Source organism: Heteronotia binoei, chromosome 8 (assembly GCF_032191835.1).
Source record: "Heteronotia binoei isolate CCM8104 ecotype False Entrance Well chromosome 8, APGP_CSIRO_Hbin_v1, whole genome shotgun sequence".
Classification (NCBI taxonomy): Eukaryota; Metazoa; Chordata; class Lepidosauria; order Squamata; family Gekkonidae; genus Heteronotia; species Heteronotia binoei.
This window is the reverse complement of record NC_083230.1, coordinates 95,193,645-95,337,823: the sequence shown is the minus strand read 5'-3', so window position 1 is coordinate 95,337,823 and position 144,179 is coordinate 95,193,645. Positions and strand designations below refer to the sequence as shown.

At 43.9% G+C, this 144,179-nt stretch overlaps 2 protein-coding genes across 3 annotated transcripts; one reads left to right on the top strand and one right to left on the bottom strand.

The window, feature by feature from the left end:
- Positions 1–1,002: 1,002 nt before the first annotated feature.
- On the top strand, positions 1,003–22,117 carry LOC132576483 (protein mono-ADP-ribosyltransferase PARP12-like). Of its 2 annotated transcripts, none has more exons than XM_060245657.1 (8): positions 1,003–1,355; positions 5,417–5,616; positions 6,516–6,636; positions 8,183–8,279; positions 9,645–9,729; positions 13,223–13,342; positions 18,590–18,737; positions 21,460–22,117. In XM_060245657.1, the coding sequence occupies exons 2-8, from the start codon at positions 5,533–5,535 to the stop codon at positions 21,738–21,740; spliced, it is 936 nt and encodes a 311-aa protein (XP_060101640.1). In that variant the 5' UTR covers positions 1,003–1,355; positions 5,417–5,532; the 3' UTR covers positions 21,741–22,117. The 2 variants fall into 2 exon arrangements, with proteins under 2 accessions (XP_060101640.1, XP_060101639.1); XM_060245656.1 differs by having other exon boundaries at positions 1,021–1,355; positions 13,223–13,353; positions 18,586–18,737.
- A 2,133-nt stretch (positions 22,118–24,250) lies between these two features.
- AKR1D1 (aldo-keto reductase family 1 member D1) lies at positions 24,251–103,854 on the bottom strand. The gene is made up of 9 exons (XM_060245655.1): positions 103,365–103,854; positions 56,448–56,615; positions 46,950–47,066; positions 41,897–41,974; positions 37,593–37,715; positions 33,552–33,661; positions 30,669–30,834; positions 28,358–28,440; positions 24,251–24,729 (listed from the first exon to the last, which is right to left on the bottom strand). Exons 1-9 carry the CDS (start codon positions 103,458–103,460, stop codon positions 24,687–24,689), a joined length of 984 nt encoding a protein of 327 aa, XP_060101638.1. The 5' UTR covers positions 103,461–103,854; the 3' UTR covers positions 24,251–24,686.
- Positions 103,855–144,179: the final 40,325 nt, after the last annotated feature.

Here is a 144,179-nt window from a genome sequence, read left to right as displayed (position 1 = left end):
CCTAGTGTAAAGCCCCTAAGTGGTCAAGGTACAGATTATTTTAAGAATTGCCTTCTTCCTTATGAATTTGCCCACATATTAAAAGTCTATCTTGACACTCTGCTCTGTGTATCCTGCCTGAAGTGCAGTGGGTGGCTATGCAGTACGGGGGCTTCTTTGTAAAGGCACTAATTATGACAATTGTTGTACTCTAAAAACAAATCTGAGCAGAACTGGTAGCCAGTCAAATAGCAAAAAAGGTTTTCATCTGTTGTAGGATAAAGGGCAAGAGAAACATAGGACAATTCAGACCAATTCTGAAAAGGGGGGAGGGAGAGTCTCTCTTTTCTTTTCCATTCCCAGTGTATGAGCTTTTCTGAGTTACTGAAGAAGTAAGCAGTGTCAAAAGTTCATACCCTGTCACAAATTTTGTTTGTTTTTCAGGACTCTTGCTCTTTTCTACTAACAGGGCTGCCCATCTATCTCAGTTAATTACTCTCAGCATTCCACAGTTATGTATCTGCCCATAGATTTCCAATTTTGACATATTCATAGCCTTCAAACCCCGCCCCCCATTAAACTCAACGAAATGCTAACCATAAAAACTAAGCTTGTTTGGTCCTTGAATCTGTTAACCATCTTTATTATGCTGTATGCTAATTTACTGCTCACCCGCTACCTATATGTCTGAGCTGGTAACTTCCATTTCAATGTATCTGAAGAAGTGGGCGTTCACATGAAAGTTGATACCTCGTTGGTCTTAAAGGTGCCGCTGGATTCAAACTTTTTTCTACATTCCCAGAGTTTTTCTTGGTTGCTATCAAACCAGTTCCGGAACAGATATGCCCATTTCAATGTCAACTTTGGCTGGCTGGAACCGTTTGCCTGAATCTTGGGCTGGCCAGCACAGTTCCAAGCACGATGTCGGAATGAGTTAAGGGACAACGCGTTTGCATCCGAGGCAGGCGACTGATCCCTCTTGCCCTGGCCGTGAGAGCTCCGGCGGCTGTGGGGCGGTGCTGTCTAGGCTGAGAGGGCGGAGGAGCTGATCTGAAGAGGGAGGCTGTTGGTTCCTGAAAAAGCGTTGCCTGTAAAGGGAGGGGGGGTTGGCTTTGCGAATCTTCCATTTGGAATCCGTCGGGAATGACACCCGATAGTCGAGATCAGCACTTAGATTCTCATTTCCTTGTTTTGCTTGGTAGTAGTTTTTCAAAAATGTTAAGATTCTCAACTGTTGGCGGATTGATTTGGGACGGCGAATAAGGATTGTTTGGAATAGAGTTACTTTCACCTGAAACAGAAGCCAGAAGAACTGCCCGCCCCCGGGTTGTTTTTGCAAGGGAGTCACTGCAGGATTTCTCTAGAGAAGCCTACAGGTAAGAACCATTTGACAAATGCCTCTTAGATACGGGTGCTTAAAGAGCCAACAAAATTCCTGTTTCAAAGCTCGTGTCTGTAGTTATGACATGGCAGCAACTAGGCATTTTGGGAAGACTGCTGGTGGGCGTGTACAAGAGCCTTTATTTTATTTTATGCAGGAACTGACTGTTAGCTTTCATATAATACTGTCAATCTACACGATGCCTTCTAGAGTACCGGGAGACAGGTCCCCGCCCCAAGGAATTTGCAGTGTAATATTTGGAAAGGAATAAAGCTCAGAGTAGTAACTGGATAGCTTTGTGGCTAGCAGAGCACATTGTAGCAGAGTAGTGGAGAGCAGTGTTCTCTAAGCTGAGTTAGTGTGAGCTAGGTCACAGGTTTTTTTATTAGCTTCCGGCTTACACATTTTTATCTTAGCTCAGGAAAAATGGCCCCAGAGCAAACTAATTTATGCAGTAGCTCACAACTTTAATGCCATAGATCCAGGTGGGCAGCAGTGTTGGTCTGAAGCAGTAGAACAAAGTAGGAGTCAAGTGTCACCTTTAAGACCAACAAAGTTTTATTCAGAATGTAAGCCTTCGTGTGCTAGAAGCACACTTCATCAGACAATAGGATGGAATGGCAAGCAGTCCTAAATGCCAGTAGCTCACAAAGTAGAGTTTTTGCTCACAAGGTTCCACAGCTTAGAGGGAACATTGGTGGGGAGACTGATGTTAAACTCTTTCCTCCTTGGCTATTTTCTCTGCTCTAATCTAATTACTTTCCTGCTACCCTGATTCTTCTTTTGCAGTTCCTGGTTCCAGGGTAAAGTTGATATCTATATGAGTATGAAAATAAGAAGGGAGTTATTTTTGGAGCCATCCTGTGTTCCTCTTTTTTTAAATTAAAAATAGGAAGATTTGATTGTGGGTTTCCCAGTGTTGCTTCTAGTTTGGCCCTCAGTTGTGTTTGCCAGAAAAGAGTCCTTCTGGTCTCTTGCTTGTCTTCACATGCTCCCATTAGTTCTTCCCCTGTTGCTTAATTCTAGGTTAGTTTTACCTGGCAACCTCAGCTCCTGTGTAGAAAAAGGATGTTGGTTGCTATGCTAGGCATGCCTTTGGGTCTGAGGTGAGGGTGGCTGACTGTGAAAGGGCTGCTGGTCTCTCTCTTCCCCCCCATGTGGGGACAGTGAAGATCTTTCCCTTCTGGGGAGATGGGGTATTCTGAGGGGCCCTCTCCTGAATGAAAGTTTGCCGGTTCCTCAGACACGGTCTGTCTGTCTCCCCCTCTCAGTTTTCAGACAGAGACTGCAGACATGTAAGATGTTGGGAAAGAAGAGGAAAACAGCAGAGTTGTCGTCTGGTAGAAAAAGCCAAGCAGGAACTCTTTTTCTTATCACACAGGGCTTTTTTATAGAAAAAAACCAGCAGGAACTCATTTGTATATTAGGCCACGCCCCTGATGCCAAGCCAGCCAGAACTGCATTCCTGCTTTAAAAAAGGCCCTGGTTGTCATTGACATTACAGTCCCCAACCTGTATGCAAAGATTTGATAGGAACTGAGAAATTCCTTAAAAACTGGCTCACTAAATTTATATTTGCTCCTCTCTTTGAGCAGCTATGCAAGCGAGTCAAACTTTAGAGTTACTTTTAGAGTTACCAGCATTTCATCCCATTCCTCCACAAACTCGGGTTCAGTATTTCTCCGAACTTTATATGTATACATACCCGACAGTAGCCCTATCTCAAACTAGTATTCAAGAACTACCTTTATGACCTGAAGTTACTACACAGGAAATAGGAAGCCTTATTAACAAAATGAAACTAGGGAAGACTTCCAGTCCTGATTTTCTGCCTTCAGATCTTATTCATAGTAGGACCAACTGCTGGGCCCCTATATTAGCAAAAGTTTTTACTAAGATAAATGAGTCTGGCAAAGTCCCACCTAGCTGGAAGCAGGCACTTATAGTCCCGAACAGCAAAAAAGGAGTTACTGGCATTTCCTTCTTTCAGCTGTTCAGAATACCAGTTGGCTGGAATTTGTTGCTATGGTGAATCCTGTTTCTGCTGCACACTGAACAATTTTTCAAGCTCATCAAATGCACCTGTTGGCTTAAGAAAAAAGCACCAAATGAACATTAAACCAGATATGCATGCTGGGCAGCTGATTAAAAATAAAATACATTTTAAAACAAGATGATTCGTTGTCCCATATTCTTCTTTACTGCTCCCAATATGATACTATACGCCTTAGATTACTAGGCCCAATTCTGCTCAATATGATGCTCAGATACTGCAAAAGTGTGCTGTCTTCTGAATGATTTGTCATCTGAAATAACTGAAAAGATTGCTTTATTCTTGAGTCTGGTAATCAAGGATTGATTATCCAATGTATAGCTGTATATGACTGGTTTTGTTTGTTATTTTTGTATCTCTTTTTTGCCTTATTTTTAATCTGATACAGGCTTGTGTTTGTTGTTGTTGTTGTACATTTTGAAACCCGCTTAAACCTTTAATGATGAGTAAAAATCAGTTCTGTCACACACACACACACACACACACACACACTGCTAAAACTGCCTGCTTAAAACTGCCACAATACTAATTTTTTTAAATAAGCACTGGCATTGAGTTATCTAACTTGGGAACCCATGGATTAGGCCATAGTCATTAAAATCTGAAGCAGGGCTGGGACAGAGTATCTTTAGAATGACATACTGTTGTTTATTGTGATCTTGACTGATTTTGGGGGGGATTTTAACATAGTTTATTGTTATAAACTCTTATGTTGTGACCTGCCCTGAGCTTGCTTGTAGAGAGGGAGGGATAGAAATTAAATAAAATAAATAAACTAGGAATGTGCCTTAGGAGGATCAAAAAGGAGTGTGGAGAGAGAGGTGGTGACAGAAAAACTGGAAGGACACTTTCTTGACTTGCATGTCTCTATGTGTGGTGCTAGTTTCATGACTATGGCACTCCGATAAGGCCCACGGGCCATACAGAAGATGGATGGAATATTGTATGTGTGGAGAAGAGACTTTGTTCTTTACCATTTCCCAAACAGATGCAATCCTAGGGTGCTACGGTATTTGGCCTGTTGGGGAAATCTGAACTCTTGTGGTTACCCCAACAGACTAGTTAGGCTCCCCCCATAGACCAGTGCAGATCAGAAAAAGGAGTGTGTGTATGTTTGGGAGGGAGATGATGAAGCTGCTTCTCCATGCATACTAGAGTCCCATCAAATTGAGCGCTACATACAAGGGAACTGAGGAGAGCTTGCCGCTTCTATGTCTGTTACCCAGGTACAGGGTGGGTTCCTTAGCCTCCCTGTTCCCCCATGTTCTTTGAAATATGTGAATCTGCTTTTTAGGGGGGGACTGACTTTGTAGCTTGGAACTGCTGATATGTAGGGAAAGACACATGAGTTTGTTTGTCATGGCAATCAATGAGGGAACTGGTCAGTCTTGGAACACAATCTATATTTACGGTATATCATCTTGGCTTTTTTGAAGAAGGATGGATATAAAATGTGATAGATTCAGGTGGGTAGTTGTGTTGGTCTGAAGCAGCAGAACAAAGTTTGAGTCCAATGGCACCTTTAAGTCCAGTGATGTTTAATTCTGGGTATAAGCTTTTGTTTGCATATACACAAAAGCTTATACCCAGAAGCAATGTTTCCTCTAAGCTGCAGAGTCTTGTGAGCAAAAATTCTACTTTGTGAACTACTGGCATTAAAGTTGTGAGCTACTGCATAAATTAGTGTGCTCTGGGGCTATCCTTCCTGAGTTAAGACAGAAATGTGTGAGCTGGAGGCTAAAAATCTGTGAGCTAGCTCACACTAGCTCAGCTTAGAGGGAGCACTGCCCAGAAGTAAATTTAGTTGGTCTTAAAGGTGCCACTGGATTCAAACTTTGTTCTATAAAATGTAACAAACAGAAAAGATAAAATGAGTGTTCGTGCTTGCCAGATTTGTTTTCCTGCCATTGTTTATTTCAAGTTACTTCAGCTCTTTCACTGGAATTTTTAATATCCAATGAACTAGTAGCCCCGCAGGATCTAAATAAGACTTGGTATTTCAGGTTTAAAGTCTGGATCAGCTACAGTACTTATTTGCACTCCTTTCTGATGTGTGCTGCAATCCGAGAACTCTTCAGACCATGACTGGAACTAGGAGGCAGACCTGACACCCGTGGTCATGCTCTTGGATTCTATTGTCAGAGTAGAATTCATCTGGTATTGGCTGGATGGCACTGGCCAGTGGATTGAATATGGCAAAAAGGTGAGCTGATGACCCCAAACCCAGGTGGTTTTCTTGCATTGATATCTTAGTTCCAAAACATGTTATGCAAATTATTTATAAAAACGTCTTTACATTCAAAGAATGCAAAAGCAGCGTGTGGTGATTGAAGCTGCTTTTAATCACATTCTGTGGCCATTTGTGATCCTTTGCAAATGAATTTTCCCATTTCACTCAGGAAAATACAGTCACAAATATTCACTAAATTCCATTAATTGACATTGTGAAAACAGTGCGAGTCATATACAATGCAACTACAGACTTTTAAATTTCATGTGCAGTTCTAGGGATTTGTTCCCATAAGCCTCTGCAACTGCTTATATGTGGCCTAAGCAAAGCCTTTTTTAAATGTTTAGTCAGTTTAGTTTGCTTTATATCCTGCCCTCCCTGCTGAAGCAGGCTCATGTGGTCACATAACGCAGGCTCAGGGCATGTGGTCACATAGGGTTGCCAAGTCCAATACAAGAAATCTCTGGGGACTTTGGGGTGGAGCCAGGAGACTTTGGGGGTGGAGCCAGGAGACACTGGGATGGAGCTAGGAGCAAGGGTGTGACAAGCATCACTGAACCCCAACGGGAGTTTTGGCATCGCATTTCAAGGGACGACACACCTTTTTAAATGTCTTCCTTCCCTCCACCCTCCCCTTCTCTGATTTCACCTCAGAGGCGGAGTGGGCGACACCGCTGCGCTGCTGCCGCCTCTTCTCCGCTTCACCGTAACTGCTCCTCCGAGATGGGCTCACGAGATGGGCATTATGTTGCATGGTGGGCTAGGAGCTATAATCTGTTGAATGTTGTAGAATTCCTATTCAGTCCAGGCTAACAGTGTGAATTTTGTTGTTGGTTTTCTCACTCTCTTCCCACTCCCACAATTTATTGCAGCATTCAGAACACTGTGCTGCTGCAATATCTTCTTCTGACTTGGAGGCTGCTTTTCTAGCTGATCGGAGAGGCATTGTATTCTTTAGTGCTGGTTCTCAGCTGTATGAACTCAACTTCCGAGGTAGGTTGTGTGTATTTCTGTGTGCTAGCGATTTATCAGTTACTCTTACCTTTGTATTGTTTCTTCACACAAAGTGTCATGAACTATGTCATGGGATTTTATCTGTCTCGGTCTTCATAAAACTTAAAAATGGCTAATTTACTACAGAAAATAATTGTCCTTTGTTAGAGGCTTCTTTACAGAATGGGCAGGAACCAGGAAAATGGAGGTTCATGAAGGTTCATGGGATTTCACAAATCAGGAACCTCCACAAACCGGTTTGAGGGTCATGATGTGAAAGGTAGCAGCAGTGTGGTTTTTGCAAGTTGCGCTGCCACAGCATAGCTTGGAAAGGAACTCAGAAGGCATTTAAATGCCTTCTGAGTTGACTCACCAAGTTGTGCCACCACATCGTTGAAATTAAATCACCACAAGCTGAAATTAAATCAAAAGAGTGTTCTGCTAAACATTAGGAAGAACTTCTTAACAGAGCAATTCCTCAGTGGAATAGGCTTCCTTGGGTGGTGGTGGACTCTCTTTCCTTGGGGGTTTTGATGACCATCTGACAGCAATGCTGATTCTGTGAATTAGGCAGCTTGTGAGGAGGAAGGGAGGAAGGGTATGTGAGGGGAGGAGGTATTTGAGTTCCTGCATCGTGCAGGGGGTTGGACTAGATGATCCTGGAGGTCCCTTCCAACTCTATGGACAACGTGGCTTGGAGAAAGGATTCAACGAGACCACAGTGTCTTTAAATGCCTTCTCCATACCCCCAGCACCAGCATATCTCCTGACATGAACCACACAAACCTTCCCAAGGCACCTGGGAGGTTTGAGGGGGGAGTGAGATGGCTTGAACCACCAACCAAGCATGATTCATGACTAATTTCATTTCATAATTTGGTTTGTGCCCATCCCTACTTAGGAATGGTCACCAGCCAGTCAGATTGGACTGTTTATTTTGCAGAGGAGAGATGGAAACAAGATCCTCTCAGGAGTGAAGTTATCTGTCTTCCTCCGCTCTCCTTATTAGGCATTGCAGCCCTTGGAATCAACTTTCCTGGGGTCAGAAAGGTCTGTAGGGGAGGGGATAGCAAGAGAAAATTAGCATCTCTCAGCACCTTTACTTGATGGGTTGCAGGATGCAAACCGTGGATGTCATTTCCACCAATTTTAATCATCACAAAATCCCTACAAAGTAGGTTAAGATGAGCATGGGTGCATGGCCCAAAGTCATCCACTAAGCTTCAGGGCTGCTGTTTCTCCCTGGTCCTAATCTGATAATTGAAGTACTGCCCTACCTTGGCTCTATCATGAAAGCTCTGTGCTATGCAGAGATTTGCATCTGGGACCTAATCTCACCTCCCCCCCCCCATGTCTTATCTATAGTTACGTGAAGAATGTGAGGGAGGCAGTGACACTGTGGAATAAAGAGCAAGGTCCAGATCTTATGAGAAAGGCCAGCATTGTATTGTTCTGTAATAATCTATATCTATGCTGAAGCATTAAATGAATTGTTACTTGGTGCCAAAAGCAAGTTTAATATTAATCCTTGCTGTTTTCCCTCCAGACATGGTCCAGAGAAACCTACACTATCAAACCCGGAGGAAGGTCTGCCGATGGCCCAGGCTTGTGTTTTTTGGAGGTGAACATACACATGGAAAGGGGTACTGGATATCCTCCTTTGTCCTAACACTAAGCATTGTGCATATAGCAGGAGCTCCAATATGGTGCCTATGGGGGTAATGCTGCCAGCTGGCACCTTTCCTGCTGCCCATTAAGTGTATTTAGAAAGTGGGTGAGGATTGGGGACAATAGATTTTTTAAAAACATGGTGCCGGAACCCAAGGACCTTCACTGTGTGGCCGAGGGCAAACATGCCAGTAAAAGACTGCATACATGGCAGCAATATGAAGGGAAAAATATATTGGCTCCCTTGAACTGGCCAAGTGTGTCCTCCTGATGCTTGTCAGATGTACATCCTTTGTCAAGAGCCACCAGTGTATGACTAGTTAGCCACAAGTTGGACCATGGATTCCATGACAGTGCATTTTGCTAATGTTCTTAATCCTACTTGATAGACTGCAGTTTTTGTCCCCTAGGTTATTGGAAGTGTGGAGAACAGATTCAACATGTTCTGATGGGAAATTTCTTTGCTTGTTATCCTGTGTGTCTGGCTTTCTTTGAGAGGCATTCAGTTCCTCTCCCCTCCCCCAGTAGTCAAATAATTTGAAACATGCTGAGAAGTGCAGTGTTGAGACTGTGCCGTAGGGTGCCCACTTTTTACAGTGGAAAGCTGGGTAGACCTCTATTTGAGTCCTGTGGCACCTTAAAAGCCAACAAGATTCCTAGGGTATAAGCTTTTGGGAGTTCCCTTCATCAGATACAAGTTGGAGAGATTTAGGACTGAGTTGACACACAGTAAGGATAACTAAGGGGCAGCCCACATTCGATGCTCAGAATCTGAGATCAGGTCCCCAGCTATACCTCGTAACAGCAAAAAGTGGGTGCTGAGGCCTCTAATATGAATCTGGGTTACATTGGAGGGCAAGGACCTACCGCCCGCCCCTCCCATTTTAAACAATCAGCAGTGGGATGAGGGGCTAAGCATTTCCAGGTTGGCAAAGTGCTACTACATAGGGGAAAGGGTTTTAAAAAAAATTCTTTCCTTTTCTTAAATCTAGTCTATATTAGACTCCTCCCATAGCTAAGTTGTATGCATAGGGCAATTGGGTCACGGATCTTCAGGATCTTGCCCCTTAGCATAAAAGGAGACAAAGATCTGCTGCCTCCTAGTGACTGTACAGGAGAGGGATATCAGCAGGTGCTGTTCTGCTCATTCCAGTGTGAGAAACTGCAGGTGCTATAATCCCCGTTTTTCTGTTCCTTTCAAGGTAGTAGATCTCTGTTCCCTTTGTATCTGCTCCTAGTCTCCAGTATAATTTTTAGACAGTTGCAGCCTTTAGTGTTTGTGAACTGGCTGTCTACAGAATGCTGGTGTAATGGGCTTTCTTTGTTTCTTTCATTTCCAGGTGTTGCTTGGAATCCTCTCCTCTTCCCTTCCATTTATTTCCTTCAAGCTGGGACCATTCAGCACTGCCAGACATAGGCTATAAGGTATTAATATGCAGCATATGGGTGGTTTCCTGCAAGAGGTCCCTGAATGCAAAGTGGGGGAGAGATCTGCCAGGAGACCTTTTGGCCCAAGTCATGCTGCAGGCTTGTATTACCTTTGGCCAAAAGTTGCCAGTCGGATGTCTCAGTGTTGAGCATTCAGTAGGGCAGACAGGAAGTGACAAAATCCACTGTGACATTTACCTCATGGTGACTTCATCACATGTGAACTGGCTTGAGTGGTAGTCAGGATACAGCATGTATTGTCTGAGGCCTGGTCTGGTTTAGGATGGCTGGACTGTTCAGGCAGCCGTCCCTACCTTCACTTAGCACAGTGCTCCTTCTGAGCTTCAGTGGAGCTGCGTGGTCTAGTCTAATGGTTACCACACTATCTCACAAACTGCATGGAGAGCCTTTTGCTTTAAGTTAAGAAACCAGTACTGGTGTATTTATTTAAAGAAACATAATGAAGCAGAGAAATAACGAGGTCCGCACAAGATTACTGGTTTGAAGCGGGTTTACTTTTTGGTACCAAAAGGAGGACTCAGTCGGGAATGGCCCCCAAAATGACTGAGAGGCATTTCCCTGAGTGCATACAGTTTTCTAGCAAGCAAGCAAGTAGGCTGGCCCAAGCTTATCTGATTTCAAAGATCCCGCCTTCACAGAGCTCTTCCTAGTAAATTTCCATGACATGGCCCCTTTACTTTATCTTTTGCAGCAAGTCGCTTCTAGGAGGCCGCTCCCTTATCTGATCATCCAGCTGGGCTCACAGTCGCTGGGTGGTGGGTGGTGGGTGGTGGTTAGTTTCTAACGGCAGAATTGCATCAGACACCTTAGTTTGAAGGCAAAGCATACTCTTATTCAATATGGCAATTATTATTATGGGGGGTATCAATTAATTATTCAGGGGCTCCCCTTCAATAACATATAGCTGTAATGGAGAGAAAGAATGTCTAAACTATTATATCTAACTGGATGGCTTTGGATTATAGTAGGCCATCTGCTTAGTTCAATTCAGGAGGAGAGACAGGAAAGAAAAAGAAGGAAGAGGAGGAGAACAAACAGGAAGAAAGTTCCCTGAGTTACATTCTACTGATTAGAGAGGGTGAGTGAAAGCAGAACCAGACAGAAGGAGACTGATATGAACCTAGTTATCTAACTTGCTCTATGGTATTTGTAGTCTCAGAGGACTGAGCAAGAGACATCACCGTTCAATATATAGAGTTAGAATGGAACGTAAAAAGACATTGGACAATCTTTTAATATGAATGAGAAGAAAAAGACAGTGTGTTTTGATGGGTTTGGGATACCTTTATATTTGGATTTAAATATATAACTTCGGGGTAAGTCTAATAACGGAGGGAGGGGGGATTGAAAATATCATATGGGTTAGGGATAGAAAAGATATAACTAAACATCATAACCGTAGGTTATTAATGAATTGTTAAAATACAACATTGGAGGGAGGGGGGATTGAAATGTCATACGGATTAATATTGAGATAATTAAGAAATAACTAAGTTGTATAACCATATGATATCAATAAATTGTTAAAACAGAAGAGACATCACCGTTCTGTTCTTCTAACATGCCCTGCTTCTGATAACCTGCTTCTTTGGGGTGTTTTGTATTTTTAATGTGTGTGAGTATGTGTGTGTGTGCACCTGGAAGTCATGGTGACCTCTGATGACTGACCTCTACTGGGGGCCTGGACGATATTCAGAGAGGTGGCTGAATAAAGCTGCTCCTGTCTCCCAGCTTTGATATTCCAAGGAAGTCTCCCATCCAGATCCTTGCCAGAGTTGACCCTGCTTAGTTTCTGAGATCTGATGAGATCATACTTGCCTGGGCTATCCAGGTCATAACAAGTGAACTGCTTGCTTTGAGCAGGTTTTTTAGCCTTCAGGTTTCTGTGCTGCTTCCTGTTTTAAGGAAAGGAAACTCCTTGCTTAAGTGTAAGGTTTTACATGAAAACTGAGTTTGCTAACTTATCCTTGCCTCTTTAGTTCAGAACAGAAGATCTGCCCCAATTTTAGGAGGATGGGGCAACAATCTTAACTCTACCTGTACACCAATGAGGTCTGAACTGGTGGTGAATGACCAGAAAAGAACTTGGAATCATGATGAAAATGGTGACTTGCTGCACAGCAGCGGGGGAGGGGGGAGCAAATTCCTAGGCTTGGGGTTGTTAGGAAAGAGACACAAAATAAGATGACCAGTATTGTAGTATAGGGGTGGCCAAACTTACTTAACATTAAGAGCCAAATAGAATAAATGTCAGATGTTTGAGAGCCACAAGACAGGAAGGCAGACAGGTGGGCAGGCAAATAGATGGGGGAGGGAGAGGTGGAAAAATAACAACTTTAAATTCACTCTCCAAGCAGCCAGCTGGCTTGGAGAAATGATTTAAAGAGGCAAATGCCTTGCTGGCTGACGGGGTGGTGGGGGCTTTGAGAGCCACACAATGTGTGTGCAAGAGCCACACCTGGCTCCTGAGCCGCAGTTTGACCACCCCTGTTGTAATGCTTTAGTACTAGCAGCCACACTTGGAATGCTGTGTGCCCTTCAAGTCACCGTATCTTAAAAAATGGCACTGCAGCACTGGAACAAGTGCCAAAGAGGGAACCAAAATGTTAAATGGGTGAGAAACTATTAAAGCATTAGGGTCTTCCCAGTTTAAAAATGAATCAACTAAAGGGGAGCATGATAAAGGTTTATAAAATGATTCAGGGGATGGATGAAGAGGGGGAGGATCCTTTTGTTGGCCTCCTAAAACACCATAACTTAGTACAGCACTCCTTTAGAAGCACTTGATTCAGGACAAACAGAATAGAGCATCTTCACAGAACACTTAATCTGTGGAACTGACTGCTGTGGGATGTAGTGGCAATTGGCGTAGGCACCAGATTATCCCTTTCTGCAGATGCCCATAATGGCTAAATGCGACCTCTGTGTTCAGAAGCACAGCTTTGAATGCCAGTTATAACAGGAGGAAGTCCTATCCGCAGGGCCTCTGCGGTGAGCCCTCCAGAGCCATTTGGCCATGATGGAGAATAGGATGCTGAACTAACTTTGACCCATGTTTGCCTTTTGGACCAAGACGTTCTAGAACTGGGGGATGAGAAAGTTGGGAAGTAGATCTAGATGCTGCAGTTACTGTGCTATGCATGAAAGTGATTGCTGTGGTAACCACACCCTAGGAGTAATTCTGTTATCAGTCTACTATAGGGTAAAATCTCATACAGAAAAAGGGGTGTCTGGAATAGTTGCATGTGTCAGCTGTGCCTTTTTAGGCTGATCCACCCCCCCCCCCCATGTTTACCTGCTTGTTTTATTACTATGCTAGTTTGTTTTGCCCTTGACTTCTTATGTGTATTCTATGTGTTTGGTTTTTTTGAGCAGCTTGGTAGCCTTATTTAGAATTTGAAAAAAAAAATTGAAAAGCATGGAGGAATTCACAAGAGCTAATTTATTTCTTCCACTTGTTGACACACAGCTGCTGGTGGTCTCCAGTTCTACTAAAGAATATAATGAAATCAAAGAACTATTTGAGAAGTCAATGGAAGGTTTTATGATCCGGAGGCTCCTAAGAAATCAGAACCCTTCTCTTTGGCAAGTGTTTCAGTGGTTTGTATTGGACCTTTACTTTATGGTATTCTTGAGATCAATGATTATTGCATAAGGATTTGGGTCAGGAAGAGGATTTGTAATCATGCGCCCATTTTCTTGCTTATTGTAACTGACATGGAGCTCATCTTCTCCTTCTGTTCCTTTCTCCATTCATTGGTGATAGCTTACAAAGCTTTCTGGGTTCATGACCTGGCATCCCCATGTGGCTATGAACAGTTATTATTTCTTCCAGGAGTTGAATGGGGTAGGACAGAGCGATCCATTCTAGGTTTCATTTTTTTCCTGTTCCACTCTAGTCAAGTAGCTTATTACAAGTTTCTGAAGTAATGGAAGGGCTAACATGGGCTTTTAGAAATATGGTCAGATCCTGCAATCCATTATCTGGAATTGCCACAAGTCTTCTGGCTCTCCCATCCCACCAGCAGCCATTTGCACCCCCAGGCTGAGCTTATTCCCAGGTTTGTGGGACCTGTGTGGAGTAATAAGTGCATGGACCAGCACTAGAGTTTCCAACTTCCAGGTGGTGGCTGGAGATCTTCCACTATTACAACTGATCTCCAGGCAACAGAGATCGGTTCATCTGGAGAAAATGGCTGCTTCGGAAGCTGGATTCTACAGCATTATATCCCATCGAAGTCCTTCCCCTCCCCACACCCTGCTTTAGTCAGGCTCTGCCCCAAAAATCTCCAGGTAAATTTCCCAGCCTGGAGCTGGCAATCCTAGTTAGGAGGCAGTAAAACTCCACTGACAGAAGAGGCTGGAAGGATCGATTAAGCACCCTTTCTCCCCTTCGTAACCTGCACAACCAGAACTCCATGCAGTTCCTGCAGCTGCAGAAATAAAATATCCTGGAGTCAGAAAGGACTGCTATGGAGAGGGGAGAGCTGCAGAAATAGGGAAGGAACGCTTACACTGAATCCAAGCCATGGTGAAGGGGGAATCTAGAAGCCCAGGATTTGGGAGTTAAGTTGCAGCGGATGCAAAAGGCCATTAGAAAGTACCTCCAGTGCTAAATGCCTGGTGGGACTGGGCTCAGTTTGGGCTGACGTGGTCCACTTGGTTTAAATTAGAATACCGGCTACATTTAAATTCAGGTATCCAAACAGTTGAAGCGGAACTAATTGATGTCAGATGACCATGACTGTGCCTTCTTTCTTAAGAAGATAAGGAGTGCCCTGCTGGAGCAAATCAAAGTCTAACTATTCTTTGGAAGACTCCTAGCAACCTGTACAGGCAATAAAGCTGTACAGGAGACATTGACCTGTAGTCTGTTATGTGAACCATGGTCTCCCTCTTGCCTAGGCAAGAGACCAGTGGTGAGATCCAGGTTGTGAGTTCTAAATGGAAGGGTGAGCCTGTGATCTCTCAGGTGAGCCTTTGCTCAAGGACTGTTTTCACAGTGCCCTTGTCAAGTAGAGGTCCTCCAGATCTCCTCACCTGGAGAGATACAGTATGTCACAGAAGTGAGTACACCCCCTTACATTTTGTAAATATTTAAGTATATCTTTTCATGTGACAACACTGAAGAAATGACACTTGACTACAATGTAAAGTAGTGAGTCTACAGCTTGTGTAACAGTGTAAATGTGCTGTCCCCTCAAAATTTCGCAACACACAGCCATTCATGTCTAGCTGGCAACAAAAGCTGTAGACTCACTACTTTACATTGTAGCCAAGTGTCATTTCTTCAGTGTTGTCACATGAAAAGATACACTTAAATATTTACGAAATGTGAGGGGATGTACTCACTTCTGTGACATACTGTATGTAAGAAGAAGACGAGACCCTGGAGAGCCGCTGCCAGTCTGAGAAGACAATACTGACTTTGATGGACCAAGGGTCTGATTCAGTATAAGGCAGCTTCATATGATCATGTGTTCAATTGATCCACGGGTATCTGGACTGGGGAGGGGGGCAGCTGTTTTTTGAGATAGAGAGACCAAATGTTCAGTGTAGCATCTGGTGCTACTCTTCCCAAAAGACCTTCCAAGTTTCAAAAGGATTGGGCCAGGGGGTCCGATTCTATGAGCCCCCAAAGAAGGTGCCCCTAGTCTTCATTATTTCCTATGGAGGGAAGGCATTTAAAATGTGTGCGGTCCCTTTAAATGTGATGGCCAGAACTCCCTTTGGAGTTCAGTTATGCTTGTCACAACCTTGCTCCTGGCTCCACACCAATGTCTTCTGGCTCGACCCACAAAGTTTCCTGGCTCCACCCTCAAAGTTCCCAGATATTTCTTGAATTGGATTTGGCAACCCTAGGCAGCGGTTTTACATTGGGCACATTCCATAAATCAGTACAGCTGTAGGCCCAAAGGTGTAATAATAAAGATAAAATTAAGATAAGATGACATCATGACAGGCAAGGGAGGCCAAGCAGATGGAATAAGGACAGGGCTTTTTTTGTAGCAGGAACTCCTTTGCATATTAGGCCACACCCACCTGATGTAGCCAATCCTCCAAAATCAGGAGGATTGGCTACATCAGGGGTGTGTGGCCTAATACGCAAAGGCGTTCTTGCTACAATAAAAGCCCTGAATAAGGACATCTGATGCTTCAACCAAAGGCCTGGCAGAATAGCTCCGTCTTGCAGGCCCTACGAATGGCAGTAAGTCAGGTAGGGCCCGGATCTCCACAGGGAGCTGATTCCACCAGGCCGGAGCCAAGGCTGAAAAGGCCCTTTCCAAGGCAAGTCGAACATCCTTCGGGCCAGGAATGGTCGGAAGATGCTGCAAAGCGGAACACAGCAATCTCTGGGGTGCATATGGGGAGAGGTGGTACCGCAGGATTGCACAGTCATGGTCATTTGACATCAAACCTGGCTTTGGGTTGTATAATATAAAATAAGCATTTGGTCAGCCTTAGTACAGATTTTGGTGTACAGCATGTAGAGCTCTGATTGCAGTGTTTTGAAGTTGGCTGGCTTGATTGCTATGAACAGGACCTTTATCAAAGGACATTAGTTTAGACTGTAGATGGTCACTAGAGTGGGCAGTTCACCACCTGTTGAAGTGAGGGGAGAGGTTTTGGCAGATTGAAGAGGCAAAGACAAACCAAGGAAACCACTGGAAATTGGGTGCCATTTTTAGGGAAGGAGCACCAGTTTTTCTCTAAGGAATCTGCTGTGCTGCTTGCTTCTTTCCTTCCACTATGCTCTGTTTATTTCTAAACAGACATTATCAAGGCTTGATAAGTTTCCAAAATGAGCCCCGTGGCCCAGAGTGGTAAGCTGCACTACTGCAGCCCAAGCTCTGTTCACAACCTGAGTTTGATCCCAGCAGAAGCTGGGTTCAGGTAGCCAGCTCAAGGTTGACTCATCCTTCCATCTTTCCAAGGTCGGTAAAATGAGTACCCAGCTTGTTGGGGGTAAAGTGTAGATGACTGGGGAAGGCAATGGCAAACCACCCTGTGGAGAAACGCCATCTTGATGTTGGTGCTTGGTTGGAGGGGAACATAAAACTACTAGGCAGGCTGGGCGGCCTAGCCTTCCATTCACTCCACCCCCTCCCTTCCAGAGTTAAACCAGCAACTCTAGGGGGAAAGCCTCCTAGATGGGCAGGAAGTTCTTTAGCCTTCCCCTCATTCCCTCCTCCCTTCTGGAGTTAAACCAGCAACTCTAGGGGGGAAAGCCTCCTAGAGGGGCAGGAAGTTCTTTTGTTTTATTTAGTTGAGTTAGGCAGGAAAAAGCCAGTCCGCAGCTGGCGCTGAAGGAGAAAGGTTGGTAGCCTGGGTCCTGCCTGTGGGGGTGGCCCCAAGGCAGTCATTCACAAGGTAGGGCCAGTTTACACCAGGGATGAACAGATGCGTTTAAATCCACCTTTATTTGTCTTCTTGTTGCTGATCAGGTGCTGTGCTAAACTTTTACATGTAACTGGGTTTTTTTTAATTATTTTCTTTCTCTTCTTATTAAACTTTTTTTTTTCTGTTTTGAATGCTGGCAGTCAAACTCTGTACCACATAGATCCCGACCGCTTAGACCACGCTGCTTTATGAAGGGGGCCCCGGGGAAGGGGGAAGGCATGCAGTTGGATAAGGTGCCAATCCTCCAGGGGTTCCCCGAAGAAGTGCTGTGGTCTCTGTGATACCCAAGTACAGGGTGGCAGAGGACCTTGAGGCCTGGCCTCATAGCTGGAGAGGGGGATTGGGAGTCCTGTTCCTCTCAATCTGAACCCCTAGACTGAGCAGGTGGTGGCAGCGAGCCCAAGTGGCCGGAGGAGAAATAGCTCCCTCCAGGAGTGGGCGACTCAATAGGGAGTTGACGGGACTGGGTCTGAAGGCAGAATCGGGCCGGTTCCGTCACACACCCCATAAAAAGTCTGTCAAGAAAATGTCATGATGTGACGTCACCCCATGGGTTGGCAGTGACTCGGTGCTTGCACAGAGGACTACCTCTACCTTTAAGTTTTCAAATGAAACCAAGTCATGGTGCATTGCTCCTGAAACTTCTCAGTGCTTGATACAGTAAGAGCACATAACAGTAAAATACTTTCTTAAGAGCTGCTAGTTTACAAATTTGAACACTTTTATTAAGTGACAACTGTATTGAATTGTGCTTGCAAATATTTGGGAAAGACTTACTAAATATCTTCAATCCCCAGTGTTGCTCTCCCCAAGCGCTGAATGATTAAATTGTGTTTAGGGACCCTCCATCAGACTAAGTCCAGCTGATAGTGAGCCCCCTACCGACCCCGATAGCTTTCTGATTCTGGTGTTGTATGACCTATTATTTATTTATTTCTATCCACCTCTTCAGTGTCCTTCTTCAAGTAAATCACTAAAATAACATAATATATAACCCATTAATTTTAAAAAATAATATGGGTGTTAGGTGCTTTGGGGGCTGGTATTTGTTAAAAAGTAAAAAGGTTTGAGCACCAAGTAATTACTGATCCATGGGGAGACCTCACATCACAACATTTTCTTGGCATACTTTTGTTATGGGGCAGTTTGCCATTGCCTTCCCCAGTCATCTACACTTTACCCCCAGCAAGCTGGGTACTCAATTTTCCAACCTTGGAAGGATGGAAGGCTGAGTCAACCTTGAGCTGGCTACCTGAATCCAGCTTCTGTTGGGATTGAACTCAGGTCATGAGCAAAACTTGGACTGCAGTACTGCAGCTTGCCCCTCTGCGCCACAGGGCTCCTTGTTAAAAAGTAAGGCTATACAAATATGTGCTTGCTTATTGTTTAGTTTCACTAATTTTTTAAAAATGTAGCTACTTCTATTTCTAGGCAGAAAGAGCAGATGAGAAAGAAGAATGGAGGGAGAACGGTAGATGAAAGGCTCCTGTTCCATGGTACCAGCGCATCTCACTTGCATGACATCTGCGGGCAGAACTTTGACTGGAGGATCTGTGGGACCCATGGGACATTATATGGAAAAGGTGCTGAAAGGGGTGTCTGTTGCCAGGCAGTGCAGGGGCTTCCTATCTAATTAATTAATTTTCTAGCTTGCCCTTCCCTGGACCACAGAGCTCAGGGTGGGTTACAACAGTAAATCATAGAATCATAGAGCTGGAAAGGATCTCTAGGGTCATCTAGTCCAACCCCTTGCATAATGCAGGAAACTCACAAACACCTCCCCCCTAAATTCACAGGATCTTCATTGCTGTCAGATGGCCATCCAGCCTCTGTTTAAAAACCTCCAAGGAAGGAGAGCCCACCACCTCCCGAGGAAGCCTGTTCCACTGAGGAACTGCTCTAACGGTCAGGAAGATCTTCCTGATGTTGAGTCAGAAACTCTTTTGATTTAATTTTAACCCATTGGTTCTGGTCCTACCTTCTGGGACCACAGAAAAGAATTCCACACCATCCACTATATGACAGCCCTTCAAGTACTTGAAGATGGTGATCATATCACCTCTCAGCCGCCTCCTCTCCAGGCTAAACATGCCTAGCTCCTTCAACCTTTCCTCAAAGGACTTGGTCTCCAGACCCTCACCATCTTTGTCGCCCACCTCTGGACTCGTTCTAGCTTGTCTATATCCTTCTTAAAATGTGGTGCCCAAAACTGAACACAATACTCCAGTTGAGGTCTTACCAGAGCAGAGTAAAGCGATACCATCACATCATGTGATCTGGACACTATACTTCTGTTGATACAGCCCAAAATTGCATTTGCCGTTTTAACCACCGCATCACACTGTTGACTCATGTTCAGCATATGATCCACTAAGACCCCTAGATACTTTCCGCACATACTACTGCTAAGACAAGTTTCCCCATCCTACCTAAATGCAGAACTTTACATTTATCCCAGTTAAAATTCATTTTATTGATTTTTGCGCAGTCTTCCAGCCTGTCAGGTATATACATTTAAGTTGAAAACAATTAAAACATAATCTACACAATATTAAAACCTATGCAATATTAGCTAACGCAACTCATAAGATGGAATCAGACACAAGTTGACAAGTGCTCCCCAATATTTTTTGGAATGTGTGCCCGCAGATGAAACCAGATACTAGCGGCAGACAAGCAGCAACAGGGTGGCTGTTATCCTGGGAAAATGCTGATGACTCCAGCCATAATGCATCCAAGAAAAGGAAGCTGCTACATAGGGGTGGGTGGTATCTGGGCAGAGGCAAGAGCACATAGGGTTATCAGTCTCCAGTTGGGGGCAGGGGATTCCCTGGTTTGGAGGCTCTCCCTGCACTTCAGGGTTATCAGAAACTGGATTGAATGTCCTCTGGGCACTCCATTATACTCTATGGAGATTGAGTCCCCATAGGGTATAATGGAAAATTGATCTGTGGGGTTCTGTGGGAGGCTGTTTTTTGATGTAGGCACCAAATTTTCAGCATAGCATCTAGCGCCTATCCTCAAACCCCCTCCCCTCAGTTTCAAAAAGATTGGACCAGGGGTCCAATTCTATGCACCTCAAAAGGTACCCCCATCCTTCATTATATCTAATGGAAGGAAGGCATTTAAAAGGAATGTGGTCCCTTTAAAAGTGATGGCCAGAAGTCCCTTCAGAGTTCAGTTGTGCTTGTCACAACCTTGCTCCTGGCCCCACCCCAAAATCGCCAGCTATTTCCTGAGTCAGACCTGGCAACCCTAGCACAGCAAGCATGTGACATCATGAGATTCCAGTCTCTAAAGCTGCTAGTTCCTCCAGAGGAGCTGACCTCTGTTGCCTGGAGATCAGTTGTAATTCCAGGAGAACGCCAGGCCCTACCTGGGGATTAGTAACACTAGTAACAGTAGTGTCGTTGGTACAGTGGTTAGTGTTGGACTAGGAACTGGGAGGCCCAGGTTTGAAACCCTGCTTGTCTGTGAAAGCTTGCTGGGTGACCTTGGGCCATTTCTATGATTTCAGCCTGAGTTACCTAACAGGGTTTTTGTGAGAATAAGCAGAGAATGATGTTAGGTGTTTTGGGTCCCTGTGGGGAGAAACGTGGGGTGTAAATGACAAATATAAAAATATGAAATGTGTTGTGCAGGCAGCCATTTCAGTTAGACACGGCTCATTGTGCGAAGGAACACAGCATCCATTTGACCACAACCACTGAAGCAACTGAATGGGGTTTTCCTCATCAGTATCCCCTCTAAACTGTGGAGTCTTGTGAGCAAAAAATCTACTTTGTGAGCAACTGGTATTAAAATTGCCTGCTACTGCATAAATTAGCTTGGTTTGGAGCCATCCTTCCTGAGCTAAGGCAAAAATGTGTGAGTTGGATGCTAAAAAACTGTGAGCTAGCTCACACTAACTCTCCTTAGAGGGAACATTGCTCCTCATGCATGAGCTTTTAACCATATGTCCACCACCTCTCCCTATTCCACAGATGAAGGGACACTGTTCTAATAAGAATATAAAACTGAACTTTTTATATAATGAAACATAATGAAATGTTAATAGTTCACATCTGTCAATTTTTTAAAAACTATATATAAATGGAATTAGTATTTATTTACATTATTTGTAGTGCACTTTCTCACTGTGTCTTATGGAGATTACACAGTAAGTCAGTACAATTCACAGGATAGGATATCCAAAAAACCATAGTATGTACTACAGTTAGTAAAATCATGGCATCAAATTGACACTGGTTTTATATAGCCACCCGGCTTGAAAGGCTTGGATCTAACTGGCATCTTTTCTCTTAGGAAGTTATTTCGCCAAGGATGCCAGTTACTCCCATCAGTACTGCCAGCCAGATACCAGCTTCAAGACAATGTTTGTAGCTAGAGTTCTAGTCGGAGACTATGTTCAAGGGAATGCAGCTTACCTTCGCCCTCCACCCAGATCTGACCAGTGCAACAGCTTTTACGACAGCTGCGTGAACAACCTTCTGGAGCCTTCCATTTTTGTCATCTTTGAAAAGCATCAGATTTACCCAGAGTATGTCATAGAATACAAGCAAGTATCCCAGTGCATGGTCATGTGAAGTGGCAGCAATGTGTCTGTCTTCTTTTTCTCCTTAGTGGCATAGATTTTACATTTTTTAAAAAATAACTTAAAAGCAAGGGGGGCGGGTTTAGCAGGAATTCACTGGAATGCAGTTCAGGCTGACTTGGTGTCAGGGGGTGTGGCCTAATATGCAAATGAGTTCCTCCTGGGCCTTTTCTATAATAAATGGCCCTGCTTAAAAGTATTTTTTATTAGTTTTTTAAAATTTCCAGGCCTTATGAACCTGAAACAGTATAAGATGAACTACAAGATTCCTTTCTGGGTTATGGGCATTATTTTTTTTAATCCATGGGGGGTTGCATGTGGCTGGAGTTATTTTTTTGAACAAAAAATAAATTTGAACTGCTGTCTTGATGAAGCTTGTTTCTTTCTATTTTGGAGATGAAATCGTAAAAAAGGGGGGATGGATGTGTGTACTTTGACAAACAAGTTGTAGGCCGTTCAGTTGTTTTGTTTTTTCTTAAAAGGTGAATAACCAGTGGCATTAACTTCCCACAGAAGAATCGCCCACAGCAAGACCCTAGCTGAAAAACTGAGGAATGGCTGGGGCATATACTCTTCTCTAGGCCTACTCCAAACAGTGGAAAAGTGGGGCAGTTCTGGGGCCAGAAAGTGGGGGCAGGAGGAGTGAAAGGGATTTGAGGAAGTGTAATGATAATGAATACAGGTGTTCTGGGATAATGCAGATCATAATGGTTATGGCTCTGTGTCTGCAGAGTGTGGTGATCTGACCTTGACTCATCTCCTAATCAACTGGAAGCATTTTTCAGTAAGGTGTCTTGGCTTGGTTGCATCTGGGTAGAAGGCACTTAAAATCCCAAAGCTGCCTCTTTAACCAATAAACTGGGAACTGCAGTGTTGAGGGCATATTTCCAGTGTCAGTTTAATCCTGTAAAGGGAGAGGGGCTTTCATGGCTTCTGTTCATCCCTTACATAATGCTGAGTAGGGCTTTTTTGGGGGGGGGGGGAGGGGGGTGCAGTGAAATGGAATTCCAGAACTTTGTGGAAACAAAATTCTTCAAAAATGTTTAAAAGTTCATGAGAGGCACCTGTGTGTTTCTCATTTCATTTCCCTCTTGAGAGTCCCAGCACCCCTTTTTCCTCTTTGGGAAGGAGTTTGAAAACTTGGAGGAAAACTTCTATACTTACAGCTTTAGACCTGAATCTGCAGAAAACCTAGGCTTCCCAAATCCCCCGCCTAGCCGGGGGACCCCCGATTTGGAGCCTTCTCCCCCCGCTTGCCAAAAATCTGGAAAGCGGGGGGGGGGGGGAATGGCGGCCCTTCCCACCCAGCCCCGATCCCAGCAGCTTCTCCTTGCCCTTCCCTTCCTACCCAGCCTCGATTGCAGCAGCCTTTCTTCAGTTTTCCCAGGCTGCTTCCCGCCCCCAATCAGCTTGCTGGTGGGGGGGAGAGGGAGTCCCGCCCGCAAAGGACCATGTGCCTTTGCACCTCCGGAGGCTTGACTTGAAAGGCTTCAATTTAGGATGGTGTGTCTGTGTTTCTGTGAAGAAGCTGGCAGCAACTGGTGAGTAGAGAGGCCGATCCGCTGCTTCAGACTCGCCAGAAAGGGGGGGCGGGGAGAGGGAAACGTCTTCATTATTCCCTATGTAATCGATTCTCATAAGGTATAATGGGGAATTGTTCTGGAGGTTTCGGGGGCTCTGGGGGAGCTGTTTTTTGAGATAGAGGCACCAAATTTTCAATATAGTATCTAGTGCCTCTCCCAAAGTACCCCCCAAGTTTCAAAACGATTGGACCAGGGGTTCCAATTCTATGAGCCCCAAAAGAAGGTGCCCCTATCCTTCATTATTTCCTATGGAAGGAAGACATTTAAAAAGGTGTGCTGTCCCTATAATGTGATGGCCAGAACTCTCTTGGAGTTCAATTATGCTTGTCACACCCTTGTCCCTGGCTCCGCCCCCAGTGTCTCCTGGCTCCACCCCCAAAGTCCCCAGATATTTCTTGAATTGGACTTGGCAACCCTAAGAAAACCTCAGTTCAAAAGCGGTCTTGTGTAAAGTGAGGAGCAACTCCGTGGTGAAAATGCTCTCGATGCCAATTCAAGAAAGTTAATGTGAACGGCCATGAAAAATCCAAAGCAAGACAGAAATGATGGCTGTATGCAATGTAAACTAACACTTTTTAAAGTGCTTGATACTTTTTAAAGCTGACTGAAAGAGAATCTTCTGCCCAGTGTAAAATCAGCCATCATGACCTTAATCCTGTCCTGGTAACTTAATGGCAGGCCTCCCATTGTTTTTAAGGCAGGTTTATAGTAATAAATTTTAATCACAAAAGGAAGCTTTATCTGCAGGAGACAATATCAATTCATACGAGTCTTGCTGAACTGCTATGTGCATCAAGATACTAGTGGTATAAGTTGTGCACAGAAATAGACCTGTTACAGGCTTTTAGTAAGCCAGCCTCCCTCTTATATACAGTGTAAAGAAGAACATCACAGCTGAAACAACAGAAGACAAGAGACCTTTTTGACCTAGAAGAGGATAGCTTTATTTTTTTTAAAAAGTTCTGCTTCCAAAATTCACATATTTGTTTTGAGTAATTGCAACCCTCATGCAACATTTCCTGACTTCACATCTGGCATTTTAACCAGAAATATTCTTTTAAATTTTAGCACCTGATATATCTGAGAAAAGTAGTGAAAAAAGTGGAATCCAGAATTTAAGGCAGCAGATCCATCCCCTTTTCATCAAAATTGAGTCACAATCTCTAAAATTAGGTGCGTGTGAAAACTGAGTTGCTCTTCTGAAGGCACCTTGGTTGACAGATTCATAAGTGGTGGTATTGAGGGAGTGATTGTGTATTGTGATGAGAGAGTAAAACTTTGCCATTATAGGAAGCAAAAATGAGAGGAAAAAGTGACTGCTACATTGCGAATATGTCCTTGGAAGCATCATAGTTTCAGTATTCATCATGGAAGGGATATTCAGGGTGGTCCTTCCACCTGTAGAAAATTGGAAGTTATGATTATTATACTGAAAACATACTCCAGAAGAGTGGCTGACACGTTTACCTATCCGTAGCTGTCTCAACCAAAAGACACCCATTCTGTTTGCTATAGGCATAATCTCCTGGTAATTTTTTTTCCTGCACAAGGCACCTGGTACTGGAAGGAGTAGAAGAACAGGGTTGTTTGTGCATCTAGTTCAAAATGGACCCTGATGGTACAGTGACAGCACTCTTCAGAAAATATAGTAAGTCAACATACACACACACACACAGTTAAAGAACCTGGTAATATTCAGGGCTTTGTACACAACTCTTTGGAATTTAAAATTATTCTTTATGTAGGTGATATTTTATTATTTATTTATCTATCAGAATGTTCGTTGATATCTGATACAACAACAACAACATGTACTTTTAAATTTTTTGCCTGTCTCCTGGAGAATAACCAATGGTCAACTAAAATGGACCCTTCATACCCTCACTACAGCTAAAATACTCATATTACAACACTGGAAATATGAAAGCCCACCTCTGGTAAATGGATTGAGGACCTTAGAACTCCATATAGACAGCATCGCACATGGACTTTTATTTAGAGATTTGGAAACTGTTTATAGAAGTGTATGTGTAGATCCACCACCACTGTTATATTTTTGTCTTTGTGTATATCCTTTTAAAGTTTAGTTTCTTTTTCTGGTTTTTTTAGGAAATAAAAAAGCGGGGAAGAAAATGTATTTCTATTCTGTTCTTCTAAACAAGTTGCATTGCATTATATTTCTATCACACAGTTCACACAATTATAAGGATTTCTTTTCTTTAGGAAACATGCTGCCTTGAGCCAGAAGGCCTCTGAAAAAAGATCATTTCCATCTTGCAATACTGATGGAGGATGAGTGCATTGCTATGGTAACACCCTCAGACTAGAAACTGGGACATCTAGGTTCAAATTCCTATGCAGCAATGAAACTCATATGGATGCTGTAGGTCAACTGCCCTTGCAAGCTAACCTACCTCTGAAGAATCTAAAGAAGTGTGCATGCACACAAAAGTTTATATCTAGAATTAAACTTTGTTGGTCTTAAAGGTGCCACTTATGGTTCCCAGACCCCCAGTTTGAGGGCTTCTGCCTGCCATTGGCCAGTGGGGGGAGTAAGGTTGCCAAGTCCAATTCAAGAAATATCTGGGGACTTTGGGGGTGGAGCCAGGAGCAAGGTTGTGACAAACTTCATTGAACTCCAAAGGGAGTTCTGGCCATCACATTTAAAGGGACTGCACACCTTTTAAATGCCTTCCTTCCACTGGAAATAATGAAGGACAGGGGCACCTTCTTTGGGGCCTCATAGAATTGGACCCCCTGGTCCAATCTTTTTGAAACTTGGAGGGTGTTTTGAGGAGAGGCATCTGATGCTATACTGCAAATTTGGTGCCTCTACCTCAGCCCCTACAGAGTCCCAGATCAATTCTCCATTATTCCCTATGGGAATCAGTCTCCACAGGGAATAATGGAGTGCCCAGCAGACATTTCCCTCCCCTCCTGCTTTCTGATGATCTTGAATGAGGGGATCCCTTGCTCCCACCTGGGGATTGGCAACCCTAGGGGAAAGCCCCACCCCCAACGATGGCATTGGTGTGCAATGTCCCTAACACAAGGGTGTCACGTAGGAGTGACATCATCACGTTGGCGATGTCGTGCAGCATCTGCTTTTGGGGCAAAATTATATGCTTTGGGCCCAATTTTAACCATAGAGTTTGCCCCAAAAGTAGAGCATTGTTGCCAATGCAATGATGTCACTCTTGTGTGATGTCATTGTGTCTGGGACATCCCTGCCCACTCCCAGACCATCCTCCAGTCCCCCTGCTGGTGTGACGATTGTGCCTGGCAACCCTAGTGCCATGGGACTCAAACTTTTTTCTGCTGCATCTAAGTGGTATTGTGAGGACACAACAGAGATACCCAAACTCCATAAGTTCCTGGAGGAAGAATGAAAAAAGGAAAGATAGCCTGATTCAAGTCCAGTATCTCCTTAGAGATCAACAAGATTTTTGGGGTCTCTGAGACACCATAGGACTCGAATCTAGCTGTTTTACTACAGAACAACACAACTGCCCTCTTCATAAAAGGATGGATAGACGTTCACTTGACCACATAGAAATGTGAGTGGTAACCATAGGAAATTCTCAGCAGAGAACTTGGGATCTTTGTCTTTTTCTCCCTGACACCTAAAATTGTGGAACTGTGCTAAGTGGTAGAGGAGTCAACTTGCATGCAGAAGATCCCAGGTTCATTCCCCCCATATCTCAGGTAGTAGGTGATGTGAAAAATCTCTGGCTGTAGAGCCACTGCATATCTTGAGAGAGCCATAGTCTGACTTGGTATAAGGAACCTTAATGCATTCAAGTCTTTCATAATATCTATGCAGCTGCTCTTCTAAAAGCATGCTTCTCTCTTCCTCTGTTATATCATCCAATCAACTCTGACACAGATTAGGCCAGGGGTGGCCAAACTTGCATAATGTATGAGCCACAACGACTAAATGTCAGATGTTTGAGAGCCAGAAGGAAGGAAGAAAAATGGGAGGAGGGAGGGAGAGGTGGAAAGAAAGCAAGTTTAACTAAATGCATTCTGCAAGCTGCTGGCAAGCTTGGCTTGGATAAGTGATTTAAAGAGACAAATGCCTTCTCCAAACTGGCTGACAAAGTGATAGGGGCTTCAAGAGCCACACAATATGTGTGAAAGAGCCACATGTGGCTCCTGAGCCGCAGTTTGGCCACCAGTGGATTAGGTTGATCCAATGTGCTGACTCAAGGACCTAAAAAGGCAGAGCTAGCATTTCAGCTCAGATCTCACTACTCCCTAGCATGACACTCTGACTAGTACTCCACACTTGCTGTTTCCAGACTGCCTCTCCGTAAGCACGGCTGCAGTATATTGACAGCAGAGGCTATCGACATTACATCAGTGCAGTTTTAATAATCATGTCCTGGTCACGGGCAAGTAAGCCAAACACCACTGCATTTGTTGAACTTGAGCTGGCAAAGGATAAGATGATCTGGCTTTTTTGGTTTGGCTCTCATCTTTTCTTCCCCCTCCCCCGGTCTTCTAGCTCCATCAGCGAATCCTCCCATCATCCAAATGAGCCCTGGCTGCCCCCTCTAATTAAACTTCTGGGACTTGAACTGCTGGCTTCTGAATGCCTTTGCGGGTTATATAAGGACAGCAATGTCTTCCATGTCCGCTTCCAGAAGTCTCTTAGAAGGGAAGCTGGCATCTTTCAGTGCAATTCTTTTCAAATCCATCCTGCTGTAGATTTGCCAATATTTTTTTTTAAAAAAACTTCAGTGGTGCAAGTCCCTAGGAAAGATTTAGCAATGCTATAAAACTATCACATTACGTGCGCTTCAAGCTTTATTGACAGCAGCCAGTTTTTCTTTAACAGAAATCATGTAGGTCATCTCAGGCTGTGGAACACACACAGCTGCTGCCCCCAGGGAATTTCCCAATAAACCGTAACACCATTTAGCTAAGGCCAATTTAAGCATATTGCTGGCAGTTCTGTGAATGAGATCCTAAGAGTCCCCACACAGAATGTTTTAAAAAACAGGTGTGCCAGACAGGTACTTACATTAACATCTCCACATAGCGGATATTTTTGTTCAGTGCTTCGATCTCCTTCATTTCCTTGTCAGTAAGGGAAAAGTCAAAGATCTGGGAGGGTAGGAGGATGAGGAGGAGGAGAAACAAGAACTAGTTATTTTCTGCCTCAGAGTAAGTAAGTATATAGTTAAATTTTAGTGCTCTCAATGTGATGGATACTCTCATGGATTCTGCCACCCAAGGACCAAGCAACACAATATCTCTGACATATGCTGGGGCCTGCAGCCAGCTACACCTTGTGGCTGCTTGCCTGTAAAAACACTCATTCGCTTGGTGTTGTGAGGTGGTGGGGGGGAGAAAGAGCTGATGGTTTCTGTCCTGCCCTGCTTTTGCCAGTGTGTGTGGGGGGGGGGGCTTTTGACCCTTTTTTCTGGCTCCATGTGCCCCAGGATGTGCATTCTTCCAAGAAATGCATGAGGGGTATCCCATTTCATGCCCACAGTCATCATGCAAGGGAGGTTAGATGGAGTGATGATTACGGACCCACTCAGTGAGGACTATGCTGAAAGACAGATTGTAACTCAGGCCAAGTCCAGCACTCCAAGCACTATACCTTACTCATATGCTACCCTCAGGAGCATGCATATGTCCTTGAGGAAGGGCTGACATTCATTAGGCACAGTGCCTAGAGCTCATGGTACTTTTAGGGACCCATGAAAATTTTTAAATTTATTTTAAAATCAGAGGAGAAAAATGAACATTTAGGGTTGAAGAAAAAGGTTTTTTAAAAATCACATTGGGGGGGGGGAATGAAATGTTTAGGGCCCAGGAAGTTACTAAATTTTGCCTCTGGAGAAACACCATTTTGGGCCTATGTTTGTCTGGGAGTTGGCTAGAAGGAGGTTGTTAAACTGGAGACAGGCTTTGGGCCTAGTCTCTTCCTCCTCCCCCCTCCTGTCTGGGAACAGCAATTCTGAGGAGGCCTCCTAGAGTGACAGGAAGTCTGTCAGGCTGGTCTCCCAGAATGCTGCAAGTAAACCTGGGCAGGAACGGGGTTTTATATTATTGGTTTTTGGTGGGAAGTGGGCAGTTTTGATTTGAGTCTTGGAGACTGGTGAGTCGGTTCTGGATGGTATGGTCAGGGCCAGTTGTATAGTAGAGAAAGAAGGAGCGTTTTCCCCTAGTTTGATTTAGTTCTTCTGTTCACAATTTTATAATGCCTGTATATAGTTGTAAATTTTAAATAAATGTTTTGTCTTTTTAAAAGGTAGTCCCTCAGTACCACATGGTTTCCCCAACCGCCGTAGAACATGCTACTGCAAGAGGGGAGTCGAGGGAAGGGGGAAGGCATACATTTGGCAAGGGTGCCAATCCTCCAAGGGTCTCCCAAAGAAGGACTTTGGTCTCTGTTAACCAGGTGCTGGGTTGGCAGAGGACCTTGAGGCCAGGCCTCAGAACTGGCAAGGGGGATTGGGAGTCCTGTTCTTCTCAGTCAGGAACCCCTAAATTGAGCAGGTGGTGGCAGCGTGCCCTAGTGGTGGGAAGAAGATAAGCTCCCTTCAGGAGTTGGCAACTCAAAAGGGAGTTGATGGGACTGGGTCTGAAAGCAGAATCGGGCCGGTTCCGCCACAGCCTCAAACAGAAAAAAATTAAAATGAAGTATTTAAAGTTATATAAAAATATTGATCTTATGATAATAATATGGTGGTGCCCACAAAGGCAAAAGTGCCTAGGAGCCGCAATAGTCATAATATGGCCCTGCCTTCAGGGCTTATAATTGGGGAGTCTATTATAAGCTTCCTGGGACAAGATGTCCTATGGGATGAATCCTCTTTTGGCTTGCATTCACTGGGGAACGTCTTCATTCTGTCTCACTAATAAGACTCCTTTTGAAGTTTTTTGCATAACCAAGGAATTTTTTTTTTGGTGGAGGGAATATTGCTAACTTTTTTGGGGGGGGGAGAGGATAAAGGGCAAATAGATGTTTAGCAGCCCAGATAAAACTTATTTGGAATGTGCTATGGGGAGTTTTACCTGGAAATTGCATCTTGAGGAAGTTGGCTATAAATCCATGAAAACTCATGGTGGTGGTGGTCAAAAGTACCATCGAGTCATAGCCTACTTACAGCAACCCTGTAGGGTTCTCAAGGCAAGAGACGAACAGGTGGTTTGCCATTGTCTGCCTCTGCCTAGCAACCTTGGACCTCCTTGGTGATATCTCATCCAAGTACTAACCATGACCAACCTGGCTTTGATTGGGCTAGCCTGGGCCAATGAAAGCTCATACTGGAAGAAAATGTGAGGCCTATGAGGTGTCACAAGATTCCTGCTCATTTTACCTGAAAGTTCTGCCTAATACGCTCCGGGTTGAAGCTTTTGGGAATGACCACTACCCCTCGTTGGATGCTGAAGCGTAGAGCCACCTGCGCTGCTGTCTTGTTATACTTGTCTCCAATGGCATTCAGCACCGGCTCCTCCAGGAGAGGAGGGGAAGATACGTTGACCCTTGTGGAAGGGAACATGAAACAAAGCAGATTTTCTTTATTTGGGAAGCCTAGTACATTTTAGGGATAAGGGGAGAGGGAGGGAACAAAGACTGAACCAAACAAGGTTTGAAAGCATCACTCTAAATCTTCCCCATCTCCTGAAGAGTTCAATTCAAGGGTTATATTAGGACATCTTATATGAATTATGGAAACCAGGCCTTCTGCTTTTAGGCAAGCAGGTATGAAGAAGCATCACTTTCGGTACTCCTTCCAACAGACAGGGCACACTTACATCTGCACTCCCTTTCCTGCTCTTTTTGCATAGTAAGGCCAAGGTAAGTTTTAGAGCAGGCAAGGAGACGAATAACCTATCCCTTCCAAAGTTATTTATTTATTTTTATTTATTTATTCGAGATTTATATCCCGCCCTTCCCACAAGTGGCTCAGGGCGGGATATAAGACCTGTGTTTCTGCATGAGTCACTAGTGTGAGCATGGCTGGAGAAAACAGTGATTCTCCAAGGGAAGGTCTTGTTCTGTCTGTGTATCAGGAACGACTGAATGATCCAACTGCAACCAGTCATGTAAGCTGGCCTTTTAGAGGCTGATATGGAGACCAACCCAGAGCAGTAAACCATGCAGAGTCACAGTGGACAGCCTCTTTGGTACTTGTGTGCTTTGGATTATGGGTGACCCTGAAATTCCTCATGGAACTCAATTTGAGAATTACTTATATAAGACTATCATTTTCAAACCAGAAGGTGGACCTCCCCAACAGATGTTTTGTCACTGTAAAATGAGGGAAGCTAGCACTTACATCACTGAGTAGACAGCCAGGAATGGCTGGACCCTATTCTCACTTTAGGACTAGCCCCGTGGTGCAGAGTTGTAAGCTGCAGAATGCAGTCCAAGCTCTGCTCACGACCTGAGTTTGATCCTGGCGGAAGCTGGGCTCAGGTAGCTGGCTCCAAGTTGACTCAGCCTTCCATCCTTCCGAGGTTGGTAAAATGAGTACCCAGCTTGCTGGGGGTAAAGTGTAGACGACTGGGGAAGGCAATGGCAAACCACCCCGTAAAAAGTCTGCTGTGAAAACATCATAATGCGATGTCACCCCAGAGTTGGAAATGACTGGTACTTGCACAGGGGACTACCATTACCTTTACTCTCACTTTTCTCAGACGTGAACTGATCTGTGATTGATTCAATGGGTATTACTACAATAAAAATTCTACTGGCTTTCAAAAGCCCAATGCATTGGTTACTCTAAGCATAGAATTGTTCAACCCTGAGTCACAAGGCAGAATTGTACAGGACAAATCCAGGAAGCTTATATGAATATCTAGAATGTCAGCTGCTAACAATGGATCAGGAAAACAGCTGTACATGGGAACGCAAAACTACAGTAGTCAGGAGTCCAATAGCACCTTTCAGACCAACAAAGTTTTATTCAGAATGTAAGCTTTTGTATGGATGCATACTTCATCAGACAATGGAAGAAGGGGGTACAGTGAGCAGAGCTACCTTTAGCTGGTGGGCAGTGGTTAAGAATGCAAAGTGGTACAAAGTTAGAATCCAATGGCAAAATAATGAAATTTAACAATTTGAAAGAACATTTGATCTGGATAGCATTTGCATGGGAAACAATAAAAGATAATAAAAGCTGTTTGTTAATTGCTCTACTGCTTAGCTACTGGACTCCTACTTTGTTCCATTGCTTCAGACCAACACGGCTGCCCATCTTGATCTATCTAGAGTAGTCAGGGTACAGGCTGAGCGCACACTCCTAAAGGTCATTTCTGTATTGGCTTGCAGGGAAAACTTCAGACGTGTGCTGAGCTCCATGATGATTTCTTAGTCTTTAAAAAAGGAAAAGGAGCCACTGTAGGTTGCAGTTAGGAGCTGTGGAAAAGGGGGTCAGGAGGGAATGCTTCAGGATTTTCTTTTATCTTAATTTCCCCCTTCAGGCTGCCTTACCCTCACAGGTGAAAAGTTGAAGATCTGGTAAAACTACATAGAACTGTTGGTAACGAGTAACTGGAACAGTGTGGGCTGAACTACAAAATGACTGCGAGAAGGCACTTGGCATAAAACGCAGTTGTTGCCTTCCTTTTGTCCCCAAGGGAAGTTGAAAACACTTCCTTTCCCTAAGGGTGGATTTATTAATTAGCTTATGGATCCAAAAAGAAGCATTAGGATTTGCAAATTATCTCAGTACTAGCAGTAAAAACTATTGTAGGAAGAAATATGATGGGCCCTAGAAAAATATTGGGGGAGAGCGATGAATGTGTACATGGCAGGAAGATGATAACACAAGTTTCCCAATTAAAAAAAACCTTTTCAAAAGTTAAAAAAAGACTGAAATGCACAGAAACTGTAATTGCACAGTCATTAAGACAAATCCACAATAAGTTATTAATTTAAGGGCAGGTGTCAACATGATATTGTGTTTATAAATACACGCCCCCTTATTTCTGCATGTTGGCGTCCAATGTTAGCCAGATCACTTTCTATATATACAATGTTACTATGTCAGAGACCTGTAACCCAGGTGGGTACTATGCTAGCATGTTAAAGGGTGTCTTTAAAAAAAAACAAACATTCCCAGGAGGTACCTATGAGCACACTCAGGTACCTCATTGTCTGATAAAACTGTTGGCAGCTTTTGAGGAATAAACAACTGTGAAACTCTGTCATTCCACTATAGACGTTAGCATTTCCAAAGATAAACCTTACTCACCAGGTTTCATCTCTTGAAGTTCCTAGAGGGCTGTATCCAACAAGGACAATGTCATGCTGTCTGCAAAATTCTAAGAGTTTGGGCTGGGTAAAATAGGGGTGACATTCAATCTACATAAGAAAAACAGAAATGAACTAGGCTGAGAACAAAATGAATTGGCAAAAAGCAGAGATGGTTTACAAAGCTAGGCAGTACGCTTGCCAAAGTCCCACTCCACAAGTGGATGAAAGCACTGAACATCTGTACTGTATTGCTCTCATGGTCCCAGCTAGCTGAGTTCCAACAGAATATTCATGAACACTCCAACTGCTCAGGGACAAGACTGCAGAAAAGGAGGGAAAGGACCCTCTGGCACTGTCCAGAACAAGCAAGATTACCAGCAACAGAACAGCTTGACCCAACAATATACATTCTAGCTGTCAAACTAATTTTCCCCTATCTTTCCCCTCTACTTACCTTCCCTTGATGGTCTTATCTTTTTTAGATTGTGAAATCTGAAGACAGGGCCTGGCTCTCATTAACAAATAGAGACACCATGTGAGATTAGAAATATGATATAGAAATATAATAAAGAGAAACTTCTAATATGTTCGCAGTCCAATTTCTGTGAGGAGCGAGAATTGTCAAGTTTAATCTTAGGGCAAAAGTAGCTTGTTGCAGCAAACTGAAGACAGAAAAAATTCCAAGAGGTGTGAAGCTTAACACAGAGGGAGCCCAGAGTCAAGGGGGCAGTGGAAATGTGCAGCATAGGATTGCCAAATTTCAGGTAGCACCTGGAGACCTCCTGCTATTACAATTGATCTCCAGGCAAACAAGATCAGTTCCTCTGGAGAAGATGGCTGCTTTGGAGGGTGGCTGAGGTCCTTGACCTCCCCAAGCTCTGCTCTCACCAGTAGGGTTGCCAGCCTCCAGGTGAGCTGGAGAGAACAAAACACGAAGGTTTCTGTGAATAATAAACCTCAAATCAATCTGATACCAAAGTTTATATAGTAGGTAGAGACTTGAGTATAATTTCCCAAAAGGCAATAAATACATGAATATCGGATGCTACAAGGATAATAGCCCTCAACATGTTTAAAAGCAAATCAATGCAAAATCCACCAGAGGTAAAGTCCAAGTAGTATCTTCTAAATGAAGCCAATCTTCCTTTGTAGAAATCTACTTCCGCAACTTTGGTATCAGATTGATTTGAGATTTATTATTCACGGAAACCTTCAGGTTTTGTTCTCTCCAGTGCACACCTGTGATTCTCCTTGCTTTTCTAGCCTCCAAGTGAAGCCTGGAGATCTCTTGCTTTTATAGGGTTGCCAAATCTCTTGCAGTGGACCTTTTTCACACTTGCACAGCACACATGGCGTGTGCAACACCTGAAAGTGATATATCGCACTGGGTATATCGCACAGGGATGCTCTAGGAATTTGCTTGAAAACTATAGTTTTGCATGGGAGCAATTTGGGTGGGAGACTCTATGGTAGAACTGGGAAATCTCCAGGCCCTACCCGGAGGCTGGCAACCCTAGATCTCTTTTGATTACTATATTCAAATATGCTCCAAGAAAAACAAGAACTCTTAGTTACATTATTATTACAACTCTTACATTATTATGAAGTATGAACAAAATATCTGCAGGAGTGCTATACTATGCAAGTCAACTATCCAACAACATTTTTTTTTCCTTTCAATTTTCAGGACATACAATTGTGTCAGATTCTGACATCAAATGAAGACAATTTTTAAAAAGATTTCCCCCCTCAGGCCTCAGATTCAGTGGGAACTTACAGGAGAGCAGTTCCTAAACCTTTATGAGAGTTCCACCTCCTTGTCCATTGAATAGTATTGCAGGTTCATAACAATCCCTGGATGAGCTCCACCACCTATTTTTCTACAAAACAACCCCTGCCCATATCTATTTTTTTTCCAGCTGAGAAAAAAAGGACACACTGCGGGGAGGGGACTAAGGGGCTAGAATGATAATTCAGCCCTCTAGTGTCTCAAAAACAGGCCCAACTTTAGTTTTAAAATCCAGAATGGAGGAAAGTGGTCTAATTTTGCCGCAGGCCTCTGAGAACTCTTGCTGACTCAGTTCATTTTCTACCCAGGCCAAAGTCTTGTAGCTACAAAATGGAACATATCCCACACAGTTTTTTTTTTTCACCCCACAACTAATGGTGTGAAGTTTACCCCAATGCAGGGCCCCAGCTCAGCATTCGATCCAATTCATGTTAAATTTATTTTGCTCACACTGGAAACAGTCTTTAGCTAGGCTAGTCAGAGTGTTCCAATCACAAGTTCAGCCTGATCTGGTAGAACACACTGACCCTCTCGGGTTGCCAAGAAAACCAGGTTCCAGCCCTCATAGTGGATTTTGTGTTGAGAGCTTAGAAATTCATCATCTGTTAGATAATCGTACCCATAAAACTTAAAGAAGAAACAGCTCCCCCAGCTTCAGCATTTCCCATTTAGCAGATAACAAAACTACATGTCTGAAATAAATTGGGTGCACTGTGTTCATTCACTATTCAGTCTGATCAATCCAGTCCCTTCAGGCGTACGGCTCCTTTAACAGCAACAGAAGTCCCAACTCAGGATGCTGATTCCTGATGAGTCAAAGGCCTATTATGCACAGGGGTTTTCCCTCACTTTCACTGTGCATGTCCACTGGGTTTTCTTTGTCATTCTGCATTCCTATCACTTTCACTGTACATGTCCATCAGGGTTTCCCCCTTGTTCTGCATTGCTTTTCCTCCCTTCACTCAGTTCACTTTCTGTTCACTGTTTTCTTGAGTTATTTGCAGGGCTTTTTCTATAGAAAAAGCCCAGCAGGAACTCATTTGCATATTAAGCCACACTACCTGACATCACCATTGTTTCACACAGGGCTTTTTTTGTAGAAAAAGCCCAGCAAGAACTCATTTGCATATCAAGCCACACCCCCTGATGCCAAGCTGGCTGGAACTGCGTTCCTGTGCATCCCTGCTTAAAAAAAGCCCTGGTTATTTGAGAGTGGATTTGTGGCAGTCTTTCCCTTTGCCTTGCTTCCAAGCCAAAGGTAGTTCAAAAGCACACGTATTCCATCCCTTTTCCTGCCCAGGCCCCCCCGCCCCCACCCTCAGGCATTCTCAGCAGGCTTCTGCTGGGCTCTGCCACTCCTCCCATGGCCTCACTGCAGCATGGTAGTGGTGGCTACCTGGGGCATGGTGCGGTGGCACTGGTGCCTAAGAAACCTCCCAAGTTGGTGGCGGGAGGTGGCTGTGGTGATGGTACAGAGTAGCAAAAGACAGAACAGGGATGGACAAACATAATAAAGGGGGGGATTGTCAGCACAGAATGAAATTGGCATTACATGTAAAGACAGAGAGACACTGTGATGAGAAACCTTTGAGAACATTTTTTCCATTTAATTCTAGGGAAAGGGGGAAACAATTTTAGCAGTCTCTGAAAGCCTAGCACTAATATGGCACCTCCTTGTTTTAATTTTAAAAAAAAATCTTTGGATGCCACCCTTTCCACGTCACAAGTGTCATTCTCATCCAAATCAAGAAAAACTGCAGGTTACTGTCGTGGGTGCAGAATAAATGCACAGAGTACAATGGAGAAAAAAGAATGGTGTGTACAAAATGACACTGAATCTTAAGTCAAGCTTAAAGGTTTGAATGCCTTTAATTCTCCAGAGTAAGTTGTCAGTACATAATGGGCCAAAGACAAGTTTAAACACTATCATATTGGGACCATAAAAACAGTGGCAGCTTTTAAGAGGTGAGAAAACCATTTCCTAGCCCAGATTTCTGTACCATAGAAAGAGGATTCAGCAATGTAGAGAGGTGGTGTGAATCTGCCTTACATTGAGGACCACCTAACTTAGTACTGTCCTTTCCGATTAGTAGCAGCCCTTTGAATTTAGAACCTTTTGTGTGCAAAACGTGCTCTGCCACTAGCTATTACCCTTCCGCAGTCCTTCATCTGCTTATTCCCTGTTTCATGTTGCTGCTAAGGTTTCAAACTTGCTGAGTGGAGTGGTGAGATACAAGCCTTGACCATTACCTGGTTGGTGACAGGTTTGTGCTTAAGACCTGGTTTGTTCAGGATCATTTCCAGCTGCCTGCGGTTGAAATTCGATACACCAATGGATTTTGTCAAGCCAGCATCTTTGCATGCTTCCAATGCCTGCCATGGGAAAACAGACAAACACAGAAAAGAGCCCCTTGGAGCAATTTTATAGTTATTTCCTCAGCATGGACAGAAAAAAAGAAAACCAAATTAGCAAAGCTGATGCACAATGTAAAATAGAGAAGAACTTAAAGGGAAGAAATGATCTCAAGCAGGAACTTAACATTAAAAGTGGTGTAACAAATACAAAATACAAAAAACCAAAATAACAAATACAAAATGCAATGGCAAACTACCCTGTAAAAAGTCTGCCGTGAAAACATTGTGAAAGCAACATCACCCCAGAGTCAAAAACGACTGGTGCTTGCACAGGGGACTACCTTTTTACCTTTAACAAATACAAACAGAGAGCCAGTGCATCAGAGTGGTTCAAACTCTAGACTAGAATTTGGGAGACCCAGGTATTAACCCCTACTCTACCATGGATGCTTACTTGGGATGATCACACACTTTCAGTCTAGCCTACCTCTAAGGGATGTTGTGAGGATAAAATTGGGAAGGGCAGATTGATGAAATATATTTTGGGCCCTCATGGGAGAGGAAGCTGGGGTACAAATGAAGTAAATAAAGATGGTTGTTCCATGCAAAGGAGACAGCATGGCAGGAGGAAAAGAAGAGAAGAAGAAGATAGAAGATATTGGATTTATATCCCGCCCTCCACTCCGAAGAGTCTCAGAGCGGCTCACAATCTCCTTTACCTTCCTCCCCCACAACAGACACCCTGTGAGGTGGGTGGGGCTGGAGAGGGCTCTCACAGCAGCTGCCCTTTCAAAGACAACCTCTGCCAGAGCTATGGCTGACCCAAGGCCATTCCAGCAGGTGCAAGTGGAAGAGTGGGGAATCAAACCCGGTTCTCCCAGATAAGAGTCCGCACACTTAACCACTACACCAAACTGGCTACACTAAAAGGGGACTAAAGGGGTGCCAATAGTAGTCGGAAAAAGGGAAGGAAGCAGAGAAATAGCAGTCTCCATTAAGACATCACATGAAACCAAGGTTAGTTTGTGAAAGCAACATCCACCTTACAGGTAATCACTCAAATCCTGGTTTGCCTTGATAACTGCTGTTTCATTTTCATTTCTTTGCAGTCTTGGAAGATAAACTAGGATTAAACTAGGATTCAGCCAAGATATCTGCATTCAGACATCATGCAAAACCCTTAAAGCTAGCTATGGTTAATAAACAGGGATGCCAGAATGAGGCTGGAAGATGATAGGACATTGACCTGTGTGTGTGGAAGGGGGTAGGGGCAGGGGGCGGGGCTCACTGATGATGTAATGATGTTGCAGGTGTTGCAACATTATCACTTCCTACTTGCCTGAAAGCTGGTGTCACCATGTCACCAGTGATGCTACAGCATTTGGCCACAACTATATAGTTTTACCAAGTAGTACAGCATTGTGGTGATGTCACTTCTAGTCATGCTGGAAGTGATGTCATCATGTCAAGTCACTAGCAATAGCCCCCCCTATACTGCTCATTTTCTCCTACCTCTCAGTTGAACTGCTGCAGGAAGGGCTGGCAGAAGGCAGGAGGTCTCCTACATGAAGGGGGAACCTGGCAACCCTATTAATAAACCAACTTCAGATCCTGATTTGAGGGACTGTAACTAGCTATTAGTTAGTGGAACGGCTCACACTCTGACAACCATATTAACTTACGGTTAATAGCTAGCTTACAGTGAAATCCTAAAAACACTTTCCAAGAGTAATCCTCATTGAATAGACTCAAGCAGGACTCTGAGCAGACCTCTTATGATTGCTCTCTTGAATAAACAAAGAGTGTAAATCTTAGTTATGAGTTTTAACAATATGTGCAATAGTTGGCGTCAGGAATTTTGTGTAAGAGGTGATGGGTTTGTTTTTATGATTTTGTTTTTGTTTGTATTAAGCTGGTTGGATGACCGTGAATAAACTACTACTAAAAACAAAGGCATCACACAGAGACTTTTCTGAGCCCTAGACATTTGCTTGTGATTCACAAATGTGGAGACAGCATTACAAATATCTCACCAACACAGATATATGTGACCATTTTGTATGTTTTGCCACCATCTCTTGCTAAGCCAGTAATTGATTTAGGGTTAATTTTTCATGAGTTGCATATTAGAAAAAAAATCTCTGATCATTAGGCACGTGCACATTTGTATGAGACTATCACAGCCACTTACTAAACAGTCCCCATCGTCAAATGCTCAATATATGAGTGTACATCCACAGCAATACGCCCCTTTAATAACTCAGAAAAATGCAAGTAATCTTTTAGAAGCATAACAGACTACGTCACTGGTTGAATCAAATACATCACTCTGTTGGCTCATGTTAAAACTTTGGGAACTGGCTGCAATTTGGGAAAAAAAATGTTGAGCAGACTTTTTCTTCTCCATTATGAATGTGTCATTATCCAGCTCCCACTGTCAGCTCAGGACTAGAGCCATGATAAAGGGAGCAGGACGTAGCTCTTTGTAGTCCAAAGAAAACACCATCCACTAACAATTACCCCAAATTAAACTTGATTGGTCTTAAAGGTGCCTCTGGACTTAAATTTTGTTCTGTTGCTTCAGACTAACATGGCTATCCACCTAAGTTACCACTTAGTTCAAGATACCAAAATTGAGGACAATCACTAATGAAGAGCTCATTTATAACCTTTAAAGCCCCATATGGCCGGTGACCTGTCTACCTTCAGGACCGCCTTTCCCCATATGTACCCCAAAGAGCACTACGTTCCAGGTCTCAAAATCTCCTTAAGATCTCTGCACCAAAAAGAAGCTCAATTATCCACCACCAGAGCTCGAGCGTTCTTGGTAATAACCCCCACTTTGTGGAATGCCCTCCCCAAAAAACATCAGGGCCTACGGGACCTGCCACAATTTCACAAGGCCTGTAAGACTGAATTATTCAAACTCACCTTCAGTGGATAGGGGGAGGTGGCTATTACCTTACAGCACCAACAATCTCACTGAATTAATATAATGGAATTCAGAAACGTGCCATCTTGGACTTTTAATGAATGGATTAATAATTGCTGATGTATCAAAATGTTTTATTATATATTTTATTTTTAATATTCTATGTTTGTTAATTGTTAATATTTTTAAACTGTTGTTAGCCACCCTGGGCTCATCAGGGGAGGGCGGGATATAAATTAGAGAGAGAGAGAGATGATAAGAACAACAGAACAGACCTGCTGGATTAGACTGAAGGTCCTTTTCCCCAATCATGCAGCACTGCGGTTATTTTTATCTATTTATTTATTTACTTTGGATTTATATGTCGCCCACTCCGCAAGTGGACTCTGGGTGGCTAACAGTCATAGTAAAAACAATTTGAATTACAATTTTAAATGATAAAAAACATGTATAAACAATTTAAAAACTAAATATTTGGTGCTATGGAAAAGATTTTGTAACATAGGCGGATCAGGTTATATTGATATCTCAGTTCTTCTGTTAATCTGTTAGCAGGGTTGAATCTAGGGGAGGGGCAGAGGGGGGAGCTTGCCCCAGGCGCTGATGGAGGGGGTGCCATATTGAGTATGGAGTCCATTGTATTCTATGGGACCATAAGATAGAATGGCCCATAAGGGGGCATCATTTTTTAATATAGCCCCCCCCCCTTCAAAAAACATGTAGATCCAGTCCTGTCTGTTAGTGGTCCTAAAGAACTGGGGAGCCAACACAAATCTCAGTTGCATTCAGCTATGACATCAGAATAGAACTTCCACATTCAGAGGAAGCATTTCTGATTTGTTGATGCTACAGAAACCAGGGATTGTCCTTTTCATCATGCCCTGCTGGCTAGCCTCCACGGAAAGCATAATACTGGACGAAGTAGATAACGTTCACGTCCTAGCCCATATGGCTTATTGGGGCCATATGTAGAGTCTTCACAGCTGGTTTCTTGTTGTAAGTCTGCAAATGTTTTATGGGGGTAAAAAAATACATGTATACCTATTAGCCTTTGTCAAGAATAGTACACATGGGGAATATCAAAGTAACAGATTTCTAAAGAGATGAATTCCTCTTTTAAAGCTGGATAATTTATAGCATAGGGAAGAACAACAACAACCATTCCTGCCTGTCAATCATTAAAATGCCTGAAGCGTGCTCAGAGCAAGATATATGTCAACACGTGAAACAATTATAGCCATAATGCCATGTTAGGTGAACAACTCACTTCCCAAGTAGCACACAGGTCTGTCTCATGGTACATCCATTTTCCATTTTCATCCAAAGGATAGATGGCCTCTCCAGGCTGAATAAAAGGACAAGAGGGAGAGGAAACATCAGCATGGCAGTAAAGAATCACATTTCACATTTTGGGGGAGGAATTCCTTTGGACGCATTGAGAAGGTATGTCCTCTCATTTGTCATTGCTCAACTCTTGTGTATGAAAGAATGGGTATACAGACAAAGCAAAACGAAGCTCAAAAAGGAATGCAGAAATTTTATTGCCCAACAGCTGCAAAATATGGTAGCCCAAATATGAATCGGGGTATAAAGTTCCTCTTCCCTTGAAATGATTTTCAAAGAATAAAACTCAGGAAGCAGAATGTTTGAGTGGCATCACTGTGTCCTCTTGAATAATGGGTGGGTGGGACAGTTTACGTTTGAACTTGAAATGAAGAATTATGTTCTGAATATGCTTACCAGCTTTCATCTGTGTGTATCTGAGGGGAGGGAGAGAATCTGGTATTAAAAGCTGGGATTTAGATTTGTGCCTTGAATGTGTATATCAAATTTCATAGAAGTACCTCAGCATCTGTAATATATATATATCTGGTGGTTTTGATTTGTGGGCTGCTTGCCAATTTTTATTCTTCCAGCAGTGTTTTGGTTCTGAGTGACCTTGGAAGGAGTTGTTCTAATCTCCTTCTAATTAATGGTTACTCTCAGCTGCACTAGGAAAGTCACCTTGGGTTGATTGGGTCTTCCGGGATGCCTATTTTTGGTTGGTCATTAGCCAGCTGAGGGGGATTTATACTGTTTCCCAAAACTGCTTTTTTTACTACTGTTTTCTTGGCAAAAAGCCGTCCTGCTTACCGGCTGGTGATTGTGGTGTGATGTAAGTCATATTAGTTAGTTATATTTTATAACGTTGTTGTTTTGTTTGCACCAGTCTGTTCTAAAACTGCCTGCCAGCTCAATAAAGTAATATTTTTGCTTATCTATGAGTTGTGTTGCCTTGTCTGTCACTGTAAAGAAAACACCTTGCTCTGCCTCGAGCTGAGGGGAGTGTAGGTTGTGCAGCATCACCACATTAGAAACATAGCATCAGCACGCTAATAATTAAAAGACCAGAGGGATCACTTGGCTTGGCTAATTTGAATCTTTATACTTAAAATTCTCATAGTAGATAAAGATCAAGCATCACGGAACATGGTTTGTGTGTTCTCATGTGAGTGTCACAGGAAGTCTTAGTGCCTATACTTTCCGTTTCCTGTACGTCTTCATACTAGCCAAACAGAACATTCCCATTAAGCCCCCATGACAAGATGCACAAGCTTTCCTTCCACCAGGAGCAAAACCAAAAACTTATTACAGGCAATAAACATGAATGGTGAGGAACTAGTTTTTCTTTTTATCTCCATTTACAACATCCATTTAGATACTGGATTTATATAATATATATTTTAGTCTGGGAATGTAGGAGGGGTGGAGACTCATAGACCATTGTCCCACAGTGTCATGACATCACTTCTGGTCACAGAACTGGAAATGATGTCACCACATTGTGGGACACTCTTGGGTTCTCTTTAAAGACTTTGGTAAAACCACAGATGCTGCTGAGCCATACCCTCTCCCACATTTCTACATAAATGCATTTTTAAAAGTTGGATAATTTATAGCACAGTGAGGAAAGGACTGGGAAGCCTGCAGCAAGAGGTCATCTTTTCTGTTCCTGGAAATTCACCATACAGCAAACCCCTTTGGTTGGAGGACAGCTTTTACAGTGCAGATTCCCAGTAAGATAAGAAAAGAAAGTGTGCATATTCCAAAGTGTAGACTTCATGGGCACACTAGTAATGACTGCCTGCAACACTGGGAGAAGAAAGTTGGGGCTTGACTTCATTTCAGTTGAAAGCAGGTTTCCTGAGGAAGCCAGGGATTTTATATGAAAACTGTAACTGCCACGAAAGTTATCTGAACCAATCTGGGGATATGTAGAGTATCTCTCCTCCAAAATCATTAAACATAAGATTAAATCCTTCATGTATAAATTGAAGAACTAGGAAAAGTCTGCATTCCATAGACACTACCTTCTACCTCTGATTTTAAGGATGAACAAAGGTTTGCCGAATTCATATTGGTCTCAGTGGCTTAAGTTCTCTACTGTTTCACTGTTGGTTTAGTAAACTCAATTGCAAGGGAGTATGCAAGCTGTATGGTTTTTATTTACAATACATACAGTATACTACATCTGATTTATTGATATGCAAATAACATTCTGTATTCTTGGTGCTTGGGGGAGGGACAAAGTGGAAGGGCTTCTAGCACCACTTGTGAGCCTCCTTTTTTTTTTGGCCACTGTGTGACACAGAGTGTTGGACTGGATGGGCCATTGGCCTGATCCAACATGGCTTCTCTTATTGAAACATGTATGTTTTGTGGGAAACCATTTGGAATGAGGAAGCAAGTGGCATGAAACAAAAGAATCATGGGCTTGATTCACACAAGAGAGAACCAACATCAAAACAAGGATCTTCAGGCTGAAAGGGCAGCAGAATTTTAGGTAGGAGAATCATAGTGAACATTGTCAGGCCTACAGCGCAATGTGGATTTGCTTTGTTTTTGAAAGTAGAGGAACACATATCTATAGCTAGTGGGCTGGCTCCTGAAGATTCTATAACAGTGATGTCTCCCCCCCTCCCACCCCTCAACATAAGTGGTCCCTGTCCTGAGAGACATCCAGCTGTCCTCGACCAGAGCCAGAGCGTTTTCCACACAGGCTCCAACCTGGTGGAACTCTCTGCCAAACAACATCCATGCCCTGTGGGACTTAATGTGCAGTCCTGCAGGGCTTGTAAGGCATAGATATTCCACTAGGCATTTGGTTGAGGACAGTGATAGCTTCAATCTGCCTGGCACTCCTGTTCTTTGCCTCCCCCCCCACCCAGGTGAAGCAATGGCACAACTGGAAATTCATAAGAACATAAGAGAAGCCATGTTGGGTCAGGCCATTGGCCCATCCAGTCTAACACTCTGTGTCACGCAGTGGCCAAAAAACCCAGGTGCCATCAAGAGGTCCATCAGTGGGGCCAGGACACTAGAACTCCCCCCTCCCCAAGCACCCAGAATACAGAGCATCACTGCCCCAAACAGAGAGTTCTATCAATACCCTGTGGCTAATAGCCACCAATGCACCTCTGCTCCATATGCTTATCCAATCCCCTCTTGAAGCTGTCTATGCTTGTTCAACTATTCAGCTATTGTACTTTGTGTTTTAACTGTGAATTCAAATATGTGAATGTGTTTTTATTAATGTAAACTGCCCTGGGCCCTGTTTTTACAAGGGAGGGTGGTCTAGAAATGTAATTAAATAAATAAAATAATACATGCATCGGGGCAAAGCACCTTATAGGGAAGGTACCATTGTCTGTGGGACAAAGCAGCACGATTCAATCCGGCATGTTAATATAGAAATACTGCATTTCAAAATTAATACATATTTTCTTAATAATTCCAAAATAGTAGCCATTGCACAAAAATTAAAACAGGAATTCAGTATATTGTTGGTGCAAGCCATGGGGCAAAACAAATCTTATCCATAGCTTTCATAATTATTTAATTCAGTATTTTATACCCATCTCTCCTTTAGGCTCAAGGCAGCTTCAATACCTCATACAGCTCAATGTCTCATTGTATACATCTATGAAAGGTTTGGCTTTCCTCCAACACTCCCTCCAAGAGTTCATATATGACCTTCAGCCACACGGTTTGTGCAAGCCACATCACAATTGCTCTCTACAGTGTCTACACAGACTGTAGCTTTATTTATTCCAAGGTGCTTTGAGTGCTGCATGGTGGAAATTTAAAGAGGAATAACTGTGCATGGCTGGGTGCCATATGGTTGGCAAAGACCAGATGCCGCCGATTAGTACTTGCAGGCCTCAGATTCAGTGGGAGCTCACAGAAGCACAGCTCCTGAATCTTTCTGAGAGTTCCACTTCCTTGTCCATTGAATAGTAGGTGCAGCTGCATAGCAATCACTGGATGAGCTCCACCACCTATTTTTCTATAAAATGACCCCTTACTTGTAAAATCAACAGAGAAGAAAAATCAATGCTGCAGGATAGAGAAGTCATAATAGCAGTTTAGCAGAATGCCAGGTTGTTGGGGTTGCAACAGAAAATATGGGTCACAGGGCAAGGTCTGAAGGCACGTAATTCAATCACATTGCTGATGTTAAATAACACTGAAGTACAAGGGCACCTTGAAAACTAACATTTATTCCAGCATAAACCTGAGTGAGTCAGAGATCACTTCATCAGATTCATGGAGAGTTCATTCATAACAATGTATTATTCTTAAAGTTACAAAAAGCAGAAGTGAGAAGAAAAATTTGTAACAATCAATCAAAGATAAACCAATCCATTTAAAGTGGGCAAGGACTATACCTACCTGTTGAAGATGGACAGAGTTGGATAAGCATTAAATCTAATCAAGAAAGTGCAGGTTGAGACTAATTCACAATTGCAACTCACATCAAGCTATTAATAGCTACAGTGAATGAGGAAACCCATGTCTTTGTTCAGGCCTGGGAGAGAGAGTGTACTGAATCTCTTGATGAATCCTAATTCAGCACTTTCATATTAGATTCTCCCTTTGATGGATTTCCCTACCCACTTAAAAAACAAACAAACAGGACAGTAACTTTTAGATATGCTATAGCATGTCTTGGAAGATTAAAATGTCAACCACCGTTTTCTGAATAATGCATTTTTTAGGGTCAGATTTCTGCCCATTTATTCTTTTGCATAGGGACCATTCTGTTGATTCCATGTAAAGAGGACAAGAGCATTGCTGAAACATTGGGGAGGCAGGCACAAAACTCCCATTGCACAACTGATACAGAGTCACTGTGGTCATCCACTAACACACACAAGGACTCGCCACATCATTTAAAAGAATGGCATGGTGGTCCATAAATTTGACACTGCCTCCAAATAGTCCACCATTCACATCACTGCACATCAGAAGAAGCTTTTAACATAAGTCCTCTTTTATACCTTAAAAGCCATCGGCAGCTCAATAATGTAGAGATCAACATAGTCAAGTTTCAAAATGTCTAAGGTCCTCTCCAAAGTTGGGCGCACCAGATCAGGTGGGTGACATGTGTTCCATAGCTAAGAGGAGACCAAAAAAAAGAGGGAAAAGTTAGTGAGCTTGAAAATTAAGCACTGCCATCCTTGAAAAATTTACTGTTCTGACCATATTGACAAGAGGTAGCCAGAGACACCACACTTATATACATAATAGGAGACATGGTTAGTCTGTTGCCGCAAAAATAAAGAGAAGGCTTATGGCACCTTAAAGACTAGGGGTGGCCAAACTAGTTTAATATAAGAGTCACACAGAATAAGCCTCAGATGTTTGAGAGCCACAAGACACGGAAGGAAAGAAGGACGGGAGGGAGGAAGGAAAGAAGGAAAGGAGGAAGGAAGGGGGATGGAGGGAGATGAAGAAGTCAAAAGAAAGCAACTTTAACTTTAAATGCATTCTCCAAACCATCAGCTGGCTTGGCTTGAAGAAGTGATTTAAAGAGAGAGATGCCTTTTCCAAGCTGGCCAATGGGGCAGTGGGGCTTCAAGAGCAACACAATATGTGTGAAAAAGCCACATGTGGGTCTTGAGCCGCAGTTTAGCCACCCCTGTTAAAGACTAACAGCTCTTCATTCCAGAATAAGCTTTCATATAGGATTTACTCAAGTGCCTGAAGAAGTAGGCTCTAGTCTCCAACGTTGGCGTATTCGCTGGCATGCTCTGGGATCAAGAGGCTTAAGGATATACAGCACACTGACTTGTGCTAATCTTAGGGTTGCCAAGTCCAATTCCAGAAATATCTGGGGACTTTGGGGGTGGAGCCAGGAGACTTTGGGGGTGGAGCCAGGAGACATTGGGGTGGAGCTAGGAGCAAGGGTGTGACAAGCACAATTGAACTCCAAAGGGAGTTCTGTCCATCACAATTAAAGGGACCACACAGTAGTCCAATGAGATGGTATTGTTTCTGAATGCTCCTCCTTGCACAGAAAAAGGGACTTTCTGCAAACACAATACCAGCAGCCCAGGGAGAAGAGACTGAAACCCTCCAGTCCAGATTTTTTTTTGTGTAAAGAACCCCCTCCACTTTTTGTCTAGGCTATCATCCCCCAACTGCTATCATGCACTTGTTCTCTGAGGTGGTACAGCCCTCCCCACAAAGCACCTGAGGACTCTACCACCACCCCCACGCACTGGGTCAGGGGTGGCCAAACTTGTTTAATGCAAGAGCCACATAGAATAAACATCAGATGTTTGGGAGCTGCAAGCCATGAAAGTCAGATGTCTGAGAGCTGCAAGACAAGGAAGGGATGCAAATAGATGGAGGGGGAGGGAGGCGGAAAGAAAGTAACTTTAGTTTTAATGAGGCTGTAGGGGCTTTGAGAGTCACACAATATGTGTGAAAGAGCCACATGGGGCTCCTGAGCCACAGTTTGGCCACCCCTGCACTGGGTCAACCCAAGGAAGGCCGCTCACCAGCTGCTAAAGGTCCTCCTGAAGGCAGGCCGGCCAGCTCGTGGTACCGCTGCTGCTTGAACTCATAGCGGGTGGTCTTGGCCACCACCACCACCCAAGAGGGGCGGAACCTCCCGCTGGCGGCTTTCGAGGGGAGCTTGGAGGAAGCATCCGCGCTGAGGTGCCGTGGCTTCCTCAGCGGCAGCTCTCCCTGCGCCGCCCTCCGCTCCCTGTTCAAATCCTCACGGCGGCGCCAGCAGCATCATCACCATCAACGGCGCTTCATCTTAACGCCCAAGCTTCCCCTCCTCGCCTCCGCCGGGCGGTGAAGCGCCGTTGATGGTGATGATGCTGCTGGCACCGCCCCGAGGATTTGAACAGGGAGCGGAGGGCGGCGCAGGGAGAGCCGCCGTTGAGGAAGCCAGGGAGGCAGGTCATAGCCCCGGGGGCTTCGGAACGTCCTGCGGGCACCACCGCCGCCACAGACCGAGGCCAGACAGCTGCGAGCCGGCCGGCCTGCCTTCCCTCAGCCTGCGCCTCAACTGCACGGCATGCGCTCTCGAACGGAGCCACTGTGCATGCGGCAGAAACCTGCGCATGCCGCTTGACACACACACACCTCTTTCTCTTTTTGCCTTCTGCAAATTCAGATTCGCGGCTTGCCACGGATCCACACTCCTTGGCGCCGTTTTCCCCCTCTCCCCCCCCGCTTCCATTTTTTGGGGGAGCGGGGGAAGAGGCTGGAAATCCTGGGGTCCCCCGCCAGGGCGGGAGGGTTGGGAAGCATAGCTAATCTATATACATTTATTTACAGATATACAAGTTATAGTTGTCCTGGTATACACTGGACCAAAGTGCTTCACCAGACAGTACATACGATAGCAGAGGATGGACTATACAGACTCTTCTCAGTTATATACACATGGCTTTATACAAGCACCAGTCAGCACACAGTGCTGAGTCATTCTGCTTAAGCACAAGTCCTCTGGACAGAACCAGTTTGCACCTGCTAAGGGAAGCTGTCAGGAACTGTCATAGATCAGGAACTGTCAGTTGCATTAGACTCCACCCTGAAGTCTTACTAGCAAGCATATGCTGACATCCAAAACCTTATACTGGAATAAGTCCCTCAAGGCTCCTGAATGCAGAATGCTAGAGAAATTCCAACCCAACTTTAAAAACAGCATACAATCAGGGCTTTTTTTTTTTTTTTGAGCAGGAACACACAGGGACGCAGTTCCGGCTGGCTTGGCATCAGGGGGTGTGGCCTAATGTGCAAATGAGTTCCTGCTGGGCTTTTCCTACAAAAAAGCCCTGCATACAATCAACAAAAACATATATCTTCCAAGGGCAAAGAGCCATCTTTGCCATTATTTTTAGCTAAGAATTCAACAATTGCATAACTTACAGGTCATGCCTAAGTTTGGGAAAGTGAACAATATGTTTCTTCTAGATCTGTACACTTCAGAAGGCAGGTGGGGAGAATCTCATGGTTGGTGTACTTATAATCCCCTCCCTTTTCTTTTCTGTACCCCCATCTCAATTTATAATAATAAAATTTTATTGATCAAAAAAATGATTGGGTGTACCTCATATCATTCCTGAAAATTTGGGGGCAGTGCTTTGTGAGGGAAGAGCCAGGGGAGAGGCGGGTTCTCTGTTGGGACATGTGATGCCAGAAAATGCCTTCTTTTGAAGCTGCCATTTTCTTCAGTGGAACTGATCTCTGTAGTCAAGACATGAGTTGTAATTCTTGTAGATGCCGGCCAGGCCAAAATGTTTCTGTTACCCCAGGCATTAATTAAGGGGCCTTTAATTAAAAAAAAAAACACTAGTTCAGCCTGGAAACTGCTATTTTAAGCTGTCAGTAGTCTGTTTATGATCTCTGTTTTGAGACAGAAGAGCTTGATTTGGTATGTAAATATCTTTCCTTACACACCAACTATCTATTTTTCTTCTATCTAGTTGTATCAACACCTGGGGATTTTTTTTTAGTAGGAACACAGAGGAATGCAGTTCTGGCTGGCTTGGCATCAGAGAGTGGGGCCTAATATGCAAATAAGTTCCTGCTGGGCTTTTTCTACCAATGGTAACATCAAGGGGTGTGGCCTAATAGGCAAATGAGTTCCTGTTGGACCTTTTCTTTTAAAAAGTCCTGATCAACACCGTTTCTCATGTTTAATGGACAGTTTTATTTAACAAGGTACGTAGCTTGTAGGAAATAAAGGGTTGCCTACTAGCTTTTCACTCAGTCTTGCCCAGTTCATCTCCTTACCACAGACCTTCAGATGGATTTTAGTGACATGGCTCCCATGATCCCAGGCACAGCCTTTTTGGTGGTCAAAAGCACCCCCTCCTCCTTCTTTTGTCAGTGGAAAAGCTGGTAGGATCCCAAACCAAAGTCCTCCTAGCTGAGGCTAATTACCATAGATATTTAAAGATTTTCCCCTGTTTCACAGAAGATTGTCCCCACATTTATGACTCTTCAGTTCTACCATGTTATGTAGATAATAGCCAAATGTCAGTCACCCAAAATACCAGAAAGTTGTCAAATGATTGCACTGTCCCAGGAAATCTCTGGGGACACTGCTATTAGTTTCCTCAAAGAACAGATCTCTTCAAATAAATTGAAAGGGCCAATTCAACAGAAGTGGGGGGGACCCTCCAGCATTTTCAGTTGAGGTAGGGTGGAATTCTCCCCCTAGTCCATGAAATGTACATGCAAAAAAACAAAACAAAACAATTCTTCAAGCAATATGCCAAAGCACAGCTACTGAGGATTTCAGCCAGCAAATGTTTTATGATGGAGCAAAATCATTATTCCAGGGGCTCTGACACTTTGAATCATTTCAGTAATTTTGCCATGCACATATTTCAGAGATCTAATAACCAGAGATCTAATCGGGGATGGAAGGTAGAGTTTCCAGATCCAGATTGGTAAACTTTTAGAGATTTGGAGATGGAGCCTGGGGTGAACAGAGACCTCAGTGGGGTATAATACCATAGAGTCCACTCTCCAAGACATCCATTTTATCCAAGGGAATTGATCTTTGTAGTCTGAAGATGAGCTGTAATTCTGGGAGATTCCCAGGTCCCACCTGGAGGCTGGCATCCCTACCTGGTGGGGCTGCAAGATGCCATCATTCCTGCCCACGTGTGCTACCAGATGTTCAGTTCATGGATGTGAACTGAATCCTCCTCAACAGAAGTTTTACCATTTTGCAATTAATAATAATTATTATTATTATTTTGCCACATCCCAGTCAATGCCGGACTCTAGGCAGTGTACAAGAAAATATACATAAAATCAATAAAACCAGTTAATTTAAAAACAGTTAAAATGCAATGAACATTCTATGTAGCGTGCTACAATTCTGCTTTCTAAGCACTGGGAGCAGTCCCCCCTTTAAGATTTACAGGCCCTGCAGAATTGTAAAAGATTCTGCAGGGCCCTTGTGACTTCTGGCAGAGAGTTCCATCAGGTCGGGGCTGGAACTGAAAAGGTCCTGGCCCTCGCTGAGAACAGCCAGACCTCTTTTGGGCCAGGGATCACCAGTAGAGTTTGACCAACAGAGCATAGTGCTCTTCCAGGGACATAGTGGAGGAGGCAGCCCCATAGATATGTCAGTTCCAGACCACTCAAGGCCTTAAAAGTCATAACCAGAACCTTGAATCTAACTCGGTACTCAACTGGAAGCCAGGGTAGCTACTGCAGCACAGGTAGAATGTATGCTGTCCGTGGCATTCCCATCAGGAATCGCAGTGCCACATTCTGGACCCGTTGGGAGTTTCCAGGTTAAAGTCAAGTGTAGACCAACGTAATTACAGTAGTCTAGCCTGGAGGTGACTGTAGCATGGATTACTGTGGCTAGGTCTAAGTGAGGTAGGAGGGGAGCCAGTTGCCTGGCTTGGCATAAATGGAAGAATGCCGTTTCAGCAATATGTGTGACCTGGGCCTCCAATGAAAGAGAGGCATCCAGGGTCACTCCCAGGCTTTTGACAGTTGGCGCCAATGTTAGGAGTGTGTTTACTGCACATACCATGCTTCCTGACTGTGCAGCTTTGCTACACTAATACATATGCACAATAGAGAATACATAGCAGGTACCCAGCATGCAAACCTTTAATTGCTTTTAAAAATTCACAACTCTGAGCAGAACCAGCTAATCTTAGACATACCTTTCTTTGACAGGGCAAGGTTAACTGGTTACAATTGAATGGTTTTCTGTGTAGTACTAGAAGATATAGGGACTAGGCTAAATTCATTCATTCATTCATTCATTCATTCATTCATGCATTCATTCATTCCATTTATATCTCACCTCCTCACAAAGTGGGCTCAAGGCGGCTAACAAGCCAAGGCTAGCATCTTAAAAACACAGTAATCTGTGCTATCGAAAGCTTGGGCGCACATTTCTCCAGAATAGCTTTGTTTGAGGTAACACTACAAAAAAATTGTCTCAGTTTTAAAGGCCTCTCCTTCCTTTTTCAAAAAACAAAGTAAAAATTAAAGACTTCAGCATCACCAACACAAGAAATCAGCTGCTTCCTGAGGTCTACAAGTGCAGACATTTCGGGCACAGATCACTAAACAGCTTCAGAAATGGAGCCTTAACGCAATTTGGCTTTTATTTCTCCTGCTTTTCTTTCTCAAAGTGACTGAAGAAATGATGTCAAAATTAACTGAAAGCAAATGTATACCTACCATTCATTTTTTAAAAACCCATGCAGTTATTTGGGAGGCTTCCCCACTGTTTGTTCACGTAACATAAGTGTTCATGAATTTAATTTTTAAAACTGTGAATACCACAAGCCAGCAAAAGCCTTACACCAGATTGAATGAAATTTGATAGATGGCTTTTAGTCCAACATTTCAAGCAGTCATTAGAAGTTGACAAATCCACAGGGCACCGTAATGGTACCTATTCACTCCAGCTAGATCCACAACTCTGCAACATACCTTGAACCACACTGTGCTTCACAGGTAGGGTTGCCAATCCCCAGGTGGGGGCAGGGGATCCCCCGGTTTGAAGGCCCTCCCCCCGCTTCAGCGTCGTCAGAAAGCGGGGGGAGGGGAGGGAAATGTTTGCTGGGAACTCTATTATTCCCTATGGAGATTTATTCCCATAGAAAATCATGGAGAATTGATCCGTGGGTTTCTGGGGCTCTGGGGGGGGGCTATTTTTGGGGGTAGAGGCACCAAATTTTCAGTATAACATCTAGTGACTCTCCCCAAAATACCCCCCAAGTTTCAAAAAGATTGGACCAGGGGGTCCAATTCTATGAGCCCCCAAAGAAGGTGCCCCTATCCTTCATTATTTCCTATGGAAGGAAGGCATTGAAAAGGTGTGCCGTCCCTTTAAATGTGATGGCCAGAACTCCCTTTGGAGTTCAATTATGCTTGTCACAGCCTTGATCTTGGCTCCACCCCTAATGTCTAATGGCTCCACCACCAAAGTCCCCAGATATTTCTTGAATTGGACTTGGCAACCCTATTCACAGGTACCACTGCAACACTGTGGCTTAAAATGACAGTTGGGGCTAAACCTGAACTAATCCTCCACCTGGAGATGAAGCACTCCAGAAAACAGGTTTATTTTATAGGCACCACTCCAGAATTGTGCGATGGTCTAGAAAGTTACTGGATCTGGTTGGTAAGAGGCGAGGTTCAACAGGCCTTGATTGTGAGTAGTTTTGTTGCCTCAGAACATTGCCAACAACTACACTGAACAGAGCTGTAAAAAGGGTACACAAAGCTGAAGGGCTAGGGTTGCCAGGTCCAGGTTGGGAAATACCTGGAGATTTGTGGGTAAAGTCTGAAGATAGAGGAGTTCGGGGAAGGTGGACTTCAATGGAGTATAATTGGGGAAAGGGGAACTTCAATGGAGTCCACCTTCCAAAGTGGCCATTTTCTCCATATGATCTGATATTTGTCACCTGATCTCTCCTGCTACCACCAAAATGTTAGAAACCCTATAAGGGCCACAGGAAATGTATATCATGACTAAAATACATGTGTTATTATTACTGTGGTTATTTATGTATTTACCTTTTAACCAAAACATCTGTTATGAATGTATAGAGAGCATGATTTTATATTTGGGTATCAGGCTCTGACACTGAACATCATCCTCTTTTGCCACTCTCCAAAAAGGCAGGGGCTGAAGAGGTCCAAAGAGCCCCAACAAAAAAGGCATAATACTCTCTCGCACACACACACAAGAAAATCTATTATTGTTATTTAGACACCAGGACTATGCAGACGGCTTAAAATGTCCTCTATTCAAGCCACAGGCTGAGCAGAGGTTAGCTGTTTCCCAAACTACAAGCAATGGATTTTCCTAGTACTGCTTTGTTCATCTACAGTCCTGAAACAGCATCCTCAATCTAAGTAAAACAGCACTTTTTTTGAGCAGGAATGCACAGGAGCACGGTTCCGACTGGATGGCATCAGCAGGTGTGGTCTAATATACAAATGAGTCCCTGCTGGACTTTTTCAACATAAAAAGCCCTGTGTGAAACAATGGTGACATCAGGGGTGTGGCCTAATATGCAAACGAGTTCCTGCTGAGCTTTTTCTACCCCCCAGAAAAAGCCCTGGTAAAACACACTGCAGGTTAAGGAGCCCAACATAGGATTGCCAGCCCCCACCCCCATTCCAATCCACCAGCAAGAGATGGTGGGGGTAGGATTACGAGATGCAGATTGACAAACTCCCTAGAGATTTGGGGATGGAGCATGAGGAAGACAGGGATCTTAATGGGGTACCACGTCACAAAGCCCACCTTTCAAAGCATCAATTTTCTCCAGGGGGACTGATCTCTGTAGACTAGAAATGAGCTGTAATTCCAGGGGATCCCCAGGCCCCACATAGAAACTGGCACCCCTAGCCCAACAACTTGCACAGAGAAGCCAGCAGCGTGGTGTAGTGGTTAGAGTGTCAAACTAAGATTTGAGAGACTTTAGGCTTGAATTCCCACTCTGCATGGAAGCTCACAAGGTGCTCTTGGGTCAGTCACAGATAGGGTTGCCAAATCCAATTCAAAAATATCTGGGGACTTTGGGGGTGGAGCCAGGAGACATTGGGGGTGGAGCCAGGAACAAGGGTGTGACAAGCATAATTGAACTCCAAGGAAGTTCTGGCCATCACATTTAAAGGGACAGCACACCTTTTTAAATGCCTTCCTTCCATAAGAAATAATGAAGGATAGGGGCACCTTCTTTTGGGGTTCATAGAATTGGACCCCCTGGTCCAATCGTTTCAAAACCTGGGGGGGTATTTTGGGGAGAGGCACTAGATGCTATACGGAAAATTTGGTGTCTCTACCTCAAAAACAGCTGCCCCAGAGCCTCCTATACCCATGGATCATTCCTCATTATTCCCTTGGGAATTGTTCTCCATAGGGAATAAAAGAGTGCCCAGTAGACATCCCTTCACCCCGCTTTCTGATGACCCTAGAGTGGGGGGGAGGGCCTCCAAACCTGGAGCTTGGCAACCCTCTCTCTCACACACACACACACACTTACTGGGTCTGGTTCCTCCACGACATCTGAAAAGAACAGGGGCTACTCTGATCTCTCTCTCACACACACATACACTCTTAATTGCTCTGAAACAGATGCAAAACAAATGGAGAGACTGTGCTGCTGACCCTTCCCCATGAAGTACTTCCTGCTTCCTGTTCTTATTTAAAGGCACACACACAGACACATTTTGAAACGGGACCTGTTCGCAGGTTTCTAAACCTGCCAGAGATATAGAGGTGCATGGTGGGGCTTCCCCTGCCAGCCAGCTGGCTGGGGGTGGGGGGAAGCCTGTAAAACCAGGGGATCCCCCACTGGGACCTGGGGATTGGTCACAGGTTACCCTACCTCACAGAGTTGTTGTGAGTGTAAAATGGAAGCAAGGATAGTAATGTAAGCATTTTCATTGAGGGAGGGGAGGCTGGATATAAGTGGAGTAAATAAATTAATGATTTTCACACTTTTTAAAAATCACAAAGGGTTTCTTACTTTGCCGCAGTAAAATATATCTTCCCGCTTGACCTTTCCTTCAGCAATTTTCTCTCGGATGGCCTGCCCGACTTCATGTTCGTTGTAATACACATAAGCACCATCAATGTGGCGATAGCCTGTATCAATGGCTATTCTCACGGATTCTAAACAAGTGCCTTTGGGGGTCTGTAAAAGAAGAAAAACACATCATCATAGGTTTGTTTGTGTATTTATTTTATAGCTTCTCCCTTCAGCTTCCTATAAGGCTGCTTATGACAGAAAAATAGAGCTGCATAAAGCCAGTTAGGGAAACAGTGAACTAAAAACTAAGCAGATGAGCTCCTGAGTGAACAAAGGGTTTGCTGTCTTTCTAAAAGAGTGAAAGATTCTGTTGGGTGACTGCCCTAGGAAGGTGTCCTCTGTGTAGGCCATGTTTTAGTGAGTCAGTCAGGGAGCAAACCAGCCACTCTAATAGGGTTGCCAGACCCTCACTGGGGGTGAGAGAACCCCTGGTTTTGCGGGGTACTTCCTGCCCCCCCCAACTGGCCCAAAAGGCAATGTGATGATATCACCTGGAAGTGATGACATCACACAGCAACGCTCTAGTTTTTTTTTGTCAAAACTCTATGGTAAAATTGGCTACAAACCAAAGAGTTTTGCCCAAAGACTAGAGTGCCCCCCCAATGTTGGTGATGTGATAACGACACTTCTGGGTAACATCACCATGCCCCCCCCACTGGCAACCTTCAAGCAGTTCTGCCAGCACCTCAGGCCTTGCCTTGGATCCAACTGGTGGCTATGTATTTGGGTTACCAATCTTTAGGTGGGGCCTGAGGAAACTACAATCTCTAGGAACTACAGCTGATCTTCAGACAACAGAGATCAGTTCCTCTGCAGAAAATGGCTGCTTTGCATTCTATTACAATATACCCTACAGAGGTTCTCCCCCTTTCCAAATCCCGCCCTGTACAGGCTCCATTTCCAAATCTCCAGGAATATTCCAGGCTGGAGTTGGCAGTTCTATGTAGATACAGGACTGGGAGGCAAGAACAGGCATCAGCCATGCCCACTGCCTTCTCCCATGGCCTTAGAGGAGCTACCCAGCTTCAGTGACCTAGGCAGGGAACCAGGGTTGTCAAGTGAAACAGTCTGGCATGCCAGTGTTTGGGACACACATCAGAAGGCTTGCCTATACTTGGTTTAGAAGCTGGCTTGGCATTTCCACCCCAAGACTTTTCAAGAGGAGAACTGGGGAAGGGGAGAGAAATACACATAGGTAAGGAGGAGCATTCTACAGCTTTATGACCAAAAAGTATAATGTATAATGTATGAAGAGCCACTGTTTATGGAAATCTTCTTTAAATATCATGTTCTTTTCCTGCTTATGCCAGCTAATGGCATGCAGAAATTTCAAGACAATAACTTCTTTCATCATCTTCAGGCCGGAAAAAGCTTCACCTGCTTAGATTGCTGAGTCAGACAGCAGGTTAAAGAAAAGCTGCCAAAAGGAAACAAACAAACAAACATTGGCCAACCAAATTGTACAGACTTTTAGGAAACACAGGAGATGTGCCAAATTGGGAGTTAAAGTTTCATTTGAATTCCTTGTATCCCAAAGAGTTCATTGCCAGGGGAAAGTTTATGACCGAGAAAGGAGAGTTTACACTTGATAAAAGGGGAAAAGAGAAATCACCGTAAGAGGGAGATGTCTGGTTGAAAAAGTATGGAAACAAAAGCAGGCAGAAAAAGACTCTAGGAAGCTACTGCAGATCTGCACATGGTGTTTTCTGGCTACCCCATTCTTCTGTTTGCACACTTTTCTTTTCTCCACCGATATGGGTAGGTGAAACAATTACCTCCAAGACAGCACTGTTTGTATATATGCATTAGGCACATGCATTAGAGCAGGGGTGTCGAACTCATTTGTTATGAGGGCCAGATCTTACATAAATGAGACCTTGTCAGGCCAGGCCATGTGAGACATAAAATGCAATGCCAGGTAGCAGAGATAGAAACTTTATCAAGGACACAGACAAACACAATTTAATATTTTTTTAAAACTTAAAATAAAATAAAACATTAACACTTGTTGGTCTTAATAGTGCTTTCTTTGTATCTCTCCTGTGTGATCCATGAAACTGGACAAAAGAAGCTCAGGCATTTTCCTTCCCCCCCCCAGGGGATTAGGAGGGGAAGGAGCCTCAGCCAATAGAAGGAAGAGAGGCTTGGCTCAGTAGTTCTGTTGTGTGATTTAGAGAGCCTGGCAAAGCAAGCTATTCCTTCCCCCTTTTTTCCCACAGGAGGAGCCTCAGCCAATGGAGAAAACAGAGGCTTTGCTCTGTAGCTCCTATGAAATTGAGCAAGCCTGGCAAAGCAAGCTGTGATGCAGAAGGAAGCAAGAGAGAGATGGAGAAGGAAGCAGATAACAGCCAGTTGCTCAGGGGCCTGATAGGAGCCCTCTGGGGGCCTTATTTGGCCCCCGGGTTACATGTTTGACACCCCTGCATTAGAGCAACCAATGTCACCATTGATCTCGTAGGTCATATTATTGTTTATGAGCTCCTGAGGCTGCCTTATACATACTCAGACCATAAGGCTATCAAAGTCAGTACTTTCCACTCTGACTGACAGTAACTCTCCAGAATCTCCAAGAGAGGTCTTTCACAACACCTACGACCCAGTCCTGCTAACTGGAGATGCAGAGAATGGAACCTAAGACCTTCTGTGTGCAAAGCAGATGCTCCACCTCTGAGCCACAGCCTCACCACAGCCTCTACCGCCTAAAATAGTTATTGGATTTTTGTACTTTTGTTCCTATTATTAAGACTATTCACAAGAGTGAACAAGGGGAGGGTCAGAAGCAAGCATGAAAACACTGGCTAGTATTTTAAAAGTTCATTACCTAGGGCTGCCAACCTCCAGGTGGGAAAAACCAATGATTTGGGATCACAGTTCATATTACAGGCAATACAAAAAATCTTTTGCATACATAATAAAGAAGAAGAGCTTTACAAGAAAGGTCCATCCAATGAGCACCTGCGTATAGGCTCATTTTGTCAAAAAACTTCCTCAGGAGTTTTTCTATTTCCTTCAAGGTTATCAGCCTCTTGTTCAGTGTTAATACTCTCTGCGATGTCTTTATTTTCTTCAAAATCTCTCATCCTCGAATAAACCATGGCAATGACAACACAAGGCTGAATGGAAGTGAATGATTCTTAAAATTTTAAATAAATGGTTTTTTCCCAAAATATTATTGATTGTTATTAAGAACTTGCCTCTCAGTACTACTTCAGTGTTTATATTTATATTAGGAGCAATCCAGTCTTGAACGTCTTCTCTAACCCAATGCCAAAGTCTTCTGGATTCTGCTGGCAAAATGCTCTCTACAATATTTACATTAGGAGCAAGCCGTTCCTTCTGATGGCAAAAGGCTCTCAATTCATGGGGCCTGGAGATCTCCTGGCATTACGATTGATCTTCAGGTGACATAGGTCATTCCCCCTGAAGAAAGTGGCTTATTTTGAAAGTGGAGCCTATGGCAATACATCCTGCTGAGGTTTCTCCCCACCCCAAACGCCACCCTCCCAAGGCTTCATCCCCCAAAATCTCCACAATTTCCCAACCTGGAGTTAGCAACCCTGCTCATGACCTACAGATTATATATTAAGTAACATCCATGTGCCAGTGTGGTTCAGCAGTGGCTCAAGGTATTTTACATTTGTTTTGCTTGGGGAAAGTTCCAGATTCTGCTGCTCTACCCAGAAGCCAGAAGAGACCTTAACCTTGTCACCTGTTCACTGACCCTACACTCTTTGGAAACAGAGCAAGAATCCATGCATGCCCTTTAGGGCTTTCTGAACTCTTGCACCTTGGCCAAACTCTTGCAAAAGGAAATAATCGTTTTGGTCACCTTGAAGGCAGACAATTAGAAATGAGTGGCCAACTCTGGATTGGGAAATTCCTGGAATTTGGGAGTAGAGCCTGGGGGGAGGGTTTGGGGAGGGGTAGCACCTCAGCAGGGTATAATGCCATAGAGCCCTGCCTCCCAAGCAGCCATTTTCTCTAGGAGAACTTAATCTCTATCATCTGGAGATTATTTATAATTCTGTTTCCAAATAGAGGCTAGCAAACCCTAGTGCACTGTTTGTCATGCTACTTTAAAAAATATATTTTTTAAAAAAGTATTTAAAAGCAATCTGCTCCTGCCTCTTGCTGTTTTGGAATCTACTGGTAATTTCCAAATATATTCAGGATTTTCTTGGGATTTTACTTTGGTTTTCTTGAGAAAACCCGGATACATTTGGAAAGCTTTAAAGAGGTTGCAGAAGATAGCACCTGTTGGCTCAGCTTGAGGCTGGCTGGCTTTTCCTGCAGCCTGGTTTAAATCGAGCTGCAAGAAAAGTCAGCCCAGGGTCAGCCCTGGCTACTCCTTAAAAGTTTAAACCAAGCTGCAAGAGAGGATCATCTGAGAGCTCTGTGCCACTCTGGCTGGGGCTGACTTCTCTTGCACCTTCGTTTAAACCAAGCTGCAAGAGAAGTCAGCCAAGGACTGGCTTGGGCTGCAGGAGCTGAGAGCTCTCCTCTGCCTTGGCTTGGCTTCTCTTGCAGCTTGGTTTAAAACTAGGCTGCAACAGAAATCAGCCCAGGATTGGCTGTGCCAATGGGGAGAAGACTGTTCCCTGCAGGCACAATTTCTAGTGCGCAATCCACCCCCCACTTGTTTTTTTTGTCTTGGGTCTACTGGACCTGAAAAATTTGGGATTTCTGAAAAACTCCAGATCCAAATACTACACTGGTATGGGGGTGGTGGTGTGTTAAAAGATCTAACATACATAATTCCTGGCGATCTTTGCTTTAAATCCAATAAATACCAAAGAACACACCCCCTCCCCATTAATATTTATGGGAGTTGAACTACTTTGGAGAACTCATTTCATTTTTCCTTTGGCCCTTTCTTGAACATCCCACCACACCACACAAAGAAGTGACTGTAAAGTTTAAGAACAGGACTCAGAAAGTCTCTTGTGGAAATCTTTAGGACTGGGAATCAGCTGGCCTTGAAGATGTAAATTGTAAATGGAAATATTCTTGGAATACTTGCAATCTGGCAAGAGATGTTATGTGGTTCATTTTCTTTTCTTTTTTTAGAAAATACCAACTTTCCAAATTACACCTAGATTTAAGGAAGCAAAAAACACCAGCAGTTTTCCTTGAGAGATGGCAGTAGCAATGTTAGGAAGCAAAATACACAGACTGACTCTTCAAGAACCAACAGAGTTCAGAAACATCAGATGAAGAGAGCATAACCAAGCTCAGTTTCAGACCATATACCTAGAAGTACAAATTGTCTAAATAAATAGATGAGCAAAGATGACATCATGATTCCAAAAGCAGGGTGGAACCCTTTTCAACAAAGTGTGTGTGTAAAGTGCTGTCAAGTTGCAGCAAGTGATTAAGAGCTGGTGCTTTGTCACTGCCTGCCTCTGCAATGTCTCCCAGCAAGTACCAACTCTGCTTAGAGAGCCAATATGGTGTAGTGGTTAAGTGCACAGACTGTTATCCAGAAAAAAAGGGTTTGATTCCCCCTTCTTCATTTGCAGCTGCTGGAATGGCCTTGGGCCAGCCATAGCTCTTACAGGAGTTGTCCTTCTGTGAGAGTTCTCTCAACCCCACCTACCTCACAGGGTATCTGTTGTGTGGGAGGAAGGTAAAGGAGATGTGGGCCATTCTGAGACTCTGAGATTTAGATTTAGGTGGGTATAAATCCAGTATCATCATCTTCTTAGCTTAGCTTTTTAGCTACACTACACCATTCCTCAGGGACATATAAAGTTGTAATATAGAAGAGTGACCTCACCTGCATAGCCCAGGCTAGCCAGATCTCAGAAGCTGCAGGGTCAGCCCTGGTTAGCGTCTGGAAGGGAGACCACCAAAGTGCAAAGCCAGGCAATAGCAAACCACCTCCAAATGACTGTGGTCTTGAAAACCCCTAGGGAGTCACCATTAGGGACAGGCATGAACCAGCTCATGAACTAAAGTCTGTGACTAATTTTGGCCATTTGCGCTTCACAAAGTCATGGCAGAGTGATCAATATGAATTTTCCACACACTTTCAAGCTGTCCATGGAGGTTTGTGCCAGTTGGTGAACGGATACATTTCCAGACAGACTGTCTCCACTCAATCAAAATGTTTACAAAACTTCCAAGCAGCAACGTGAAGGACATGTAGAGGAGCATCCACAGGAGGTCACCTGTGACTTGATGTCTCTAGCTTGCACAGGATCCAATCTATATGCTCCTGAACCTGCAGCTTTCAAAATGACCTTTTTTACAGGCTTAGGTTCAGCATATAGAATGGATCTTGTATAAACTGGAGACACCGAACTTGCAGTGGACCTCCCAAAGATGCTCCTCTACTTGCCCTCCAAGTCTGGTGTACAGAGAGAGAGAGAGAGATGCAGTTTATTGGTAACCAGAGGGGGCAATAGAATACACAAGGTTATATTCAAAATAGCTGAATAAAGAAGTTATTATGTTACTGAGGCCTTGTGGTGCAGACTTCTTTGTGAGAGACCAGATACATAAAAGCTGCCTTATGCTGAGTGGAACCATTTCTTCACTATTGAGGCCACCAGCACTATTATAAGTTACAGCAGGTCTCTAGGAGCTGAAAGAATGGTTTACCCTTGGCTTAGGGACTGAACTCAGGACCTTGGGCAAGACAGAGAATGTGTCCTACTGCTTGCTTTAGGGTTGCCAGGTCCCTCCTGGCAATTGGCGGGGGATGGGGGGACTTACAAGGAGAAAGAGAAAGGCCCAGGACTTGTTGCCAGTATCACACAGGAACTGACATCATCATGCGAGCAACATCTGGGTGTCACTCTTGTATTTGGACAAAAGTTCTATGGTAAAATCAACTTTTAGCATAGAGTTTTTGCCCAAATACCAGAGCGTTACCTGGACACTGCTGGTGTGATGACATCACTTCTGGCGCAATGCTGGCAACAAGGCCTAGGCTTTCTCCTTGTAAGTCACCCTCATTGGCCAGCTGACTGGTGGCTGGGGGCATGGCCCAGCAGCAGGGGACCCCCACTTCTGCTGAGGGGGGCTCTGGCAACCCTAACTTGACTGGTCATTTCCCCTTCCTCCCCAAAGTCAGGTCACTGACCTTTAAGATTTCTTTCTAAATGGTATCTGAGAACAAAAACATTTGGGTGAAGACCAGATCCTAGAGAGGGGTCAAGGAAGGATCTGGGAGGTGAGAGCCAGCAGTTTGGGAACATCTGTAGATTTTGCCCACTGAAAAAGCTATAATGGAAAGTGTGCTGCTTGAAATACACACACAAGCCGTAGAGGGTTGCCTCATCCCTTTGTTCCCCTGGCAATCAGCCTAAAAGCAAACAAAAATACAGCCAGGCCTCAATTTTTCAATGCTCTGTTAATAAACCTGCCCCATTAACGGCCACAGTGCATTTGGGTTTTCATGCAGTGGTTCCTTTGCTGATCTGATGCCTACATACACAGCATTTTGATACATGCCAGATATGTTGCTTTCTAAGATTTAGCCAAGGGTACACGAGAGGGAATTGTCTTTATTACTTTTTGTTTGTTGGCTCAATGTCCAAGGGCTATTTTACCCTGGCCAGTTCAAATCTGTTGTTCCAAGGACACTCTGTGCCTTTTTGGAAAAGATAATACTGATTTAATGAGAGGTTCATTTGCTCTCCCTACTTATGAGACTACAGTTGCCAAAGCTCACTCTTGGGAGTGGGGTGGGGAAGCTATTAGGTTAACAGGATTTTAAGTCTTGTCCTGTTCCAGAGTGAGAACAGTCTTTACGGGGTTGCAAAGGTCAGGGTAGCAAAGTCAAGCAAAGACCTGAGCCAGCCTTGGCATTGGCTGAGGAGGGGCAGATGCTGAGTCCCACCCCTGCACTTTTAAAAGTTTTAGAAGTACACAGAAAGACTGTGAAGAATTCTTCACAGAGTCAGAGAACCTTGAATGACAGATCGCTCCAAGCAATCTGATTGGTTAACATCAGTTAAGCAGAGAATGACTTCTGGACTGGATGCTGAGGAGGATTCAGTCTGATTTCAGCCCTAGCTGAGAAGAGTTGAATACTGACAGTTTAAGAATTCAACTCTGACTGAGTGCAGTTTAACACAGACAGGAGGACTGGGGAAAGTTGGCAAGGATGAGTGGCTAGTTTGATGGAGACTTCCATTCGGGCCAAAGCAAGGGGATAGATCTTCTAGTGAGAAGGGATTTTCCAACCCAGTCAAACAGGGAGTTAGCTCTCAAGAGTGCAGAGATCCCTGGTTAGAAACTGCCTTTCGAGACCTCAGGAGTCAGTTAAAAGACATAAGATGAGTACTGGTGTTTCAAGGGAAGAGGTTTAGGTACTGGAAAGAGTGTACCAGCCGTCTAGACATCAAAAGAGTCACAGAATACTCAAAGAAAGTGTACTGAAGTGTTTGTGAAAACACTGGAACAAAAGCCTCACAACATAAAGATTTCAGTAACAGTGAATAGCTTAAGAAACTCTCATTAGCCTGAAACTGAAGAACTAAAGTCTGTGTACATACTGGTTTTACCTCAGAAACTTCAGCCCCTGATCTCATCTGACTTTTCCCTTCTATGTTAAGTAAAATATTTTGTTATTTTTTTAATTTCAAAATGCCCTAAGTGCCAGTTAAGTTGCTTAAGTTAAAGCAGCCTCCTGATCCTTCCCTCAGCTTCCTGGAGTGAGCCAACCACCAAAATATTGTACTTTGACAGGATGGAAAACCAGAGTTCTTTAAGAAAGACGAAAAGTAGAAAACACATTACTATGGCAGCTCAGTAAAGGCAAAGAGAAATGGAAGGAAAATCTTGCATCTGAGGGAGGGAAGTGGATGGGGCTATCATATATATGTTTTTACTTTTCTCAAAATTTTCAAAGCTCACACTTAGTAAAGCAGAGAATGCCAGCTTCGTTAGGGTTATGGATTATTTGAAAAAGAAAGCTAAACTCTCACCAAGGCATCAAGGGACAATTTGCCCATTCTAATCACACAGACTCCCCCTCTGTTAATATAGGCTTCCCAATCCCCCGCCCCGGGCGGGGGACCCCCCTACTTGGAGCCTTCTCCCCCGCTCGCCAAAAATCCGGAAGCAGAGGAAAAATGGCGGCCCTTCCCTTCCCATCCAGCCCCAATCGCAGCAGCTTCTCCTCGCCCCTTCCCTTCCCACCCAGCCCCATCACAGCAGCTTTTCCTCGCCCCTTTCCTTCACACCCAGCCCCGATCGCAGCAACTTCTCCTCGCCCCTTCCCTTCCCACCCAGCCCCGATCGCAGCAACTTCTCCTCGCCCCTTCCCTTCCCACCCAGCCCTGATCGCAGCAGCTTCTCCTCGCCCCTTCCCTTCCCACCCAGCCCCATCGCAGCAGCGTCTCCTCGCCCCTTCCCTTCCCACCCAGCCCCATCCCAGCAGCTTCTCCTCGCCCCTTCTCTTCCCACCCAGCCCCAATGACAGCAGCTTCTCCTCGCCCCTTCCCTTCCCACCCAGCCCCATCGCAGCACCTTCTCCTCGCCCCTTCCCTTCCCCTCCCCGCCCCATCGCAGCACCTTCTCCTCGCCCCTTCCCTTCCCCTCCCCTCCCACCCAGCCCCATCACAGCAGCTTCTCTTTGCCCCTCCCCTTCCCCTTAGGCTTCCCAATCCCCAGGTCCCAGCAGGGGATTCCTTGGTTTTACAGGCTTTCCCTAGCCAGCTGGCCAGCTAGATCTTGGGCAGGACCTGCAAATAGGTACAATTTTAAAATATGTGTGTGCCTTTAAATTGGAGCAGGAAGTACTTCATGGGGAAGGGTTAGCAACAGCAGGCCTTCTGAGAGTGCAGCCCCTCTGTTTGTTTTGCTTTCCTTTCGGACAAGTGAGTGTGTGTGTAAAAGAGCAGCGTAGCCCCTGTGCTTTCCAGACCTGGTTGTGGAGGCACCAGATTCCTGCTTTGTTCTACTGCTTGAGACCAACACGGCTGCCCGCTTGCACCAGAGACAGTTAAGCGTGTGTGAGTGAGAGAGAGAAAACGGGGGGAGGGGAGGGAACTCTATTATTCCCTATGGAGAATAGGAAATAATGGAAAATTGATCTGTGGGTATCTGGGGCTCTGTAGGGGCTGTTTTTTGAGGTTGAGGCACAAGATTTGCAGCATAGCATCCAGTACCTCTCCCCAATACACTCCCCAAGTTTCAAAAAGATTGGACCAGGTGGTCCAATTCTATGAACCCCCAAAAAAGGTGCCCCTATCCTTCATTATTTCCTATGGAGGGAAGGGATTTAAAAGATGTGTGGTCCCTTTAAATGTGATGGCCAGAACTCCCTTGAAGTTCAATTATGCTTGTCACACCCTTGCTCCTGGCTCCGCTCCAATGTCTCCTGGCTCCACCCCCAAAGACCCCAGATATTTCTTGAATCGGACTTGGCAACCCTATGTTAATAGCAAATCAGTTGACATTGAAAAGCAATGGGCAGTCTGGTTAGATACATATACGGAAGATTCAAATGAACAACCCACAAACCTTCAACAGATTTTATTATTATACCATTAATTAATAAAGGTCCATATGGTCATATATTAAGATTCCAGTAATTGGTTAATGCTTTGTAAAATGGGGGAGGAAACTATGTGTAACTTGTTACGTTATGTAGTATGTACATTTTGTAGAAGGTAGTATGTACAGTAATGTTTCACTGCTACCCAACGTAGTAATTATTAATGGACTTTGTAAAGACTTTGAATTGAAGTAAACAGTTCTAAAAATTTGTAAAAAGGAGTCTCAAAGCAGCCTTTTCCTTCCTCTCTCCAGAACAGTCACCTTGTGAGGTAGGTGAGACTCAGAAGGTTCTGAGAGAACAGGGATGCCAGACCCCCTGGTGCAGGTGATGGTCCTCCAATTTTGGGTGCTCAAACAGGCAAGAAGCTAGAAATAAATGCAACATGCCTATGTAACCCAGGAGTGACATAAGCACATTGGTGATGTCAGGGGGGACGATGCTCTGGTTTGGGGCAGAACTCAATGGTAGAAGCTAATTCTACCATGGCGTTTTGCTCAAAAACCAGAGCACTTCCCCAATGTGCCTACGTCACTTCTGGGTCATGTAGGCACATCTTGTTAATTTTCTATGCTCTTCCCCGCTCCTGGTAAGTTAACACACACACCCCCCCCCAGACACCAGAAGTCCAAGGACCTTGCATCCCTATTAGGGTTGCCAATCCCCAAGTGGGGGCAGGGGATCCCCCAGTTTGGAGGCCCTCCCCCTGCTTCAGGGTCATCAGAAAGTGGGGGGATAGGAGGGAAATGTCTGCTGGGAACTCTTATTATTCCCTATGGAGACTTATTCCCATAGAAAATAATGGAGAATTGATCCACAGATATCTGGGGCTCTGGGGGGGGGACTATTTTTTGAGGTAGAGGCACCATATTTTCATTATAGCATCCAGTATCTCTTCCCAAAATACCCTCCAAGGTTCAAAAAGATTGGACCCGGGGGTCCAGTTCTATGAGCCCCAAAAGAAGGTGCCCCTATCCATTATTTCCAATGGAAGGAAGGCATTTAAAAGTTGTGTGGTCCCTTTAAATGTGATGGCCAGAACTCCCTTTGGAGTTCAATTATGCTTGTCACACCCTTGCTCCTGGCTCCACCCCCAAAATCCCCAGATATTTTTAAACTGGACTTGACAACCCTAATCCCTACGAAAGAACTCTGACTGGCACAAGGTCACCTAGGCAGGTTTCATGTGGAGTGATGGGGGATCAAACCCAGTTCTCTAGATTAGAGACTGACCTGGTTATACTCTGTCACCCAAGGCCAACAAAAACCTGGAATGATCCTACTGTGGACTCCATACTAGCAAAACCCCACCACCTCCAACTACTATACCAACACTTTGTAAGTAGCCTGCCTCCCAAAGGCAAAGGCAATACAAACAAGTTCATTGTTTGTATACTCTCCCCTTCCATGTTAAGGGGATCCACCAAGGGAGCTTTGCATAAGCTCCACCTCTAAGAATATGGAGCTGGCATTGCAAATAAACCAATATCACATGTCGCCAGATATTTGGCATTTCTTTCTTCGAAGATTAAGCAACTGAAGGATTTCCTTTCTTCCCTCCAAACTCCTTTCCCCCAAGAAAAGATGAAAAAAAATTAAGCAGCTGGAAAGATTTAGATTCAAGATTTTTTTTCAAAGAAAACACAGCCTTTAATAAGTTTCAGAAAGGCGTGACATTTTCTGCCTCTGTTATCTGCAAAGAGGCATGCCCTCCAGCTTTCATGAGTGAGACCAGGAATAACACCCAATTAACATACCAAAGATCAATGTGCCTCTCCTCCAATGAGTCCAGTGAGAGGGGCTGGGGCTCAGTGGCAGAGCATATGCTTGGCTTGCAGAAGGTCCCAGGTTCAATCCCCGGCATCTCCCATTAAAATGACCAGGCAGTAGGTGATGTGAAAGACCTCTGCCTGGGACCTTGGATAGCTGCTGCTGGTCTGAGCAGACAATATTGACCTTGATGGACCAATGGTCTGATTCAGTATAAGGCGACTTCATGTGTTCAATGCACAGAAGGCTATCAGAACCATTATTTATCTACATTTATACCATGCCTTTCTTCTCAAAGCAGCTTCCCTCATTCTCTATGAGGTAGGTTAGGCTGAAAGTTCGTGAGCTTCCATGCCACAGTTGGAATTTGAACCCCAAACTCCCAGATCCTAGTTCAGAACTCATTATACCACACTGGTTCTTTGTGGAACATTTTCCTGCATTGTACAGGGGGGGGGGTTGGACTAGATGATCCTAGGGGTTCATTCCAACTCTATGATTCTATTATTTATAGAATAACCTTGCCAGACAGCGTGATGAGCCACCATTTATTTTAGGTGCTTGTTTAATTCATTATTCAGCAAAAGCCAAGTGGTTGATTAGTGGATCTCTGTTATTTTGATTACAAAACATCATTATTGTGTCCTTGGATAGCAACATACACATTAGCAGATCAAATGGGTGAAAACTGTGTGTTATATGGTGCTTTAGTGTTCATATGCAATCTGATACTATCGATGATGCACTTGTAGCAGAAGGAACCTAGCTTTCAGAGACTGCCCTTCTAAACCTGGGCATATTGTTCCAGTGCCATTTTAAAGCCAGACCAAAATCTCCTTGCTTACTAATATAAAATCGTTTCCTCTGCATGCAGCATCTTCTGTGGGTAGGGCTGGGTTGGGAAATTCCTGGAGATTTGGGGGTTCAGTCTGGAGACGGCAGCATTTTGGGAGAGAAGTGACTTCAGCAGGGACGTTACGTCACAGGATCCACCCTCCAAAGCATCCATTTTCTCCAGGGGAACTGATTTTTTGTAACCTGGAGATCAGCTGGCATTCTCCAGGCCCCATCTAGAGGTTGGCAACCCTATCTGTGGAGTTACTGATCTGCTTTAATTGATGGCTCCTTACCATTTGCTCCCAATAACCCATCTCAATCAAATGGATGGACCAGAAGTTCAAAGGTAAATGGTCTGGAATCTCGTTGTCATCTATGATCTTAACCCTTACTCTACTGGTTAAAAAGATATTACCACCAGCCAATTGAAATTATAGGATTTAAATCCACTTGAAAGTATTAATTTGGCCCTTTTAGGAAATGGTAAGCTATGGAAGATGCTTTGTATGAGGATTGCTCAGAGTGGATTAATTTGAAGGGGGTTTTTTAAAGAGAAAAAATTAGCATTGCTGTTCATCCAGTTTTTTCTCCAGGTAGAAGAGCCACAATGAAGGGTTTTGCAAAGAAAGGATTGAAGTGTATAAGCTTTAAGCTGTCTCAAATCTCATGTATGTTCCTGTGCTTTTTAAAATCACTCAGTATAATCCTTTTGAATATAAAAATGTCTGTGGATTTAAAATTCTGTCTGTTCATGAGCTGGCTGCCTTCATCACTTTATCAGTGTTTACTCCTAGGTGACATTAGAGTTTTTTCTTTACACAAAGAGTGATTAAAATGTGGGATTTATCGCCAGAGGATGTAGGGATGGCCATAGGAACAAAACAGCTTTAAAAGGAGATTAGATAGATTCATAGAGGATAGGTCTATCAATGGCTACTAGCCCTAGTGACTGAAGGAAACCTCCACATTCAGAGATAGTCAACCTCTGAACATTAGTGCCAGGATGAGGATCTAGATGAGGACGATGGTGTCTACATCCGCTATCGCACCGATGGCAGCCTGTTCAACCTGAGGCGACTAAAGGCACACTCCAAGACAATGGAAAAACTCATCCGAGAGCTACTGTTTGCTGATGATGCTGCACTCGTCTCCCACTCGGTATCAGCTCTGCAGCATATGACGTCCTGCTTTGCAGAGGCTGCCAAGCTATTCGGCCTAGAAGTTAGTCTGAAGAAGACAGAAGTTCTCCACCAGCCTGCACCCCAGGAAGATTATCACCCTCCCTGCATCACTGTGGGTGAATCAGTTCTGAAGACAGTCCAGCAGTTCAGCTACCTGGGGTGCATCATCTCCTCCGATGCCAAGATCGACAAGGAGATTGACAACAGGCTGGCAAAGGCAAACCGTGCATTTGGCCGACTGCACAAAAGAGTGTGGAGCAACAAGCATCTGAAAAAAGGCACAAAGATCAATGTTTACAAAGCGGTTGTGATGACAACCCTCATCTACGGCTCCGAATCGTGGGTTTTATACCGTCATCACCTGCGACTCCTTGAGCGCTTTCATCAGCGCTGCCTTCGCACCATCCTCAACATCCACTGGAGTGACTTTGTGACCAACACTGAAGTCCTCAAGCGGGCAGAGGTTACCAGCATCGAGGCACTGCTGTTGAAGACGCAGCTGCGCTGGGCAGGGCATATTTCTAGGATGGAAAACCACCGCCTTCCCAAGATTGCCCTGTATGGCGAACTCTCCACCGGCCATCGAAATAGAGGGGCACCAAAGAAGAGGTACAAGGACTCCTTGAAGAAATCCCTTAGCAACTGTCACATCAACCATCACCAGTGGTCTGACCTAGCCTCAGATCGCAAAGCATGGAGGCACACCATCCACCAGGCTGTCTCTTCCTTTGAGAACGCACGCATAGCTGGTCTTGAGGACAAAAGGAGATTGAGGAAGAATCGCACTGCTACAGGACCAACCCTAAATCAGACTTTTCCCTGCAGCCGCTGTGGCCGGACCTGCCTGTCCCACATTGGTCTTGTCAGCCACCAGCGAGCCTGCAGCAAACGTGGACTATTGCACCCTTCTTAAATCTTCGTTCGCGAAGCCAAGCCGAGAGAGAGTGCCAGGAGGCAATATCAGAGCCTCTTTGCCCTGTCCGCTCTGACTAACAGTAGCTCTCCAGAATCTCCAAGAGAGGTCTTTCACAACACCTACGACCCAGTCCTGCTAACTGGAGATGCAGAGAATGGAACCTAAGACCTTCTGTGTGCAAAGCAGATGCTCCACCTCTGAGCCACAGCCTCACCAGAGCCTCTACCGCCTAAAATAGTTATTGGATTTTTGTACTTTCGTTCCTATTGTTAAGACTATTCACAAGAATGAACAAGGGGAGGGTCAGAAGCAAGCATGAAAACACTGGCTAGTATTTTAAAAGTTCATCACCTAGGGCTGCCAACCTCCAGGTGGGAAAAACCAATGATTTGGGATCACAGTTCATATTACAGGCAATACAAAAAATCTTTTGTATACAAAATAAAGCAGAAGAGCTTTACAAGAAAGGTCCATCCAATGAGCACCTGCGTATAGGCTCATTTTGTCAAAAAACTTCCTCAGGAGTTTTTCTATTTCCTTCAAGGTTATCAGCCTCTTGTTCAGTGTTAATACTCTCTGCGATGTCTTTATTTTCTTCAAAATCTCTCATCCTCGAATAAACCATGGCAATGACAACACAAGGCTGAATGGAAGTGAATGATTCTTAAATTTTTAAATAAATGGTTTTTCCCCAAAATATTATTGATTGTTATTAAGAACTTACCTCTCAGTACTACTTCAGTGTTTATATTTATATTAGGAGCAATCCAGTCTTGAACATCTTCTCTAACCCAATGCCAAAGTCTTCTGGATTCTGCTGGCAAAATGCTCTCTACAATATTTACATTAGGAGCAAGCCGTTCCTTCTGATGGCAAAAGGCTCTCAATTCATGGGGCCTGGAGATCTCCTGGCATTACGATTGATCTTCAGGTGACATAGGTCATTCCCCCTGAAGAAAGTGGCTTATTTTGAAAGTGGAGCCTATGGCAATACATCCTGCCGAGGTTTCTCCCCACCCCAAACGCCACCCTCCCAAGGCTTCATCCCCCAAAACCTCCAGGAATTTCCCAACCTGGAGTTAGCAACCCTGCTCATGACCTACAGATTATATATTAAGTAACATCCATGTGCCAGTGTGGTTCAGCAGTGGCTCAAGGTATTTTACATTTGTTTTGCATGGGGAAAGTTCCAGATTCTGCTGCTCTACCCAGAAGCCAGAAGAGACCTTAACCTTGTCACCTGTTCACTGACACTACACTCTTTGGAAACAGAGCAAGAATCCATGCATGCCCTTTAGGGCTTTCTGAACTCTTGCACCATGGCCAAACTCTTGCAAAAGGAAATAATCGTTTTGGTCACCTTGAAGGCAGACAATTAGAAATGGGTAGCCAACTCTGGATTGGGAAATTCCTGGAATTTGGGAGTAGAGCCTGGGGGGAGGGTTTGGGGAGGGGTAGCACCTCAGCAGGGTATAATGCCATAGAGCCCTGCCTCCCAAGCAGCCATTTTCTCTAGGAGAACTTAATCTCTATCATCTGGAGATTATTTATAATTCTGGCTCCACCTAGAGGTTAGCAAACCTGTCATGTATGTTCCTGTGCTTTTTAAAATCACTCAATATAATCCTTTTGAATATAAAAATGTCTGTGGATTTACCATTCTGCCTATTCATGAGCTGGCTGCCTTCATCACTTTATCAGTGTTTACTCCTAGGTGACATTAGAGTTTTTTCTTTACACAGAGAGTGATTAAAATGTGGGATTTATCGCCAGAGGATGTATTGACAGCTATAGGAACAAAACAGCTTTAAAAGGAGATTAGATAGATTCATAGAGGATAGGTCTATCAATGGCTACTAGCCCTAGTGACTGGAGGAAACCTCCACATTCAGAGATAGTCAACCTCTGAACAGTGCCAGGAGGCAATATCAGAGCCTCTCTGCCCTGTCGTTGGCCCTCCAGAGGAACTGGTTGGCCACTGTGTGAGACAGGATGCTGGACTAGATTGGTGGCTGGCAGGCTCTTCTTATGTTCTGCTCCTTATATAAGAAAGTTAAAATAACTCACAATATTTGCCCAAAGAACTACTGTGTTTACTGAATGTCCCTTGCCTTGAAAACACCACTGGATCCCCATAAATCAGCTATGACAGCACTTTCCACCACTGTTTACTCAACAGGAAGATGACTCCAAGTGTAAGACAACCCCACCATGTTACACACATACACAAGAAAGTTTTAACTATAACTTTATGCAAATCTAAGATGACCCACTATTTTTTGTGGCATGCCTGGGGGAAGGAACTAGTATTGCATTGGAATATTTATAGTCATTGGGGCCAAGCGGTCAAAGGCTTTTCTAAGGTTTTTAGAAAGATAGTCCAGGTGAAATTCTCTCACATGAACTACACCTAATCCTTTTAACCATAGATTCTGAGGATTGAACCTGGGACCATCTGCATGCAAAACAGATGCTCTGTCACTGAGCCACAGCTTGGGGGTCCTTGGCTGAAGCATTCACAAAAGTGTTCATGCCTCCATATGTTCTTAAATACCATCGAGAGGCCGATTTAAAAGTTTGTAACTTGAGTATAAGATCCAGAAATTTGCCCAATCCTTCTTTAATAAAAGAAGTTTATTTTTGCAGTAGAGGGCCCACTTATAGCCCTATTCTTTCCAGCCACTCAAGTAAAGCTTTATTCTTAGGGTCACTTCATGAAAGAGATCCTTTCTTTGGTCTTTTGACTCTGAGTGCCTCACCTGAAGTCACAATCCCTTGACTACAAAGCCAAACAGCCGGGACCAATTAAGTCAAAATGAGGGCCAGATCCACCAGGACTTCCGGAACCTCTTGGCAGACTTTCATCTCCATTTACGCCTTATGCTTTCTAGCCTTTGATCTCTTTCCTTCTAGCAACACAAGGTACAAAGAATGCTCTTAAACACTCCATTTCTTCACTTCAACATGTGGGTGTGAGAGAATGCCCTAGCTCAAGAAGACTGTTTAATATTTGGGATGGAGTGGGGAATGAGAAGAGGGAAAGTTCAAAAGTCCACTCTTGCATATGTTTGAGGCTTAAATGAGAATGGGTATTTTAGAGAACCATCCATATTAATATAGTGGTTACAGTATCGGACTCTGACCTGAGAAACTCAGGTTTGAATCCCCACTCTACCATGAAAGCTTGCTGAGTGATCTTGGGTCAGTCACACTTCCTCAACTGAACCTGCCTTACAGGCTGGTTGTATTGAGGAAGACTCAGCATGGGTTCTGTAAGGAAGATCTTGCCTCACTAACCTGTTACAGTTCTTTGAGGGGGTGAACAAGCATGTGGACAAAGGGGACCCAATAGATGTTGTTTACCTTGACTTCCAGAAAGCTTTTGATAAAGTTCCTCATCAAAAGCTCCTTAGTAAGCTCGAGAGTCATGGAGTAAAAGGACAGGTCCTCTTGTGGATCAAAAACTGGCTAATTACCGTAATAGGAAACAGAGAGTGAGTATAAATGGGCAGTCTTCGCAGTGGAAGACGGTAAGCAGTGGGGTGCCGCAGGGCTCAGTACTGGGTCCCATGCTCTTTAACTTGTTCATTAATGATCTGGAGTTGAGAGTAAGCAGTGAAGTGGCCAAGTTTGCAGAAGACACTAAATTGTTCAGGGTGGTGAGAACCAGAGAGGATTGTGAGGCACTCCAAAGGGATCTGTTGAGGCTGGGTGAGTGGGCGTCAACATGGCTGATGAGGTTCAATGTGGCCAAATGCAAAGTAATGCACATTGGGGCCAAGAATCCCAGCTACAAATACAAGTTGATGGGTTGTGAACTGGCGGAGACTGACCAAGAGAGAGATCTTGGGGTCATGGTAGATAACTCACTGAAAATGTCAAGACAGTGTGCGATTGCAATAAAAAAGGCCAACGCCATGCTGGGAATTATTAGGAAGGGAATTGAAAACAAATCAGCCAGTATCATAATTCTCCTGTAAAAATTGATGGTGCGGTTTCATTTGGAGTACTGTGTGCAATTCTGGGCACCGTACCTCAAAAAGGATATTATAGCATTGGAAAAAGTCCAGAAAAGGACAACTAGAATGATTAAAGGTTTGGAACACTTTCCCTATGAAGAAAGGTTAAAACGCTTGGGGCTCTTTAGCTTGGAGAAACGTCTACTGCGGGGTGACATGATAGAAGTTTACAAGATTATTCATGGGATGGAGAAAGTAGAGAAAGAAGTCCTTTTCTCCCTTTCTCACAATACAAGAACTCGTGGGCATTCAATGAAATTGCTGAGCAGTCAGGTTAAAACGGATAAAAGGAAGTACTTCTTCACCCAAAGGGTGATTAACATGTGGAATTCACTGCCACAGGAGGTGGTGGCAGCTACAAGCATAGCCACCTTCAAGAGGGGATTGGATAAAAATATAGAGCAGATGTCGATCAGTGGCTATTAGCCACAGTGTGTGTGTGTGTGTGTGTGTGTATGTGTATTGCCAAGTCCTTTCAAGCCGTTGGTGGGGGATGGGGTACACTTACCGGGAGCAGAGAAGAATGCCTAGCATTTCAGCAATGAGCCTATGTGACCTGAAAATGATAGAGGCATGTTGGGGACATTGGGGGGGGGGGGGGGGCAGCACTCTGGTTTGGTGGCAAAACTCTATGGTAGAAAAACCATAGAATTTTTGCCCAAAAAACAGAGCATGGCCCCAGATATGCTTATGTCACTTCTGGATCACATAGGTACATGTTGAAATGCCAGGCATTCCTCCTTTTTTGGGAGGGGGGGCAATGCCCACCACCAGCCAGTTGGCTGGCAGCAGAGAGATGGGGCCTGGCAGCAGAAGACCCCTGCCCCCAGGAGAAGAATTATGTAAGCTGCTCTGGGTCCCCATTGAGGAGAATGGCAGGATACAGATTGGTCCATCAAACATCACTCAAGTGCAATTGTGTGGCAGTGACTGACTCTGCTCCTCTCTGCCCACTGCCAGCCCCAGGACAGATGAGGACGGGGTCACTGGGGAACTGCTAGGCATTGCCTGTTGCTAGGCAACCAGCCTTTGTCCTCTCACTAAAAACCAACCAAGCTTGGCTCTGTCAGTAAAAGGTAAGAAGAGGAGGCCATTTCCAGGCCTATTTGGCCTTTGAGGGAGAATTCATTAGGCCCAGTTCTAACTAGGGCTGCCAGTTTCAGGTTGGTGGAAAATTTCTGGAGATTTTGTGGTAGAGTTTGAGGAGGGCAGAGTTTGGGGAGGCCTCAGCTGAATATAATGTCATAGAGTTCACCCTCCAAAGCAGTTATTTTCTCCAGGGGGGGACAGATCTGTTATCTGGAGTTGAGTTGTGATACCAGGAGATCTTCAAGCTCTACCTGGAGATTGGCTACCCTAGGCCTGGCTGCTTGCTACAGTTCAGCAGCAGCCAGCAACCCATTTCCTCCTGGGGAACCTTTGGGGCAATAAAAGAAACATGTTTCAGTCTCTGTGCAAAGAAAGTAGAACATACTTTGTTGAGGGGCTGTGATTCAGTGATAAAGCATTTGCTTTGCATGCAGAAGGTTTTAGATTCAGTCTCTAGTATCTCTGGTTAAAAGAATCAGGCAAGCTAGTGATGTAAAAGCCCCAAGACCCTGGACAGCCACCAGTCAGAGCAGACAGTTCTGACTTTGATAGATCAATGGTCTGACTCAGTATAAGGATGTGAAGCTGACATGGGGGCTAGATGTGTGATGAATGAAGCTCCAGCAGTTTTTAAAGTACAACTAGTAGATGCTGGGGGTGGGGGGGTGGGGAGTCAGAGATTTGGGGATTTTAATCCTCCACCCACCCTGTTCTTTGCAGGGGAAAATATACCTGTGTCTGCATTGTATGCTTCCCCACCCCACAAACACACAATATCAAAGGAGAAGTGATTGAGATTGCAAAAACATCACAGAGTAAAATGATAAACTCCTTGCTATAGCCCCTGCTCTTTGCAGATTAGACATTTTCAGCATTTATTTAATCCCCCACTAAAGTGGTAAACCTGTGTTTAGGCCATAGTGGACAGGTGAGGAGCCTCCCATATAAGTGCCCTGGAAAACTAAAATGTCAAGGAACAGAATTCTCTCCCAGTCGCGCCCCAACATGCTAGCTTCTAGGTGCAGCCTGAACCTTACAGCCTGGTGTATATTTATGATACCTGAGACTGCCAAAATATTCCTTTGAACACCCATGTTTTTCCTTCCCTTTTACCAAATACAGCAAAGGCTGCATTTTATCATTGCTTTCAACCCCTCCCCCCAAGTTTTCATGGAAGAACTGCACATGATGTCCCGTTAATGTTTTGGCGTTGAGAGCTAGGTGCAAGTTCTGATTACACTGTTTTTAACTGTGTGTACTCAGGAGAAAGTCCCATTGATTTTCAGCAGGATTCATTTCCAAGTTGTATGCTTCAGACAGCAGCTTGAAAACAAGATCTGAAAACAAGAACTTGGCCAAGATTTTGAGTTTTTATTTATATAGTATTTTCTATAGTGTTTCCTTGTGCAAGCAGTTTACAAGATAAAACTGACAAAAAAACCCCTCACAAACTAAGCATTCCCCCCCTGTCTTTTCAGGTGAGAAAACCAGCATTGGGGCGGGAGAAAGGCAGGATCTCCTCTGTTATGTATGTGAAGGCATGCCTGGACATGTTGGGTGTTAGCTCCTGCTAGGGTTGCAAAGTCCAATTCAAGAAATAGCTGGGGACTTTGGGGTGGAGCCAGGAGACATTGGGGCGGAGCCAGGAACAAGGGTGTGACAAGCATAATTGAACTCCAAGGGAGTTCTGGCCATCACATTTAAAGGAACCGCACACCTTTTTAAATGTCTTCCTTGTTCCTTCCATAGGAAATAATGAAGGATAGGGGCACCTTCTTTTGGGGCTCATAGAATGGGACCCCCTGGTCCAATCGTTTTGAAACTTGGGAGATACTTTGGGGAGAGTCACTAGATACTATACTGAAAATTTGGTGCCTCTACCTCAAAAAACAGCTCCCGAAACCTCCAGATCAATTCCCCATTATACCCTATGAGAATCAATCTCCACATAGAGAATAATGCTCGGCAGACGTGTCCCCCCCACCCATTTCTGGCAACACTGAAGGAAGATTGGCCTCTCTACTCACGAGTTGCTGCCAACTTCTTCAAAGTAACACAGACACACCATCCCAAGAGGAAGCCTTTCAATCAGCGACTGAAGCCTCCAGAGGTAGAAACGCACATGGTCCAGACTCCCCGAGGAGACGCCACTTGGCATCCGGAGAGGATGCAAGGACTACAAGTCCCAGCATGCACCTCGCAAAGGGAGGCTGGACTGAAGCGAATAGCAGGCCGGTGGTGGGCGGATCTTTGTGACCCGGAGGAAGGGAGAAGCCTGAAGCTAGGCAGGGAAAGAGACACTGCGCCGTTCCACCCCCCCAACCCCGCTATCAGATTTTTAGAGAGCAGGGGATTAGGCTGCTAATCCAAGGGTCCCCCAGCAGGGTGGGGGAGTTGGGAAGCCTAGCTCCTGCCTGGCTCATTGGAGCTATAGGACTGAGCTTGAGGCAAATCACAATAGGCTGAGAGGATCCTAGAATCTGCCAATGAGAATTCATATTCTAATGAAGGATCAAAAAAGGGCACAATCACAGATGAGTTTCTGCTTCTTGGGAGCTGGGTTTCTCCTGCCCCAACTGTGTATATTGCCACATGTTCTGGTGCTTAGGATAGCTTGTAGTCACTTAGTAGAGATGCTGAATCACTGATAAAGAGCTTTAATCACTACGCAAGAGCTTCCTCATGCATCGAACCCAATATTTAATACCCTCCTCATCCTGTTCCAGTGGTTCCAATCACAATTAGACCTCCATGGCACAGTTTAAAGGAGTTCCCAGGCAGAAATTCCATTTTAGGGGGCATGTCCCTATGGTTATCCTCAAAATGCCAATATCATCTAGTTTGACACTGAGTGAACAAGAAGTTCTATGACTCTGTTGAGCATCCCTTACTGATTAAGGTTACTAGGATCCTAGAGATGGGAGAGTATCATGGCCTAGGATATGTAGTCCAACCAACCCTCTGTTCAATGTAGGAAATTTATTTATTTATTTCCGTATATTTATATTCCACCCTTTCCCATAGAGGGCTCAGGGCGCATTCCAACATAATAAAACCATTAAAACCAACAATAAAACATCAGTGCAATTAAACAGTTAAAACAATAGACCAGAATTAATTGAGGGCAGCCTGGATAATGTGGACACAGAAGGCATAATTATCATCCGACAGCAATGCAGACTGATACCCAAGCCTTTTTTGTATTGGCAGATTTCACTTCCCTTATAGCTAACATATTACAAAAGATGTAGTAACATTGCATATCTCACTGATAAGGTGCAGTCTTTTCAATCCACTTATCTCCCCTTGCTAAGTAGGATAGATGCCCAGACAAACACGGAAAGAAAATATGAGCTGGCAGTTTTTAGTAGAATACAACAGTTTTTGCAGCTAATTCCATGTTAGATGATGCTAGTGATCAGCCCCTATAAGGGTAGGTTTCCCTTGTGGAATGATGGGCATCAAATTAAACAAAAGCTTTGTAAATTTACGCAGATTGATTAAGGCAAAATTGATATAAGATCCTACAGGGTTTTGCCATGAAAACTGGTCTTTAGTCAATTTTTAATTAACTTTTCAGACAAGAAAATTGCCTGATATATTATGGAAACTGGCAGGGCAACTTAGGGGATATGGTAATGTCCTGGTGAGAGTATTTAAAAGCAACATTGTTACTCCCTTAATCAAATGGATTGGGCCAAAAGTAATATCTAGATCTCAAGATTCTTCTCCAGCACCACAGCTCAAAAGCTACTACCCTGCCTTTAGATACAATTCCACAGTGCAATGCTGCTACAGACTTATTTGAAAATACCACGGAGTTGGAAATTAACTCACTGGACTCCTTTCAACAACAGCCCCTAAAAAAGCAAAACTTGATTCACTTCTGATGTGAACCTCAGCAAAAGGATCAGGAGGTCTTTAAGGTAAGAGTGTGGGGGCTACAATTGGAGATATATGTGACTTAATGAATAAGGAGGCAGAAGCTGACTTAATTCCATTAATCAATCTTGATGCAGACCTTGTCACTGAAGAATGTATGTTTAACCCTGAGGAAATATTTGCTGATTCTGACCTTCTAAGAAGCAGGAACAATAATGCGAGGGGGACAAATGTTTCACATTAGCTTGTAGATCTAAATAGCCAGATTCTAGAGGATTTAAGAGTGATGGCTAATGTTGAAGCAAAGACCCCAGACAATTTAAATGAACTCAAGAAGACCAAACCCACTTGGTCTGGAAGGAGAAATTCTAAATAAGAAGAAAAATCCATCCAGACTGCCCTGGGAAAGAGGGCTCACTATGCAATATTTGGATCAAGCAGAGGTAGTAGAAGAGAGTCCACCGTCTGACACCAAATTAGAAGACAATAATATCAAAGAAAAAGAAGTATACCCCTAGAGACCAATGTAATAATACTGAATAAGTCAGCTGATGAGGTAACAGTAGACATTGATTTATGAGATAGTGCCAGGTTTCCAGTTCTCATCACTCAAATTTTTATCTTAAAATATCAGGCTGGGAATGGCATAAACCACAGCATGAAGTCCTTGATTTTCTGTCCTCAACTCATATTGCTTCTGCAAAAGATCTGGGTTAAGGGTTTTTTTGAAGTTGAGGACCTGAATTCATTTTATCTTCCTGCTTTGGGAACTGTGGGATAGCCTGGGGCTGGTGTTGCCTGCCTGATCACTAAATCCCTGGGCTTTAAAATAACTTAGATGGAGCCCATGGGAATTAATACTATGGTTCTATATTAGGGTTGTCAAGTCCAATTCAAGAAATATCTGGGGACTTTGGGGGTGGAGCCCAGGAGACATTGGGGCAGAGCTAAGAGCATGGTTGTGACAAGCATAATTGAACTCCAAAGGGCGTTCTGGCCATCACATTTAAAAGGACCACACAACTTTTAAATGCCTTCCTTCCATAGGAAATAATGAAGGATAGGGGCACCTTTTTGGCGGGCTCATAGAATTGGACCCCTTGGTCCAATCTTTGAAACTTGGCAGGTGTTTTGAGAAGAGGCACCGGATGCTATGCTGAAAATTTGGCGCATCTGCCTCAAAACACAGCCACCCCAGAGCCCCAGGGATCAATTCTCCATTATACCCAGATATTTCAGATATTTCTTGAGTCGGACTTGGCAATCCTACATGATGGAATGATAAGGTTGGGAGAAAGTGGCTCAGTTACTTTATTCTGAATAAGTGCTCATAAATAAGAACAAGTTGATGGATTCTACCTCTGTCCAAGAGATTTTAAAGGAATTCCAGGAGATGCTAGACCAAATTAAATCTTTATTGGGGAAAATTAATAATTCCAAATGGGGAAAGTTAATAATTCCAAATGGAAAAACAAAAATATTTGGTTTGATGTAGAGTAAAAATCAAATAGTAGGAGCAATTCAAGAAAGACTACTATAGGTTTAAGAAATTTAATAATATTGCTACGCAAACAATATGCCTTAATTCAAAGTGTAGATCATAGGATCCTTAGCAGGCACAAGAAGTATCGTATTAGCCAACAATCTTTGGCATCCACCAGGAAGAATATCTGATCCTTTTGGAGGTTCATTAACAGATCATTAGTTCAAGGAAAACAAAATGCAAACAATTATATTTTTGCAATAAGCAGGTGTAATACTTTGTGTTTATATGTGCAGATGCTTCTTCACTGTTGACAACATACAATAAAAAGCAGCTACAGAAATTCCTGCGAATGATTGGATTTTGCCATGAGTGGCTTCCAGACATGAGCAAGTGGACTCAGATTTTAACACAACACCCCCGCCCCCCCAAAAAAGTATGAACCTGAAAATATAACATGGGATGCAAATGCGCAAAGGGCTTTTGAATGGTTGAAACATTCTTTGGCTTTAGGTAGCCCACCTTAGGGATACCGGACTATGCTAAACCATTTTCATTGTTTGTGCATGAAAGACAAGAGGTGGCTTCAGGAGCACTACCCCAGCCACCAGAGTCTAAAGAAAGACCGATGGCTTATTATGCAGCACAACTGGACCCAGTAGCGAGGAGAGCTGTGGCAGCCAAAATGCGGCAAACCCAAGAACATTGTCCACAAAGCCTAGTGACCCTGTATGTGCCTCATACAGTACATTCACTCATCATGACTGTTTAGAGACCCTGGCTAGAGTCCAAAAGCCTCAAGAAGACTTACAGGATGTTCCTATGTCTAATCCTCAGCTCATCCTGTTCTGTGATGGGGGAGCCAAACTGTGGCTTAGGAGCCACATGTGGCTCTTTCACACAAATTGTGTGGCTCTCAAAGCCCCTACCACTCAGCTTGGAGAATGCATTTAAAGATAAAAGTTGCTTTCTTTCCACCCCTCCCTTCATCTTGTGGCTCTCAAACATCTGACGTATAGTCTAAGTGGCTCTTACATTAAGCAAGTTTGGCCATCACTGGCCTGCATGAAGGACAGAAGAAGGTATGCAGGCTATACTGTTGCTTATGAAATTATAGAAGCTATTCCCCTACCTCCTAGCACTAGCATGCAGAAAGCTGAACTAATATCATTGGAATGAGACTGCTAAGCAAAGGTAAAACTGTAAATATTTACACTGACAGTCGATATGCCTTCAGGGTAGTGCAGTTCACTGGACAAATATGGAGCCAACATGGGTATCTCACAGCCTCAGGGGAACTGGTAGTTCATGGACAACAGATTGCTGCACTGCTTGAAGCTATGCAGGAACCACAGGCTACTGCTGTAATACATTGCAAGGTGCACACTGGAGCCAAGGATGAAATTTCAAAAGGCAGTCTAGTGGACAGCTTAACAAGAGGCAAAAGACATGGAAGTCCAAGGTGTTGTGCAGAAGGGCATCCAGGATACAAGTAAGGTTGTTTTTAATAAGGTGCTAAAAATTGTAACCGGGATCTGCCTGCAGAAAGTAATTGAAAGGCTTTTATGCCTTCAGCTGAAGCAAGATCAAGAAGGCATATGAGCCATCATCCATGATGGCTGAGCCTATTTACTCCCCCACAACTTGGGTTGCAACTATCACAACAGCCTACACGAAAGGCAACATTGGAGGGACAACAAAATGGGACAATATGTGGAATGGGTGTCCTGCAGTCTAGGTTTGTTTCAAAATACTAAACTGGTAGCAGTGTCCTGTGCTACCAATCAAACCCCCAAGTTGAACCTTGAACCATACCAGGTGGGCAAAAGTTGGCTTTATATCCTTTTGAAAGGCTACAGGTGGACTTCACAGAGGTCTCAAAGAGGATGGGATTTCAATATTTGTTAGTAATAGCTTTTTTTTTCTGGAAAAAGAGGTGCCGGAATTCTCAAGAGGGAAATGAAGGGGAAACATATGAGTGCCCCTCTTGAGCTTTTAAACGATTTTTGTTTCCATGAAGAGATTCTGGAACTCTGTTCCACAATGTTTTCCCAGAAAAAAAGGCCTGGTAATAGTAGACCACCTAATAGAATGGGCTATTAGATCTTAACCAAACCAGCAAGCCCTGAGATCCTGGGGAGATCCCACAAGGGGGTCAAACATGCGGCTTGGGGGCCAGATCAGGGCTCCTATCAGCCCCTCCAAGCAACTGGCTGTTATCTGCTTCCTTCTCCCTCTCTTGCTTCCTTCTGCATAACAGCTTGCTCAATCACACAGGAGCTACAGAGCAAAACCTCTATTTTCTCCATTGGCTGAGGCTCTTCCCTTGAGGAGGAAGTGGGAGAGGGAGAGCTTGCTTTGCCAGGCTCTCTAAATAGCACAGCAGAGCTACTTAGCCAAGCCTCTTCCTTCTGTTGGCTGAGGCTTTCCCCCCTCCTAGTCCTCTGAGGAAGGAAGGAAAAAGCCAGAGCTTTCTTTGCCCAGTTCCCTGGATCCCATGGGAGCAATAAAGAAAGCACCTTTAAAACTGAGTGCTAATGTTTTAAGCATGTTTTAAGGTGTTTTTTTTTTAAAAAAAAAAATCTGTAATTGTGTTTGTCTGTGTCCTTTATAAAGTTTATATCTCTGCTACCTAATCTTATAAGGTACACACATGGCCCAGTCCAACATGGCCCAGCCCAATAAGGTCTCATTTATGTCAGATACGGCCCTCATAAAAAATGAATTTGACATCCCTGTCCCACATGGTTCAGTTGGCTCCCCTCAAGGAAAATTTGGCCACAATTGCTGGAATAAACAACGAAGAGGATCATTAGCATATCATTTTGGTCCGACAAGGATTTTCAGAATATGTTGTTTTTAGCCCAACTATTTCCCCCCATCTGCATGGATAAAGAACTTGGAGAAATTCAAAAGGATAATTGTGAGTCAGTTATGAAATATTACACAACTGCAAAATGGGAAGACAGTTGGCATTCTCTATGTGATAATATTCTTTATCATTTTAGAAATCAGTATCTCTATATAGATTAAACTGGGTTTCTCTATATAGATTAAAATGGAAAGGTACTAGATTTAAGAACTATAGATTTCAATATAACTATTAAAAATTGTACCATAACAAAAATCTCTAATGGGGTTAACAAAATGAAATTAGCTATTGAGCCCATTTTTCTTATTGGGGGCAATGTTGGAGTATGTGCCAAAGTCTCATTATTCCCACATTAATCCTTGACATCCATTATGTAAAACACACCCATTGGTCACTTATACCCAAAATCATGTTTTAGTAGTTCTAACGAAACCTAGATTGTATTCAATATGTGAAACAAAGCTATAAAGGGATTGCCTGCAGATTAGAAGGGGCAACGTATGGTTGGGTACTTAATGCCATTATAACAGCACCCGCCTCACGGTCCCACTGGATCATTTCTATGTGCTGTTTATGGCTACCCCAGCCCCTCAGTTTCTCCTCAGTTCTTCCTTTTTAAAACTTTTCCCTCAGGACTATAGAACTCAAGGGGTGGGTATGATATGGATTTCGCTCTTCTAGTCTCTTCGGGGTTTTTACTTTCAGATGGATGTATAGTTCAATTCGTAGGGGACCACAGCAGCTTTGACAGTTTCCCAAATTATAGGCACCAGAGAACTTTAAAACAAACCACAGAAATTTATTATAATACAAAGTCTTCAACTGGGGATATGGAAGATATTTACACCGGCTATAATGTATCTCACACAGTTAACAAATTGCTCAGTTGTTTCAGGCTTTAAAATATCTTTTTCTTCTTAGGTCTCTCAGGTTCACAGTTCCTATATAATACACCCTCCAACACTAGCAAAGGCTGGCCTCTTGGGTATACTGTGCCAGGTCTCTCCAGTCGACTGGAGCCTCTACTCCCAGCCCTTCAGACTCTTAGACCCACATCTATTCCCTCAACCACCTCTCTAGCTCTTAAGAGTTATGTATGTGTCTGTGACCATTCAGGTCTTCACGGTGACTCTTCCTTTTAGTCACACACAGCCCCTTGCTGTTTTCATAGAGCTAGCAGTCAGCTTTTCTTCTCTCCTCAGCCACTGTCTCAGCTCTCTCAAAGACCATCTCTCTCAGGCTCTGTCAGGCACCAACTCTCTCCGGCTCTGTCAGGCACTAACTGCCTCCCTCAGCCGTTAGCTGACAATCTCTCATTCACTGAGAGTTCCGAGCACTCTGGCCCCCACCCTCAGGTCACCTGACGCAGGCTCTGTGCGTCTCCAGTTTTCCTTGGTTTTCTGTTAACCCATACCTTACTGTCACAGCCATCAGCAGAAAAATATGTTCAAATTAATGCTTCAGATATTTTAAATCTGGGAAGTTTCTTATACCAAATGAAAAAGGAGATTGGTGAAAATCCTCTGGTAAAATGAAACAGTGGGTTTCATGCACTCTTAAGATGGCTCTTACCAGGGGTTTTTTTTTGTAGAAAAAGCCCAGCAGGAGTTCATTTGCATATCAGACCACACCCACTGACATCACCACTGTTTCACAAGGGGCTTTTTTGTAGAGACAGCCCAACAGGAAATAATTTGCATATCAAGCCACACCCCCTGACACCAAGCCAGCCAAAACTGCATTCCTGCTCAAAAAAAGCCCTGGTTCTTACCATGATTTAGAGATGGTGAATTAGAAAAGGCCATAGTAAATATATCGGGAAATAGAAATAGGGTTCAGTGCTATAGCAGATGTTATATAGTCTGTGTAGAGAGAAATGTATTCTTTGTTACAGGTTGTATTGCAAAAAAAGAAGAGCAATAAGTATGTTAACTGCTCAGCAGCTAGATATGTTGATAAATAAATAGGGCAGGATAATTGATTTTGCATTTAAACTGCTTGCAAAGTTTGCTTTGAGTCTTCTAGCCTGATGCAGTCTATGAAAGCCAAGAGTACAGTGGCAATTTGAGAGGGGAAAATTTTCCACCACAGGTGTTCAATTTGTTCCTGCAAATTGGATTCTTTGGGGGCAAAAATAACCTCACTGTGTTTGTATGCTATTCCCATGTGGACTGGAAGCCAGGATACGTGCCCAGATATAATCCAGATGGATTTTCTTAGATCGATCCGAACATGTTCTAGATGTGTCGCCTCATTCTCCCTGATAATGGAAACTGGGCAGAAGACAATTTCTCTTGTAGCCTGGTTAAGGGTTATTAAATATTGTCTTGTAATTGATCTAGAGTAAGGAATCAGTAGTTTTACTATCAGTATTAGATTATTTTAAACCTGGATGGGCTCACCTTCTCATAGATAAGCTGAACTTGATTTGGATTGTGACTCTCTTCTGGATTTAGGGAAGACTGGTACTTATAGCTTGGTTAGTAGCCACCTTGTGGCAGAAGAATGGCACAATCTTCAAGACTGGCGTGCATGTTTGCCCATGTACTTTGGATATTTATATTTTAATCACTACCAGTTACTGTATTATTTCTATAGTATTATGGTACCATACAATTGGAGATTTCTTTTTCTTGCAAGAATGAATTCATTTCCACTTGCTATCTTACATGGATGATTTACAGGCCAAGAAAGAGGATCTAAAGTTTATATCTGTGATAGGTCTTTGGTAGAAGCTATTGAGCATTTTTTAATCTTTTTCTGCATAATTTATTCTGATCTGAGAAGAAAATTTCTGGATCCTCATCTGTGTAAGAAGCCTGTTCACACTTCTATCATTTAATGACTCTGTTAGTAGGCCTGGGTTTTAATATTAGATCTGTGTACATATATAGCTGCTGCAATTAAACATCCTTTATTTTTAATGAATATTAAATAGCAATAGCTCTTTTTTATATTGCTGCCTTTTGGGGGGGTTGAAGAGCATATTGGCTTTAAGACTTAGATGAGAAATGGGAAATTCTGTTGTAATTGTTGGCAGAGGAGTGGAGGCTCTGACTTGGATTAGCTGAGCTAGTATGATGGCATTGAACATTCCATATGCTCAAGGAACTGAATAGTCCAGTTTCTGTGAGGGAAAGGAAAGTGGCTGGGACTAAGCCCTCAAGCATGGGCCAGTGGATAAAGGGAAAGAGAAAACAAGAAGCAGGGAAATTAAGGAAGTGAAAGGACAATATAGGGGATGGCCCAGAAAAAATGAACCTGAAGTAACAGGGGGTTCCTTGAGAAGGGCAGTGAAGACAAAGAATTGGAGTACAGTTTACTCAGGGGTATCAAACCTATGGCCTGCAGGCCAGAACTGGCCCACCCAGTGAATAAGCAAGTGGAAAGAGGAAGAGAAGTGGAGGGAGCTACCCTTTCAGCTGCTTAGGGGGGCGGGGGAGGCGGTGTCCACTGATTCTGCAGTAGCAGTCACTCCACCCTTGGGCTTTCCCTAGCTCAACCGATCAATTCCCCACCAGTTGCTGCATGGCCACATTTTGACCCACATCACCCTCCAATTTCCAATTTCCCTCATGTCTTCCTAAAGATGTGGGTCAAGATCAGGAAGTTGAGGCTATGCAGCAACTAGTGGGGAATTGATCAGCTGAGCTGGGGAAAGCAGAAGTCTAGGGGCAGAGTTACTGCTACAGCAGAATCAGTCTCTGTGTCATGATGCTTGGCCAGCACATGAAGCAATTTATGTACAAAAAGCTTGCAATGCCCAGCCATTTCATGTTTCCCCCTGAGTCCTAGGCTTAGTGAGCACTGACTATGAGAGTGGGTTGGGGAAAGGGTTTGCTCCCCACTCCAGGCAGCATGGGGTCATCAGCAACGAAATATTGCAAGAGTGTTAATGTTTTAAGCATGTTTGTATTTAAAGTTTTTTAAAAAACTTTGTGTTTGTCTGTGACCATTATAAAGTTCATATCTCTGTTGCCTGGCATTACATTTTATGACAAACATGGCCTAGCCTGACAAGGTCACATTTAGGTCAGATGAACAAATGAGTTTGATACCCCTGGTAACTTCTCAGAAAGGAGACTTTGGAGAAACATCAGAATGTTTTTGAGAAAGTGTGACTATGCTGTGGAGGGCAGGAGACAGAAATGGTACTGAATGGCTATGATCACACACACAAAATGTGTTTTCAATCCACTTTCAACCCACTTTCTAACTGGATTTTGTCAGTTCACACAGTAGAATCAAGTTGGAAAGTGCATTGAAAGTGGATTGAAAGTGCATTAGTTAGTGTGCATGATCGCATCCCTAGGAAGGCTGGGCAAGGGCCAGGGTAGCTAAATAATATTGTGAACTGTCTATAATATTGTGAACTGTCTCGGGGACCAGTTAAAATCAAAAAGTAGTCAGTAAGTATACTGACTAAACCAACCAGCCAGTTCCTTGGCTTCAGGCTTCTAGCCAGATCTGATAATACTACAAGGGATTATTTTTCAATAGAAATGAGCCCCTGGAATCCACTGTCTGAGCTAGTGTCTTCTGAGAGAAATCATCAGAAATAGACTATCCACAATAATCCAGCTTGGTGAAAGCAATAAATAAATTGGGATCATGGCAGACTACAATGTAAAATAATAATAATTTTAAAAAATCCACCATGTGCAAATTGACTGTTCTTATCCAAATAAATATATTTGTATAATAAGCCCATATAAATCCAACTTCACAGAAGACCACCTCTTGGAGCTTGCAAAGTAGTTGTAAAAGGACATCTCGCTAGCACAAAAGTTCCAAATTATTAGCAAAATCACATCAACGGACATTCAATAGTATCCATTTCAAGCTATCTCTTTTTCAAGAGCTGATGATCCTTGTATATTGAGTGGGCCTGCATAAAACATATAAAAAACCTAATACATGTTTTTTAAAAAAATTATTATCATAATTATTAATTTCAAAACCCATCTATGTTATACTTTGATAACAGCATCCAAATCCATCAAAAACATACTGAAAGACACCACTAGTTACAGGGTATTTTCATAATGGAACACATTCACCTTCCCATTTACTATGAATCATTTCATTCATTCACACACACTAAATAACATGCTTTGCAACTGGATTTTTACTCTGTAAGAATTGCAAAATTCACTTGCAACCAGTTGCCATGTGAGTGCACCCATTAATAAATTTCCAAGTGGGCATTGTACTCTTGATTAGTGTGGCTTCAAGCCTCAAAAAAATAGGACTAGGTTTTGGCAGATGTAAATAATGAATCACACTGAAAGAGTATTTCTTAAAGGTGCCATATCACAATACAGAAGGTAGTCATTACACAAGTATAGAACATAATAAGATGGTATCTCATATAAGGACACAACATCTTGTAATATAAGTTAAAGGTACCTCATCTCAGTATAAAGAGTAATCATTACCCATCTATGTTATACTTTAAAATTCCATTATAGCATTCAAATTTATCAGAAACATACTTACAACCTCCATTAGTTACAGGATATTTTCATAATGGAATGCATTCACATCCTCATATACCATGAAACATGAATAAGTTTCCAAGAAAGAGCTGCATTCTTGCTTATTGTGGCTAAAAAAAGGTAAAGGTAGTCCCCTGTGCAAGCACCAGTCGTTTCTGACTCTGGGGTGATGTTGCTTTCACAATGTTTTCATGGCAGACTTTTTATGAGGTGGTTTGCCACTTCCTTCCCCAGTCATCTACACTTTCACCCCAGCAAGCTGCGTACTCATTTTACCAACCTCAAAAGGATGGAAGGCTGAGTCAACCTGGAGCCAGCTACCTGAACCCAGCTTCCACCGGGATAAAACTCAGGTCATGAGCAGGGAGCTCAGACTGCAGTACTGCGGCTTTTCCACTCTGTGCCATGGGGCTCTTCTTACTGTGGCTACAAGCTTCCAAAAAAAAATAGAACTAGGTTTCACAGGAGTGAGTCATGAATCATATTGAAAGAGTATTTCTTAGAAGGGCCACATCATAATATAGAAGGTAGTCATTACACCAATATAGACCATAAGAAGGTGGTATCTCATGTAGGGACACATCATCTTATACGATAAGTTAAAGTTACCTCATCTTATCATTATACAAATGTAAACAATAATAAGGTGATATTATACAGCAGCTCAACCCAGTTATCATAGTTGGAACTTCATAAGGAAACTTATTGTGCCATTTTATCCAAGATACAAAACCTAATAGTGAAAAAACCTGCTCATATGTCAAAGATGCCACTAAAGATACTACATAGAGAAACTTGGTTATAAAAATCAATGTAGTGGTTATAATTACCATAAACTTAACCTGTTGTGTGCAGCCTTAAAGGGACATGCTATATATAATTACAGAAAACATACCAATTCATTATTCTGATTTAGTGCCATTGTCTTAAAACTATGAACAAAGCATACCTCTTGGCCTCTTGATGTAGCAGATCTAACTGTGATGTTAGCAATCATCTGATGTAGCAATCAAACTGTTGATATAGCAATCTAACTTTGACAACTCTGTTATAAGGATATGTTTTTTAATCTAAGATCTTTCAGTGCATGTTCATCATCAAAAGGAGATTCACCAAAGGGCATGTCACTTTGTTTTTAATGACAGCATTTAAACTGAGCTAACATTACTGTTTACATTTGTATTATGATTCATGGTTCACACCTGGAAAACCTAGTCCTGTTTTGTGGAGGCTTGTAACCTCAGTAAGCAAGAACGCAACACCCACTTGGAAACTTATTAATGGATACATTCACATGATGACTGGTTGCAAGTGGATTTTGCTATCCTTACATAGTAAGAATCCAGTTGTAAAGCACATTAGTTAGTGTGTATGAACGCATCAAATGATTTATGGTAAATGAGGAGGTGAATGTGTTCCATCATGAAAATATCCTGTAACTAGTGGTGTCTGTCAGTATGTTTCAGATGGATTTGGATGCTACTATCAAAGTATAACATAGGTGCGTTTTGAAACTAATTCATCCCAACCGCCTGCAACTTCGTTGTAAGGACAGAGGGACACATTTGCCATCCTTGGGGGAAGAGAGGAAGATTGACAGCCCAGTGGACTTGTGCTTGGGGGCAGGGCTGGCTGCAGCAGCAGTGCGCCTTCCCCGCTCATGCCAGTCTCTGTCTGGCGATTATCTGCTGCTGTTAGGTCTCTGGTGAACGCGAGGACATTGATTGGAGTATCTCCATTATATGGCCGGTTTAACCCTCCCTCCCTCTCTCTCCCCCCCCTTTTAAAAAAGGTGTTTCTTGGGTTAGGCTTTTTGCTGGCTTGGAGTACAAACTCCTCTGGGGGTTGCGTGTGGGGGCAGTATTGTGGAAACCACTTTTTCCCTTGTTGGTATTGGATCTGGTAGTGGGTGATGTGAAAGGCCTCTACCAAAAAAACTTTTTTGGGGGGGGGGGGCGTAATTTAGCTATAGTGTTGTAGCAGCCATTTTGGGAGCTGTGGAGAAGGGGCCATTTTGGCTGCAGCTTTGCTATTGTCTCTGGGGGCTTTCTTGTTGAAGAAGGCGGCAGCCATTTTAGGTGCTGTGCAGGAGCAGCCATTTTAGTGGAATTTTTGGCAGTTTTTTGCTTTTAGTAGTTCAGGCCGGTATTGTAAAAATGCCTGGGAAAAAAGGTACGGGGAAGTTACACAAGAAACAACAGACTCTGCTGCATTATATGCCTTGAGTACTCTGCTAGCCCCAATAATCCTTCATGAGAAACAAGCCAAGGTCCAGTGCTCTGTAAGAAATCCTATCTTCCACTAAATATAGGGTTGCCAAGTCCCCAGCTTCCCATAGTGGGGGACTTTCACGAATGCAATGTGTGCGTGCTTCACGATGACATCACCTGGAAGTAACATCATCAAAATGACAGCACCTGTATGGGGCAACTCTAGGCATTTCCGGGAAAACTCTATGGCTTTTCTGGCCACTCTAGCCATTTGGGAGGGAAAAACTCTATGGTACCTATTGTACCATAGAATTTCCCCTCCCAAATGGCTAGAGTGTCTGGGAAAACCATAGAGTTTCCCCGGAAATGCCTAGAGCAGCCGTGCACGGGCACCGCCATTTTGATGACATCACTTTTGGATGATGTCATCGCACTAACGATGTAGGGGGAGGTTTCCCCCGCTGGCCCAATGTGGAATCCCCCACCCAGACGGGGGGCTTAGCAGCCGTAACTAAATACCTCGCCTCACCATTCTGCTGATTGTCGGAGCATGTGTGCCAGGCAGAGGAAAGCAGTTGGCATGGTGCCTTTAGTCTCCATGTATGCACACTAGCAACATGGATCTCTAAAAAAAAATGCAGCAAAAGAGGAAGCAACTCTATAGGAGCTCATGACACACCAGAAGGTGCTTCAGTCCAAGGGCTGAAGGCTTCTGCCTTGCACAGAAGAAAATTAGAAATGACTACTGTCCCTAAAGAATTCAGAGTGTATCCAGACATATCTACAGGTCACCAGCATTTTCTTCTGCTATTTCAGCCCAGTTCTCACCTCACAATTCCACAGACCTACACTGCAATCCTAAACTGAGTTACAGCCATCTAAACCTGTTGAGTTCAATGGATTTACAAGCAAGCATCTGTGGTTGTGATTGCTAGTAACTTTCAGTAGTCTTGTAGGGATGTTAGCCCCCAGGAAGGACCTGGGTATCCCCCAGAATAACAGATCACTTCTCCTAGAGAAAATGGATGTTTTGAAGGGTAGAATCTATGGCACTGTACCAGACTGAGGAGCCTGTCCTCCCCAGACTCCACCCCCAAATCTTCAGGAGGTTCCCAACCAAAAGCTGGCACCCTACAGTGCCTCCCATGGCCAGGGAGGACCTGGCAACCCTACTAGTCTGTCTAGCCTCTCCCCACATGCAGGTTGAGTGCCATTTTTAAAATGCCATATATGTTCAGTTAAAATGTGGCAAATGTGCTTCCATGGTAGTGTGACTGCTCAAAATTATGTACATCTGGACAGATCCCTGAAGGACTAGAATGGGCCTCTTTCATTACTCATGTTGCAAAGTTGCATTCCAGTTCAGACAATTTGCTCTTTTCCCCCCTCTCTCCCCCCCCTTTTTAAAAGGCTGCCTGCTTTTAACATTTTAGCTAGTAATATTAGAATTTCAACTAGCAATATTTTTAATCTCCTCCCTGGAATCTAAACAATCTCTGCTGTCTACACAGAGATATTCACTTTGCTAAATTCATACACCTGGACGCCAAAGCTTTTAAGGTTTCTGTGCAGTCCCTAAACTGCAAAGATAATATTCCTTGTTTTTCAATGTTTATTCACCTAAGCACTGTAATACAAGAGAAAGCCCTCAGATGCCTGGAGCAGTCACTCATCCAAGCCAGTGGCATTGCCAGCCCATTCTTGGCAGGGCTTTTATGCCTTTAATAGCTGCTTGATATGAAAACTTTCCGCATCACTTCCTTGCCCACCAGAAAAGAGACATTGGCTAACTTTCTGCATGATTATGTAATTTTGAGAAATTCCACTCTGATAAATGGGATTTCAAAGCAAGCTGAAGATTTAAGACTCAAATGAAATAAGCCTCAACAAGGAATCAAGTTATGTCAAACCAAAATAAAATTTGAGTGGGTATGCCTCGGCGTTCTGATCTTTGAAAGGCTGCCGCGAACAATGAGCCAAAGCAAAGAATTTATTTAGGCTGTCTGTCGCCTCTCTGTGGATGGAACCTTGACAGGCAGGAACCCAACTGGTGCAGTGATTAAAAGAGCTGTACAGATTGCAGATCTGTTGGGGTACCTTTAAAGACAAAATTTTTACATGGGGAAGGGGGGGGGAGATGGAGAAATGGCTTAAAATTTAAGAAAGCATTTCCAAATACGAGCCTATTTTGTCCATTAGAAGTGGGCTTAAGTCTGATGATGAATTTCCATTACAGATTTTAAGAGCCAGGTAGGTAAACATCTGTCAAGAACAATTTATGATATAAGCTCTCCTCAGTTTAATTAGCTGATTTAGACTATACAAAGATTCCCAGGTCCCAGTCCTTGAATTCTGTTATTCTTGTTTGTACATGAAGAAGGGGCTTAAACTCCATTAACTTTCCCTGCATGACATTTCCAGTATAAATACAATACAAGAAACCCCCCCACCCTGAACCTCGGGTTCCTAGCTCCCTCTCTTCCTGCTGATGAAGTTCAAAAGATTCTTCCCTTCGAACAGACATCTGCCTTCGAACAGACATCTTCTGTGAAAATGCCACCTTAAGACCTTTTCTGCTCACAGGAGCCAATCTTTGCTGATCAGTAGATTAGGGACACCCCTCCCTTTTAAAAACTGCAGCTCTCCAGACATCTTTCAGTTAGATTAATTTTAGCCACCTCTCTCGCAAACTGTTTGAGAAGGCTTAACAAAACATTAAATTATAAAATAATCAACTGCAATTTAAGACAAACAGCAGCAATAAATAATCAAACAAGCAAACAATAGCATAAAATAGAAAACAACCAAGAATGCAGCAGCTGCAAAAAAAACCCCTCAAAACCCCAAAGCATGATCAAAGTACACATAGAAGGCGATGAACCAAGTATAGGGTTGCCAAATCCAATTCAAAAAATATCTGGGGACTTTGCGGGTGGGGCCAGGAGACATTGGGGGTGGAACCATGAGCAAGGTTGGAACAAGTACAATTGAACTCCAAAGGGAGTTCTGGCCCTCACATTGAAAGGGACTGCACATCTTTTCAATGCCTTCCCTCCATTAGAAATAATGAAGGATAGGGGCACCTTCTTTGGGACCTCATAGAATTGACCCCCCTGGTCCAATCCTTTTGAAACTTGGAGGGTGTTTTGAGGAAAGGCATCAGATGCTATGCTGCAAATTTGGTGCCTCTACCTCAAAGAAACCTCCCCCAGAGCCCCAGACACCTGTGGATCAATTTCCCATTATTCCCTATGGGAATCTTTCTCCATAGGGAATAATAGAGTGCCCAGTAAACATTTCCCTCCCCCCGCCCCAGGTTTCTAAAGCTTTCTAAAGCGGGGAAGGGCCTCCAAACCGGGGAATCCCCTGCCCCAACATGAGGATTTGCAACCCTCCCTCTCTCTCACACACACTCACACACTTACTGTGTCAGGATACTTGCTCTGAAAATGAAAGCAAAACAAACGGAAGCTGCAGCTGACCTTCCCCATGAAGTGCTTCCTGTTTCCGGCTTGCTGCTCAACTTTAAAGGCACACAAACAACAGAAACACACATTTTAAAATGGGACCTGTTTGCAGATTACTAAACCTGCCAGAGTACTAGAGGTACATGGTGGCTGTGGGGGCGGGGCTTCCCCCCACCAGCCAGCTGGCTGGGGGGCGGGGGGAAGCCTGTAAAACTGGGGGATCCCCCGCTGGGACCTGGGAATTGTGAAGCCTACCAAGTAACTCTAAAATTAACAAGGCAATAAAAACAGGCAGTAAAAGGGGCAGGGAGCAAAACCCTAAAGTAAAAACTCAGGCCAATTAAACTTTTTGGCATCTTGAGAAGCAACAAGCAGGTGCCAGGCAAGCTTCCAGGATATGGTTGGTAGCTCCAGGTTGGGATATATCTGGAGATTTTGGGGGAAGAGCCTGAGGAGGGCAGGGTTTGGGGAAGGGAGGGACCCCAGTGGGGTATAATGCCATAGATTCTACCTTCCAAAGCAGCTATTTTCTCCAGGGGAGCAGATCTGTTGCCTGGAGATCAGTTGTAAGAGGAGGAGATTACAAACTATTTCCCTTCCTCTTCCCATAACAGACACCCTGTGAGGTAGATGGAGCTAAAAGATCTTTTCAGAATTGCTCTGAGAGAACTGTGGCTTGCCCAAGGTCACCCAGCAGCTGCATGTGGAGAAGTGGGGAATCACACTCAGTTTTCTCAGATTAAAGTCCATGCTGTTAACCATTCCACCAAACTGGCCACTGCCTGGAGGCTGGCAACCCTATTCCAGGGAGCAGATTATTCCAGTGCTTAAAAACGTTCTCTCTATTTGGCACCTGTGCCACTTCTTTGGCTAGAAGCACATGAAGCTAGGCTCAAATGGAAGATGAGCAGGATTATGTGAATGGAGGCTTTGCTGCAGTTAGTAAGAGTGGGTTCTGAGTAAGAGCAGTTTGAAATGCTCCGATTTAGTAGCTGAAGAAGAATCTTTTGCCAACCTTAATTTATGCTTTTCAGGTTGCGTTAAAGGCACAAGAAGATGACCAGTAAATGACAGTCTCCGTCCTTCCAATAAAAGATTTACAGGGTTGCCAATGTCAGTCTCAATGGAGGTTCTGTGTGCGAAAGGCAGAAAAGTCAACTAACACAGTCTTTGCATCGCTATAAAACAAGAGGATAATCTGCACCCACAGCCTCCAGGTGGGGATCCTCCAGAATTACAGCTCATTTCCAAACTACAGGGATCAGTTCCCCTGGAGACAATGGATGTTTTAGGAGGGTGAAATCTATAGAATTGTACCCCACTGAGGTCCCTGTCCGTTTCAAGCTCCTTCCGCAAACCTCCAGATATTTCCAAGCTGGATCTGGAAACCCTACTCCCCCATCCCCTGCTGGCGAGCAGGAGGGACCTGGCAATCCTAGCTGCCTCTTTCACCCAACCACCCCCGAGTGTCTTCTTGGTTCACAGGCACTGCAATCCAGTTTACTCAGTCAGGACACAGAGAGATGCACTCTCAACAGAACACACTTTCCTTGGAGAGCCATCCAAGGCTAAATATTTTCCAGATTTTAATATCTTCCTGCCTGGGCTGGTGTTTAACTGCAAAAAGTTAAGGTGGCATGTGACTGGTTTCATTATATATGAAAGCAATGCTCTTTTATTGCATTTTTCCTTCTTAAACTGATCTACCTACTGAGATCCTTGGGGAAAGAGCGAGAGGGGGACTGAACCACAATCAGACATCTGCCTGTTAGGCTGAAACTGAACAGGTTCCCTTTTCCCCCAGCGATGGAGGGATATTACCCTGCAATTTCTTTGGCTGCAGTATTATTCCCAGTAAAACATTATAAAAAACACCCTTGTAGGTACCTTAAAAAAATGACATGTTTATAAGGTTTTGTTCACTGGGGCTCACTCTCATCCTAAGATGTGGGCTGTAGTCCATGGAGGTGCATGCCACAATAAATCTGCCACTAGACGCCTTTTTGTTCTGCTCACAGACCAAAGCAACCACCTTTCTGGAATAAGCAAAAACTGGCGCTCTCTCTTGTTCAGCCTCCAAGGCACTCATTCATGTGGATTCTGCTTTGATCTTATTTACCCAGAAGTGTTTGCTGGCAAATGCTCCTGTACACACACACATTGTTGCTAGCATGCTGAATACAGCAAGCAGGATCAAAACATACAAGAAAGTGTGGATTCTAACACTCCTTTCTCTTGTTGCCCTCCAGCTTTTAGTTCCAAGCGCAAGATGGAGAGATCCCATCTTTCCTCCAATGAACTCGGGTTGTTCATATGTGGTTCTCTGTGCCCCATTTTACACTCACAAAAACCCAGCAAGATAAATTAGCATGTGAGTGGCCAAAAGTGACCAGCAACCTTCATCGCAAAGTAAGGATCTGAACCTGGGTCTCCCAAATCCTAATCCAACTACACCTTCACACTGAGTGTCAATACAAAAATTGAGGAGGGACAAGCCAGGACATAGAGGGCACTTTCACATAAGCTTAATAATGCAGTTTAGTGATGGTTTGCAAATGGATTTAATCTTTCACACAAATACAGTTGCAAAGTGCACAGAAAGTGGATTGAAAGTGCATTATTCAGTGTGTGTGTTTATGTGTGTGAGAGAAAGTGCCCATAGATAAGAAAGGAAAGTTCATAGGGCAGCTTATTCATTCACCACACCATTATTTATTTCATTATTACCCCAACTTTTTCTCCAATGGAATCCAAAGCATCTAACATTATTCTCTCCTCCTCCATTTTTATACTCACAACCATCCTGTGAGGTGGGTTATGCTGAGAGTGTGTCACTGGCCCAAGGTCACCCAGCCAGCTTCTACAGTAAAGTTAGAACTTGGGTCTCCCAGATCCTTGTCCAACAATCTAACCACTACACCACACTGGACTTAAAACTCGTGTTAAAGCAACAGAGTACAGTACAGAAGGGAGGAGGCAGGGGTTTGTTTGCCTCTCCTTTCCCTTTAAGCTCCATTTTCTGAATGTGAAAGACCATCAGCCCCACCCCCCCACCCCTGCAGGTGAGAAGGTATGCATTCACAATGCATGTGACTCTCCTGTCTAATCTATGCCATGTTTTGAAATATGGGCAAAGCGAGAGCAGGTTGTAAGCATCAGGTGCAGTACAATACATTTTAGATCAGCAAAAAGGGATAAGCGTGTCTGCCTGAGACACCAAGGGGGCACATAGATGCTCAGGACTCTTCCAATGGTTGGTTCTGGCATTTGGAGATCCTGGAGCCCTGGGAATTGAGCTACCGGAATCCAGTCTTTTGTTGCAGGCACATTCCTTTGAAAGCATCTGAGCCAGCTGTAAGACAGTCTCACGCACAATTGATTCATCTTTTATATTTGCTCAGTGCAGCAGGGCTGACTGATGGGCAAAGCAAAGCTTCAAAAGGATATTGGAGGTGAGGGAAATCTTTTTATCCCCTTCTGGCCCAAACAGCCTCTGGCCCACAGCACCTGTCCCTTTGGAAATCTCAGCCCCAAGGTGCTTACAGTCTTCTTCAGCTCTTAGGCAATGTGTTCTCTGAATCAACACAATGCCTGTGCAAGGATGCAGGTTTTTTAAGATCGCATTTCAGCTTCCCTTCATGTTACAACTGGGTGACTGCAGTCCAGATTTCTAGGAACAGCAGCTAAACCACAGACGCTGATGAGGCTAAACTGACCGGGTTCCTTCTCAGATTCCTTCCCGGTTTAGCATCTTTTAACTGAAATCAATAGCAGGCAGACTGCCATCAAGAGAATGGGGTCCATATGGGATGCCTTTTCCAATTATTGGAAGGGGGGTAGGTAGATGTGCAGCTGCTGTTCGACAAACTTTCCTTTGTTGTGAGGAAGTCACCACACTGTGTTTTAGTGCTGGGTGGGGGGAGTATGATTTCTTTTCTGCTTGCTAACATACCAGTTTATTTTCTGTGGCACAGTGTGTTATAGGCACCTCTTGTCTTGCTTAAGAAGTTGTGATAAGAGGTTGCTAATGGCTTTTGCTGGTCCTACACTGGTCCAGTTAGCAGCAACTTAGTACACATAACATTAACAAACCACAGAGATAAATGGATGGGGGAAGCTTCATCTCTGCATTCTGTTGAAGAAGAGATTGGATTCATACCCCACTCTTCATTTGGGGAGTCTCAGAGTGGCTCATAATCTCCTTTGCCTTCCCCTCCCCACAAGAGACAGCCTGTGGGGTAGGGGGAACTGAGAGAGCTCTTTCAATAACTGCTCTTGAGAGAACAACTCCGAAAAGGGCTTGTGACTGACTCAAAGTTACCCCAGCAGGCTGCATGTGAAGGAATGGGGAATCAAACCTGGTTCCCTAGATTACAGTCCATGTTCCTAACCACTACATCAAACAGCCTGTCATAAAGGCATAGAGGTGTGATGGGAGGGGGAAGGTGGCAAATCATTTCCTAAAAAACAAATTACATAGATTGGAGTTACCATCATTTCATTGTCAATGATTCTATATTTTATTTGTTAAAAAACCCTTCTTTCCAAGCTAAGCATCCTGACTGCTGTGCTACACACTACGTCCTTTAAAAACCAAAAGGAATGAAAGCTCTTTCGTATAAACATGGAATCATGGAGCTGGAAGGGGCCATAGAGGCCATCTAGTCTAATCACCTGCTCAGTGCAGGATCAGCCTACAGAATCCCTGACAAGTGTTTGTTCAGATGCTGCTTAAAGACTGCCAGTGAGCAGGTGCTCATCACCTCCCTAGGCAGCTGATTCCACTGCTGAACTACTTTTACTGTAAAAAAGTTTTCCTAATATCTGGTTACCACCTTTCCACTCACTATCTGGACCCATCCTTGTTTGTTTTTGGAATCTGTGTGTATGTGTGTGAAGAGGTGGGGGGGGGGATGTCTTTTCAAAATAGTTCTTTGAAGAAGGGGAGCACGTAACTTCCAGGAACACAGGCACAGACTTACCTCCTTTAAACAAAGGGAAAAGAAATTTTCCTGTCCTACTACTACACTACATCTCTCCTGGCAAGCTTCATTTGATGAAGCCAAGAAGCTAAGTGCTACATTTGCTCTCTTAGAACCAATAAATTCTACAACCTGGAAGAGACATCATACTGTTCCACATGTCTGCAAGAGCATTCCCTCAGACAAACACAGAAGCTGGTTCACACATGACTGCCTGTCACTTGATGGGTTACAGAAGAAGAGAAGAGACTGGATTTATACCCTGCCTTTCACTAGCCAAAGGAGCATCAAAGCAGTTTACAAATCTCCTTTCCCTTCCCCGCCCCAGAACAGACACCCTGTGGGGTAGGTGGGGCTGAGAGAGCTCTCCCAGAACTGCTCTTGAGCAGAACAACCTTGAGAGAACTTGTGGCTGACCCAAGGTCACATCACCAGGTGCATGTGTAGGAGTGGGGAATCAAAGTGAGTTCTCTCAGATAAGAGTCCATGCACTTAACCACTACACCAAACAGTGCCAAGGTGAGTGACTCTCTCATGCCATCCCAGATCAATCACCACAGATTGAATCATCTCCTTGCCTTGGTTGTGATGCTGTTCAATGGAACCGTGCTTAGCTGCCAGTCACGTCATGTGCCAAGCAATCAATCAGAAACCAATTACCTATTTACCTAAAATAGCTGTCATGTGACAGATCTGCACCTTGTGGTTATACATGGCCATACACAAAAACTAGTAGCCGAGAGTGATTTGAGAAAAATTCTGAAACCAAAAGAGAAAATGCACAGCCTGATCTGTTGTGTATGCTTCATTCAGAAGCAAGTCCTGTTCCTTTTACTTCATAGAGTTGGAAGGGACCTCCAGGGTCATCTAGCCCAACCCCCTGCACAACGCAGGAAATTCACAAACAACGCCCCCCCCCCCCACACACACAGTGATACCTTCTCCATGCCCAGAACAAACATGGCAATGAACCTCCAGGATCCCTAGCCAAACTAGCCTGGAGAAAAACTGCTGTCTGACCTTGACCCCAAAGTGATGATCAGCATTTCCCTGGACATGTTAGAAGGGACCATGAGAATGAAGCACTGATGCAACGCTCCCTGCCCTCCTTCCCAGAATCCAACTAGGTTCACAGAATCAGCATTGCTGTCAGATGGCCAGCTGATTCCCCTGGATTGCAGTTTTAGGAAGCTCCGTCAGGACACAGGACAGCTGCTGGGAGGCAAAAACATCACTAACATCTTGTGGACACATTTCCAGAAGCACCATGGGTGGCAAGCAGAAGCGCTTCTGGGCAAGACACCAGTAATGGGCTGGAGGATATTCCCAGTGAATTTGCCATCACTGCCTCCTCCTAGATTGACATCACTGCAACCAGAAGATGATCAAAAGCAGAAGATGCACTCTTGCCCAACGTCACTCTCAAAGCTGTGAGTAGAGGGTCATCCACCCACACCGCAAGGAATGCTCCTTGACTTCCACGAGAGTGAGCAATGCATGCTCTTTAACTGCCTGAGCCGCATCTTTGACACCACGCTCCTAAATTCTACTCACACCCTGATCTTTAACTCAGAAGTAAACCCCACTTCAAGCACTCCCTGGCATGCAAAAGCTATAAGGACGCAGTCACCTTGGTGATCCTAAGCTGTCTCTGGGGCTGATCAGGGGCTGAGCAGAATCCCTCCTGCTCTGACCTTGAGATTTACAAAAGGAAGAAAGGTGAGAAGGCGGAAGACAATAGGAGGAAAGAAATTCCATTGGACTCAGTAGAATCACTTTATGCAACATGCATGGCTTATCAGGCTAGACAAAGTGCAGCCATTTCAGCGTGGCTGGTATTGATTTTTCTGCCTGGGGAGCTTTGGTCAAAGGCCATAGAGACTGAGAAGGCAGATCAGACTTTCACAAACTACTATCCACATTGAAAGCCTCCATTCAATCCTAGCGGGGGTGGGGTTGGGGGGAGGGAAGGGGGAAGGTTCCTTCTGGGTAAAGCGTGCACCGGATTGCTTTGCAAGCAAAGAGTCCCAAGTCCATAAGAGACTAGGGCGGGGAGAGGGTAATACGTGAATTAAAAGCAATAAAACCCCCTGCCAATGGGTTGAGGGTCTGCCACACAGATAACCCCAGGCGTTTACCTTTTTGGGATCAGCATAGGTGCCAAGCCCAATCAGTGGGATAGTGTTGCCATCATTCAGACGCACGCGGTGGTTTTCAGTGGTGAGGTTCAGCATGATGCGCGCCAATTGCCCTTCCGATGCAGGCGAATCCTCAACGCGAGAGGAAAGTCGTCTTTTGTGTGAGCGAGCGTGCTCCAGGCTGCAGCCTCGCCTACAGGTAGAGGGCGCGAGAGAGCAAGAGCCGGCCCTCAACCATCTGCCTCTCGCAACCTGCTGTGGGCCCGTCGGCCGCTCGCCATCTATTTAAATGGCTTGGGGATTTCGTCACAGGGATGATTGGCAGGCGAGGCAACCCCCTCTTCTCCTCGGGCTTGGGCCTGAATGGGTCAAAAGAGGCGGGCAGGGAGAGAGAGAGTCAGGAGGAGCAGAAAGCTTTTCCCCTTCGCGAAGTGGAAAAAAAAAAGTGATGTCAACAGAGAGAGACCTTGTTTTTGCTGCCCGTGAACAACAGCAAAGAATACAACCTTTGGAACATTAACGGGCGGCTTTTGCAGCCTCTCTTTGACCCTGTGACAGCTCATGCTTTCTGACAGGTGTGTTCGGAAACAGCCTGTTGCCCTGGAAGCCCTCTTCCAAAGGATGTTGGGATAGATTGGTAGCTTCCCACTGTAGTAAAGTTGCAATACTGTGTACAATTCTGGTCACCGCACCTCAAAACAGGATATTATAGGATTGGAAAAAGTGCAGAAAAGGGCAAATAGAATGATTAAAGGTTTAAAACACTTTCCCTATGAAGAAAGGTTAAAACGCTTGGGGCTCTTTAGCTTGGAGAAACGTCGACTGCAGGATGACATGATAGAGGTTTACAAGATTATGCATGGGATGGAGGAAGTAGAGAAAGAAGTACTTTTCTCCCTTTCTCACAATACAAGAACTTGTGGGCATTCAATGAAATTGCTGAGCAGTCAGGTTAAAACAGATAAAAGGAAGTACTTCTTCACCCAAAGGGTAACATGTGGAATTCACTGCCGCAGGAGGTGGTGGCGGCTACAAACATAGCCAGCTTTAAGAAGGGATTGGATAAAAATATGGAGCAGAGGTCCATCAGCAGCTGTTAGCCACAGTGTGTGTGTGTGTGTGTGTGTGTATATATATATATATATATATATATATATATATATATATATATATATATATATATATATATATATATATGCGTGTGTATATACACACACACACATATTGGCCACTGTGTGACAGAGTGTTGGACTGGATGGGCCATTGGCCTGATCCAACATGGCTTCTCTTATGTTATGTTCTTATGCCACCTCTGGGTTAGGAAATACCTGGAGATTGGGGGGGAGGGCTTCAAGGGAGTATGATCCCATTGACTCCACCTCCCAAAGCGGCCATTTTTTCCAGGTGAACTGATCTCTGTCTGCTGGAGATCAGTTGTAATCCCAGGAGCTCTCTAGCCACAACCTGGAGGTTGGCAACTGTACCCTCTGGTGTCTCGTGGCCATACATGTATTTGGAATTTGACCTGGGGGTGGGGGTTAGATCAGCCCACAATCCTGCACATAGAGTTCCAAAGGATACCTGGGTGACTTCCATATGGGTTTTCTGCCCCAAGTTCAATGTTGTTGGGAAGCGGAGGCTCTGTTTCTCCACATCATCATGGTGCATTTGTGAATCTCAAGGGGTCTCCCTTTCTCAAACCTGATTTGCTCCATAGTTTGGGGAAATATGGCAGGAAAGTCTGGCTGGCGCTGTATGGGTGGGTAAACTTGGCTTTTCTGGCCCACATGGCAGCAATTTTCCTTTATCTCAGTGGCATCCATTTCCTTCTCAGCGTTTGTATTTTTAGGAAAGTAAGTCTCTAGCAGCTAGATCTTCTTCCCTTGTGGAGCTATAAAGGGGGAAAGCATATCTTTGCAACCAAAGGAACTAGAAACTTAATTTTAAAAAACACAGCAAAAGCTGGGAATTCAGAGAAGCTGATACATCTCTTGTTCCATTATTATATTGATATAAGAATATTTCAGTACCTTTTTAAAAATTGCAAAATCCCTGGTGGCCCAGGGGAAAGGGGTGGCCATTGCTGGGAGATCAAGGCAGGGGGAAAGTGCTTTGTCTGCAGCTACACCAGCAACGGAGACACCACAAAATCCCATCTCTGTGTGGAAGACACCTCTGTCCCTTTATCTTGTCAAGAGGAAAGAAGCCATTCCTTTAGCTTGTTTGTCTAGCCCAGTCCTTTTTGGGGGTGTATTTTTAAAGTGTTCCTCACCACCTAATCCAATTAAGTCCAGATTTCCCTTTAAGACACTTCAAATGATTAATTCCACTGCCACAGAAGGTGGTGGCGGCCACAAGTATAGCCACCTTCAAGAAGGATTTAGATAAAAATATGGAGCACAGGTCCATCAGTGGCTATTAGCCACAGTGTATGTGTGTATATAAATTTTTTTGCCACTGTGTGACACAGAGTGTTGGACTTGATGGGCCGTTGGCCTGATCCAACATGGCTTCTCTTATGTTCTTATGTCTGGAGACACCTCCCCCCCTTTAACAATTCACAGTTTTGTGACACTCAAATTTGCACAATATGTTTGCCATTTTTGTTGTTCCTCCTTACAAAGAGGTATTTACACAACAGCTGTTCTGTTTAGTGGGCCAGTATCCCATACCTTAATCTAGTAAAGTCGGAACAGGATGAAATTCTGGCAGATACATTTTAAAACAACACATCCTGACCTAGCAGAAAGTGTCTCTTCTATACATCTATTGCACATCTTCTCAAATTGCTTTGGCATTTGAGCATTATACTTCTATTATTACATGCAACCATGACCTGCAATAGTTGAATGGGAGAGGTTCCTCCTACCATAAAGATTCTCTGTACATCCTGGATCTGTTTCTGCCATGCTGCTGTCAATGGCACAGCAGCGCTGAGGAGTAAAAAGTAGCTCATGCAGAGGAAGGCATCATGGCTCTACAGCAGAGCATCTATTTTGCACGTAGGAATTTCCATGTTCTATCTCCAGTATACCTGTTTTAAAAAATCAAGTAATATGTGGAAAAGACCTCCGCCAGAGGCCCTGGAGAAATGCTACTAGTTGAAGGAGCTGATACTGACCTTGATAGACCAATAAGTTTATCTAGCTGCCTGGAGGGGAGGGGGGAGTCTTGTCCATTTAACAGAGGTTTAATGTGCCTGCCAGTGTTATTTACCTCCATTCCACAGTCAGTAACTTTTTTTTTATTTGCCATCAGACTTATAGCAGGCCTGTAGGGTTTTCAAGGCAAGAGATGTTCAGAGGTGGTTTCCTGTTGCCTGCCTCTGCAGAGGAACCCTGGTACTTCTTGGTGGTCTCCCAATCCAAATATTAGCCAGGGAGATGAGCCTTTGGAGACCTGACAAGATCAGGCTAGTCTGGACTATGCAAGTTAGGTAGGGTTGCCAGCTTTGAGTTGGGAAATAACTGGAGATTTGGGGAGGAGGCAGGGTTTGGAGCATAATTATTTATTTATTTATTTTATTGGCTTTATATCCCGCCCTCCCGGCCAAAGCAAGCTCAGGACAGCTTACAACAATAAAAACATTTACAAATATTGAGTATTAACAAATTAAAACCTTAAACAGTATAACAGTTAAAACATATTAAAACAATTTGGTGCTAATGGTGAATTCCAATAATTTCAGTCTTCTTGAGTAGCCTCATATGTAGCTATCAATTAAAAGCAAGTTGAAATAAAGCTGTCTTGCAAGCTTTGAGGAACTGGACAAGGTCCTGCAAGGCTCTTACTTCTTCCAGAAGTTGGTTCCACCAATAGGGGGCCGCTATAGAGAAGGCTCTCTAATGTCCTTGAGTCCAGTTTCCAAAGTGGCCATTTGTCCAGGTGAACTGATCTGTTTCACCTGGAGATCAGCTGTAATAGCAGGAAATCTCCAGTCACCACCTGTAGGCTTAGCAAAACTATATGAAAACACTGTGTAAAAAAGCTATGTATACCTATAATAAATATCAATTATTCAAAAATGTATTAAAGCCTCTTTCATGTTTTAATTCAATGTATATTCTCAATGTTGATATCACAGATAGACTTTTCTTCCAAACAAAAATACAACAGTCACCAGCATGTGTTGATTGCAGCAACTGCTGTCAGTTTCAATTGAAGCAGGTGATGAAGACAATAATTAGACCTTTCATTCCATTATTTACATATGCAACAACATGAATCCCAGGTTCAAATCAAGTTTCTATTAAAAAATCTTCTTCTGGTAGCATTTAGTAAAAGAACCAGTGCTCTAGGCTCATGCTCTCAGTACAGACCGCTCTTGAATTTCAACCAGCACCTAATGAATGGATCTGTGATATCAACACTGAGAATATACATTGAATTGAAAAATGAAAGAGACTATAATGCATTGCTGAATAATTGAAATTTATTGTAGATACACATACCTTTGCTAAACTCCCACACTGTGGTTTCCTTGTTGTGTAACCATCTGGAGCTTAGCAGTTTTAAGGTTAGGGTGATTAGTGACTAGGGCTGGAGGAAAATGTGCTGTCCCTTTAATAGAGGTTTAATAGGATGCTGTTTACCAGGTGATATTATTTGCTTCCATGCCATTCTTGGTAATTAGGGTTGCTAATTATTGCTGAAGACTGCCCTAAGATAAGGCCACCTGGTCAACAGCATTCTGTTAAGCCTCTTTTAACGGGGTAACAGGACATCCCCCACCCCCAGCAGTTTGTGGAAGTTGCGTGAGACCCCCAGCTGGTCTTCTTGCCTTTCTCTCAGGACAAGCATGTCTCAAAGAAGGTTTATCCCATGTATTTCTTTGTGAAATAAAAAGGTTGCTTCAGGCTAGAAGATTTCAGACATAAAGCACAGTATGCAATAGGGTTGCTTAGAGTTCTAAAGCCTAGATCCTTCATGGGGAAGAATGCCCCCCCCCCCCTGTGATTTTGTTTTGAGTTCTATCCCAAACGAAAAACTGGAAATCGGGGCAGGGTGGGGCAGGGGGACATTGAAAAACTATGAAAAACTATGAAATATTTTTTCTTTAGAGTGAAAGGGTTTTGTAGACAAGGTGTTACTTAATCAATGCTGTCTTGGGAATGTGTATTATGGAGGTTATTCATTTCAGAAAAGCTACAGCATTAGATAATTCCAGTATATGCTATGTTTATGTACAGTGTTGTCAAGTTGTAGCTGTAGGGTTCCCAAATTCAACTCAAAAAATATCTGGGAACTTTGGGGGTGGAGCCAGGAGCAAGGTTGCAGCAAACATAATTGAGTTTTGGCCATCACATTTAAAGGGACCACACACCTTTTAAATGCCTTCCCTCCATTGGAAATAATGAAGGATAGGGACACCTTCTTTTGGGGCTCATAGAATTGGGCCCCCTAGTCCAAAGTTTTTGAAACTTGGAGGGTGTTTTAAGGAGAGGCACCAGATGCTGTGTTGCACATTTGGTGCATCTACCTCAAAACATAACCCCCCCCCAGCCCCATATACATGCAGATCAATTCTCCATTATACCCTATGGGAATCGGTCTCCATAGGGAATAATGGAGTGTCCAGCAGACATTTCCCTCCCCCCCTTGCTTTCTCATGATCCCAAAGTGGAGGGAGGGCTTCTAAACCGGGGGATCCCCTGCCCCCACCTGGGGATTGGCAACCCTATGTAGCTGATGTACTGGTGACCCCAAAGGGTTTTAAAGGCAAGTGATTCAGCAGAGCTGCTTTGCCATTGCCTTCCTCTGTGAAGTCTTCCTTGGTGGTCTTCCATCCAAGTTCTGACCCTACTTAGCTTTCAAGATCTGACAAGATCAGGCTACACTGAGCAGTTGGGTTAGAATGGATAAAAGGAAGTACTTCTTCACCCAAAGGGTGATTAACACATGGAATTCACTGCCACAGGAGGTGGTGGTGGTTACAAGCATAGACAGCTTCAAGAGGGGATTGGATAAACATACGGAGCAGAGGTCCATCAGTGGCTATTAGCCGCAGGGTATAGATGGAACTCTCTGTCTGGGGCAAGTGATGCTCTGTATTCTTGGTGCTTTGTGTGGGGGGGGGGGGGCAATGGGAGGGCTTCAAATGTCCTGGCCCCACTGAAGGACCTCATGATGACACCTGGGTTTTTTGGCCACCGTGTGACACAGTGTTGGACTGGATGGGCCACTGGCCTGATCCAACATAGCTTCTTGTATGTTCTTATGTTCCTAAGGCCCAATTTTATCTCTCATGCTGTTCAATATTGTAAATCCCTTGGGAGAGATCATTCACAGTAATGGAGATGGGTGCCATCAATATGCTGACTTTAACCAGTTGCACATTTGTTTTTCTAGACTGCTTGAACTTGGTGTGGTGGTGCTGACCAAGCACTTGGCTGTTGTGGTTAAATTATTAAAGATGAACTAACTGAAACTGAATCCTGACTAGACAGAGGGGCTGCTGGTGGGAAGACTGAGGTTTTGGGGGTATTGTGCTTCCTATACTTGATGGAATTCAGCTGTTCCTTTCTGACTTGGTTAATAGTCTGGTGGTTATTCTGGACACAGCATTATTGCTGCAGAAGCAAGTTAATTATCTGTGGAAAATGCTTTCTTTCATATTCCTTTAGCCAAGATCACTACTCCCTACCTTGACCCGGCCACATGGATCCATGTCATAGTAACCTTAGATTATTGTAATAGGGTCTGCTCTTGAGGATAACTCAGAAGCTCCAGCTGGTGCAGAATACCACAGCTTGATTACTATTGAGAGATACGCTTTACACATATTTTGCAGTTGCTCCATTGGCTACTTAATACTGCAGAGTGAAATAAATGAGAGCCAGAGTCCAGTGTGTTTGCTTAAAGAGAAAATATTTTGCAAAAAACCCCCAAAACATAAGGTTCAGAACATAAGAGAAGCCATGTTGGATCAGGCAAGTGACCCATCTAGTCCAACACTCTGCCACACAGGGGCCAAAAAAACCAGGTGCCATTTCTATCTAATTTGAAGCAGACTACATGATTACAGTCAAAAGTCAAACCGCTTAATGGCTGCTTCATCTTATTCACAGACAAAGGGTTGTAAAACATGGAAACAAATGCATAGAACAGAGGTGGCCAATGGTAGCTCTCTAGATGTTTTTTGCCTACAACTCCCATCAGCCCCACCCATCGGCCATGCTGGCTGGGGCTGATGGGAGTTGTAGGCAAAAAACATCTGGAGAGCTACCGTTGGCCACCCCTGACATAGAACATCCAGGGCCAGCTTCAGGGCATCTGGTGCCTGAGACGAGGCCAAGCCCCTCCGCCTCCCACCCCACCGCCCGCAGACTTCCCCCCTCACCCATGGCGAGGGCAAGCACCTTGGCAGCAGCGCAGTGCAGCTCCTATGCCTCAGAGTGTGTGCACCGCCCAGCCACCATCACTTCCAGAAGTGATGGCGGCAAGGCTGAGTGACAGTGGCCAGGCAACGTCTGCTCTGAAGCACGGGAGCTGTGTCACCACACTCACCTATTTCCCTTACTGAGGAGATGAGGGTGGGCAGGAGGGCCTACACGGTGCACCCCTGGCTGCGCCCTAGGCAGTCACCTAGGACTGCCTAATGGACAGGCCGGCCCTGAGAACATCAACGCATTTTTTCAAGCAACATATTGATAAACCAACAGAAAGGTTACTGACCCCTTCATTTTACTGACAACTACAAATTTCCCTGGGCTAACTAAACTCTCCTTTTAATTGGTTACAGATTCAATTAGATAATTTCCTGTTTACTAACAACAACAGCTAACTCTATAATGACTGAACAGTGTAAGCAGCTTGTAAATATCCCAATACCCCATCTCAGCTTGCAACAGTTAAGTCACGACTGATGTCATGTAGGTTCGGCTTCTCATGTAGCTACTTGAACTTCATTTTGCCTTGTGGCTTGGTCAGGATATCTGGGCACTACTGTATCTCAATCAGTCCTTGTTGCTGGATATCTTTCACAAAATGACATTTGATGGTAATAGATTTGCTTTTTGATTTGGTGCTTTCACCTTTGGAAATGGTTATGCAAGTCTGATTGTCTTCAAACCATATTATTAGTTTAGCTTTGTCTATGCCAAAGTCCATGAATAGATGAATGATCCATTCCAGTTCATTGCATGTAGTTTCAGCAGTCACACATTCTGCTTCAGCAGTGGGCTGAGCAATAATTGTTTTTTTTTTTTTTACTAGTCCTACCGATCAAGTGGTTTCCATGGAAGAACAGGTAACCACTGGTTGACTTGCCCTCAGTTGTGTCTTTACCCCAGTTGGCATCTATGTATCCAGTTAATCTTGGATTGTCACAAGCTGAAATCTTTAACTTCAGATCAGCTGTTTTCTTGAGATATCTAGTCAGTCTTTTTATGGCATGAATGACTAAACAGCAGGGCTTTTTTTGAGCAGGAACACACAGGAATGCAGTTCCGGCTGGCTTGCCATGAGGGGGTGTGACCTAATGTGCAAATGAGCTTCTGTTGGGCTTTTTCTACAAAAAGCCCTATGCTAAACTATGGAGATGTCAGGGGGTGTGGCCTAATATGAAAATAAGTTCCTGCTGGGCTTTTTCTACAAAAAAGGCCCTGCTGAACAGTATAAGCAACTTGTAAATGCACCAATAGTCAGTTAGAGCCTGATTTAAGTTCAAGGTGGTGGTTATCTTCAAGACCTTCATGGTCTGTGGCCCACTGATCTACAGGACTGCCTTTCTCAGTGTGCTCCACTTAAGACAGCATTACTCATCTGAGTAGAGCCTCCCGAAAAGGCTAAAAACTAACAGCAGCCTGTACCTAAGCTTTCTCTGTCTTGTCCCCAACTTAATGGAATGACCTACCTGACACATCTCCCACACTTCTGTTGTGGGGGAGGAAGATGAAGGAGATTGTGAGCCACTCTGAGATTCGGAGTGAAGGGCGAGATAAAAATCCAGTGTCGTCGTCGTCTTCTTCTTCTTCTTCTTCTTCTTCTTCTTCTTCTTCTTCTTCTTCTTCTTCTTCTTCTTCTTCTTCTTCTTCTTCTTCTTCTTCTTCTTCTTCTTCTTCTTCTTCTTCTTCTTCTTCTTCTTCTTCTTCTTCTTCTTCTTCTTCTTCTTCTTCTTCTTCTTCTTCTTCTTCTTCTTCTTCTTCTTCTTCTTCTTCTTCTTCTTCTTCTTCTTTCTTCTTCTTCTTCTTCTTCTTCTTCTTCTTCTTCTTCTTCTTCTTCTTCTTCTTCTTCTTCCTGAAAATGTGCAAAACAGAACTGTTTAGGAAGACTTTTTCATAAAGGGAACACAAATGTAATACATTGGAATTCTGAGTGCTTTCTACTTAGATAATAAGATTTTAATTTAATTGCCTGTGAAACCTTTAGATAGTGTTTTTTTTTCATTATTCCTCCCTCCCTTTGTATTGTGGTGTTTACTAGATGTATTATACTCTCTGTACTTCAGCATTCTCTAACTGTGAAATCCAGTTTGTTGAATCAGTGTACCCTTGTTGCAAAATCCAGTTTATGTGACATAGTATAGTGCCTTCTATTCCATTGTTCTTTACTTGGTGTGACCCAATTTTATTGCATTGTTCCTGTTTGTAGCAGACCATGGTTTTGTTTTGGGGGTTTTTTGCATTGTCTTTTATAACTCTGCAATGTACCTTGAGACTTCCGTCACGAAACCCGCTCAAAAGGAAACCGCCAAGAAGCAGGAAAACGTTTGAGCGGCTTTTGCGACGGAAGTCGCCGGCTCTTTTGGGTGCTCCGGCGCTTCTTGTGCGAAATCCGCGCAGATCCTCCAGTGTGAAGAGGGTGGTCGCGCCACTTGAAGGTCAGTGCGAAAACGCCCTATGAGAAAAGTGAAGTAAGTAAAATAAATACTGAATGGCCCAATTTTATTTTAAAAAATAATAATAAAGTTTGTGTGTGTGTGTGTTTGCATGCCTGGAAGTTATGGTGACTTCTGGTGACTACAGGAACTAGAATGTTTTTTCAGAGAGGTAGCTTGTATGACCTGCCTCTGTGTCCTGGCCCTGGTATTCCTTAGAGGTCTCCCAAGTGCTTGACAGGGTTGGCCCTGCTTAGCTTCCCAGATATGATGAAACTGAGCTTGTCTGGGCTATCCAGGTCAGGATGGAATAGCCCAATTTTAGATATGAGCAGAGTTATGAATAATATCCTGTATGTTCTTACAAACAGTAAAATAACTTTACGTTTGATAAGAAAACAAATATATTTTTCTAGGGTGTTCCCCGCCCCACCACCCAACTGAAAACCATTGAGAAATAATGCACATTTTGCTAGGGCTTCAAGATTCCTAGGAAATGCACATCTCTAAAGTCACCTTTTTTCTTGCATTAAATTTGTACCTCCAAGCCTTGTAATATAGAGCAACTACCAAGGCTGGGCATATGTTTCACATTTTAACAGCGGAGTCCACTTAGGAGTCCCCCATGTGTGTTAGTCTCATTAGCGCTTAGGAAAATCACACTACACAGTCACGCTTGAGGGCATGCAGATAATCCGCTGCAGGTCTGAGCTGTGAACACTGCTTACCCAAGCCCAGTACTCAGTCTCAGGGCTGTGCCTGGTTTACCCATAGGGGGAAGAGGGCTCTGTTGATCATAGTCTCAATGGATGCTCATTTTAAATTGCTGTCTACAAGGAGACTGAGCTAAAGGAGCCCAGCTGTGAAGCAAATAAAAATGTCAAGCTGATTTAAAGCTTGCCTGATGACAACCCAGCACAAGCATTATGTTGAGATAATTGGCATAAAAGGGCAAACCTCTTGACTTTGGAGCTTTCCTTTCAAAGGGGGATCTTCCTTTGTGCTCCTCTGTCATTCTGTCACCTAGTTTGCTGTTCCTCTACATATATGTATGGACTGGTAACTTCCATTTCCGTGTATCTGAAGAAGTGTGCATACACACAAAAGCTCAAACCTTTAATAAAACTTTGTTGGTCTGTTTATGAGAGTCACCAATTGTCTTTGCTTTCAAACACATAATAATCTTGGTGGATTTTCATTTCATTTCCTTTCCAGGTCAGGTTTGATTTCTTCTCTCCCCCCCCCCCCGCCCGTTCAGTGGCTATTTTGGGCCAATTGTTAAGAACAAGTCCCTGACAGGTATAGCTCTGCCATTTGTATTGCTGTTATTATTATCTCTGCTCATTAATGGTCTATTATTATTTTATTGTATCTGTACCTATGTGATTTACTAACCCCATGTTGTAACTTTAACATGAATATTAACACCCAGTGATTTCTTTAGCCAATTTAGTATTTTGTGTGCTGTGGGATGTTCCAGGCCTGCAGGTGGAAAAGGAACACAGGGAGACAGCTCTCATCTGGTCTCCCTGGGTAATGCTGATATGGACCAACTGAAAAGGGAAGGGTATGTGGAATGTGACCTTGATGGGAGGTAACACTGAGGCTGGGAGCTAAGACTTTTGGCAGGTGCAGGAAAAAGGGGAGCCGTTATTTTGTAACCTATAATTGCTAGAGAACTGCCAATTCACTTCAGTCTGGAAAGACTTGGTCTTGCGAATGTGTTCCTTTAATGTTTCTTTGAGCCGCATCATTAAAAGCTTCTTTTGAACCAACCTAAGGGGCCTCATGATTGAACTTGGGTAAAACCTTACACTGATTTGACTAGGACTTTGATAATGCCACCATGGGCTCCCAGATAAAGATCAGGCCTCTTAAAACCACCCAGACACAGCCTAAACATCGTATGAAAATATGGTTATCAACAACCAGGTGGGATCGTGGAATTACAACTCTTCTACAGACTACTGAGATACGTACTGCTGGAGGAAATTGCAGCTTCAAGGGGGTGAACTCTAGGGAATTACATCCCTGTTGAGACCTCCGCCTTCCCAAACTCTTACCCTTCCTCATCACTATCTCTGAATCTGCAGAAATTTGCTAAACTGGAGTTGGCAACCTTATATGAAAACAAATCACAAAACTTGCCATATCATTTCCGCACCACCACTGGTATTTTGTTCCCCAGACACTGTCCCTTTAGTGGCCCTACATTATTCAAAAGAACAATCCAACCCATGCAGGAAAAAAGAGTGGATTCTCTGGAGCATTTCAATTAACAGAGCCCCTGACCAATGCTCCCTCTAAGCTGTGGAGCCTTGTGAGCAAAAATCCTACTTTGTGAGCTACTGGCACTAAAGTTGTAAGCTACTGCATAAATTAGTGTGATCTGGGCCCATTTTTCCTGAGCTAAGACAAAAATGTGTGAGCTGGTGGCTAAAAACCTGTGAGCTAGTTCACACTAACTCAGCTTAGAGGGAATGCTACCCCTGACTACCCTGGTCTTGTCAAGATCTCAGAAGCAGCTTGACCTGGATAGTCCAGGCAAGTCTGATCTTATCAGAGCTCAGAAGCTAAACCAGGCTGATCCTGGCAAGTACTTGGATGGGAGACTTCCAAGGAATACCAGGGCCGAGACGCAGAGATAGGCAATAGAAAATAGCAGCCTCTCTGAAACATCCAAGCACCACTAAGGGTTGCCAGAAGTTAACCAGGCACACACACACACATATGCACTCAGACACACAAAATACTAACCAAAAAAAGATCTTTGAAGCTAAGCAGGGTCAGCCCTGTTTAGTACTTAGATGGGTGACCACCAAGGAAGATGGAGGTTGCTGCGCAGAGGCTGGGAGTAGCAAACCTCTTCTGTCCACTCCTTGAAAAACCTATGGTGCCATCATCAATTGGCTGGGATTTGATGGTGCAGTAAACAGGATACTGGTCTGGATGGACCACTGGTCTGATCTAGCAGAGCACACTTTGTGTTCTTATGATTTAAAAGAAAAAACACTCACTGCTTGCTTCTCAGTACTGCTGTTTGGAAGCAATGTGCAGCTACATATTAGTGGTGGGTTTGCATTAGGAAACACCCAATGGAGGATAAGCGAAAGACCAATATTTCTGGTTGGTACCCTACAGGAACTGAATGTGTGATTTAAAACATGCCTTGGACATACAAGGACTCCTCAGCAGATGTTTTAAGGTCTGTTTTCATCTCATCCATCCTTCAATAAACTTATAGCAGCTTGTGTGTGTAAAGTGCCTTCAAGTTGCAGCTGACTTACGGCAATGACTCCAGCTAGGAGCTTTCAAGGCAAGTGATTAAGCAGAGGTGGTTTGGCATTGCTTTCCTCTGCAGAGACTTCCTTGGTGGTCTTCCATCCAAGTACAAATCCTGCTCAGCTTCTAAGGTCTGATAAGACTGGGCTATATAGCATGCTGCCTTCCCTCCTCTTAAAGCAGCATACAGGGTATATGTTTCTCGTGTTTTTCGTTTTATCCTCACAACACCCCTGTGTGGTAGGATGGGGTGTGAGAGAACAAGTGGTCTAAGATTCTTCAAGTGAACATGAGCAAGTAAGTATTGGAAAACAGGTCTCTCCATTTCTATATCATACTGGGTCTTAGATGTCGAATGTGTTTCTTGTCAGCATGAAGGTGAAAAGCTACTTTCTATATGATCCTTGTCCTAAAATGGCAGGGTTGAAGACTACTGAATCTTTGAGAAGTTCAGCTTTTCCCACAATTCTCTGGGACCAGCTAGAGAAAGGCATGGGAAGCAACCACAAATCTTCATTACTTCACCCATAAGCCAAATACTCCCTTAATAATGTACTCTTAATTACTACCTTTGATACCACTTTTTTTAAAAAAATGAGCCCTATAATTTAAAGAGCTATTTTAAATACCCAGTATGAATGAACTATAAATGTTAACCAATTCAGACTCCTGACACTACTGATGTGTAATTATTTTGCAGGTTATAAACAACGGGAGAACTTTAAAAATTCTGTGTTGGGTTGGGTTTAAAGGGCTACACAGCTCTGTTTTCTTGCTCCACCTGTAGCAATTGTATGGTACATTCCAAGTGTTCAAAGGCCTTTGACTACTTTATTGCAGTCAACATAACAGTTTTATAAAGCTGGCAAGTATTATAATCATACTGCATAACAGGGGCACTTTAGCCTGTTTTTATACCACCACTCCAACGAAGGAGGTCAGGATGGGGTCCACATCCTCCTGCCTATCTGTTGTATAATCACAACTGTGTGCTGTAGTTTAGGCTGAGAATGACTGACCAATGACTGGCTCTTAAACAGCTGATATAGGCGTTCCTAAAATCTTTCCCATGCTTTCATTTGGAGATTGCTAGCTTGAAAACTTGCAAAGAAACCAATCAGTAACAAATCATTAAATCTAGCTCTTCTGTTTGATGCATACAGAGGTCCTAGCAGCAGGGCTTTTTTTTTTGAGCAGAAACACACAGGAATGCAGTTCCAGCTGGCTTGGTGTCAGGGGTGAGGCCTAATAGGCAAATGAGTTCCTGCTGGGCTTTTCTATAGAAAAAGCCCTGCCTAGCAGTGATTTTAAACTGATAGGACAAATTTGTGATGATCATGGAGAACTGACAATATACCTAAATTTGTCCCATGCTCCTAAAGTGGAAAATATAAATGTGTTAAGACATAGCAAACAGCTTTCTCCCATCTCAGGCAAAGAAGCGGCCTCCCTGGAATGGAAGATTCTTTGCCTGGAAATGGCAAGGATTGAACTCAGAATCTTATGCATACAAGACAAGTGCTTTAGTACTGAGCCACACTGCATGGATTTTCTGCTGATTATGTGAAAGGCAGTGTGTCTGCTATTATTCAACAACATTCTTGGTTTGACGACACCTCACCAGTTTTGCTATTAACAAAGATTCGCAGCTACTCTAATTATATGTTCTATCTGTAAACCTTTAGCCTCCAATGAGTGAGAGCGTACGGCAGAAAACACAATACCATATTTATGTTCAGAACAGTTACAAAAATGCTTCCAGACTCACGGTCTGTCTGAGGCTGAAGTGAAATATTGTGTTAGGAGAAACATTGGTCTAGCACCATCTCTTCTAAGGCTCTCTGTGTTGTTTTAACTCAGTATCAGATTCGGAAACACGTATTATTAAGAAGGTGGATTTTTCATTCCTGCAGTGCTTGATTTGGCAATTACAATGCTGAATTGTGATTGGTGCATTTGGGAGATTCCCTGTGTGATGGCAAGGCATTCCCAAACAAGTTAATGCCAATAGCTGGCAAGAACTACCTTGCAATAAAAAGAATCTGAAACCAGGCACGTTCTGCTATGAAGTAATCCTTGAAGTGGGGCCAGGATTCATTCTATAGTAACAACGTTTCATTTCCTGCTTGGAGCAGGCTTTGTCTGTGTCTCTATTTATAGAACAAGTCTGCTTCCCAACATAACTGAAAATGCGAGAGCAGTTTCATGGACATAAAGGCTTTTTTTTGTAGCAGGAACTCCTTTGCATATTAGGCCACCCACACACTGATGTAGCCAGTGCCGGATTAAACCCTTTGGAGGCCCCTAGGCAGTCAAAATCTCAGGGGGCCGCTCACAAATTATCTCAGAGTTGGAGCACCCACCCTGCCACCCGTGGCCCCCGCTGCAGCCTTCAGGCACCTTCTCAAAAGCCCCTTTGGCAAAGCTGCAGGGGAGAGGCAGAGAGAGACGGAGTTGGTGATACTGCCAGCAGTAGCCACACCAGGTAAGATGGGCAAACAGCAGCTCAGTTGCTGGCTGTGCATGCAGGCTGGGATGCTGCAAGCAGGGGGAAAACAGGGGGAGGGAGAAGCTGGCCTGGGATCCCTAAAGGCGTGGGGGCCCATAGGCCAGTGCCTACTTGGCCTAATTGTTAATCCGGCCCTGGATGTAGCCAATCCTCCAGGAGTTTACAGGGCTCTTAGTACAGGGCCTACTGTAAGCTCCAGGAGGATTGGCTATATCAGGGGTGTGTGGCCTGCTATGCAAAGGAGTTCCTGCTGCAAAAAAAAGCCCTGTGTAAACCTGTGAACACAATAAGGCTTACTCCAAGGTAACTGCATAAGATTGCAACCCATCCTATGCTTGCTTATTTAGAAGTAACTCCTGCTAATTTCAGTAAGGCTGCTTTAAAGAAAGAGTGCAAAGACTGCAGCTTTGAGATGGCATTTTTAAAAGACACAGCAGTCAAAAGTGCACAGTGGAAGAGAGGGAGGGACTCATGGTTTTGCTACTGGATGCTGATTCAGATGGCGGGGTCATTTCTGTTGGGGTGGCCACTAAAAACAGTCTCCCACAATCTTTCTACACTGGTTGCATTTTCTGGCACAACTGCCATGCCCAGGATGTTTCAGGGCATGGCAGAGTAACCTAATTTCCCACAGCAGGGTACATGTTACACAATCATCATGACCTGAAGAAACAGTGGCTCAGAGTGGAGCATCTGTGGGCTGTAGCAGAAGTTACATCACCTGGTAGGATACTATGTAAAGAAGTGGAATAGGGAGGATTAGGATGTTTCAGGGCATGGCAGAGAAAGTCCTAATTCCCTACTGCAGGGTACATGTTGCATAAGAACCATGGCATGAGGAAACGGTGTGCCAGAGGACATACAGAGTCTCTTTGGGCTGTGACAGCAGCCGCTTTACCCGGCAGGACATAAAGTACAAATACGGGGTGGGGAAAAAATCAGATGTTTCAAGAAATGGGTCAGTACAACTGCTCACTGCACAGTTTTGGGATGCAAAAGGGATACACGTATTACTTCCACCTTTCTATTTGTGTTTCCAGCATCTTATAGTTCCATCTGTGTTTACAAAAGGAGGCCAGCAGACACAGGAGAGCACAATACATGGTGTGGTACCACCTATGGAACTCAATTTTTTCTACTGGATTCCAGTTCTGATTCCAGTCATGTTTCTACACCAGTTGTTACAGCCAAAGGTGGGGAGTATAACACCCTTCAAACTTGCCAGCCAACACTGCCTCCATCTTGTCAGCATTCAGCTGCTGCTTGTTTTACCCTCAGCCACTTCATCATGGCAGACAGTTGTTGGCCAAGAACTGAGAAAACTGTTTCTGGTAGCTGAGATAAAGACCGTTTTCTCACACAGCTCACCTTGCAGTCACAATCCTGTTCCCTCCGCAGTGTCTGGTCAGATTTCCCACCATCTGCGCCGAAGTTACAGGAAGTACCGCAGCTTTTGCGTAGCAAACGTAAACCGCTAAAACCCAGTTTACGTTTGCTAAGCAAAAGCCGCGGCACTTCCTGTAACTCTGGCGCAGATGGTGGGAAATCCGACAGACGCTGAGGATGGGACAGGATTGTGACTGCAAGGTAAGCTGTGTGCGAAACGGTCAAAGAAATATATCACCAGATGTCCTCAGCCTATTAATGACATTCAGCTCCAAAACCACTCAATGATATTATGTAAATCTTGAACAGTATGGTTGATAAACAGGGCTGTCAATGGGGGGACTGGGAAGACAAAAAATTAGGTGGGGGGAGTCAGCTGGAAGGCTCCCAAAGCTAGCCCCATGCTGCATCCAGCCAGTTGCCTTTCCAGTGATTTTCCTTTTGATGCAGTTCTGGCTGAAGCCTATAGGGGTACAGGGAAGCCTGAGCAGAGTAAACGGCACTCTACTATCCGCTAGCCTTGCCTTTCTCCAAGACTGAAGCAATCTTGCCCAACAGATCATGCTAAGCCCATCAACCAAGCCAGCCCTGGAGCAAGACAGGACATTACATTGATGGCTGCTACTGGAATTGCCAGCCTGCTGACAAGGTCATTTTCTGTAATAGCCTAGCCTTTCTCTCTTCCTCTCCTTGCCCCCAGATCAGCCAGATCTTGCGGTAGTTAGTGTGTTGTAGCAAAAAAGAACAACCTTTCTCTCTCATTTACTTAATTTCCCCCCATTTTCCCCACATTTTCCTTGTTCATTTCTCCTTCCCTCCCTCCGTCTAATGTTTTCTGTGTATCCACTCCCCAATTTATTTTCAGTTCTTAGTCCCAAATCCTTCTCATCCCTATCCTACTTGGTAACAGAATGTACTTAATAGTGGAGTAGCAAACCTTTGTTAATAGTATGAACAGAAAGGGACGGGAAGGTTAATATTTGCCCATGATCTAACAATGTGGTAAAAGGATGCTTCCTCCTCCCCTCCCTTCATCCTTTACATGCATGGTAATGGTACATAAGTCTGTTTTAGTTGTTATACATGTGAAACAATGGTTTAGGCACTGGATTGTAGTCATTATTATTGTGTTTGTTAAGTGGAAGCTTTAATGGCCCTTTATATAGAGCCATTTTGGTGTAGTGGTTAAGAACGATGGAGTCTAATCCAGAGAATCAGGTTTGATTCCCCACTCCTCCATATGCAACTGCTGGGTAACCTTGGGACAGTCCCAGTTCTCTCAGAGTTGCTATTTCAAGAACAGTTCTCTCAGAGCATTCTCGGCCCCACCTACCTCACAAGGGGTCTGTTGTGGGGAGAGGAAGGGAAGGAGATTGTAAGCCGCTCTGAGACTCCGAATGAAAAGTGGGGTATAAAGCCAATCTCCTCCTCCTCCAATTCCATACCCAGTCTTCCTCCCCAGGAGGGACCCAAAGCTGCATTGTTCTTTGGTCCTCCATTTTATCCTCACAACAGCCTTGTGAGGTAGGTCTGGCTGAGAGTGTATCACCCAGCAATCTTCCATGGTGGGCAGGAAATCTGAGCATTCAAGTCAGAAGAGGTAGCTTGAAAGATTTCTCATTACATGTTGCCTATCGTGGAAATCACCAGGATCAGAGTGTGCCAGTTCCCTTCATTTTTGGCTCTGTCACTTTCATCATCATTCTGGGGTTGGTGGCCAGTTTTCAAACATGCACTATTATTTCATTATTTCCCGAGTTTTTATTTCCTGCCACAGAGACCCTTATGTAGTGCTCTGCCTGCCGTAATCCTCCAGCTCTCCCCTGGCTTCCCGGCGGAAGGCTGACTTGGAGGTGAGGCACACTTGATTGATATGCTGCCACCAGGTTGGTTTTCATTATAAGAAGCAGCCCACCAGCCCACTCTGCTTCTCCTAAGATACTATATTTGTATGCAGGCTCCTTTGCCCAGGTTTAAAGTCCCAAAATTAACTCTATTCAGGTAGGGTCCAAGGCAACTGAAAGCTTCTGTAGAGCCCCGACAAATAGACCAGTTCAAAAGGTCTTTCCTCAGAATTTATTAAGGTACAAGATCCTTTACCTTAATGGTTCCACCAGTCTTCAGTACAGTTTAAAATACAATCCAGAAGGTCGATCAATTTACATTTGCCCTAAGGCATAACAGCATTTCAATCTGGCCAACACAAATCCAAGGATCCCAAAACAAAATAATAACAATTTCCAAAGATAAACCTAAGCTTTATCTGCAGCCTTAGCCTAAGCATAATAGGGAGGAAAACTTCCCTTCTTTTAACTTCTGTGGGAACCATAGGCCATAATTAGATACACCTGATTACTCACAAGTTTGACACATGCAATCAAACTTGGCTAGATGGAAATGATCTGGTTTGCCAGAGATCATTGAGGAGAATCCACAGTGGTCATTTTGTAGAAAATTAGGAGGCGGAGCTCATTAGCATAACTCATTAGCATATGCCCCCCCCCCAGCCAAAAGCAACCCGATGCAAGAAAGGAGAGCCCTGGGCAAACAAAGCCTGCTTGGGCTGGCTAATGATCCAGCCAGCCAAGCAGGCCTTGCTTGCCTGGGGCTCTCCTGGGCTGCCTCCACCCCAGTCAAAAGGCCAGCAAGGCACCCGCCGCTCAAAATCACATAAGTGGAGAAAGGGTGATGTGGGTTTCTCCAGGGGTTAATGAGGGCTGCTGGGGTGTGGCAAAGCTCCTGGTGGCTGTCTGGCTGCCAGCTCTCCTAATCCAAAGATTGTTATGCAGCTGCACCTACTATTCAATGGACAAGGTAGGCGGGGAGGAGGAGGGGGAACCCTCAGAAAGGTTCAGGAGCTGTGCTCCTGCTGAATCTGAGGCCTGAGAATCCAAATGATCTACTAACAGCCTACAGGTGGCCTGCCAGCCTCAGTGATCCCAGCTGAGGGCTAGGCTGCAAGCACTAACCCCAGGGTCTAAGAGTTACAAACTGAATTTTCAGATAAAGTGATCCCAGTCACTACACTTTAGCTTCCAGAATTGCATGGGGAGGCCAAACTCTGAACAGAAGGAGCAGAAAACTTGCAAGGAGCCACCCTGGGCCTGTGGTTCCTGCCTGAGCTCCCAGTGGCCTCCACGCCAAAGCTTCCTTAATACTGAAGAGGCCATGGCTGCATATCAGCTCCTCTACTCTTTCTGTTTTGTGGTCCCTGAAATCCGTTAGCCTGGATTGTTTGGCTAATGTGGTTGAATAAGCAAACTGGCTTTGCGTGCCAGTAATCCTCTGGAGATCTGGGGTACCTGACACTACCCAGGCAGCTGTCAGATTCTTTTACTCCCAGCAACATACACCAGCTGTTCATTATCCTTGGATGTAGAACCAAAGGAGGCCACGGGAAGTGTGGAAAAAGGCTGGAGGCAGAGAAGTGACCTCATTTTCCATCTAGAAATACTGTACTTTATGTTTACATACGTTGCCTTAACTGTGGAGTTTATTGGGAAAGTTTCGTTTATGTACTATTAATTTCCCTGCGCTTTTCCAATATAGCACTAACAACCTTAGCGGCAGATGTTTGTTTGAAAAATGGTCTGTGTTAGAGAGTCCTGGCTCCAGTGCCTCACATCCCAGCCAAACAACAATAGGATGAAGGGAAAGAAGGATGCCAAGCATCTTGATGTGTTGTTTTATTTAAATGAAAGGAGCCAGTCCCTTCAAAGCCCTCATGCGAATGGACCCCCAGTGGGCAAATGACCATCACAAACTAGAAGACACACTGATGACCAGGGCTTTTTTTGTAGCAGGAACTTCTTTGCATATTAGGCCACACCCCCTTGATGTAGCCAGTCATCCAAGAGCTTACAGTAGGCCCTGTACTAAGAGCCCTGTAAGCTCTTGGAGGATTGGCTACATCAGGGGTGTGTGGCCAAATATGCAAAGGAGTTTCAGCTACAAAAAAAAAAGGCCTTGCTGATGAGCTACATAAAGAGAACCAGTAGGGAAGGCAGTAAGTGAAGAATGAACTTCACACAATTAACTAGTGGAATGTTGTATGGCAGGAGTGGCCAACGGTAGCTCTCCAGATGTTTTTTTGCCTACAACTCCCATCAGCCCCAGTGGCCATGCTGGGTGGGGCTGATGGGAGTTGTAGGCAAAAAACATCTGAAGAGCTACTACTGGCCACCCCTGTTGTATTGGATGTAGTGATGGTCACTAACTTAGAATGCTTTAAAAAGGGGTTTAGTCAAATTTGAGGATAGGTCTATTATATATGATAGTTAAAATGCACTTCTACGCTTAGAGGAAATGTACCTCTGAGTACCAGAAACCTAGAGGAGTCACAAGAATTTGAGCTTTTGCTCTCCATCTTCCTTATAGGCCTTCTGAAGGCGTTTGGTTGGCCATTGTGGAAAACTGGTTGATGCACTAGCAGTATAAATGAATGAAGCAGCGTTATATTGAGTTCATCAAGGTCAACACTGTTGATTCATTGGCAAAGACTCTTCAGGACCTCAAGTAAAGGTCTTTCACATCACCGACTACTTAATCCTTTTAAAGATTCTGGGGATTGAACCTAGGACCTTTTGCATGCAAAGCGGATGTTCTGCCACTGTGCTACCTTTTCTCTCCATATGGACCATTAATGTAATCAAGTAGGGCTCTTCTTATTTTAAGGTCAGCTCTACAATAGTAAGGGCTTTACACCAGGGGACATATTTCTGGGGTCAAATTCACAGGCAGAAAATTTTCAGTTGGTTTGTTATTATATTTTTACCATCTTGCAGATTGCCACTTGGATCTTCTGCCTTGGGCTCCAAAAGGTATACCAATCAGATCAGGCAGGATTAAACAGACGTGAGAACCAAGGTCAGAAGGAAAATAGTCCAATTCTGAATAACAAACACTGCGGAGAATAAGAGCTGAGACAGGAGTAGCTAAGATCATAAGAACCATCTGTCCATCTGATCCAACATCCTGTTTCACACAGTGGCCAACCAGTTCCTCTAGAGGTTCAACAACAGAGCATATAGGCCGAGGGTGTCCCCTAATGTTGCCCCCTGGCACTCAGATTCAGATGTTTACTGTCTCTGAACATGGAGATTCCCTTGAGTCACAAGGGCTAGTAGACACTGTCCAGGTCACTGCACAGCAGGCCATCCATGAAAACAAGAATGGGTTAACTCAGGGGTGTCAAATGTGCTGCCTGAGGGCTGGATCAGGCCCACAAAGGGCTCCTATCAGGCCTGCAAACGATTCACTATCTGCTTCCTTCTCTCTCTCTTGCTTTCTTCTGCATCACAGCTTGCTTTGTCAGGCTTGATCAATCCCACAGGAGCTTCAGAGCAAAACCTCTATTTCCTCTCTTGGCTGACCAGCACATGAAGCAACTTATGTACAAAAGCTCGCAATGCCCAGCGATTTCATATTTTCCCCTGGGTCTTAGGCTCAAAGCACTGACCCAAAGATTTCTGTGATGAATGTCAATAAATCAAAATTAGGTTTGCAACTTACAGACACACACCTGAACAACATCTGAACAGCATATTCAAGATTGCTACAGCACAGACGCTGTCTACAGATTTTGATGCAATACTTCAGAGCAAGAGGCGTCAGTTATCAGAAACTGTTAAATAAACAAAATATTGCAAGAGCGCTAAACTTTTAAGTATGTTTTATTTTAATTTTTTTTAAAAAAAATCTTTAATTGTTGCTTGTAAACTTTATAAACTCCTTTATAAACTCTATATCTTGGCATTACATTTTATGACACACAAGGCCTGGCTTGACAAGGTCTCATTTATGTCAGATCCAGCCCTCATAACGAATGAGTTTGACACCCCTGGGTTAACTGATATGCATGCCCAGAGGGAAGAAAGCTAGGCACAAGATGAGGAGTTCCAAAAAGCCAAGTAGATGGTTGCTCAACTGGAACTGACCTGAAAAGGTCAGTGTCCAATAAGGGGAAACAAGAGGAGGACATCCTGGAGAGACCCCCTGCTGGTGGCAGCCTATCCTAGGTTGACATATGGTTCTCATGTTGTCTTGATGGCATAGATGAGGCCACAGTAATGAACTCTGAGTGAAGACTTCCTTGTAGGGCAGGACAGCATTCACCATACCAAGACATCCACCCCAACAGCTTCTACTGACCGAGTTAAAATGGAAGCATCCTGGATGACAGCAGCAGCACTTATAAACATTCCATTGTGATTTCATGGCAACCTTTGCAAAAGTAAATTGTGACTCACAGAGCCCAGTCTTGATACCTGGTTGGCTTCCGCAGCCCAAGAATGCTATTCAAAGAACTTCCCCACCTGTTTGTACAGGTCTGGCTGTGTAATCCTAAACAGAGTTACACCTTTAATCTAATTCAAAATTTTTATTTAGTACACCAATATAACCAAAATAAAATGCAATATCAAAATAACAATGCCAGAATTACAAAAGTCAATAAAAAAGAACAAATAAGGCATAATATGTAGAAGATATTTTACAATCAACAGAATTATTAGTGTTCACAATGTTGTTCCTAAAATTTGGATTTTCTATTAATAATATTTGTGTGACCAACTTATCCTGAATAACCAAGTCTCAAACTTTAAAAAACCAGGTTCTAATTGTGAGTATTTTTAGAGTTATCATTTCAAAGCATATGGACTTCACTTGATTTAGAGGGATGTGGCTCTGCTTAGAATGGAACTGTGGGTTTGTCCCTGGCTGAGAGTAACCAGAAGTGTATTTCTTAGCATATGTCAACAAAAGCCTATGGAACTTTGGATACACAGACTTGGATTTCCATGGAGTGTAATCCCATTGGGTTTAATTAGAAGCAGATCTCCCTCTCTTAAATGTCTGTAGATACCCATGAACACATGAAGTGGCCTAAAACTGAGTCAGGCCTAAAACTGAGCCAAACTGAATCCAGCAGTATTGTCTACTCAAACTGGTGATAGCTCTTCTGAGTCTTGGTAGAGGTCTTTCACATCACCTGTTATCTGATACTTTTCATTGGAGATACTGGGGAAGGTATAAATAAATAGTAGTAGACAGGTGGAGGTGGGAACTTGACTTGACTAGTAAGTACTAGGTTATAAATCAAATAACCCTATGAGAGTCTTAAACCTGTGAACTTGCATCATTCATTATGCACAAAACCCACATTTATTACAGCCCTTTACACAGGGACTGATACTTGAATGATTTATAACAGGATTGACAATGTGTGTCTTTTACCACAATTTCTCCTCTTTCCCTCCTTTCTACCTGTGATTTTGGTTATAAAATTCCATGTAAAATTTCCATTTCAAATGCAGCTGAAGAAGTGAAGTCTGACTCATAAAAGCTGGTACCAGAATAACTTGGTTAGTCTTAAAAGTGCTATTCAGTTTCTGTTTGGTTTGCTAAAATAGATGGAAATAGCTGCCCTTTTACCAAATCAAGTCAGACCCCGTGATATTTTTGAAAAAAAAAATCACAGAAATGTCCCTTCTTTTAGATATGTTAGCATTGTTCACACTATTGCTGTTGTTGTTGGTGTCTGAGTTTGGCCTAAGGGCAGTAGAATTTGGGCCTATGACAAACGGTGGATGTTTCCTCAATAGGATGTAATTGTTAGGAGCTTCCCAATGGAACTTTGGCAAGGACCTGCCAGAACCTTTGGAAGCTGACTTCAGCTGAGGGAGCAGACAGAGGTCTACAGATCAGTTTATGTTTGGAACAGAGACAGAAGTAGGCAGACAGCTATGAACTGAAAATATCTTGGAAGTCTGGGATCCCTTTTGCTGAGGATTTTGATGGGCAGTACTGGTTCTGCTACCCTCAAAGAGCATACAAACGCTTCTGAGAATCTTTCTTGTCAGAGCCTTTTTCAGACATTTGGCTTTGGCATGCCAATCATGTGCAATGGAAGTGTGCACTACCTGCAATCAATCTGATACAAGCAAGTGGTCACCATTTTGTATGAATAAGGTGACAAGTACATTTTCCCATACAGCTTCAGTATTGCACCAGTGCCTACACTTAAAATCCAGTTTGTGAGTATCAAAGCTGAAAAATACATGCATTACGATATTCACACAAAATGGCAACAGCACATATTGGGAGGATCACAGGTAGGGTGTTCTCACGTTGTTTGTGGTTGGTACACCAAATTTGAACATATGGAATGCAAAAAGGCTTTGGTAAAATAGTATAAAGGGCTAGAGGTCAATTTTAGTCTTTGCTGAGAGCTGCATGTACAGTTCTGCTTCATATTGCACCAGTCTATTGCTCTAGGTAGCTCACTGCTTTCTCCAGCAGCAGCAGCAAATGATCCAAGATCTCTCAGCCTGTGCTTTTTCCCAGTCTCTGAGATCCTTTCAGTTTGAGATGCTGGAAACTGCACTGGGATCTTCTTAGGCTTCCCAAACCTCCCGCTCTGGCGGGAGACTTCTGGGTTCGCAGCCTCATCTCCCGCTCTTCAAAACTCTGGAAGCGGGGGTGGAGGGGGGGGGGAGAACATACCTTTAGGCTTCATGTTGTAGAGCTCCTGAGCCGTTTGCAAAATGTCTGCCCCTTTAAGGCTGGGCAGGAAGCAGGAAGCAGAAAGGGCTTCTGAGAACGGCCCCTCCCTTTCTTTGCTTTCGTTTTCACAGGAAGTAGAGTTGTCCGGAGGAAGATCTGGTAAGTGTGTGTGTGAGAGAGGGAGGGGGCAGGGGATTCCCTAGTTTGGAGGCCCTCCCCCCCCCTTTAGAAAGCGTGGGGGGGGGAGGGAAATGTCTACTAGGCACTCTATTATTCCCTATGGAGAACGATTCCCATAGGGAATAATAGGAAATTGATCCGTGGGTATTGGGGGCTCTGGGGGGGGCTATTTTTTGAGGTAGAGGCACCAAATTTTTAGTATAGCATCTAGTGCCTCTCCCCAAAATACCCCCCAAGTTTCAAAACGATTGGACCAGAGGGTCCAATTCTATGAGCCCCAAAATATGGTGCCCCTATCCTTAATTATTTCCTATGGAAGAAAGGCATTTTAAAAGGTGTGCTGTCTCTTTAAATATGATGGCAAGAACTCCCTTGGAGTTCAATTATGCTTGTTACATCCTTGTTCTTGGCTCCACCCCCAATGTCTCCTGGCTCCACCCCCAAAGTCCCCAGATTTTTCTTTAATTGGACTTGGCAACCCTAGATCTTCTGCAGACAAAGCATCTGCTGGATCATTGAGCTGTGATCCCCTCCCCTGTGGTGGAACAATATTATTTATTTGAAAGGAGTTAGAAGAAGAAGATATTGTATTTATATCCCGCCCTCCACTCCGAAGAGTCTCAGAGCGGCTCACAATCTCCTTTACCTTAGGTGGGTGGGGCTGGAGAGGGCTCTCACAGCAGCTGCCCTTTCAAGGACAACCTCTGCCAGAGCTATGGCTGACCCAAGACCATGCTAGCAGGTGCAAGTGGAGGAGTGGGGAATCAAACCCGGTTCTCCCAGATAAGAGTCCGCACACTTAACCACTACACCAAACCGGCTCTCCGGTTTAGCCCTTGAACTGCAACTTTAGCCCTTGAACCAAAGCCAGAGCCTTCTGAGTATTCTCTGGGACATTCATTGCGGGCGACGGAGCCATTGCTGTCTGTGCTGATCATCTCTGAACAAACAGGTTTTGTTGAGATTTTGTAGCATTTCAAAAACCTGCAAAATCTGTTTGACCATGGAAACAGGTGTGTACAGTGATGGCATTTCCATTGTTACATTCTTCAACTTTTAAAAAAATGATTGCCTGACTCCTACCTTGGCTTCTAGCCAGAGAACCTTAGGCAATTTGGTTTTGTGGTGGAAACCCTCTATTATTTACTCCTCCTTCTCATGTTCCTCAAGTTTTCTTTATTTTTCTAAGCCTCCAGACACAACAGAATGGAAGTAAAGCTATTAAAGCATTCAAGAAATACAGGCAGTCAGCCTGACCCTTGTCCTCTTGAAAATATCAAAATTATATTTTTCCTTGATGAACAAGATGTTATTAAAGTTATTGATCTTGATTCTGAGGTGGAACTGATTACAAGGATTACAATTATCAGTTTGTTCAAATGCTGGGCATCCCAATCTAGAGAAATTGGAAGCCTGCAGCCAAAAACTGTGCAGTTAGATTCCATTTCTTAGATTGTCTGACAGTAATGGACACACTAGTATTATACTAGTATTATACAAGACTAGGAGTAAGGCCCGTTGTGGGGGGAAAAAATACAATGGGCTCTAGAAGGAGGCTCTGGGCAAGTGCCTGCCACCCTTGCTTTCTTCCCACCCACCCAAGTGAAGGCATTAACTTCCCCCCACCTCAAGGGAAGCTTATCTCCGCTATCTAGAAAGCAGTTGTAAATCTGAGTGATCTCCAGTGGTTCCCTAGGAGGAAATGGCATTGTACCTGTCTGAGGTTCCGCCCCTCCTCAAACCCCACCCCTTAAATATCCACAAATTCCCTAACCTGGAGTTGGAAACCTATCTCCTTCCCTTTATCTGCTCCTCTGACTTCAGCTTTCCATCTCCTTCCTCCTTCCTGCAGCTTCTACATATGTTGTCTTTCTCCACAATGGGGGGTGAGGAACCAGATCAGCTTACATAATTCTCTTCTGCCCCCTTTGATCTGAACAACAACCCTGTGAGGCAGGTTAGGCTGGAAGTCTGTGACTGGTCTGAAATCAGTCAGTCAGCTTCCACAGCAAGGACCTGGGTCAGGAAGACCCCACTCTGAAGCCCTAACTCCTCAAAGTCCACCACAGAATCTCCAGGAATTTCTCACCAACCTGGAACTGGCAGCTGTAGTCAGCACTGGCCCCAGTGAGTTCTGCCTCAGAGGCCTGTAGTGAGACCTTTCAGTCCAACAGACAAACTCTGACAAACTGTTTAACAGGGAGGAGTCATCAGCCATTACATCAGCTTACAGCATCCCCCTCTCCTCTCCCCCCCTTTTATCTGAACAACAACAGCCCCATGAGGCAGGTTAGATTGGTTTGAAATCACCCAGTCAAGCTTCTACAGCCCTCACCTGGAGATTGGCAACAGTGGTTCCCCAGGAGGAAAGGCCTCCCACAGAGGCCTGCAGTGATACCTTTCAAACCAACAGTCTCTCTCTGACAGACTGTTTAATAGGGAGGAGTCCTCAACCATTACATCAGTTTACATCATTCTCCTCTCCTCTCCCCCCTTTGATCTGAGCAACAGCCCCATGAGACAGTTTTTTTGGATACCAGAGTATGCAGAATTTCTCTGACTGAATTAGAGGTTAAACTATACCCTGAGCCCACTGATTATAACTCCATTTTACATTTTAATTCATTTTATCCACCACATTAAAAAACAATCTTCCGTACAGTCAATTTTTAAGAGCAATTCCTCCAGACAAGCAGGCTATATTAGAGACAGCAATAGGTTAGCGCATCAGTTCAACGCAAAGGGCTATCCAGAAGCTTTGGCTAAAGCAGCATGTCTTAAAGCCAACACAAAAGACAGGAATGAGTTGTTGCAGGATGGAGATGACAATAATCAGAAAAAAAGATGCTGTTTTAGCATGCTTTAGCACTCTTTCAGATTGTTACATATTAGATCTATACCTCGTAGGCATTGGCATGTTATTACTAATTTACCAGGTTGCTCAGTATTTCCAAAAATAGGTTTGAAAGAGTGTAAAACCTTGCAGGACATTTTGGTCCATTCAGATATGTGGAGGGAGGAAGAGAGTATATCCCAACTCCCAACGGGACATTTTAAATGCCAAAAATGTTTTATTTGTTCCAAGACCATAGAGATCAGAGAGCTTACGATCAATAATTTCATTTGGAACTTAATGCAATTTAGTACATGTGAATTTTAAAAAATTATTTACACTTTAAAATGTCCTTGCAACAAATATTACATCAGGTCATGTATGTGGAGCCTTAGGGTTGGTTTTTTGGAACATAGGTCCAGCCTTAAACATGGAGTTCTATTGTCTCACATTGTAGTGAGTTCAACCTTACTTTTGAAGATATAGACTACACAGTGGTTTATGTAATTAAGAAACACAAATTTAATATGGAAGATACTTTAAAGAAAGAGGCATTTTTTATTCACAAATTTCAGACACTAGCACTTTTGGGGTTAAATGCATCATTAGATTTATCAGTGTTTATTTAAATGTTTACAGAAAATAACTGGATTGTATGACTTTAAGGAGATCTGCAATGACACTGGTGTATTGCATTAACTGACTGAATCTTGTATTTAGCAAGAATATGTTGCATGATTATATTATGAGAACCACGTGTCCCATTGAAAAAGCAAGAGCATATGTGTACTGTGAGACCAATTGCCAAGAGCACTGGGGGAGTGTTGTATTTACGTTATGTAAATACTTTTAGAATTATGTATGTGCAAATATGTTTGTATATTTTGTTTTTTACTAGTTCCTATATTAATTGTGACCAGAAGAAGATTTTTCAGTAGAAACATGCTTTTGAACCTGGGATGCATGTTGTCACACAAATATATATGAATTCAATTGACAACTGGATTTTGGTATCATCACCTGCATCATTTGGAAATTGACAGCAAGTTGCTGCACTCAACGAGCTGATGGTGACTGTATTAAATTGGAGATAAGTAATAACATCCATTGTGGACTTGCAACATTACAAACACAGAGTAGAATTCAAAACAAAAGAGACTGAAATTACTTTATTGAAATGTTGACAAACTGAAGGTTATGTAATAATATTGGCTGCAATCACACACACACTAAACAGTGCACTTTCAATGCACTTTCCAACTGGATTTTACTGTATGAACTGACAAAATCCAGTTGGAAAGTGCACTGAAAGTGGATTGAAAGTGTATTATTTAGTGTGTGTGATTGCAGCCATTATTTCTTCACACAATGTTTTTCAAGTGTTGCCAGACTTCCACACTGTGGTTTCCTTGTTTTGTGTAATCTCTAAATGGTGTCTGGAGGTCCTCTGGGGTTACAACAGATTTCCAAGCAACAGGGATCAGTTCACCTGGAGAAATGGCCGCTATTGAAGATGGATTCGTTGGGGAGTCTGTCGCCTCCTCAAACTCCACCTTCCTCTGGTTCCAAAATCTCCAGGTATTTCCCAGCCCACAGCTGGCAGCCCTACATACAGTTTGTGAACTACAGATATGAGAGGAGTAGGAAGGACCTATTTCTCCACTACTGACAGAAATTCAGAAGGCAGCCTCTTTGTAAAAAAAGGATTATGCAAAGTACTGATAAAGGTAAAGGTAGTCCCCTGTGCAAGCACCAGTCGTTTTCGACTCTGGGGTGACATTGCTTTCACAACGTTTTCACGGCAGACTTTTTACGGGGTGGTTTGCCATTGCCTTCCCCAGTCATCTACACTCTCCCCCCAGCAAGCTGGGTACTCATTTTACTGACCTTGGAAGGATGGAAGGCTGAGTCAACCTGAGCCAGCTACCTGATCCAGCTTCCGCTGGGATGGAATTCAGGTCGTGAGCAGAGGGCTCCAACTGCAGTACTGCAGCTTTACCACTCTGCGCCACAGGGCTCAAAGTACTGATAGCTCCAATCAAATGAATCCCTTGACAATGCTATATATATTAGGAAGAGGAAAAACAGCAGGCTATTTCTGAAATGAATAGGCCTTGCGGTGGCACGAGAGGAAAACATAGAGATGAACTGTTCACTGTGTCCCTTAGCAGAGCTTGCTAAAGGGAGTGTTGAAAATGTTGTGGATAGCCAGGTTGAGAAAGGAGAGACCACAGTTTCTCTTCATCACAAGTTCATGCAGATTTTTTCAGCAGAGCTTCACCAACTATCTTGGTCCATTGAATCCAATGTTTTGTGTCTCTTTCTCTTTTAGATGGAACAACAGCCACAACTGCCAGTGCTAGCTGTTGTATCGGAAGACCAGCCTGACTAACCACTTTCCCACTTTATTCCTGTGAAGAAGAAGAAGAAATTGAATTTATTTTCCGCCCGCCTCCACTCCGAATCTCAGAGCGGCTCACAATCTCCTTTATCTTCCTCCCCCACAACAGAAACCCTGTGAGGTGGGTGGGGTGAGAGAGCTCTCACGGCAGCTGCCCTTTCAAGGACAACCTCTTCCAAAGCTATGACTGGCCCAAGGCCATTTCAGCAGCTGCAAGTGGAAGAGTGGGGAATCAAACCTGGTTCTCTCAGATAAGAGTCTGTACACTTAACCACTACACCAAACTGGCCAAAAGGAAAGATAAAAAGTAGTAAGACTACTCCCCACCCCTCCGAGTTTGAAAATCATTAACCAAACTTCAGAGTTCTAGCCTCACAAAAAAAAGTTTACTTATACTCACTTTTAGGAGGAAACATACTGGTAGTTTAAAAATGTGGACTGACTGACAGCTCCAGGGGAAGGAGGAATTGTGTTTATTCCAACACACCTGGCATCATACAGAGCTATAGCAGATGTGACTTTTTAAATTATTCACGTACAGGTTTCTTGGATTCGGTTTGCATTCCCACAGCCACAGAGCAGTTGTGGGGAACAGCTTTTCAAAGGACTGCAGGGACTTGGTTCAGCCCCTGGAGGCTCCTGTCTTTCCCTCTACCATTTTGCTGACCCAAGATGGCTTCTGGTAGCCTTATGTGGCCCATTGTGGGCTGCATATGTATTTAGGTAAATAGCTCGTTAAGAATTGCAGCTCATGTCCTGAAGACAGAGATTAGTTCCCCTGGAGAAAATAGACATTTTGGAGGGTGGACTCTATGGCATTGTACCCCACTGAGATACCTGTCCTCCTCAAGCGCCATCCTCAAATCTTCAGGACTTTCCCAGATCTGGCAACCCTACCCCCTCATCCCCTACTGGTGGCCAGGAGAGAACTAGAATCACTAGAAGATGATCTTTTCTGAACTGTAGTCCTGCACTAGATAAGTCTCACCCTTGTCTGAGTCCTCCTTGAATATCCCAAGCTGGTCTCCTCAACTCCTCTTCAACTATGCGCAGGGCCAGCCCTGCCACTAGGCAAACTAGGTGATTGCCTAGGGCACTGGCCTTATGGGGGGGCCAAATGGGGCTCCCCTGTGTCTTGGTGATGTTATCAGTGCAAGGGGGTGGCACCAGAAGTTAGCCTTGCCTAGGGTGCCAGACAGTCTAGGGCCAGCCCTGGCTATGTGACAGATTTGGTTGAACATGTACTGTAGTTCCTCACAGGAGTTTTTGGAAAGCTATGCACAGTTCATTCAAAGAAAGCACAGTTCATTGATCTTTGGCAGACAGTTGAGAGTGTCTTTTAGTCATGATGTTCCCTGCTGTGCTAAGCAAGCATCCCAAATAGATGGTTCTCGGAGGGCAGCCCAGGTGACTCAGAGCCATACAACACAATGAAGAAGGAGCGTTATCCTTTCCCAGGGCTTTTTTTGTAGCAGGAATCCTTTGCATATTAGGCCACACCCCCCCCCCCCCTGATGTATCCAATCCTCCAAGAGCTTACAGGGCTCTTAGTACAGGGCCTACTGTAAGATCCAGGAGTACTGGCTACATGGGGGGTGGGGTGTAGCCTAATATGCAAGGAGTTCCTGCTACCAAAACAAACAAAAAAGCCCTGCAGATCCTAGTGTGACACTCTAATCATTTGCTAGTTGAGAGCCAGTTTGGTGTAGTGGTTAGGAGTGCAAACTCTAATCTGGGAGAACCGGGTTTGATTCCCCAATCTTTCACATGCAGCTGCTGGTGTGATCTTGGGTCAGTCACAGTTCTCTCAGAGCTGTTCTCTCAATATCAGCTCTTGGAGAGCTCTCTCAACCGTGTCTACCTCACAGAGTGTCTGTTGTGGGGAGAGGAAGGGAAAGGAGACTGTAAAATGCTCTGAGACTCCAAGTGAAGGATGGGGTATAAATCCAATCTAGCATTCTTCTTTGTTTCCTGATGATGATGATGTCTTACCTGCATGTGTGTTCTGTAGTGATTCTCCACCTTAAGTCTCCACACATTCTGGCTAGGGCCATGGTTTGAAGATTCTGGTTTTCCCTCTCAGTCTGTCCCCAGTCCCTTTGAGGTCACTGCATGCTAGTCCACAAACGTGACAGGATTGTGACCTACAGTTCATCACTCTTTGGAACAGTTGTGAAAGTCTTTGATGTTTTTCTAATTTGCCCACAAGTGTCCCTAATTAAAATCCTCTCCTCCTTTACTCTTTTTGCTCCAGCTCATTGATGCTCACAATCAGCATTATAGAAGCCATTCCACATCACTACCTACCAATGGCAGGGGACAGTCAGGCTTCCTAATGCCACAACAACCAGCTGTAGTATCAGTGGAACTTCCACCCACTAGGAATAGTACCACATCGTATCAGTGAATGTGCATACCCAGAATTGGTGTGGCTTTGAAGAGATGGCCTATTTTCTTCTCCTTTAAGCTGGAAAATAACTCTGCACAAACTGTAAAATGGTCAGATTGCCAACTTCCTGGTGGGAGCTGGAGTTCTCCTAGGATTACTACTGATCTCCAGACAACAGAGATCAGTTTTCCTGGAGAAAATGGCTGCTTTGGAGGCTGGACTCTGGGGCATTATACCCTACTAAGGCCCCTCCCCTCTCCAAACCCTGCCCTCCATAGGGCCCACCCCCCAAATCTCCAGTTATTGCCAAGTGGGAGTTGGCAACCCTAAAAATGGAGTTTAGCTTTCAGTGTCAGATTATTGTTGCCCATCTCTCATTTCCTTGTGGTTTCATATAGAAGTTACCAGGGCTTTCTTTGAGCAGGAACACACAGGAATGCAGCTCCGGCTGGCTTGGCATCAGGAGGTGTGGCCTAATATGCAAATAAGTTCCTGCTGGGCTTTTTCTACCAAAAGGGCCTGTGTGAAACAATGAGGAGATCAGGTGGTGTGGCCTAATATGCAAATGAGTTCCTGCTGGGCCTTTTCTATTTAAAAAAGCCCTGGAAGTTATAATAGTGTGTGTGTTGGCAAGCTTAATGCCTTGAAATTTCAACTGGAAGGAACCCCACACCATGAATCTCAGGACCAAAGGCTGAAATGGGGCAATTTAAGGAGACAATGCAATATGAAAGGCTGTGACATCACAATACAAAGGAGTGGTGTGGAAGGTGTGTAATTTCTGTCGAGTAGCAATGACACATTTACTGTACAGACTGTCTTCTACATACCAAACTTTGCAATACTAACTCCTTTAACTGGAAAGGGACTAAAATAAGAACAGTAATCACCATAATTTATCATAAATTACAAACAGTACATCTGTAGGGTTTGTAGAATCTTTCGGGCTCAAGTGCCATGTTCTACTGGAGAAAGTTTTCCTTCCAGACGTTTCGTTCTCAGCTGCGGAGAACATCCTCAGTGGCGTTGCAGCCGGAGCAGGCGCTCTGACCTTCTTGGCTGCTGTGCATTGAGTGGGGCCAGGGCTGCTGGAGAGCTGCTATTTCTAGGCTGGAGGGGGTGTGATGAAAGGGCAATTGGTTTGTGGATGTTCCCATTGTTTGGTGGGGCTTCCTGGAAGGGAAGTGATAAGGAAACTGGCTGTTGAATGTGACCATTGTTCTGTGTTAATTGCTGGGAGGGGTGGAAGGGGTGTGAAGATAAGGAAGATGGTTGTTGACTGTGCTGCTTGTTCTGTGGAATGTGCTGGTTGTTCTGTGACTTTCTGCAATTTATAGTCTGTAGGGTGTTTTGCAGAGCTGGCCACTGAGGATGTTCTCCGCAGCTGAGAACGAAACATCTGGAAGGAAAACTTTCTCCAGTAGAACACGGCACTTGAGCCCGAAAGATTCTACAAACCCTAATGATGTTACCAGCCGTGAAAACCTGAAATCTTTGATAGTACATCTGTAATCCAGCCATCAAGTCACAGCAAAGACCCCAAGCTGCTTACAATGCAAAAGAGGAAATACAACAAATAAGCCAGAGAAAGGAAGAGAGGGAGACTTCAGAGAACAGAGTAGGTCTTCCTCTCTCTCCTGGCTGATCTTCCTGCCAAGTCAAGGCTGCAAATTCAAACTAAGTGCCCAAGAACAAGATCCCTTCAGCTTGTACCGCTGAGTACCCCCAGGTCTTCAACACCTGTGGAGCAGGAGAAGAACAAATTCAGCTTGACCTACTGCCACAGCTGCTAGCCAGCCAGCAGACTCTTGTCCATTTCCATTATGCACCAGTGTCAAAAGAAGTGACATAATTCTAGAAGATATGATAAAGACTTACTTTAGCCTAAGACCATTGGTTTCAGTTGACTTAGATTGGAATAACTTTGCATCTTCTTTGCACCACTGGGTTTCCCAATGAGATTGATCAGAATAGAAAAAGGATTGGGGTGGGGTTCACATTTTTCTTAATACAATGAACAAATTAACTTACAGGATTCACTACCAGAAGATATGCGACTTCCCTGAACTTTGGTTCCCAAGCTCTGAAGTGGCCCAAATTCAGCCTGAATTTTGGCTCATGAGACATTTTGTGCACATCCCTAAACTGTCCTATATGAAAACTGTTTCTACGGGCCTTCTCCATGGCAGCTCCTACATGGTGGAACACATCCCCAGATAACATCAGAGACCTCTCTCAGTTCCACAGGGCCTGCAAGACTAAATTATTCCATCTTGTGTTTAGTGAATAACTTGGGAGACTGCTACCAAGTTGCCATAGAACTGATTATCTTTGTCATCATCGTTGCTCCAATATTATCAATGCCGTACTTTATGAGATCTCTGGATGGTACTGGCGATGATGTTCCACTGATTGCAGTAATTTTAAATGATTTATATATTACATGTTATGATATTATATAATATTTGTTATTGATTTTATGTTTTATGGCTATAATGGTTGTTAGCCGCCCTGAGCCCACTTGCGGGGAGGGCAGGATATAAATCCAATAAAATAAACTTTAAAAAGATGTTGGGGTAGATGAACCAGCACATTTTCAGTTCTTTGGAATTTTTTTTATTCTAGAGCAGCTCTGATTATCCTTCCCCTCCAACTCTACAATTGGAAGATATATATTTTTTTAACACTAGTATTAGACTAGTTTTATGCTTTCTTTTAAACATTTTTAAAAATCCATTTTGTTTGAGAGGCCTGTAGGTTTTTTAAAGATCACTTACAAATACATTCCTTTACGCTAAATGTTAAAAATGCTTTGTACTTTTCAGAATTCCAAATGGCATGATGCTCAATTGTGCTGGCTTCTGTCCATCTGGAGAACTAGAAGAAAGAAAGTTACAGTAATATTTCTTTTGGAAATCAATGAGATTTGAAAGGATCTTTCATCTTTTTTTTTAAGAAGTTGGTCTAAGTCTTAGACCCTGAAGGAAGGCCAAAAAACCCTGAGAATTACTACACACTTAAAAAAAAATCATATACAGTTGAGGAACCTGCAATGAATAGTGGAGGGAGTTATTTCATTTTCCTCTCTCTCTTCCCTGAAAGCCCCCATGTCCACTCCCCTTCTCCTGTTTCATTCTTTCCTTCCCATCCACCAGGCAACCTACCTTTACTGCTCCCTTTCTTTTTTTCCTTCTCTCCCTTTAGTAACCTGTCCTCTGGAAAACTCGGGTCTAATTTCATGGTGCTAGCCATGAAATCTAAAACATGAAATCTAAAAAGCAAGGCTGGAAACCGCAAAGAACTTGCAGGGGGTACCTCATTTATCCCTGTATCACCTTTCCCCATACCCTCACCTTTCCTTGCTTCATTCTTTCCTTCCCACTCACCAACCAAACTACCTTTTATCTGCACCCTGTCTTCATCTATATTATGTATTTATTTCATTTATATCCCACTTTTCTCAACAATGGGGACCCAAAGCAGCTTGCATCATTATCTGTCCTCCATTTTATCCTCATAGCAGCCCTGTAAAAATGTGTTACTGGCCCAAGGCCATCCAGTGAGCTGTATACAGTAGATGGCAGAATGTGTTGATGTGTTTACTATCCCATGTAGAAAACAAAATTGTAATTATATATAATTATATAATGCAGGGTTACATAGAGTTTGTTGTTCTGTTACTATCCTATGCAGAAAACAATTCTAAGAAGAAGATGCAGAAGAAGATATTGAATTTATATCCCGCCCTCCACTCCGAATTTCAGTTTCAGAGCAGCTCACAATCGCCTTTATCATCCTCCCCACAACAGACACCCTGTGAGGCAGGTGGGGCTGAGAGGACTCTCACAGCAGCTGCCCTTTCAAGTGCAACCTCTGCTAGAGCTATGGCTGACCCACGGCCATTCCAGCAGGTAGAAGTGGAGGAGTGGGGAATGAAACCCGGTTCTCCCAGATAAGAGTCTGCACACTTAACCACTGCACCAAACTGTGTGAGAAAAAGATCCCTAATTTCAGAACATCGTAGTCACCCATTTGGTTGCCAGGGTACCCGGAGACTCAACTCACACGCATCTGCCAGGAAAACGTGGGTTTTGTCTTCCAGACTGTAAGGGACTTATGTGAGTACTAACAGCCACAACATTGCAGCAGCATTCCGTGTCTCTGGAAGAGTGCTAACCAGGAGAACAGATGGGTTTCCAGTCGCTCCATGCGATCACCATCTCGGCCGTTGCAGCAGAAGAAGTTGCGCCGCCAGGAACTGTCTGGGCAAGCGGATTTCAGCCTCACCATAGAATCCATATTGGAAGGCTAACATCACCAGCAACTATCTTCCTGCAGTGCCAGACTCCATGACAGCGAAGCGGGAGGCTCACATACTCAACAGATGTCATCTATGCATAAGGCCATCAAGCTTATCTTAGGCGTGAATCCTGCAAGACTGCCTAAGCCTTTGTCCAAAGGAACCCAAGACAAAGGATTGTGCCAGTAGAAGAGTGAAGGAGAGGAAGAACATCTTCACCTAGAGCCAAGTGTCTTTGTATAGATCGGGTGTCACCTTAGGTAGCAATTTGGCCATCTACTATTTGTCACCTTTTTACATAAGTTTGATAGCATGTTAATTTCATCCACCCCAATAATTTCACCCATTCTTTCCCTTAATGGTCATCCTGGAGCCTCCCCCTTGGCCCATTGTTACCTGGTAGTCCAATCAGGTAACCAGGGCCAGGTCTGCTCATCGGCCAGGTATGGGCATCCAATCAGGTGCCCCCTCCAAACTGGCTATTGGCTACCGCACAAGTCCAGCCCTTATGGTCACTGCGGAGCCTCCCCTTTTTCTGAGGTCATGTACCAGATGACCACCTGTCATCCGCCCCTGTACCTTGTACCCTCTAAGGGCTCAAGGTAGTCCTTATAACCACGGTCCCAACTCCCCACAGGTGTGCATCTAGCAATACCCCATTCCTGCTGTTTAGATACATCCCCGATTCCTGATCAGTTGAGGGTCCCCTTCCCCATAGTCCTCGTTTGTCGCCATTGGAGCCTTCCTCGAAGACTACGATCGGTAATTATCACCCTGTTTGTCCATCCTTGTGTTATCTCTGCATTTCTTTCTATTTTTATTAGGACTGTATGTGTGTTGTATGTATTCATTACCTTGTATGTATGTGTGGTCTATATTTTTCTATAATAAATTCATAATTGCTTTACTTAATTAGCATCCTTGGCAAATTTAAGCAATAATTTCTGGAAGTGGAATCCTGTATACAGATTCTAGGTCCTTTTAAGCCAAAGGTGCCCACCTGTCAATTCCCCAACCTCTTTTGAGGGCATTTTGGCTTACAACTGGCTCTCCCTATCTTAATAATATATATAAACTATATATATAGAATCATATACGATTATATATAAAGTGTCTAACAGTGTATGCATGTAGAAATATATTTTTCATGCTCAGATTATCTAATTTCTCTGGGTAGCTCTATGCAAGGATTAAAAAAAGTTATATGATAGAAGCACTGTATAATTTGCAAAACAAAAACATAACCCTTCATTTGAAAAAGAAGGATAAAGTAAAACCAAAGATTTTAAAGGTTGTGTCCAGTGGCACCTAAGTGTATACCTTGAATAAAACTTTGTTGGTCTTAAAGGGCCCACTGGACTCAAGCTTTGTTCTGCTGCTTCAGGCTGCCCACATGAATCAAATTTTTTAAAGACAGATATCTTAAGAATGCCTTGTGAGGCCTTGGAAACCAGATTGGATTGCTTGGGCAACCGCAAATGGCTGCTGAGATCTCACGAGGGAGGCTTGCAAGATCTTGGCAGTTTCATTTTGAAATCAAGGAGGTTGAGTTGGGGAAGAGATGGCTCTCCCACCTGCATTTACCTAACTGTCACTTATTGCAAAACAATACAGTTCTTTGCTTTGTGTAGAAAGTAAAATGGTGACACAATACAGAATGCTTTAAAAATAGTATTACAGGTTACAAGATTAAAAGAACTTGGTTTGACTCTTGGTATGATGAAGGGCAAATCAGGTTGTCCATTGCCACCACTACTAACACAACAACCATTCAGGTGGGGCCACTATCAAGGTCATTTTAAAAAAGCAAGTGAAGGAATGTGAAAAAGAAAACTCTAATTAAAACATAATAGAAATGCAACACACTCTGAATAACTGGCATCTGTGGGGAGGGAGGAATTTGGGGTTTTGCTATTTTATTTTGGTTTTAATGTGTAATCATTTTAATTTATAATTAAATAATTAATCTGAAACAGCTGCCTTATAATTTAAGAAGCAGGGGCATTCTGGCCATTCACTTCACCAGGCAGTGTGGCCTGTGACCCTGAGCCTCCAATGTGATCCTGAGCCTTTGTGAGGCCAGCACAGAGGAGGACAACATTGCCTAGATTTGCCCTGCCAGCCTGGGTGTGATGTGGCTTTGGGGATGCCAGCCCTTATGGCTTTTGGGGTGGAGCCTAGGGAAGTTGCAGTTTGGGGATGGGAGGGGTCATCTCTGCAGGGTATAATGTCAGAGATTCCATATTCCAAAGCAGCCATTTCCCCCAGGAGAATTCATTTTTGGTAGTCTAGAGATCTGTTGTAATTCTGGGAGATTTCCAGGCACCACCTGGAGGGTGGCAACCCCAGGGCTTTTTTTTAGTAGAAACACAGGAATGCAGTTCCAGCTGGTTTTGTGTCAGAGGGTATGGCCTAATATGCAAATGAGTCTCTGCTGGGCTTTTTCTACAAAAATGGCTTGGGCAATCCTATCAGAATCCATGTGGCTATGTTAAAAAGGCATAACCCTGGGGGGGTAAGCTGTGCCATACATTACCGTTCAGGGGAAAAAGCGTAGTCTTTCAGCAATCAGAAATTTAGGGAACCCTGCATCGTGCCAATGTTTACATCCGTCAAAGGAACTGGCAAACTGAAATCAGTCGAGATTAATCATCAGTCAGCTTGGCTGATAATAAAGTCACAGTATCACCTTTGATGCTGAACTTTGGGATCTGCTTCATAATAAAACTGGCAGAGAATGTTCAGGCTCCAGAATTTTGCAGGATCATTTTTCCTTTCTTTTCAAAAATCAGATTAGAATTGTCAAATTGGGTTTCTGTTTTGTTTTGTTGCTATCACATGTGCTAGGCAAATTCAGCTGGTGAAATTTGGATTCATAATTGGTTCTCAGTACTGGGAAACAGCAGAATTATGCAATCTGTGTATGGTGGTGTTAGTCTATTGTAGCAAAACAAAATAGAAGTCCAAGTCAGGCTACCAGCCTCCAAGTGGGGCCTGGACATCTCCATAGAGACCACTCTCCAAAACAACCATTTTCTTCAGGAGAACTGCTCTCTGTCATCTGAAGATCAAGTGTAATACCAAGCAATCTCCAGCTGCCAGCTGGAGGTTGTAGCAACCAAGAATCACACAAAAAGTGGAACTGGGGAAAACCCTGAAGGCTCCGTGTATCAACACCTCTTAAAGACGTCTGTCAATCTCTTCCAATAACACAAT

What these genes read in the sequence shown, in the direction of transcription:
- LOC132576483 (XM_060245656.1), top strand. Translation starts at nt 5,533, where the DNA reads ATGCTCTTGGATTCTATTGTCAGAGTAGAATTCATCTGGTATTGGCTG. An exon ending in GAACATACACATGGAAAGGG is followed by an intron (nt 8,280 to 9,644) that starts GTACTGGATATC and finishes TTTCATTTCCAG; the next exon opens with GTGTTGCTTGGAATCCTCTC. An exon ending in TGGGACATTATATGGAAAAG is followed by an intron (nt 18,738 to 21,459) that starts GTGCTGAAAGGG and finishes CTTTTCTCTTAG; the next exon opens with GAAGTTATTTCGCCAAGGAT.
- AKR1D1 (XM_060245655.1), bottom strand. Translation starts at nt 103,460, where the DNA reads ATGCTGAACCTCACCACTGAAAACCACCGCGTGCGTCTGAATGATGGC. An exon ending in AGCTGCCGATGGCTTTTAAG is followed by an intron (nt 41,975 to 46,949) that starts GTATAAAAGAGG and finishes CCTTTTATTCAG; the next exon opens with CCTGGAGAGGCCATCTATCC. An exon ending in GTATTAGGCAGAACTTTCAG is followed by an intron (nt 28,441 to 30,668) that starts GTAAAATGAGCA and finishes CTACCCTCCCAG; the next exon opens with ATCTTTGACTTTTCCCTTAC.